This window comes from Stomoxys calcitrans, chromosome 1, assembly GCF_963082655.1.
Source record: "Stomoxys calcitrans chromosome 1, idStoCalc2.1, whole genome shotgun sequence".
NCBI lineage: Eukaryota > Metazoa > Arthropoda > Insecta > Diptera > Muscidae > Stomoxys > Stomoxys calcitrans.
The window spans coordinates 102,048,112-102,192,290 of record NC_081552.1 but is presented as its reverse complement, the minus strand read 5'-3'; the positions used below and the strand labels follow the sequence as shown (position 1 = coordinate 102,192,290).

The window sequence follows — 144,179 nt, the reverse complement described above, 5'->3', positions numbered from 1 at the left end:
CATTACACAATTCCATCTTGTATGTTGTGCGTTAAAGTCGCCAAAAATTAAAACATCATAATTTTTTCTATTTAACTTTATTAAGTCATATTTAATGTTAGGCTTCTAATGTGGGGTATAAGCAGGTGTTATTATAACATTGTTCCCCTTAATTAAATGTATCTTTAGCCAAAAAATTGTGCTCGACAGCTTTTCTAATTCCAATGAACACGCAGCCGCCATGAGTTAACCGATCATTACTGTAGATTTTGTAACCTTCCATCTTGAATTTATGATGAGGTTTGAGAAATGTTTAATTTAAGAGAAAAACATATGATTTTGTTGTAAAAAGCAAAATTCAGCAAATTCAGCTGCATAATTGCTGCATTTTGTCGTTATGTCTCGGCAATTCCTGTGTATAACATGAATCTGATTTATGTTGAATGAATTATAAAGCATGACGCAACATCATTCCTAAAACTCTGAATTTATCATACCTATTCTGCACTGTTGTAGGCGATCAATAGCTTAAAAGTAAATATCATCATAACAAATTCATCATCTTTAAGTCGTCCGCACCGTCTACTTGACTGCCTTGCCTTGTAACGTTAGAGTATAGGTTGCAATTGCCAAATGGTTGAGTACAAAAATTTCTAGCTGATTGACGGCCAGCTGTTTGAACATATGGGGTTCTTAACCCACTAAAATTTTACCACCCTGTGTTCTAGATTAACATGTTGGATTATCAACAGCTGATCGAGAAGACAAACCTTTGTTTTTGTAACCAGCTTGAGGGAAATCATCTGGTTCTATGTAATATTCATACACACATCGTGTACCACAGGAAATTTTGTTCGTAACTCGCATGTAATCTTGTCTACATGGACATTTTGGATCATCAGCCTTATGGTTCACATTATTTAGGTTCTCTTGGAACAGTTAAAATATTTATACAAAACAGGACCATTGCGTTGAGTCTGATTCAAAGTACAAACTGGGAGATCATGGTTACCGGCGCATGCAGGACAGACAACTGTTCGGTGACAATTCCTAGAGCCATGACCAAACATTACACATTTCGCAAATTGTGTGGGACCTTTGTTATTTTTAATTGGGCCACTTCACAACGATTCCATAGAAAAATTTAATTGTGCGGATTTCCTTTTTTGAAATTTGATGACGGCCGAATTCAATCATATATATCTCGTCGTCTTGAAATTACTTTTGTTCCGATGGATATTTTTTGGAGCTAGTACTGCGACCCCAACCAAGCGATTATTTTAGAAAAGATCATAGTTTGGCCAACAACAATTGGTGGAAACGTATTTCATGTTATAGTAATTTCACCATCTTCTTTACTTGCTGATTCCATATCATCTCTATCGAGCGCTTGATATCGATTGGCCGAATCGAGAACTGTAGCATTTCTTAGATATTTGAAAGGCATTCGTTGGAAACAAACGCAACTCTACATTTATTATTTATTAGAAATACCATAATTTAATATTTTAAGGAAAAAATTTTTAGCGCAGAAAAATTAACATGTCGTATCAGCTGATTACCAGAAAGGACTGTGATATTTTCATTTTAAACTCAGATAATTTATCTGAAATTAAGATATTCGACATGAAATTCAGATATTCCATTTGAATTTCAGAATACCTCACTTTCAAGTGTAATTAAGAAAATACCAATTGAAATTTAAAATTCCGTTTGTAATTCAGAAATTTCATTTAAAATTTTGAAATTTCATTTTAAATTCAGAAATTTCATTTGAAAATGGGAAATTTCATTTGAAATTCAGAAATTTCATCGGAAATTCAGAAAATTTTTTTTTGAAATATAAAATATTTAAATTGAAATTCAGATACTTTATTTGAAATTCAGAAAATGCCAATTAAAATTCCGAATCTTTCAATTGAAATTTAGAATATTTCTATTGAAATTCAGACTATGCCACTTTCAAGAGTGATTCAAAAACTAACAATTGAATTTCAGAAATTCCATTTATAATTCAGAAATTTTATTTTAAATTCAAATATTTTATTTGTAATTCAGAAATATTCTTTATATTCAGATATTTCATTTAAAATTTGGAATATACCAATTGAAATTCAGAGTACTTCAATTGAGGTTCAGAATATTTCATTTGCAATTCAGACTACTCCACTTTCAAGTATAATTCAGAAAATACCATTTGAAATTGAGAAATTCCATTTATAATGCAGAAATTTCATTCAAAATTCATATATTCTATTTGAAATTCAGATATTCCATTTGAAATTCAAACCACTCCACTCTCAAGTGTAATTCAGATATTCCAAGTACCAACTGCAATTCAGAAATTCCATTTGTAATTCAGAAATTTCATTTGAAATTCACATATTATATTTCAAATTCAAAAATTTCATTTGATATTCAGAAAGTCCATATAAAATTCGGAGTATTTCAATTAAAATTCAGATACTCCATCCGACATCCAGATATTCCATCTAAAATTCAGATATTTTATTTGAAATTCAGAATATATTTTTTGAAATTCAGAATATTTCAATTGAATTTCAGAATATTTGAATTAAAATTAGGAATATTTCAACAGAAATTCAGCTTACACAACTTTGAAGTGTAATTCATAAAATACCAATTGAATTTCAGAAACTCCATTTCTTATTCAGAAAATTAATTTAAAATTCAGATATTTTATTTGAAACTCAGAAATTCTATGTGATGTTCATACACTCCATTTCAAATTCAGAATATTTATTATTATAAGGCGCTATGTTTTAAAAGCTGTGGGAAAGTTTTTTTAAAAAAAGTTCAGAAAAATGCATTAAATCTTTACTTGGGTCGATAGAACGGTCCATATAATTTATTTCATGCAAACCTTGAACGTGGCTGCGCATCAAATGGTTCATCCGCTTAGTCTAATTTTGGCATACTCTTTCCATCATTTCGGCCGGTATCTCACGAATAAATGATTTAATGTTTTCTTAAAATACGTAAATTGAAGCGGGCCTGTCTGTATAGACATGAGCTTTAACATGGCCACACAAAAAAGTCTAGATGCGTTAAATCGCACGATATAGGCGGCCAATTGACCGGTCCCGAACGTGAAATAAAGTCCTTACCTAACTTAACTCTCAACAAGTTCATTGTTACGCGTGCTGTTTGGCATGTGGCACCGTCTTGTTGAAACCATATGTCATGCAAGTCAAGCTCTTGTTTTTTGGGCAAAAAATGTTAGATATCGTCTCACGGTAGCGCTCACTATTTACATGTACGTTGCGATTCGCATCATCTTTGAAGAAGTACGAACCAATGATGCCACCAGCCCATAAATCACACCAAATTGTGACTTTTTCTGATCTTCACTCCGAAATCGACAATTCTGCTTATGAACTTTTTTTAACAGATAACTTTTTTTTGATAATAAAATTAATTAATTTGCAAGCGTTGTTTGTTAGCAAGACGATTCATGGTTAAATTGTAGACCAATTTGAAGATGTTTGACAGTGAAACAAAACACGAAACGTGCGTGAGCAGTGAAAACCAGTGTTGTCGAAAAGATAATAGCTAAAAAATCACCATTTATGAACAAAATATTTCGATTGAAATTCAGATATTTTGAATTTCAAAATATATTAATTGAAATTCACATATTCCATTTGATATTCTATTCCAGATATTATATTTTATATTTAATAATTTCAATTAAGATTGCGATAGTTTTTTGAAATAAAATTCAGACATTCCATTTGAAATTTCAATTAGAATTCAGAATATTTCAATTGAAATTCAGACTCCATAAAATACCAATTAAAATTGAGAAATTCAATCTGTAATTCAGAAGTTCGTTTGAAGTTCAGAAATTCTGTATGAACTTCAAATTCAGGTCAAATTCAGAATATTTTAATTCAAATGTAATTTAGATTAAACCCAATTGAAATTGATAAATTCCGTTTAAATTAAGAATTTCATTTAAAATTCAGGTAGTAAATTTGAATTTCAGAAATTCCGTATGATATTCAGATATTTTATTTGAACTTCCGATACTTCATTTGAAGATCAGATATTTTATTTGCATTTCATAAATTTTGAAATTTTTTGAAATATTAAAATTTGAGATATTAAAATTTTTCAATTGAAAATCAAATATTCCATTCGAATTCAATTATAATTCAGAAGATTCCAATTGGAATTCTGACTACACCACTTTTAAGAGTATTTCAGAAAATACCAATTTAAAAATTAGAAATTCCATATGGTGTTCAGATATTCCATTTGAAAGGCAGAATATTTTATTTTCAATTAAGACACCCCATGTGAAATTCATATATTTTATTCGAAATTCAGATATTGTATTTGAAATTCAGATATTTTATTTGAAATTCAGAAATTTTATTTGAATTTCAGAAAATGTAAAATGCAATTTAGATATTCCATTTGAAATTCGGAATATTTCTATTAAAATTAGGAATATTTCAATTGAAAATCAGACTACACCACTTTTAAATATAATTCAGATATTCCAAGTTCTAATTGAAATTCAGAAATTCCTTTTATAATTCAGAAATTTCATTGATATTCAGATATTTTTTTTGAAATTCATTTGATATTCAGATATTCCTGTTGAAATTCAGAATACTTCTTTTGAAATTCATATACTAATATGAAAATCGGAATATTTCAATAGAAATTCACTTATTTCATGAAATTTGAAATATGCTACTACACCACTTTCAAGGGTTTTTCTGAAAATACCAATTGAAATTCAGAAACTCCATAAATTCTGAATAATTCGTTGGGAAAATTATGCATGCAAGACGAAACGCGTCCCATAGTGGTTGGTGTGTGTTGCTATCTTTGGCTTTCCTTTTCCACTTTCAATTTCCGATCATTCAGCTCGTCTCGAAAGAGAAACAAACAAAAAATTTCTTTTAAAATTCAGATATTCCATTTGAAACTCAAAAAAATTTCAATAGAAATTCAAAAATTCCATTTGATTTTCAGAATATGTTAAATAAAAAATCTTAACTCAAGAACCAAATCTGGCGCAGATTTTAATGCAACTTATTGTGCCAAATTTCAGCGAAATTTATCAATAAGTGCGGCTTTTTGAACAAAATACCTTTAATGTGGAGGTCAGTCTGTTTGGGCGCTATAGTGAGATACAGTCTGACTTAGACCATACTCAGTAATTATATCGAAGATTGTATCGCAACTCACTGTGTGTGGGAAATCAATGCTGCTTTTATGTAAGTCATTAAATCGGGAGATCGGTCTACATCAAGATATAAGTAGTCCTTAATCGAAGTCTCCTGTAGTAAAAAAGATACTATTCAAAATAATATAAATGTAAAATGTATATACCGGTCTTAATGGTAGCTATATTCAAAAGGCTACACAATGTTGGGGAGGTCAAAAGAGACAAAATTTGACACGCTGTATCTCTACCTATATTAAAGTTTTTGGCCAACAATAGCCAACAATGAAATTTGGAACGGCGAGACCTATCTACAACTGTGCCGAATATGGTCCAGATCGGTCCAACCTCTCCAAAAAAAGATTTTAACACCGAGTTTAGTTAAGTTTCGGAGCTTGGGAATGATTTATACTTCCATTAAAATAAGGTATATTGCGTAAATAATGCGGTCGATTTTTATGTGTAATGATGACGGCAACAAAAAAAAAATTGGAAAATTTTACGTTTTTCAAAAATTGACTTTTGTGTCGCCAGTTACATAAAATCGGATAGGATAGAGATATATTCATGATTCTTGTTGTGTTTTCTAAAAGGAGTGATGCAGAATTAAAGTTCCTTACATATATATAAAGGGTGAATTTTAGCATAATTTTTTTGGCAACACTGGTTTAAACAGCTCACGCACGTTTCGTGTTTTGTTTCACTGTCAAACATCTTCAGTTTGGTCTATAATTTAACCATGAACCGTCTTACAAACGAACAACGCTAGCAACTTATTGAATTTTATTATCCATGCTCTATTAAGAAGGTTCATCGTGCGCTTCTTCCATTGAGCGACGAAGATAATTTTTGGCTCAATGGGTACGTAAATAAGCAGAATTGCCGATTTTGGAGTGAATGCATCCAGAAAAAGTTTATGGGCTGGTGGCATCATTGGACCGTACTTCTTCAACGATAAGGCGCATTGTAACGTAACTATGAAAGGTGAGTGCTACTGTGAGGTGATACCCAACTTATTTGACCAGAAATGCATGAGCTTGACTTGCATGACAAGTGGTTTCAACAAGACGGTTCCACATGGGTAACACGGGTAACAATAGACTTATTGAGAGGCGATTCGGTGAACATTTTATTTTACGTTCGGGACCGGTCAATTGGCCGCCTATTTCGTGCTATTTTACGCCTTTAGACTAGTTTTTGTGGGGCTATGTTAAAGCTCATGTCTATACAGAAAAGCCCGGTTCAATTGACGCAATGGAAGACAATATAGAAGCATTTATTAGTGAGATACCGGTCGATATGTTGGAAAGAGTATGCCAAAATTGGACTAAGCGGATGGTCTATTTGAAGCGCGGTCATGGGCGACATTTACATGAAATAATCTTCAAACATTAAATTATATGCATCGTTCTATCGATTCAAATAAAGATTTCAAGATTTTTTTTTTTTTTGAAAAACTATAGCTCTTAAAAAATCACACTTTACGTGCAATAAAATATGACGTAGTACTTGGTTTTTAGCAGTGACAATTTATTTATAACGTATTTTGGTTACCACGACCTCATTTATGGCTGGGTTATGGCGAGACATTTCTTAAATTGTTGGAAACATATTAACATTTGTAGCAGTTATATATTAATATTTTTTACTTGTTCATTGTGTTTTTCTTTCATATTATTAAATGTTAACGTCTTTTAATTTACTTTAACACATACTTTTGCATTGCAGTGTGTTAGATTTATTTTGAGTCAAATTTCGTTGATCAAGAAAGAATGTGCTTGTGTTCTCATGACTGTTCCTGGTTGATCAAGAAGAATGTGATCTAATGCGCATGACTGTTCCCAGTTTTAAAAAAGAGAGAGAGATAGAGTGAGAAACTCATTGAGTGTTACTTTTGCAATGTAACGCAATGTAATAGAGTCTTTTTGTGCCTGTTGTTATTGTAATTTTTACAGTCATTACATTCTCGCTTGTGAGACAATAATTTAATAGTAATGTTTCTCAGGAACAGTTTCTTTTACTCTTATTGAAATATGCTTAAGTAATATTGTTTATCTCAAACATGGTTTCCTATAAAAGGCACTGCAATGCTTAAGTCTGTCTTGATCTTTTTGGAAACATTCGTTGAGGTATGAGCTAAGGCTTCATGGAAACGCATTAGCGTGGCCGGTTGTCTTTAATCGTACTTTGCCGACGGCAAACAGCACTTGGCGAAAGCGAAAGCAGTCACTTGTGTGAATGCCTGAGGCAGTAACGAATTTAATTCAACCGTAAAGTATTAATTTTTCATTTACACCAATAAATCTATAACGTTTTGCATAGAAATCTTGATGCGGGTTTGATTTACTAAGGCTGATATTTTGGTAAACCTGTCTACGCAATAAAACCTCTATAAATTTGGCGCCCAACCCTAGTGGCCTGTGTTAACCCCATTTGAATGAAAAATTCTAAAACTTTACGTAGTAGTCAAAGACTAACCATGTCTACAAATCCTTCCTTAACTACTGAGCAGTTTGAAAGGCTTATGCAAGCGGTAGCAAAAGCCAATGTAAAGTCTGGAACCTATAGTCACTGTACGGCTCGCTACAACGGCGAAAGAGATCCTGTCAAGCTTGAAGAATTCATAGCAGCTATAACCACTTTTAAAACGGTAGAGAAGATAGAAGATGATGATGCTATCAATAGCATGCCGATGTTGTTGCTGGGGGACGCTTCTGAGTGGTGGAGTGGTGTGAAGAACAAGGCGAGAAAGTTTGAAGATGTTGTGAGAATGCTCCGTGAATCGTTTTGCCCACCAAAACCTGCATGGCGTATATATGCAGAGATCTTTGAAGCAAAGCAGCAGAAAAACGAAGCAACGGACACATTTATACGGAAGAAAAGGGCTTTGTTTGCGAAACTTCCCAAAATTCCTCTAGAAAGCGATCAAATTGATATTTTGTTCGGTATGCTTCATGTCCAGATTCGAGACAGAGTTTTTCGTCACAAAGTGGCCAACTTCGACGAGTTGCTAAAGGATGCACGAGAAGCCGAAGATGCTATTAATGAGCGTGGTAAACCTGTGAATACCGAAAATCCGTCCGTCGGTGGTCCAGTCCGATGCACATACTGTCGAAAGAAAGGACATACAAGAGACAATTGCTTCAAAAAAGAAAAATTTGATGCCGAGGCCAGGCAAGAAGCTAATGTCATAGCCCAAACGACCACGGCCAAACCAAAATTGGCATGCTATGGATGTAATATGCCAGGATATGTTCGTGCTAATTGCCCAAATTGCAGTGGTGCTAAAAAGCAGCAGAATCCTGAAGGACATGTCCATTTTAATAATATGTCAATGCGCCTAGTCGGAAGAGAGATTCCAGTTGCCAACATTCAGATGTTCGGTGTCCCTGGGCAAGCTTATCTCGATACTGGAGCTCGAACCAGTATAGCCAGTGCGAACCTAAAGAAAATTATGGATTTTCATGATTGCATTTACAATAAAGTTCGAATGGAGATTTCTTTGGCCGACGGAAGTAGATCCGTCCAAGAATGTTTGTCCACGGTGTGTAAAATTGCAATAGGAGGAAAATCATTTAACATACAGTTTGTTATACTGCCCAATGCTCCGGACAATAGAACATTATTAGGGGCAGATTTCCTAGAACAGGCAGCAATTATTCTAAATAGGGGCCAAGGATATTGGTGTTTTGAAGACGATCCTGGCGTACATTTTGAGTTTCCGGATTTGTTACCGTTAAATTTAAACTTGCTGGAGACCATAAAAACGGCGAATACAAATAAGGTCGTCAAAAATTCTTCTGAGGCCGGTAAAAGGAAGTCGCAAGAATGCGAACCAACAACACCAAAGCGTTATAACCGCCAAGTCCACTTGTTCGAATTTGAAAACTTTGGCCCTGACATAACCGGAAATGATTATTCGCCTCACTCAATTCAGGCAATTTTCAAAGATTGTTTACCTGAAAATGAAAAGGACACACCGGTTCGAAACGCCAGTTCTGAGCTGGTTGCCAGCTTTGAGTACGATGACGATTATATCGACTCGATATTCACACCAATTTTGATGGTGGATTTCAAGTTTTTAAAACCATCAGATGGTGAGTGCCTTGCTCAGCATGAAAGACATGAATTGGAGCGTATTTTGCAAAAACATGCCACTATTTTTGGCGGAATTGGCGAACCAACTCCGTACATGGAACATTTCATAAATACGGACAATCATCAGCCCATAGCTTCAGCTGCATACAGACTGTCCTTTGCTAAAACAAGAGAACTTAAAACAGAAGTAGACCAAATGCTGGAATTGGGTATAGTCGAAGAATGTGAATCTGCATGGGCCTCGCCTGTCGTAATGGTGCCAAAAAGAGATGGTGGTATACGAGTTTGTGTTGACTACAGAAAATTAAATAATATAACCACACCAGATAGGTATCCACTGCCACGTATTGATGACCTTCTTCATGCTGCAAAGAGCACCAAGTTTATGACCACGTTGGATCTGCAGAGCGGCTATTACCAAATCGCTGTGAATGAAAAAGATCGAGACAAGACCTGTTTCATTACACCTTTTGGACTATTTCGATTCACAAGGCTGCCTTTTGGTTTGAGAAATGCCCCAGCTACATTTCAACGATTGATTGATCGGTTCAAAATCGGATTAAAGGATATGCTTATATTAGCCTACTTGGATGATCTTATTATCTGTTCCCCAACTTTTAATGATCATTTACGCGACTTGAATCTGGTGTTTTTTCGTTTAGAGCAATTTAAACTTCGAATAAACAGGTCGAAATGCAAATTCTGTTGCCGCGAAGTTAAATACCTAGGTCATATTCTAACACTGGATGGCATTGCGATTGATTCAGCAAAGACTTTAGCAATATCCGAGAAAAGGGAGCCGAAAAATGTGAAGGAACTAATATCTTTCATTCAAACTTGTTCTTGGTACAGAAAGTTTATTGATAACTACGCCCAGATAGCCAAGCCCCTTACAGATCTAACCAAAAAAGGTTCATCCTGGTTATGGGGAGATATTCAAAGAAAATCTTTTCAAGAATTAAAGAGAAAGCTTATAACCCCTCCTGTTCTACGACAAGCTCGAGATGGAATTCCTTTTATTATAAAGACGGATGCAAGTTCTTTTGCACTCGGTGCGGTGCTAATCCAGGGGGAGGGGCCCGATGAACACCCTATTGAATACATAAGTAGATTGCTTTCAAATGCGGAAAGAAATTATTCAACGACGGAAAGAGAAGCACTCGCAATTGTATGGGCATGCGCAAAGTTTCGGGGATACATTGAAGGCGCTGAAATAATACTGATGACCGACCATCAGCCCCTAAAGTGGCTGCTCACTATGAAGTGTCCAGTTGGTCGTTTAGCCAGATGGGCCCTACAAATTCAGCAATACAACTTTCGCGTTGAATATACCCCTGGGAAAAGTAATTCTGTAGCAGATATGCTATCTAGACCCAATGGAAATGTTGAAGAACCTGATGCCGTTAATCTATTTAGCTTTCAGATCGATTTTCCCCACAAAAATCCTGAAAACGTACGTGAAGAACAGATGAAGGACGACCTTTTAAAACAAATCATAACATGCATAGAAAGCGAGGATGAAAACCTCAGCCACTGGCTCAATCGTGGCTATGTTATGAACGATGGAGTATTGTATCGATATAATAATGATGAATCAGATGAAGCGCAATTAGTAGTTCCAGAACATGAACGATCTGATATATTAAAGATATATCATGATGAAAGTACGGCAGGACACTATGGTGCAGAACGAACTATACAAAGAATTGCTAGTAGATATTTTTGGCCAGGCATGAGAGCCGAAATAACAAAATATACTAAATCTTGTATTGAATGCCAGCGGTTTAAGGCATCTAATGTCAAACCAGCAGGTCTTATGAAAACCACGAGTTGCAAACAACGATTTGAAGTGCTAGCTGTTGACCTCTTTGGCCCGTTGCCCACAACAGATGAAGGATATCAGTGGATCCTAATAGCTGAAGATGTTGCATCCCGATGGATTGAGCTATTTCCACTTAAAGAAGCTACCGCCGAAATGTGTGCTAAGTTACTTATCGAGGAGGTCTTTCTACGCTATGGAGTACCAAGGCGACTTAAAACTGATAATGGTGTCCAATTTATTTCTGCCATAATGCAACAAGTAACATTTTGCTTCAAAATACAACAACAATTCACACCGGTCTACCACCCACAAGCCAACCCAGTTGAACGCAAAAATCGTGATATGAAGGCACAGTTGGCAATCTTAGTGCAGTGTCACCACAATGCATGGGCCAATCACCTCAGTGCTATTCGATTCGCCATGAATACCGCCAAATGCCAGACAACAGGGTTTACTGCCGCATTCCTAACATTTGGACGTGAACTAAGAACCATTGATGACGTTAATAAAGATCTACGGTCCATTGTAGAAGGCGAAAACTTTTTACCCCAAATTTCTACGTATCTTCAGAATTTGTCTACAATTTATAAAGATGCTCAAGAATCTGAACAGCATCGCCAAGATGACAACAAGAACGCTTACGATTCTCACCGAAGACCTCAACCGAGTTTTGATGTTGGGACTACTGTTATGGTCAACACGCATGTCCTAAGTCAATCATCGAAAGGCCTAACTGCCAAGTTTATACCAAAAAGAGATGGCCCCTATGTTATAACCAAGAAAATTGGCTCTACATCCTACGAGATTGCTGCTCCAAACAACATAAATATGCCTTTGGGTACCTACCATGCATCAGCTTTAACTTTATTCAGAGATGACAACTGTAATGTGATGCCAAATCCTGTTCATCCAATACGCAAACGGGGAAGACCAAGAAAGTCCTAGGTGGTTGTCGTGCTCCCGAGCCGTCTTCGCACTCCAAAGGGGGAGAATGTAGCAGTTATATATTAATATTTTTTACTTGTTCATTGTGTTTTTCTTTCATATTATTAAATGTTAACGTCTTTTAATTTACTTTAACACATACTTTTGCATTGCAGTGTGTTAGATTTATTTTGAGTCAAATTTCGTTGATCAAGAAAGAATGTGCTTGTGTTCTCATGACTGTTCCTGGTTGATCAAGAAGAATGTGATCTAATGCGCATGACTGTTCCCAGTTTTAAAAAAGAGAGAGAGATAGAGTGAGAAACTCATTGAGTGTTACTTTTGCAATGTAACGCAATGTAATAGAGTCTTTTTGTGCCTGTTGTTATTGTAATTTTTACAGTCATTACATTCTCGCTTGTGAGACAATAATTTAATAGTAATGTTTCTCAGGAACAGTTTCTTTTACTCTTATTGAAATATGCTTAAGTAATATTGTTTATCTCAAACATGGTTTCCTATAAAAGGCACTGCAATGCTTAAGTCTGTCTTGATCTTTTTGGAAACATTCGTTGAGGTATGAGCTAAGGCTTCATGGAAACGCATTAGCGTGGCCGGTTGTCTTTAATCGTACTTTGCCGACGGCAAACAGCACTTGGCGAAAGCGAAAGCAGTCACTTGTGTGAATGCTTGAGGCAGTAACGAATTTAATTCAACCGTAAAGTATTAATTTTTCATTTACACCAATAAATCTATAACGTTTTGCATAGAAATCTTGTTGCGGGTTTGATTTACTAAGGCTGATATTTTGGTAAACCTGTCTACGCAATAAAACCTCTATACATTCAAGTTAAAATAAAAAAATCACCGTGAAACTTTTGGAAACTTTTGAAATGTAGTAAAAACAAGTAAGGACGGTCTAAAGTCGTTCAAAAACGACCTTTTGATACCATACACCAAATGGGGTATGCAATATAGGCGAAGTCTTCGAAATTTAAATTTGCTTACAATTGAAGTGACGAATTTGGACCAAATTTTGGAAATCGGTTCATAAATGCGCTTGCAACGGCCCAAAAACTGAAAATGAGGAGATATATATAAATGGCACATATATCTAAATCTGAACCGATTGTTATTATATTTACTAGTGATCCGAAGAGTTGCAATTAACACAAATAATCGAATTATTGCAGTATAAGTCAAGATTGGACAAAACTTTATATGGGAGCTATGACTAAATCTAAATCGAACAAAATCGGCACACATAGTAAAAAACAGTCATAAAAGTATGCATTGTGCCAAATTTTGAAAAAATCTGTCAAGATATACGCTGACCATGGCCTTAAAAGCAAAAGTCGATTGATACATATATATGTTAACTATATCTAAATCTGAACCGATTTATTTAAAACACAACAACATTGTCAGGTGTTATAAGGAAAAACTACTTGCCAACATTTTGGGAAAATCATATAGCAAATGACCACATTATTGCAACATCATTCCAAATCGGACGAACATATATGGGAGCTAAAAAAATCTGAAATCTGAACCGATTTTAATAAATTAACATGCATGGATGGACAGACGGACTTAGCTAAATCAAATCAGAACGTGATTCTGGGTCGATCAGTATGCTTATCAATGGGTCTATCTCTATTCCTTCTGGGTGTTACAAACAAATTCACTAAGTTATAATACCCTATACCGTAGTAGTGGTGCAAGGTTTAAAAAATGGCCATATTGCCTTTAAGATAAAGGGGTGGTTTGATTTTGAAAAGAGTCAAATTAGCATTTAAAACTTTTCTTATTGGCTCCGCTTTATGAAAATGGAAAAGAAAAATGCTAATGATTTGATAACCAAAGTTTAAGAAAACTTCAAGTAAATAGGAGTATCTTTTATGGAAAACTTTGCTAGTTTTAGAAGAACAAAATATTTTTCATGTTAAAATCGATGCCATATTTAAACCGCTAAATATATTGGAATGATTATTTTTTTTATTTTATCTATACTATACTGGCACAATTTGGGTGAAACTTTCAGTATATAGCTAAGAAATTGACGAAGTTATAAAGAAACAACACTGAAGAAACCAATGCAAAATTTTGACATTTTAAAACTAAATTGTTCATATCCTTATCATATTATGCATGCTTTTTTAGACCTCGTCGAGCTCTTTCTCCAAAGTCCTAAACCATGGATATCGGTACAGTAGATTAAAAGTTATAAATCTTAAAAGGTTGGAGAAGTGGAAAGTGGTTAATTTTGACACCCTGTTTTACATATATTGACCTACATTTTCCATTTTCCTGAAAGCCTATGTACTCTTCTACAAATGTCTAAAACATTTTTTACCGCTCAGATCAACAAATAAAAAGTTGCTGATTTATTTCCATTTTTCTTTTTGCCGCTTGGCCCAGTGTGCAACTCCATCTTGCGTTTAAAATTATCCATAAAAGACTTTTTCGATAGAGAAAGGTTGAAAGGTAGAATAAATTATAACGCAAAGTTGATAATACAATGGCTGAAAACTTGACTAAATGGATACGCAATGATGTATGGTTGCAGACTCGACTAACTGATAACGCAGAGTTGATTTTTTGAAAATCAGAATGTATGAGTGAAAGGTGGCAAATTTTTCACTTGTTAATAAAGTGTATACATCGAGGACATGTCCCGGAAGTAAACATTTTATATAATAGTGTCCTCATAATATACGTTTTATAATAAATCTGATATATGTTGACATTTCGAAGTGTTAGAGTGGAAAAATGGGCATACATCGTATGGGAAAATAAAAACGAAGCGATGTATGCCATAATTTCCATAGGTTTTTTCTGTCCCCAAAACATCCATTTTACATATATATATATATATATATATATATATATATATATATATATATATATATATATATATATATATATATATATATATATATATATATATATATATATATATATATATATATATATATATATATATATATATATTGGGGTGCCCAAAAAGTAATTGCGGATTTTTTAATAGAAAGTAAATGCATTTTTATAAAACTTAGAATGAACTTTAATCAAATATACTTTTATTACACTTTTTTCTATAGCAAGCTAAAAGTAGCAGCTGATGAATATCATGGAAATCGGTTCAAATTGAGATATAGAGCTCATATATATATATATATATATATATGTATATATATATATATATATATATATATATATATATATATATATATATATATATATATATTTATATATTGGGGTGCCCAAAAAGTAGTTGCGGATTTTTTAATAGAAAGTAAATGCATTTTTATAAAACTTAGAATGAACTTTAATCAAATATATTTTTTTTTCACTTTTTTTCTATAGCAAGCTAAAAGTAGCAGCTGATAACTGACAGAAGAAAGAATGCAATTACAGAGTCACAAGCTGTGAAATAATTTGTCAACGCCGACTATACGAAAAATCCGCACTTACTTTTTGGGCAACCCAATATATATATATATATATATATATATATATATATATATATATATATATATATATATATATATATATATATATATATATATATATATATATATATATATATATATATATATATATATGTATATATATATGTATATATATATGTATATATATATATATATAAATATATATATATATATATATATATATATATATATATATATGTATATATATATATATATATATATATATATATATATATATATATATATATATATATATATATATATATATATATATATATATATATATATATATATATTATATATATATATATATATATATATATATATATATATATATATATATATATATATATATGAAATGGATGTTTTGGGGACAGAAAAAACCTATGGAAATTATGGCATACATCGCTTCGTTTTTATTTTCCCATACGACGTATGCCCATTTTTCCACTCTAACACTTCGAAATGTCAACATATATCAGATTTATTATAAAACGTATACTATAAGGACACTATTATATAAAATGTTTACTTTCGGGACATGTCCTTGATGTATACACTTTATTAACAAGTGAAAAATTTGCCACCTTTCACTTATACATTCTGATTTTCAAAAAATCAACTCTGCGTTATCAGTTAGTCGAGTCTGCAACCATACATCATTGCATATCCATTTAGTCAAGTTTTCAGCCATTGTATTATCAACTTTGCGTGATAATTTATTCTGCCTTTCAACCTTTCTCTACCGAAAAAGTCTTTTATGGATAATTTAAAACGCAAGACGGCGTTGCACACTGGGCCAAGCGGCAAAAAAAAAAATGAAATAAATCAGCAATTTTTGATTTGTTGATCTGAGCGGTAAAAAATGTTCTAGACATTTGCAAAAGAGTACATAGGCTTTCAGGAAAATGGAAGATGTAGGTCAATATATTTAAAACAGGGTGAGATGCAGGGTGTGAAAATTAACCACTTTCCACTTCTGCAACCTTTCAAGATTTATAACTTTTGATCTACTGTACCGATATGCATGGTTTAGGACTCTAGAGAAAGAGCTTGACGAGGTCTAAAAAAGCATGCATAATGTCCTATGCCATCGTTTAGCGTTGAGGAGATATGAACAGTGTGGTTTTAAAATATCAAAATTTTGCATTGGTTTCTTCAGTGTTGTTTCTTTATAACTCCGTCAATTTCTTAGCTATATACTGAAAGTTTCAACCAAATTGTGCCAGTATAGTATAGATAAAATAAAAAAATTATCATTCCAATATATTTAGCGGTTTAAATATGGCATCGTTTTCAACATGAACAACTTTTTGTTTTTCTTAAACTAGCAAAATTTTCCATAAAAGATACTCCTATTTACTTGAAGTTTTCGTAAACTTTGGTTATCAAATCATTAACATTTTTCTTTTCCATTTTCATAAAGCGGAGCCAATTCGAAAAGTTTTAAATGTTAATTTGACTCTTTTCAAAATCAAACCACCCCTTTATCTTAAAGGCAATATGGCCATTCTTTATACTTTACACCACTACTATGGTACAGGGTATTATAACTTAGTGAATTTGTTTGTAACACCCAGAAGGAATAGAGATAGACCCATTGATAAGCATACTGATCGACCCAGAATCATGTTCTGATTCGATTTAGCTATGTCCGTCTGTCCATCCATGCATGTTAATTTATTAAAATCGGTGCAGATTTCAAATTTTTTTTAGCTCCCAAATATTTTCGTCCGATTTGGAATGATGTTGCAATAATGTGGTCATTTGCTATACGAATTTCCCAAAATGTTGGCAAGTAGTTTTTGTTTATAACTCCTGACATTGTTATTGAGTTTTAAATAAATCGGTTCAGATTTAGATATAGTTAACATATATATGTATCACCCGATTTTTACTTTTAAGGCCATGGTCAGCGTATTTCTTGACAGATTTTTTCAAAATTTGGCACAATGCATACTTTTATGACTGTTTTTTTACTATGTGTGCCGATTTTGTTCGATTTAGATTTAGGCATAGCTCCCATATAAAGTTTTGTCCAATCTTGACTTATACTGCAATAATTCGATTATTTGTGTTAATTGCAACTCTTCGGATCACTAGTAAATATAATAACAATCGGTTCAGATTTAGATATATGTGCCATTTATATATATCTCCTCATTTGCAGTTTTTGGGCCGTTGCAAGCGCATTTATGAACCTATTTCCAAACAAAAGTTTGGTCGAAATTCATCACTTCAATTGTAAGCAAATTTAAATTTCGAAGATTTCGCCTATATTGCATACCCCATTTGGTGTATGGTATCAAAAGGACGTTTTTGCTCGACTTTAGACCGTCCTTACTGGTTTTTACTACATTTCAAAAGTTTCCAAAAGTTTCACGGTGATTTTTTTATAGCAGCTGATAACTGACAGAAGAAAGAATGCAATTACAGAGTCACAAGAAAAATCCGCAATTACTTTTTGGGCAACCCAATAACTTGAATGTTAATTTGTTTCCAAGAATTTAAGAAATGTCTCGCCATAACCCAGCCATAAATGAGGTCGTGGTTACCAAAATACGTTATAAATAAATTGTCACTGCTAAAAACCAAGTACTACGTCACATTTTATTCCACATAAAGGGTGATTTTTTAAGAGCTATAGTTTTTCAAAAAAAAAAAAAAAAACATAAAATTCAGAAAAATTCTTTAAATCTTTATTTGAATCGATAGTAAGATCCATATAATTTAATGTTTGAAGATTATTTCCTGTAAATGTCACTCATTACCGCGCTTCAAATAGACCATCCGCTTAGTCCAATTTTGGCATACTCTTTCCAACATTTCGACCGGTATCTCACTAATAAATGCTTCTATGTTGTCTTCCATTGCGTCAATTGAACCGGGCTTTTCTGTATAGACATGACCTTTAACATAATCCCACAAAAAATAGTCTAAAGGCGTAAAATAGCACGAAATAGGCGGCCAATTGACCGGTCCCGAACGTGAAATAAAATGTTCATCGAATCGCCTCTCAATAAGTCCATTGTTACCCGTGCTGTGTGGCATGTGGAACCGTCTTGTTGAAACCACATGTCATGCAAGTCAAGCTCATGCATTTCTGGTCAAACAAGTTGGGTATCACCTCACATTAGTTACGTTACGATGCGCTTCATCTTTGAAGAAGTACGGTCCAATGATGCCACCAGCCCATAAAATTTTTCTGGATGCATTGGTAGCACTTGCAATGCTTTTGGATGACCTTCACTCCAAAATCGACAATTCTGCTTATTTACGTACCCATTGAGCCAAAAATTATCTTCGTCGCTCAATGGAAGAAGCGCACGATGAACCTTCTTAATAGAGCATGGATAATAAAATTCAATAATTTGCTAGCGTTGTTCGTTTGTAAGACGGTTCATGGTTAAATTATAGACCAAACTGAAGATGTTTGACAGTGAAACAAAACACGAAACGTGCGTGAGCTGTTTAAACCAGTGTTGCCAAAAAGATAATGCTAAAAAATCACCCTTTATACATATGTAAGGAACTTTAATTCTGCATCACTCCTTCTAGAAAACACAACAAGAATCATGAATATATCTCTATCCTATCCGATTTTATGTAACTGGCGACACAAAAATCAATTTTTGAAAAACGTAAAATTTTCTAATTTGTTTTGTTGCCTCATCATTACACATAAAAACCGACCGCATTATTTACGCAATAGACCTTATTTTAATGGATGTATAAATCATTCCCAAGCTTCGAAACTTAACTAAACTCGGTGTTAAAATCTTTTTTTTTGGAGAGATTGGACCGACCTGGACCATATTCGGCATCTACAGGTCTCGCCGTTCCAAATTTCATCCAAATCGGATAAAGAAAAAACGCGTTTTATAAGCTTACGATTTTGTAGATTGGTATTGCTGCCATATAAAGCATTCTCCAAATTAAAAATCTAAGGCTTGTAGAATGCGTATTTTCTATTTGAATGAATTTTTTTGCTGCTCAGATACAGGAAAAAAGTTGTGGACTTGTTTCCATTTTTTTCGCCGCTTGGCCCACTGTGCGTTGTATTTAAACAAAATGAAATACAATAAGTTCTCAACCTTTTATCTATTTGTTTAAGTATTACGAAATGTTCTAGACATTTGTAGATGAGGACTTTAGCTTTCAGGAACAGGCTATTGTTGGCCAAAAACTTTAATATAGGTAGAGATACAGCGTGTCAAATTTTGTCTCTTTCGACATCTCCAACATTGTGCAGCCTTTTGAATATAGCTACCTTTAAAACCGGTATATGGATTTTACATTTATATTGGTTTGAATAGTATCTTTTTTACTACAGGAGACTTCGATGAAGGACTACTTATATCTTGATGTAGACCGATCCCCCGATTTAAAGACTAAAATAAAAGCAGCATTGATTTCCCACACACAGTGATTTGCGATACAATCTTCGATTTCCTTACTGAGTATCTAAGTCAGTCTGTATCTCACTATAGCGCCCAAACAGACTGATCTCCATATTAAAGGTATTTTGCTCAAAAAGCCGCATTTATTGGTAAATTTCGCTGAAATTTGGCACAATAAGTTGCATTAATTGTAATAAAGGGTGATTTTTTTGAGGTTAGGATTTTCATGCATTAGTATTTGACAGATCACGTGGGATTTCAGACATGGTGTCAAAGAGAAAGATGCTCAGTATGCTTTGACATTTCATCATGAATAGACTTACTAACGAGCAACGCTTGCAAATCATTGAATTTTATTACCAAAATCAGTGTTCGGTTCGAAATGTGTTCATTCACCGTAACGTTGCGTCCAACAGCATCTTTGAAAAAATACGGTCCAATGATTCCACCAGCGTACAAACCACACCAAACAGTGCATTTTTCGGGATGCATGGGCAGTTCTTGAACGGCTTCTGGTTGCTCTTCACTCCAAATGCGGCAATTTTGCTTATTTACGTAGCCATTCAACCAGAAATGAGCCTCATCGCTGAACAAAATTTGTCAAAATTTGAACACATTTCGAACCGAACACTGATTTTGGTAATAAAATTCAATGATTTGCAAGCGTTGCTCGTTAGTAAGTCTATTCATGATGAAATGTCAAAGCATACTGAGCATCTTTCTCTTTGACACCATGTCTGAAATCCCACGTGATCTGTCAAATACTAATGCATGAAAATCCTAACCTCAAAAAAATCACCCTTTATATCACCAGATTTAGGTCTTGAGTTAAGATTTTTTAATTAACATATTCTGAAAATCAAATGGAGTTTTTGAATTTCAATTGAAATTTTTTGAGTTTAAAATGGAATATCTAAATTTTAAAAGAAATTTTTTATGTTTCTTTTTCGAGACGAGCTCAATAATCGGAAATTGAAAGTAAAAAGGGAAAGCCAAAGATAGCAACACACACCAACCACTATGGAACGCGTTTCGTCTTGCATGCATGAATTTTCCTAACAAATTATTCAGAATATATGGAGTTTCTAAATTTCAATTGGTATTTTCAGAAAAACGCTTGAAAGTGGGGTAGTCTGAATTTCAATTGAAACATTTGAACTGATTTCAAATGATATATTATGAATTCCAATGTAAATATTCCAAATTAAGATATATGGAATATCTGAATTTCAGTTGAAATTTCTGAATTTCAAACGGAGTATATGAACTTCAAATGGAATATCTGAATATCAAATGGAATATCTGAATATCAAATGAAAATTTCTGAATTTCAAATAAAATATCTAAATTTCAAATGAGATTTCTAAACTACCAATGGAATTTCTGAATTTCAATTGATTTCTTCTGACTTACACTTGAAATTGGTGTAGTCTGAATTTCAATTAAAATATTCTGAGTTTCAAAATACTATGAATTTGCTGAATTTTAAATGAAATGTCTGAATATCAATCAACATATTCTGGACTTCAAATAAAATATGTGAGGTCAAATTAAAATATTTTGAATTTCAAAATAGATATTTCAAATAGATAATTTGAATTTCAAATTAAATATTTGAATTTCAATTGAAATATTCTGAATTTCAAATGGTGTGTCCGGATTTCAAATTAAATATTCTGAATTTCAAGTGGAATATCTGAATATAAAACGGAATTTTTGACTTTCAAATGACATTTCTGAATAATAAATGCAGTTTGGTTTCTTCGGACTTACACTTGAAAATTGTGTCAGACCACACCATTACGTTGCAATATTCTGAATTTAAACTCAAATGTTCTAAATTGAAATATGATGAATTTCAAATGGAATATTAAATTTTAATTAGCATATTTAGAATTTTAAATGAAATAAGTGAATTTTTAATGAAATATTCCGAATTTCATATGAAGAATATGAATCTCAAAAGAAGTATTCTGAATTCCAACAGGAATATGTGAATATCAAATTAATTTCAAAAAACATATCTGAATTTCAATGAAATTTCTGAATTACAAAAGGAATTTCTGAATTTCAATTAGTACTTGGAATATCTGAATTATATTCAAAAGTGGTGTAGTTTGATTTTCAGTTGAAATATTCTCAATTTTAATTGAAATATTCTGAATTTCAAATGGAATACATAAATTGCATTTTACATATTCTGAAATTCAAATAAAATTTCTGAATTTCAAATAAAATATCTGAATTTCAAATACAATATCTGAATTTCGAATAAAATAAATGAATTTCACATGGGGTGTCTTAATTGAAAATAAAATATTCTGCATTTCAAATGGAATATCTGAACACCACATGGAATTTCTAATTTTTAAATTGGTATTTTCTGAAATACTCTTAAAATTGGTGTAGTCGGAATTCCAATTGGAATCTTCTGAATTATAATTGAACTTCGAATGGAATATTTGATTTTCAATTGAAAACCTTTAATATTTCAAATGGATTTTATGAAATGCAAATAAAATATCTGATCTTCAAATGAAGTATCTAAAGTTCAAATAAAATATTTGAATATCATACGGTATTTCTGAAATTCAAATTTACTACCTGAATTTTAAATGAAATTCCCAATTTAGGCGGAATTTATCAATTTCAATAGGTTTAATCTGAATTACATTTGAAAGTTACACCAGTAAGAATTAAAATATTCTGAATTTGACCTGAAATATTCTGAATTTTAGATAAAATATTCTGAATTTCAAATAAAATATCTACCTTTGAATTGAAATATTCTGTATTTCAAAAGAAGTATCTGAATTTCAAATTAATTATTCTGAATTTCAAAAGGACTGTATGGTATTTTATGGATTCTGAATTTCAATTGAAATATTCTGGATTCTTATTGAAATTTCAAATGGAATATCTGAATTTTAATAAACACATTCTGCATTTCAAAAAACTATCGCAATCTTAATTGAAATTATAAAATATAATATCTGGAATAGAATATCTGAATTTCAATTAATATTAATATTAATATTTTGAAGTTCATATAATAAATAGTGATTTTTTAGCTATTATTTTTTCGACAACACTAGTTTTCGCTGCTCACGCAGGTTTCGAGTTTTGTTTCACTGTCAAACATCTTCAGATTGGTCTACAATTTAACCATGAATCGTCTTGCAAACAAACAACGCTTGTAAATTATTTAATTTTATTATCAAAAAAAAAAAGTTATCTGTTAAAAAAGTTCATAAGCAGAATTGTCGATTTTGGAGTGAAGATCAGCCAGAAGCATTGCAAGAGCTACCGATGCATCCAGAAAAAGTCATAATTAAGAACGTACTTCTTCAAAGATGATGCGAATCGCAACGTAAATGTGAATAGTGAGCGCTACCGTGAGACGATATCTAACATTTTTTGCCCAAAATACAAGAGCTTGACTTGCATGACATATGGTTTCAACGGTGCCACATGCCAAACAGCACGCGTAACAATGGACTTATTGAGAGGCAAGTTACGTTAGGACTTTATTTCACGTTTGGGACCGGTCAATTGGCCGCCTATATCGTGCGATTTAACGCCTCTAGACTTTTTTTGTGTGGCTATGTTAAAGCTCATGTCTATACAGACAGGCCCGCTTCAATTTACGCATTTTAAGACAACATTAAATCATTTATTTGTGAGATACCGGCCGAAATGTTGGAAAGAGTATGCCAAAATTAGAATAAGCGGATGAACCATTTGAGGCGCAGCCACGGTCAAGGTTTGCATGAAATAAATTATATGGACCGTTCTATCGATTTAAAGATTTAATGCATTTTTCTGAACTTTTTTTAAAAAAACTTTCCCATAGCTTTTAAAACATTTAATAAATATTCTGAATTTGAAGTGAAGTGTCTGAACATCACATAGAATTTCTGAGTTTCAAATAAAATATCTGAATTTTAAGTTAATTTTCTGAATAAGAAATGGAGTTTCTGAATTTCAATTGGTATTTTATGAATTACACTTCAAAGTTGTGTAAGCTGAATTTCTGTTGAAATATTCTTAATTTTAATTCAAATATTCTGAAATTCAATTGAAGTATTCTAAATTTCAAAAAACATATTCTGAATTTCAAATAAAATATATGTGAATTGTAGATGAAATATCTGAATGTCGGATGGAGTATCTGAATTTTAATCGAAATACTCCGAGTTTTATATGTACTTTCTGAATATCAAATGAAATTTTTGAATTTGAAATATAATATGTGAATTTCAAATGAAATTTCTGAATTACAAATGGAATTTCTGAATTGCAGTTGGTACTTGAAATATCTGAATTACACTTGAAAGTGGAGTGGTTTGAATTTCAAATGGAATATTTGAATTTCAAATAGAATATTTGAATTTTAAATGAAATTTCTACATTATAAATGGAATTTCTCAATTTCAAATGGTATTTTATGAATTATACTTGAAAGTGGAGTAGTCTGAATCGCAATTGAAGTACTCTGAATTTCAATTGGAATATTCCAAATTTCAAATGAAATATCTGAATATAAAGAATATTTCTGAACTACAAATAAAATATTTGAATTTAAAATAAAATTTCTGAATTATAAATGGAATTTCTGAATTTTAATTGTTAGTTTTTGAACTTCTCTTGAAAGTGGCATAGTCTGAATTTCAATTGAAATATTCTAAATTTCAATTGAAAGATTCGGAATTTTAATTGACATTTTGTGAATTTCAAATAAAGTATTTGAATTTCAATTTAAATATTTTATATTTCAAAAAATTTTTTTCTGAATTTCCGATGAAATTTCTGAATTTCAAATGAATTTTCTGAATTTCAAATGAAATTACTGAATTTCAAATGAAATTACTGAATTTCAAATGAAATTACTGAATTTTAAATGAAATTACTGAATTTCAAACGAAATTTCTGAATTTCAAATGAAATTTCAAAATTTTAAATGAAAATTCTGAATTACAAACGGAATTATAAATTTCAATTGGTATTTTCTTAATTACACTTGAAAGTGAGGGATTCTGAAATTCAAATGGAATATCTGAATTTTAAATGAAAATATCACAGTCCTTTCTGGTAATCAACTGATACCACATGTTAACTTTTCTGCACTAAAAATGTTTTCCTTAAAATAATAAATTATGGTATTTCTAAGAAATAATAAACGTAGAGTTGCGTTTATTTCCAACTAACGCCTTTCAAATATCTAGAAATACTACAGTTCTCGATTCGGCCAATCGATATCAAGTGCTCGATATAGATGATATGGAATCAGCAAGTAAAGAGATGGTGAAATTACTATAACAAGAGATAAGTTTCCACCAATTGTTGTTGGCCAAACTATGACCTTTTCTAAAATAATCGCTTGGTTGGGGTCGCAGTACTAGCTCCAAAAAATATCCATCGGAACAAAAGTAATTTCAAGACGTCGAGATATATTTGATTGAATTCGGCCGTCATCAAATTTCAAAAAAGTAAATCCGCACAATTAGATTTTTCTAGGAATCGTTGTGAAGTGGACCAATTAAAAATAACAAAGGTCCCACACAATTTGCGTAATGTGCAATGTTTGGTCAAGGCTCTAGGAATTGTCACCGAACAGCTGTCTGTCCTGCATGCGCCGGTAACCATGATCTCCCAGTTTGTACTTTTAATCAGACTTAACGCGATGGTCCTGTTGTGTACAAATATTTTAACTGTTCCAAGAGAAACCTAAATAATGTGAACCATAAGGCTGATGATAAAAAATGTCCATGTAGAGAACATTACATGCAAATGCGTAATCGAGTTACGTACAAAATTTCCTGTGGTACACGATGTGTGTATGAATATTAAATAGAACCAGATGATTTCCCTCAAGTTGGTTACAAAAACAAAGGTTTTCCTTCTCGATCAGCTGTTGATAATCCAACATGTTAATCTAGAACACAGGGTGGTTCAAATTTAGTGGGTTAAGAACCCCATATGTTCAAACAGCTAGCCGTCAATCAGCTAGAAATTTTAGTACTCAACCATTTGGCAATTGCAACCTATACTCTAACGTTACAAGTCAAGGCAGTCAAGTAGACGATCCAGACGACTTAACGATGATGAATTTGTTATGATGATATTTACTTTGAAGCTATTGATCACCTACAACAGTGCAAAATAGGTATGATAAATTCAGAGTTTTAGGAATGATGTTGCGTCATGCTTTATAATTCATTCAACTTAAGTCAGATTCATGTTATGCACTGGAATTGCCAAGGTATAACGACAAAATTCAGCAATTATGCAGCCGAATTTTGCTTTTTACAACAAAATCATATGTTTTTCTCTTAAATGAAACATTTCTCAAACCCTATCATAAATTCAAGATCGAAGGCTACAAAATCTACAGTAATGATCGGTGAACTCATGGTGGCTGTGTGTTCATTGGAATTAGAAAAGCTGTCGAGCACAATTTTTTGGCTAAAGATACATTCAATTAATGGGAACAATGTTATAATAACATCGGCTTATACCCCACGACTTTAACGCACAACATACAAGCTGGAATTGTGTAATGAATAACACCAACGGGAACGTACTTTATAAATATCAAAATCAGTCCTGTGTACAGGTTTATTATCCTCCAAATCCTACACGATTCGCCCAGAATTCTATTCCAACAATATCTCATCTAGAGACTCACTCAAACGCCCGTTCTCATCACTTGTTGCATACGAGGGTTGTCTTTTATATTTCGGAATTGGACAACCCTTGTGGTGTAATCTCCCAACTGACAGCTCTATCGTAAAGCTTGACATTTTTGAGGTTATATATACTCTTTAGAGTAACTTGAACGATGTTTAGCTTTATTTTCATTTTAATGCATGATTTGAACTGGTGGATTTAAAATTAAAATCAAAGAATGTGATTTTTTGCGTCTTTTTGGTCAAAAAAAGGTATTTTCATTGATTAGTCTTTATTAAAAAAGCTTATTGTAGATAAGTTTAAAGTGAAACTTGAACAAAATATGTCAACCTAAACGGGTGCGATATATGCCTCAAAATAGGCAAGTTTTTTTTTAAAAACAATTAGAAAAACCCCGCGAATTCTCAAAATATAAAGCTAAGTCCCCCACAGGACTAATATATTTTACTTCATATGTCACAAAATGTTTTGAACCAAACCATATGTATAGCCTCCACTGAAAAGTTACTAAAATATACCGATTTGGAAACTATTTTTGCACGAAATGGGTATGGGTATGGGTATCTCTGTAAAAAGTTTCGGGGGGAATTTATTTTTGGTCTTTTAAATACACTTTTATCCGCAATATCCAAAAATAATTATTGAGATATCTCTATTTGATTTTTATTTAGAATTTTTGAGCCCTATCCAGCAAAAAAAAAAAAAAAAAAAATTGGAAGTCTGGCCACTAATGATATTTGACGGGTCACAATGATTTGAAACGCTTGGACAAGTTAGGGCCTTGAAATTATTTTGAAGATTATCTCGATATCACTTCAGCTCTAACCATTACAAAATTCAAATAGTTATCTGAATCTGTTCTCATATGGCATATTTTTTACTGTGTTGTTGTCTCGATCGGTCTACACGTCCGTTGGGGGTTTTATGGTGGGGTCAGTCCTATGCGAATTAGCTTCAAACTTTCATACAAATTTCGTTTTCTACTCCCAAATACCGTTATAGAGAGATGTTTCTATGTTATAGTTATAATGGGCCCAAAAAATTGACCCGCGTTAAAGAGTAGATGTCGTGGTACTAAAATAGCTGAATTCGTTATAGCGCTCTGGTTTAATTGGCGAGTACATGAACTAATCCGATATTAAATCTGTATGACTTTGGCAACATTGCGGCGGTACTCTGAACTAGTGCAAAAATCAACTCTGAGGTAGTAACATTAAAACGATATTTTTAGATTGATTTTCATTTTGATTTGGATTGGTGACAAAATTTACTTGCTGCAAAAAGTGTCCACATGCGATAATTCAGTTAAAATTTATACAGCTTAAAAATCAAAGAATGCGCAAAAAGTGTTTTTTGCTTTTTTTGGCCAACAAAGTATTTTCATTATTTATTCTTAATTGAAAAAATAGTTTAAATACCAATATATTTTTTTGTAACGAGGAAATATTATGGATCATTTTCAAGTGAAATTTCAACAAGCTATGTCAACCTAAACGGGTGCTTAAGTTACTTTAGGATAGGCCATTTATTTATTAAACAATTGGAAAACCCCTCGAGATCTCAAAATGCAAAGCCTAGATCCCCATTAGCTCAAATATTTTTATACCCACCACCGACGGATGGGGGTATATTCATTTTGTCATTCCGTTTGCAACACATCGAAATATTCATTTCCGACCCTATAAAGTATATATATTCTTGATCAGCGTAAAAATCTAAGACGATCTAGACATGTCCGTCCGTCTGTCTGTTGAAATCACGCTACAGTCTTCAAAAATAGAGATTTTGAGCTGAAACTTTGCGCAGATTCTTTTTTTTTTTGTTCATAAGCAGGTTAAGTTCAAAGATGGGCTATATCGGACTATATCTTGATATATCCTCCATATAGACCGATTCCCCGATTTAGGGTCTTAGACCAATAAAAGCCACATTTATTATCCGATTTTACTGAAATTTGGGACAGTGAGTTGTGTTAGTCCCTTCGACATCCTCCGTCAGATCGGTTCAGATTTGGATATAGCTGCCATATAGACCGATCCTCCAATTTAGGGTCTAAGGCCCATAAAAGCCACTTTTATCCGATTTTGCTGAAATTTGGGACAGTGAGTTGTGTTAGACCCTTCAACGTCCTTCGTCAATTTGGCCCAGATGGGTTCAGATTTGGATATATGCTGCCATATAGACCGACCCTTCGATTAAGGGTCATAGGCCCATAAAAGCCACATTTATTATCCGATTTTGCTGAAATTTGGGACAGTGGGTTGTCTTACGCCCTTCGACATCCTCCGTTAATATGGCTCAGATCGGTTCAGATTTGGATATGCCTGTCATATAGACCGATCCTGTTTGTTATATACAATTGAACAATAACTTTTGCTTATTAGTATTTATCAGGTCCAAATCGGAAGATATATTGATATAGCTGCTATGGGGCATAACGTATGCAATTTGCACCTAATTTTGATGAAAGGTGGTTTACATATATACCCGAGGTGGTGGGTATCCAAAGATCGGCCCGGCCGAACTTAGCGCCTTTTTACTTGTTTTATTTCATATGTCCCCTGAACCCATGCAAAAAATTTTTTGCACCAAACCATATTTGTAGCCTCTACAAATAATTTTCTAAAAAAAATGCTGGAATCTATCTTAGCTCTGTAAAAACTTACAGGCAAAACTTAATTTTGGTCTTTTAAATACACTTATATCTGCAAATATCAAACAGAATTATTAAGATATCTTTATTTGTTTTTTTTTCTTAGAATTTTTCAGCGCAATTCAGCAAAAAAAGAATTTTAGAAGTCGGACCACAAATGATGATTTGGCAGCCGGAACAATTTTTCTTAATTCCGAGGTGACCAACTTAAGGATCTTGCGGCGAACTACGTAGGGCCTTGACCATTTCAAAATTAAAAAAATTATCTCTATCTGTTTTCAGAGGGCATGTTTTCTACTAGTTTTTTTTTTTCGGTTCTATCCCGCTTTATGTTGCCTCGATCGGTCTATATGTTCGTTCAAGGTTTTTGTGGCGGGGCGAGTCACATGCGAATTGGCTTGACCATATTTGTAACCTTCACAGAAAATTTACTAAAAAATGCCGATTTGGAAACTATCTCTGCCCAAAATTGGTATTATGGGTTTCTCCAAAAAAAAACTTTCGTGCAGATTTAATTTTTGGTCTTTAAAATTCAAATAGTTATCTCTATCCGTTCTCATATGGCATATTTCCTACTAGTTTTTTTCGGTTCTATCCCACTGTATGTTGCCTCGATCGGTGCATATGTGTGTTAAGGGTTATTGTGGTGGGGCTAGCCCCATTCGAATTAGCTTGAAATTTTAATATGTTTTATTTTCTACTCCCAAATACCGTTAATTTGAGTCCAATATTGTTACAATCGATCCACTTTTAATTTTGGTGGTTATTTTTAGGGTAAGGGGAAGGCTCCCACCCGACCTCGATATCAAAAATTTATATAGCCTATTCCTTCAGACCATTTTAACCAATCTGGGGAAATTTCAAGAACATCGGTTTGGTCGTTTTCGAGTTTCGAACAAACAGACAAGCAAACACGCTATGACTTTTATATACAGAGCGATGCTGCTTTCTATGTTATAGTTAGAATGAGGCCAAAAAAATTTACCCGCGTAAGAAGTAGATGTCGTGGCACTAAAATCGCCGAATTCATTACAGCGCTCTGTTTTAATTGCGGCGAGTACACGAACTAATCCAATATTAAATCTGAGTGACTTTGGCGACATTGCGGCAATACTCTGAACTACCACCCTGAGGTGGTAACATTGAAACAGCAGGGTTGATTTTGTAGGTTGCTGTTTTACACAATACCATTCTGGCAACACGATGAGCAAAAATAAAATTAAAAAACCACTTATTTTTTATAGAAAACAAGAGTACATATGAAAAATAAGTGTTATTTTAGTGATAAAAATTATGGAGAATCTAGAAAAAGTCATAAAATTGTAAAGCAAAAAGTGTCCCCAATGTATCGGTGTCCTCAAAACATCCATAATATAGACGGAAATTTTGGGGACAGTCCCCAATGTATACAAATGTCCTCGAAACATACATTATACAGAAAAATTGTCCCGAAAGTATCCATTTTACATATATATATTAATATATATATATATATATATATATATATATATATATATATATATATATATATATATATATATATATATATCCCGCGATTTTAACTTCTAGAGTCACAGCAAGCTCATTTACTGACCCATCTTGCCAAAATTTTGACATTACTGGTGAATTTCATAAAATTCGGGCCAAATTTTGATATAGCTGTCATATATGTATATCGCCCGATTTTCACATCTAGAATCACTGAAGGCGCAGTGAGATTTTGGGTAATTTTCAATAATGTTGTAATTTGTCAACCATAGTTATTACAGTTTGAACATATTTGGTCGAAATTTGATACGGATTGCTTAATCACCCATCTGAAAACATCCGCCGAGGTCCATCTAAATTGGTTCAGGATTGGATAAAGCTCCCACATTGTACTTATAGGGTAGGTGTAGGTTATTATACAGTCGGCACCGCCCGACTTTTGCCATTCTTTACTGGTTTGGTTTTAATTTTAGGCATTTGTTATGGCAAATTAAAACTTTGGTTCTTACAATTAAAACCATTAGCAACAATGGCTTTATGCAGTAAATGGATATCCAAAGCAGCTGATAAATATCCTTTTAGGTAAGTTCTATCTAAATTGTTATAGTAATGTTATATTTACAAATGTTTTGTATAATTTATTTATAAATGCGAATGAAATGTGAAGTGCAAGTGTTTATGAAAATGTCTTAAATAATTGGCAAGCCAACCGCTGTAGCCATGATATTCCAGGGGTGATCCATCATTAGCAGTAAAGTTGAGGCATTTAAATAATTAAAACTAAACTCAATAATAAAGGACTGCCAGTATTACCTTTCCTAACCCCACCACCCACAACCTAATTGTTGGTCTCGTAGACATACACTTGCCAAGTTCCCTGCGCGGAGCAAGGTCGTTCTGGTGCATACATCCGATCGCTGGGGCAACGGTAACCTTACTCAACTTTTATTGGCTATGACAGAACATTTGTTCCAGCAGCCGAACATTAGGCAACGCCAACCTACTTGTTTTAATTTTAGCCTTGTGGAAATCATTTAACTATGTTTTACTGTACTGCAATCAAACTGTTAAAACAATCGATCATTTTTAAACAAACACAAAATATGTCTGTCATTCGACACTTAATACCTTCGACAGCTTAGGTGACACAAACTTACGCCTCAGTTCGCAGTGCACCACTAAATACTTTCTTTTTGCTAAGAAAATTATACCCAATCTAAAAAGTAAATGTTTAAACTAATACCTATAAATTTATAAAAGTACATTATGTACGTACATATACGAAAGCTATCCCAGCCAAACAAATCTCAATTCGACAGATTTTTCCCCAGTCGCTAGTCACATTATATTCGTCGTGGTTTTAGATTTAGCTGCCATATAAACCGATCTTGGGTCTTGACTTCTTTAGCCTCTAGAGTGCGCAATTCCTATCCGATTGAAATGAAATTTTGCACGACATGTTTTGCTATGGTATCCAACAACTGTGCCAAGTATAGTTTAAATCGGTCCATAACCTGATATAGCTCCCATATAAACCGATCTTGGGTCTTGACTTCTTGAGCCTCTAAAGTGCGTAATTCTTATCCGATTGGGATGAAATTTTGCAAGGCGTGTTTTGTTATGATATCCAACAACTGTGCTAAGTATGGTTCAAATCGGTTCATAACCTGATATAGCTGTCATATAAACCGGTCTTGGGTCTTGACTTCTTGAGCATCTAGAGGGCGCAATTCTTATCCGATTGGAATGAAATTTTGCACGACGTGTTTTGTTATGATATCCAACAACTGTGCTAAGTATGGTTCAAATCGGTTCATAACCTGATATAGCTGTCACATAAACCGGTCTTGGGTCTTGACTTCTTGAGCTTCTAGAGGGCGCAATTCCTATCCGATTTGGCTGAAATTTAGCATGACGTATTTTATTCTTACTTTCAACAACTGTGTCAAATAAGGTTTAAACCGGTTCATAACCTGATATAGCTGCCATATACACCGATCAGGGATCTTGACTTCTTGAGCCTCTAGAGGTCGCAATTATTATCCGATTTGCCTGAAATTTTGTACGACGGATCCTCTCATGACCATCAACATACGTGTTTATTATGATCTGGATCGGTCTATAGCCAGCTCCCATATAAATCGATCTCTCTATTTTACTTCTTGAGCCCCCAAAGGGCGCAATTCTTATTCGAATTGTCTGACTTTTTACACAGGTCTCCAACATATAATTTAGTTGTGGTCCAAACCGAACCATATCTTGATATCGCTCTAATAGCAAAGCAAATCTTTTCTTATATCTATTTTTGCCTAAGAAGAGTTGCCGGGAAAAAGTACTCGACAAATGCGATCCATGGTGGAGGGTATATAAGATTCGGCCCGGCCGAACTTAGCACTCTTTTACTTGTTTTCCTATCTTGTGTTGAGTAACAGGAACAAGATAAGTAACAAACACAGAAGATTAGGAAATTGACTTCGAGAAAAGGTCAACATCGTACGTAAGAAAAAGACACATAGGAGACACGATACCAGACACGAACCAACTTAGGGGAATGGTATGGAAAACGATTAAGGATTTTGTAAGTAGCACGGAATTTCTTAAACTTAAAATTTTCTTTTTCGAGGTTAGTTTTTAGTACAACAAGCCGATTACTGTCTTAGGTGTATGTCGATAGTGGAATGGGGCGAATTAATATATGCACCCTCTTTTCAACCTAACCTAACCGAAAGACACAGAAAAGCCTGCAACAAGGAGCATCATTTAATCCTTATATATTAAAAGTAAAGATGATAAGTTGGTTAGGTTACTTAAGAGTGGCAGTTCCTTACAGACTCAGTCAGACAATTTCAGTCCATTGTCATACCACAATAGGAACAGACCAAAGCCTCTGGTGGGAATCGAACCCACGACCTCTGCACTGACATTCAGACCCCTCTGCCAACTCAGCTACAGGGGCGCCTAAGTTTAATAAGTAAATGCGTGTTAAGTTCGGCCGGCTCGAATCTAATACACCCTCCAACATGGATCGCATTTGTCAAGTTCTTTGCAAGGTTTCCCTTGATAAGTTAGGGTTGGTACTCTGTTCTTCTTTGCACATGAACAACTGTCAAACTTCATTTAAAAAAAAGCAATTCGAAATAAAAAATATGTAACAATTTTAATTGCTTTTTTAGGCAAAGGACTTAACACAACAATTGGACACAATTTATCCTAGTGCAATATGATGGCAGGATTGTGTTAGTGTAGAATATTTGCTATAAATAAGGGAAATTGAATCATGATATTTTGTTCAAGTTTATCACAACTATTCCGAAAGTTAAACGGAGTACACTACTTTAAACAGAAATTAGAAAAGGAAATTGTTAGGTTATAAAATTAATCCCCATGTTTTTTTATTTAATTGGATCCAGGCGAGAACATCATATTTTCAGCAGTGTTAATCCCCTCCTAGTGCTGGCGAGGTGCTATGAAATGTAAAGAAAGATGGTCACTTTTCATTGAGTTCAAACATAAACCGGCCAAATTAAGAAATTTGTATATTCAATTAAAAATTTTGCTGAAATCGAACTTTTAAAGGAATTTGTACTATTAATAAAATATTTTGAAATTTGTATATATGTTGGCGGTTATCGCCTCAAAATCCAATTCCTTGGAAAATTCAAATAAATAATATCCGTAAGTAAACAATTTTTTACTTCAGCCGATTAATTGAAAATGAAAAATTAAATGCATTGCATTAAAATATTTAGTCTTTTTATAACTTTGTCTTCTTGGTTTGGCTCGAGGTCATCGAACAATTTACAAAAACATGTATTGGTGTTTTATATAATTGTTTTATTTGTAATTTTTATCAATATTTCGACCACCGCCGGTGATCTTCATCAGGGTTTTAACTATGAATTTAAGAAACAAGTAATTTTACAAAAATTATAAACATTTACACATTTTGAAACAAAACAATCGACTTTTCCTTTACAGCGCATAAGTTCGACTAAAGCTCTCTAATTTTTGTCTGTATTTTTGTACCGAATTCCTGTAAATTTGAGCAAAATTGTCTGAGTCTTTCTTAAAGTTCATACGTTTGTTTGTAGGGGTGTCAATAATATGTAACATTCCAAATGTAAATCGTCTTTTCTGATTGGATTCTAGTATGTCTACGTCTTTAAAATTTGATATGTGCCCTGTTAAAGTGCAATGTGCTGCAAGTGCAGTTTTTATTTATTTATTTTTTTTTTTTTGTTCTTAAAGATTGTCTTTCATTTTCTGGTGAGATTTGTGAGATGATAATCTTTTTATAATTTAGTTTTGGTTGTTCCTACATATGCCATATGACATAAATTAGCTTCAAGTCTAGTGATAGATTTTTTTGAGTAAAGTCCGTCAATCAACAAATTTGCGCTCAAGCGGCAAATGGGGTGTGGCGCACGCCCTCCACCAAACAGCTGTATACACCAATCATGACAACATGGGGTTAAATTAAAGGTGTAAGGTTGTGGACTGCGAATCTGATATCTTCATTCGGATCACATATCTTGCGGACCACCTAACCCAAAAACAGTCCATCTATCATAATGACCTAACAGGACACTGTGTGATTTAAGTAATGTGTGGGAACACTACTAATGTAGGCCGCCATAGGCTCAAAATTATGACGTTCAGCACGATAGTAAACCTTAACGTTAAGGTGCAACAATATTTTGGCTCATCGATAGACAAGACCAAACGACATGGTTTAATAGTAAGAACTATTGCCATCGCACCAAATATATAGACCGCTAAGTTAGTTATTTACAACAAAAATCGTTTAATATTTGATTTGATTTAAATATCCACATTTAATAGGTAGTCATATAGTCAATTATAACAACCACCACATGATGATCCATTCCAAGCGAGTAGCACTAACATTTAAATTAGCCCATCAATTTGATTCAGTTTATCCAATTGGATTAAGTTGATCCAACTGAAAACAGATGACGCTAATTTGGAGAAGCCTACATGAACAGAGAGAGGGCAGAGTGGTCAAAATTATCTTATATACCTTCCACCATGGATCGCATTTGTGCGTATCTCTTTTTAGGCATACAAAGAATATTGAATAAGAACTGTTATGCTATTGGAGCTATATCAAGTCATAGTCCGATTCGGACCACAAATGAATGCTGAACATTGTAGAAGTCATTGTGTATTATTTCAGCTCATTCGGATAAGAATTGCGCCTTGTAAGGGCTTAAGAAGCAAAAGTAGGGAGATAGGTTTATATGGGCGCTCCATCAAGCTATTGATCGATTCAGACCATATTAAACACGTATGTTAAAGGTCATGAGAGAAGTCGTTGTACAAAATTTCTTCCAAATCGGATGAGAATTGCGCCCTCTAGAGCCTCAAGATCCCAGATTGGTTTATATGGCAGATATATCAGGTTATGAACCGATTTACGCCATACTAAGCACAGTTATTGGAAGTCATAGAAAAACAGCTCATGCAAAATATCAGCCAAACCGGATGAGAATTACGCGCTCTATGGGCTCAAGAAGTCAAGATCCTAGATCGGTTTATATGACAGCTATACCAGATTATGAACCGATTTGTATTATACTTGGCGCAGTTGTTGGAAGTAATACCGAAATACTACGTGCACCATTTCAGTCATATGGGACGAATTGCGCCCCCTAGAGTCTCAAGAAGTCAAAACCCAAGATTGGTTTACGTGGCAGCTATTTACATTCCCAACCGACCTACACTAATAAAAAGTATTTGTGCAAAATTTCAAGCGGCTAGCTTACTCCTTCGAAAGTTAGCGTGCTTTCAACAGACAAGACGGACATGGCTATATCGACTTAAAATGACATGACGATCAAGAATATATACACTTTATGGGGTCTCAGACGTATATTTCGAGGTGTTACAATAAGAATGACGAAATTAGTATACCCCCATCCTACGGTGGAGGGTATAAAAATACCCTTATGTCGGTGCCGCAGACACAAGGACAAAAAGACATGCTTACCGATTGGGGCAATAGGGTAAGTGGAATACAAATCTTATAAAAAAAAATTTGGCCTGAAGTGTCTGAGGGCCGTTTCAGGCCAAAAATCACACTCTGTATCGACTACTAATGTCATATACCAATTTTTGGCAGGTTAAGTTAGCTTGAAAAGAGGGTGCATATATTAATCCGCCCCATGCCACTATGGACATCCCCCTAAGCCAGTAATCGGCTTGTTTTGCGCTCTAAAAACTATAAAGTAACCTCTAAAAAGAAAAATTTAATTTAGGAATTCCGTGCTACTTACAAAATTCTCAATTGTTTTCAATGCCACTTCCCTAGGTTGGTTCATGTCTGATATTGTGTCTCCACCTAAGTACCGGTATCTGTTGAACGCGAAAGCCGGGCAATGACAAAGGAGATGCTCTAACGTCTCATCATCTTCTCCGCATGCCCTACACATGCTATCACTTGCCGCACCGATTTTATGTAAGTGAGCTCATAGTCCTATGTGCCCCGTTATGATATCAATAGCTATACTGACCTCCTTCTTGCTTCCTCTCAGTAATAGCCTCGTCTTCTCACGATCTGGATCACCCTATAGGATTTTCGCCGTCCTACCGACCGTTTCGCGGTTCGACAATGTTGCATGCGCATTCGTCGCCCACGCCCTTAACTCGGACTGCGTCGACCCGAAAGGCTTCGGGTTAACCAAGTTTATTGACGGCAGACCTCTGGCCTTCACCACCAAATCGTCTGCCCTTTCATTTCCCCTTACTCCGCTATGGTCCGGCACCCAAACGATGCGGATTATACCATCCTCAAAGAAGGCGTTAATCTGCTTCTTACACTGCAAGACTGTTCGTGACCTTACCGTCCTGGTTGTTATTACCCTTATGGCAATTTTACTGTCCGTAAAGATGTTCACACCCGACGTCCTAGGGTTTGCACTACGCCACCTCACGCATTCCGTGATCGCCCGGATCTCCGCCTGCAGGACCGTATTATGGGCAGGCAGTCTAAAATAGATCTCAGCCCCTGGGTTCTCAATGTAGACCCCCAGGCCCACCCTGTCCTCTAGCTTTGATCCATCCGTGTAACATGATCTTTCAGATGGCAATACTAGGGTTCCGTCACTCCAACACTGTGCCGCTGGCAGCAGTGCCTCGACCCCAAGGTTCATCTCAGGTATTCGATCGGAAACCTCTACCCTTCCTATCGATAATACCGCAATGGTATAAGCTGCTCCCATCCTCTACCCATTCTCCCATCGTCTTAATTCTCATAGCCGCAGTGGCTGTCTCACACTTAAACTGTATGACAATGGGTCAGATATTTATAATAGTCTCAAGTGCCCCAGCGTGGTTCTTATCGCTCCTCCTATGCCAAGCGAACATGTCTCTGAACCTGTTGTATGGTCTTTATGTTGCACTTTTTCTCTATAGCAGTCTACCAAACTGCCGAGGCGTAAATAAGTATTGGTCTAATCACGCTCCTGCACTATATTCGGATTCAGACCCCATTTCGAGCCAACGGCCCATCTACATAGTGCTCAATATCTGTGAGCCTTCTCAGTACGCCTCCGAATGTGACACTTCCAATTCAGTTTCCTGTCCAAGATCACACCTAAGTATTTGACCTTGTCAGATATCGAAATCGTCTTATTGAGCAAACGTGGTGCATTCGTCTTCCTCGTGAATAGGCATATTTCAGTCTCCTCCGGGTTAACATTGAGACCTCTGAGTCTCGCCCAGTCATATGCCATATGCCAGTTCGTTCTTCGTTCTTCTGCATAGTTCGTTCGGATCCTTACCTCTTAGAAGTATTATAACATCGTCTGCGTAGCAGACGCGCACAAATCCCTCCACAGTCAGCATCTGTAATAGTTTATTTATTGTGGTCACCCAAAGGCGATAAAATGCCCCCCGTGGCATGCCTTTTGCCACTTTCTCCCTTATATTTATGTAATGGGACACACAATTTATCCACCCGTTCCTTAGCATATGGATTATCCAGTCTGTAAGGACCAGGTCCTCCCGGTACTGGTATAAGAATTGGATCAGTGTGTCGGTCCGCACTTGATGGCAATGCATACCGCCAGTGTGTACGTTTCGGCATCGAAGAATTGCACAACCACGTGCAGGGCAGTCTCCATCGACATTCCCTTGACATAGGCATGCTGTTTGTATTTAAGCAGTTCACTGGATGTCCTACTCTTTATCATGGTGTCCACAATACGTTCCATGGTTTTGAGTAGAAAGGACGTAAGGCTTATAGGTCCTTAGGTCTTTGGTGTCGCAAAACTTGCCTTGCCGGGCTTGGGTATAAATACTACACTTGCATCGTGTCGGGCTTTCGGAGTATATGCAAGTCCCAGGCACGCTGTGAAAAAAATTGGCCAGGTGGGGACCCAGGTAGGCTGCCCCTTTCTGTAGTAACGTCGGAAATACTCCATCAGGTCCGGGTGGCTTAAATGGTTTGAAGCTCCTCAAGGATTCCTTCACCATAAATTCCGTAATTATAAACCATCAATCAACATCATTATTCCGAGATTTCGGTGTCTCAGTAAGTCCCGTCGTATCCTGTGGAAAATAGGTTTTCATCAAAAGCCCCAACAACTATCTTCGAAAAATATTCGTCAATATCTTCTATGCTTGGACAATCTCAATTATCTTCTTCTGAGTAGCTTTTCAAATTTTGTCCAGCTGGTTTTCAACTTTTTCCGGAAGCTTATCGGATTCGGCGATGGCCGTGCTACTCTAAACCAAATGTAGCGATGGTCAGAGAAAGAGCGTTCCATGGAGACCCTTTCATCCTGAACCACATCGATGATTTTCCGATCATATCGTCATATCTTATACCTCCTCCCTAATCCTATTAACAAAGGTAGCGGTGTTACTGATATTAAGTGTTATTAGGTCTTTAGTATTCAAGAACTCAAACATGGGTTGGCCCCCCTTATTAGTGTTGGTACTACCCCATGAAATGTGGTGAGAGTTCGCATCGCCCCCTATTAGTACCTCCCGTTCCAGATCCATGGCTCTTGAATTAAGACAATATGAATCCTGCTCTTGCTGATTTTCTCCATCAGAGCGTGTGTAGCAGTCTCGCTCCGGTGGAGGTGTATCTGGATTACCTCAATCATTGCTCCTCCAGTAGATGGGTATCTTGGGAGTAGGTGATGATCTCATCGTGTGCTCCCTGTTCTTTAGACTGCATTGGCTTTCCTGTCTAATACGATCTCATCGTATTAGATTCTTTGCCTATCTTAGTCTTCCAAATTTTATGTAAATGGGCTTCTTGGGAGTAGGTGATGGTGCCATTGTCAATTCCTTGTTCGTTAGGCTGTATTGAGACTCCTGTCGCTGCGCTGCCTAATGTTTCAATATTAGGATCTTTACCTATCCTAGTCTTCCGAATCTTGAAGTCGGTTTAGCTAAGTTTCTTGGCGACATTCCTCTGGCCTTCACTGCCAAAACGTCTGCTTTTTCTTTCCTCTTACTCTAATTACTATGTAAATCTTGCTACTGCTTTTTAAAATAACTTTTATGTGTACATTCAAAATTTTTTACCCTGTACCACAGTAGTGGTGTATACTGTGATTTAGGGAACTATAACTTAGTACATTTGTTTGTAACATCCAGAAGGATGAGAGCTACACCCATTGATAGGTATATGGATCGACTCAGAATCACTTTCTGATTCGATTTAGCTATGCCCGTCCGTCCGTCTGTGCCCATGTTAATTTGTTTACAAAGTACAGATCGCATCTTCTTTGGCTTAGAGACGACGCCTATTGAAATTGGAAAAAATCGGTTCAGAGTTGAATATGTCTCCCATATAAACGTTTGTCCGATTTGTACTAATGTTGAATAATATCGTTATTTGTAAATCAATTCTCACGAAATATGGCGCAAGTGAGTCTTTTATGAGTTTCGACACTACTGGTGAATTTGACAGAAATCGGTTCAGATCGGTAATATCGCAATAATGTAGTCATTTGTTAACCGATTCACTCGAAATTTGGAAAGAAAGATTTTCTTATGACTCTCGACATTACTGGTGAATTTCATAGAAATCGGTTCAGATTTAGATATAGCTCTCCTATACCGATTTTCACTTCTGGAGCCACTGAAAGCGCATTTATTCACGAATCTTCCCATAGTTTTGCATAATACTTAATTGACATATTGTTAAATTTTTTAAAACTCCCGTCAGATTAGTATTTAGCTTCCATATACATAAACACATCGCCCTATTTGCGCTTATGGAGCCGTAGCTATTCAAAATTGAACATCGTTACTTGAAATTTGCTACGGATTGTTTTATAACCTATGTGAAAACCTCCGCCGAGGTCCATCAGAATATGTTCAGAATTGGTGTAGGGTATATATATAGTCTGCACCACCCGACTTTCGCTTTTCCTTACTGGTTTGGCATAAATTGCAATGAAAATAAATTAAATGTTTTTGTTGATTTCTAAATGTCTAATTTGGCTAAGAATCTAAAATTTCGCAGATTCGAACATAATATTTAATATTATGTTTATTTGCAATATGTGTGATATGCTGCAAAGTTCACAGGAAAAAAATAAAATCTTGATTTAATTAAGAAACTTGTGTATTCGATTAAAAATGTTGCTGAAATTTGCATTTAGTGCAAGCTGAATTAATAATTCAATCAAAGCGGTTATCAACTCAATAAACCAATTTATTAGGAAATTGTCTATTCATTCAAAAACACGTTTAACTGACCTTATTAAAATAAATTGCAACTTTTCCCATAAATAAATCATTTTTTACTTCAACATTAAGGCCGGGTTTCTCAATTTCCGGTAACAATTTATCGTAACGATATTCTTCTGTTTTCTGAATATATGCTTATTTCTTATCCTAATGATAAACTTTAACCGGCAGATGCGTGCCGGCTAGTGATTTACCGTCCCGATAAATACAGTTGTGTTTTGTTTTCGATCGCTGTATAATATTGTAGTATTACGGTGTGTTCTCGTACTTATCCAGCAACAAATTGCCAATAAAATTGTGCAAAAGAGTAAGAAACTTCTGCAAGGGAATAACACATCTAGCAGAAATTTGCAACCTCTCATTTACATAACTCTCCAAAAATTTTTCACTCTCGAACACTCTCTTCCGAAAAAACGAACGACTTTCCATAAAAGTTGGGCGAATTTTTGAGTTCGCGCCATATCTTCAAAATTACCTTAAACGTGTACGAGAAAAAACGAACTTGTTAACGGGAGGTTTATCCCCACGATAGATTAATGTTCCGGTTCCCTAACACGAACTTCATTTTTTCTACAAGAAACCCGCCCTAAATGTATTGCATTAAAATATTCTCTTTTTATTAAAAACAAAAAAATAATTAGAATTACAAGCAGAAACGGTCTTAATGGTACAACTATATGGATTTCATAGGTTCACGAAATCTCTTAGTTTATACATTGTTGCGTGGGCATTATGTAGATGAACAAGTAAAAAGGCGTTAAGTTCGGCCGGGCCGAGCTTTGGATACCCACCACCTCGGGTATATATGTAAACCACCTTTCATCAAAATCCAGTGAAATTTGCATACCTTTTGTCCCGTAGCAGTTATATGGAAATATGTTCCGATTTGGACCAAATACTAATAAGTACAAGTCAATGTTCAATTATGTATAACAAAGTATTGGTCTTTTTAATAGCTATATCTAAAAATAAACCGACCTGAACCATATACATAAGTCAATGTGTCAAATTTCAGTTAAATCGGATTATAAATGCGTCTTTTTTGGGACCAAGATTTAAATCGAGGTATCAGTCTATATGGCAGCAATATCCAAATCTTGATCGATCTGAGTGAAAATGAAAAAGGATGTCGAAGGGCCCAACACAACTCACTGTCCCAAATTGCGGCGACATCGGACAATAAATGCGCTTTTTCTAGCCCCAAAACGTAAAACCGAGAGATCGGTCTATATGGCAGCTATATCCAAATCTTGACCGATCTGTGCCATAATGTAGAACTATGTCAAGGGATTTAACCTAACTCAATGTCCCAAATTTCGGCGACATCGGACAATAAATGCGCCTTGTATGGGCAAAAACCCTTAAATCGAGAGATCGGTCTATATGGCAGGTATATCCAAATCTGGACCGATCTGGGCCAAATTGACGGAGGAAGTCGAAGGGCCTAACACAACTCACTGTCCCAAATTTCATCAAAATCGGATAATAAATGTGGCTTTTATGGGCCTAAGATCCTAAATCGGTGGATCGGTCTATATGGCAGCTATATCCAAATCTGGGCCAAATTGACGAAGGGTATTGAAGGGTCTAACATAAGTCACTGTTCAGCGAAATCGGATAATAAATGTGGCTTTTATGGGCCAAAGACCCTAAATCGGGGGATCGGTCTATATGGGGGCTATATCAAGATATAGTCCGATATAGCCCATCTTCGAACTTAACCTGCTTATGGACAAAAAAAAATACTCTGTGCTCAATATCTCTATTTTTAAAGACTGTAGCGTGATTTCAACAGACAGACGGACAGTCGGACGGACATGTCTAGATCGTCTTAGATTTTTACGCTGATCAAGAATATACATATATACTTTATAGGGTCGGAAATGGATATTTCGATGTGTTGCAAACGGAATGACAAAATGAATATAGCCCCATCCTTCGGTGGTGGATATAAAAATCCATATCAACTGCTTCAACCGTGATTGCATTTTTTACTGCTGTCAATGAGGATTCAAACCAAAGTCTTTCGAAAATTTCCCGAGAAATGTATATCGCAGAGTAGTTCTATTGGTTCGTCACTAGACATTGTCCATACATTCTCCGACTTCTGACTTCCGACCACAGAATGACACACGAATTCAATCGCCAAAGTTGAAAATTCAGAAAAATGCATGAAATCTTTATTTGAATCGATAGTACGGTGCATATAATTTAATGTTTGAGGATTATTTCATTCAAATGTTGACCGTAACTGCGCCTCAAATGGTTCATCCCCTTAGTCCATTTCGTCCAGTATCTCACGAATAAATGCGTCAATGTTGCCTTCCAATGCGTCAATTGAAGCGGGCTTGTCTGTATAGACATAACCTTTAACATTGCCCCACAAGAAACAGTCTAAAGGTGTTAAATCACTCGATCTAGGCGGCCAATTGACCGGTCCCGAACGTGAATAAAATGTTCACTAAACTCACCTCTCAATAAGTCCATTGTTACGCGTGCTGTGTGGCATGTGGCACAGTCTTTTTGAAACCGCATGTCATACAAGTCAAGCTCTTGCATTATGGGCAAAAAAAGTTGGATATCATCCACGATAGCGCTCACCATCTTTCGATTCGTATCATCTTTCAAGAAGTACGGTCCAATGATGCTACCAGCGCATAAACCGCGCCAAACAGTGACTTTTTCCTGATTCATTGGTAGCTCTTGCAATGCTTCTGGCTGATTTTCACTCCAAAATCGACAATTCTAATAATTTACGTACCCATTGAGCCAAAAATAAGCTTCGTCGTAAAATGGAAGAAGCACGCGACGAACTGTGTTAACAGATCACACCTTATGATTATAAAATTCAATAATTTGCAAGCATTGTTCATTTGTTAGACGATTCATGGTTAAATTATAGACGAAACTGAAGATGTTTGACCGTGAAACAAAACATGAAACCTGCGAGAGCTGTTTAAACCAGTGTTGCCAAGAAGATAATAGCTAAAAAATCACCCTTTACTTAGACCAACCAGTTCTGCAAACCCTTATGGCGGTCGTCGTATCAGTTCTCTTCGTCGAAAGCCTCTGCAGACTAGTTGCTTTTCGGCTAGAGGAACTTTCACTCATCGGCTCCACTCAACGGTTTAAAATAGTTTGAAAAATTTTTTAGCGCATATTTTCGTCAAGACATGGACGGTAAATGATTCGATATGCAACATGGTGGTGCCATTATTTTAAAAGCGGAATGTAATATTGCTGCAACAAGTGACTCTATATTTAAACACACTAGTAAAAGCGTGCTAAGTTCGGCCGGCCAAATCTTATATACCCTCCACCATGGATCGCATTTGTCGAACTCTTTCCACTGTATCTCTTTTTAGGCAAAAAAAGGATAAAATAAAAGAATTGCTATGTTATTGGAACAATATCAAGTTATGGTTCATTTCGGACCATAATCGAATTGAATATTGGAGACCACAGAAGAAGTCATTGTGTAAAATTTCAGTCAAATCTAGTAAATATTGCGCACTTTAGGGTCTTAAGAAGTTAAATAGGGAGATAGGTTTACAGGGGAGCTGTATAGCTCCCATATTCCACACGTATGTTAAAGGTCATGGGAGAAAAGCTGAAATTTTGTACAACGGCTTCTCCCATGACCTTTACATGGGAGAAGCCGTTGTACAAAATTTCAGCCAAATCGGATAATACTTGCGTCCTTTAGAGGCTCAAGAAGTCAAGATCCCATATGATTACATGGCAGCTATATCAGGTTATGGACCGATTTGAACTATTTTTAGCACAGTTGTTGAAAGTCATAACAAAACACCTCATGGGAAATTTTAGCTAAATCGGATAATAATTGCGCCCTCTAGTGGCTCAAGAAGTCAAGTCTCCAGATCGGTTTATATGGCAGATATTTCAGGTTATGGACCGTTTTGAACCATTCTTAATACAGTTGCTGGAAGTCATAACAAAACACGTCATGCAAAATTTCAGCCGATTTGAATCATAATTGGCACATCTGTTGAAAGCCATACAACACATCTTGCAAAATTTCAGCTAAATCGGATAATTATTGTGCCCTCTAGTGGTTCAAGACGTCAAGACCCCAGATCGGTTTATATGGCAGCTATATCATGTCATGGACCGATTTGAACTTGTCTTAGCACAGTTGCTGAAAGTCATAACAAAACACCAAATCGGATAATAATTGCGCCCTCTAGTGGCTAAAGAAAAGGAAGAAGTCTCATGATCGGATTATATGGCAGCTATATCAGGTTATGGACCGATTTGAACTATTCTTAATACAGTTGTTGGAAGTCATAACAAAACACGTCGTGCAAAATTTCAGCCAAAACGGATAGGAATTGCGCACTCTACACGCTTAAGAAATCAAGGCTCCAGATAGGTTTATATGGCAGCTATATCAGATTATGGACCGATTTCAAACATTCCTAGCACAGTTGTTGAAAGTCATAATAAAACACCTCATGCAAAATTTCAACCAAATCGGAGAAGAATTGTGCCCTCTAGCGGCTCAAGAAGTCAAGCTCCCAGATCGGTTTATATGGCAGCTATATCAAAACATTGACCGATATAGCCCATTTAAAATCCCGACCGACCTACACTAATAAGAAGTATCTGTGCAAAATTTCAAGCGGCAAACTTTATTACTCCTTCGAAAGTTAGCGTGCTTTCGACAGACAGACGGACGGACAGACAGACGGACATGGCTAGATCGACTTAAAATGTCATGATAGAATATATTGTATATACTTTATGGGGTCTCGGACGAATATTTCGAGGAGTTACAAACAGAATGACGAAATGAATGTACCCCCATCCTATGGTGCAGCGTATAAAAATGTTTCAATCACAGCAAAATCCACAATATTTAAATTTGATAAGAAAAATTGTAATATGTAAATTTCATAGGAAAAAAAGAAGTGCTTAAATATTATCTAAAACATCAACATGTCTCAAAATTGAGCGTACCCTTTTTGACAAGGGAACAAAGGAAAATGACATTCTTACAAACAGACAAGAAAAGGCAAATCTCTTATGAATAAAACAGAATAAGGGTTTGAACTATCTGAGTGGTATGACAGAGTTGCTCTGTCTGAATGACACACACTCCGAATGTATAATTTCATTTGAGTGCGTAGGTAGCCATGAAGGGAAATGATATCTGGTGTCAGATATCATTTATCACAAGATTTTCTTTTCTTCAACATTTTCTCTCACAACATTTGGACCAAAAATACCCGCACCATTTAATGAAAATGAAACCCACACGAATAGCTGCATGTGTAATAGATATTCAAGTGTAAGCTATGTGGTGTAATTCATTAGGCCTTTTACTTTCAGGCCTTTTAGAATATTTGTCTAAAAAAGCAGGAGCGACAGATTCATCGCATAAAGCAATTCATTACCTAAGATGTCACAGCTACCTACACTGTAAGCTATTTTCACAATGAGAATGATAGGCGACAAGATAGGCGCTTGTTGTAAGATTTGAATGCAGAAAGTGTTTAAAAGTTACACATTTTGTGTTGCTCTTATACACAATAATTTATTGTTATTATACGATTTACGATTACGACTAAATGATTGGTTGTTTTAAAACGAAAATATTTTATGTAAAGCCTAGTACAGACTTCGATTGTGCGGAAAATGTTGCTAAACATCACTTAAATTTTGTAAAATCTCACAATGTTTCCTACTGTGTTGCTAATTTGTTTAATTGTAATTAATTATTTGGCATGCAAAGCGTTGTTTTGGTAGAAAACAGTTGTATGTTGACATCATTGTTATCATATGACTGTCGAATGAGCTAAAACTAAATTTTTCTACAAATTGGTAGTTTCAAGTGCAAAGTCATCTGTATTGAAGTCTATGCTACTTTCATTACCAGGGATATTCCAGTTCCAATAGATTCTATCAGGAATAGTGGTACAGTACTTTTTATCAATAAGCGGTTCGGACAGTGTGTAATCCAGTGGTCGCATCAATTTGTCTAGCCATGGTATCTAGAGGCATTGAAACGCTGTCCACCAGACCACAACACCATATAACATTATAGGTCCGAAAACTACAGTATATATCCAATGCATGACACGCGGTTTAAACCCCCAACTTTTGCCAATAGCCCTCTTGCAGGTATATAGGGCAAGAGTTGATTTTCTTGCCTTTTCTAAAATGTTGGATTTCAAGTTAAATTTCCTGTCTAGCCAAACACCCAGGTATTTTGCGCTTTCAGTAAATGAAACATACTCTCCTCCCAAGGAGACAGATACCACTGAAAGTAACTTGAATCTCCTGCTGAAAAGACCTACTTCTGTCTTGCACGGATTTACACCTAGACCACTTTCGGTAGCCCACTTCGCTGTTGCACGTAGAGCTTCCTGAAGTATGTCTCCTAGAGTGGTGGGAAACTTTCCCCTAACCGCAATTGCCACGTCGTCTGCATATGCGAGCACTTTTACAATAGAATATTGTTAATGGCTACATTCCAAAGTAGAGGAGACAGTTGTTCCACTGCTGACCCATCTTTTTAGATCCACAGAGCCCAGGCCTGTCGTAATGCATCTTTTAGTAAGTAAGTTATTAATAAACTTTCTTACGATAGTGTTGATGATGGAGAAAGTACAGGGTATTGTGGCGGTGCTGATATCGAGGGCGACGAGGAGTGCTCCAAGAGCAGCACTGAATGCGATATTTGATCTGACCTTTGCACTTGTACGTGGAGGGCGTTGAGTACAGCCCTCTGATTGACAGAGTCAGGAACTCGCGCTAAAATCGACATGTGGGATAGAGAGAACCTATAACAAGTGCAAAAGGTTTATTTGTCGAAATATTAACGTTTTCCAAATACCAACAAATGAATATGGTATTTGTTCTGCTTTTTTATCAGTTGCACTAGATTAACATTCAGCCATTACCAAACATTTTTGGGATCGCCTGATTCATATTCCAGCTTTTTAACATATTCTTAGCTTGCTAAAATATTTTCGCATTTGACTCCGAAGTTGGAAAGAAGTTGTTAGTATTTGTATTTGTTACTTTTTGAAAACGTCAAATATTGAATCAAGTAATGAATAATAATAAGACTACAAAAATCCACTTTTATTTATTTTATATATTAAATCGTTGCCGAAACTGAAGTGCATGTATTGTAAATATTGATTGTTTTTAACGATGGCATGTGTAGAATTGTGAGCCAAGACCAAAAAACAAAGGCATTAAGTTCGGCCGGCCAAAACTTGAAAATTCAATAAATATTTTTTAAAGACAACATTTTAACCCAATACGCCTGACTGACCCTCTATTCCGTAGTTAATTTTTGATGAAATTTTATATATTCATAATTTAGAGAATTAATATTGAGGTAGCAATTTTTTTTAAATAATTTGAATTTTAAGAAATTTTGAAAAAAAAAACCTTTTATATTCTAAGCCCCTATGTCTTACAAACAAAGTAACAGCGTGCTAAGTTCGGCCGGGCCGAATCTTTTATACCCTCCACCATGGATCGCATTTGTTGAGTTCATTTCCCGGCATCTCTTCTTAGGCAAACAAAGAAAAGAATTGATTGAATATTGCAGCCTTATCAAGTTATGGTCCGATTCGGACCATAATTGAATTGAAAGTCATTGTGTAAAATTGCAGCCAATTCGAGTAAGAATTGCGACCTTTAGGGACTCAAGAAGTAAAATAGAGAGATCGGTTTATATGGGAGCTGTATCAGGCTATTGACCGATTTGGACAATATTTGACACCTATGTTGAAAGTCATGGGAGAAGCTGTTGTATAAAATTTCAGCCAAATCGGATAATAAGTACGCCCTCTGGAGGCTCGAGAAGTCAAGATCCGATATCGGTTTATATGGCAGCTATATCAGGTTATGGACCGATTTTAACCACATTTGACACCGCTGTTAGAAGTTTTAACATAACACCTCACGCAAAAAATCGGATAAGAATTGCGCCCTCTAGTGGCTGAAGAAGTCAAGAGTCCAGATAGGTTTATTTGACAACTATATCAGGTTATGGACCGATTTAAACCATACTCAGAACATTTGTTTGAAGTCATAATAAAACACCTCATGCAAAATTTCAGCCAAATCGGATAAGAATTGCGCCCTCTTACTTTACTTTAATTGGCTATGACAGAATATTCGTTCCACCAGCCGAACGTAGAATAACGGTCCAAGCACCTCGACCCTCGGTGCTCATTCTAAAATCTCTGACACCAAGTTTCGAGGTGTCTCCAACCACTTGATTTTTCCATCGGGCTTTTGGTCTTCCCCAACTGACCTACACGAAAAAGAAGTATTTGTGCAAAATTTCAAGCGGCTAGCTTTATTCCTTCGAAAGTTAGCGTGCTTTCGACAGACAGACGAACGAACGGACGAACACGGCTAGAACGACTTAAAATAGCATGACGATCAAGAATATATATACTTTATGGGGTCTTAGACGAATATTTCGAAAAGTTACAAACAGAATGACGAAATTAGTATACCCCCATCCTATGGTGGAGGGTATAACAAACAAATAAGTTTCTTAATATTTTATGACTATTTAGCAAAGAAAGGTGGATGTGATGTAATTGGTATAAAATCGCAACTGCTGTCAAAAGATATAGGATTATTGCCATAAATTTATTTATTATATATCCTCCACCATAGGATGGGGATGTACCATTTTCGTCATTGCGTTTGTAACTCCTTGAAATATTCATCCTGCCATTTTAAGTCGATCTAGGCATATCCGTCCGTCTGTCTGTCAAAATCACGCTAACTTCCGAAGGAGTAAAGTTAGACGCTTGAAATTTCGCACAAATACTTCCTATTAGTGTAGGCCAGTTGGGATTGTAAATGAGCCATATCGGACCATGTTTTGATATAGCTGCCATATAAACCGCTCTTGGATCTTCACTTCTTAAGCCACTAGAGGACGCAATTTTTATCCGATTTGGATGTGCGTAATGTGTTTCGTAATGATATATATATATATACATATATATATATATGTATACATCTATCTTAAGCCTCCCGACCCCTACCTAAATATGGTTTAGATCGGACTATATTTGGATATAGCTGCCATATAGACCGATATTCCGATAAAGGGTCTAAAGCCCATAAAAGTTTTATGTTTTATCCAATTTCGTTGAAATTTGAAACATTGTAGTTTTAGGCCTTTCAACATTCGACCTAAATATGGTTCAGATTTGACTATATTTAGATATAGCTGCCATATAGACCGATCTCCCGATAAAGGGTCTGAAGCCCATAAAAGCTTTAATTTTTAACCGATATCGCTAAAATTTTAAATAATGGGTAGTTCTAGGCCACCCAACATCGGACCCAAATATGGTTTAGATCGGACTATATTTAGATACAGCTGTCATGTAGACTGATCTGACGATAAGTGGTCTGAAGCCCATAAAAGCTTTATTTATAACCCGATTTCGCTGAAATTTTAAATAGTGACTTGTTTTTAGCCTCCCGACATTCGCTCCAAATATGTCAGATCAGGGTCAGATCAAACTATATAGATATAGCTGTCATATAGTCCGATCTTCCAATTTATGGTGTTAATCCCATAAAAAGCACATTTATTGTCTGAAATGTTACTTTTATATGAGTTCTCGGGACCTGAATAAAATATGACCGATACCAGCCCAAATTATGATATAACTACGTAATTGTAGTGGAATTATAATAAAATAGGATGATTATTATATCCCTGCTTAATTTGCTTCACAAAGTTCGGCCCGGCCGAACTTAATGCCTTTTTACTTGTTTTGTTTGCTTTTTGGGATATAAAAAATTTCCGACTTTTGGCAAGCATGACGGGAAAAATTATTTTAACTGGTTTCATTCGTCCACTTTACGCCAATACAAATTTCATTAGGACACCTCTTTCCTAACTCGAGGCTCAATTTTTTTAAGGCAGCTCTTTTCTTGAGTATTTTTCGTCCTTAATGGGTTAATGCAAATGCAAATGCAAATTTTGCCCATGTACATGCCACTTAGGAACAGAGGCAAACTTCTCACTATGGCATAGTACCTCACAAATGTTGCCAGCATTAGGAGGGGAAAACCATCGCTGAAAATTTTTTCTGATGGATTCGTACACAGGCGTTCTGCGTCATAGGCGGACATGCTAACCCCCGCGCTACGGTGGCCTCCGGTTTATTGCATTTTTTTAAAGATCAAATCGCAATTAAATTTTTTCAAAAGATACAATTTTTGTGATTTTTTAAACAAATTTTAATTAAAGTTCTCTTTAAGCGAAAATCTTTAAAGAATTTTTTCCAACAAAATTTTTAATGAAAATTGTTCCGAAAACAAACAGTTAACAATTTTTTTTGAATTGCATTATTAAGGGACGAAAATAGAAGAAGTAGAAATTTGTTAGTTCTGTTGGCTTTGACCGTTGATTTGAGCACGGTGAAATATTTTTTAAAACATTTTAAAATTTACTTTGTGAATTTTTTAGATGTCTGCCAAGAAAATCTTTTTGCAATGAAAATATTTTGCGAATAATGATTTCTTTATGTGTTGTGTACGAAAATCTTTAATGATATTCGACGAGACAAATTGCATGTTTAGAAAAAAATGGGTGTTAGGTTCGTGTTTCACAGTGAAATACCCATGTTTTTCACGATTACTTTTTTGAAAAACTACGAAAATATCACTGATAACATAACGTTTTTATTATTAAAGTTTCATCTCAAATAATGGGAATGGCCCAATGAATGAAATCAGAAAGACTTTTTGTTGGTTGAGTGTACTAATGAGTGCATGACTGACATGGCCTTTTGTATATGAATTAAAAGAAAAAAGATTATGGAATGTATACATTTAGTGGAAATTATAAACATCCACTGAGATACTCATTTACATTTGTATTTTATTTTTGCCTCTAATATGCCCTTCATAATGAAGCAGCAGTCATTTTCTTCAAACTACAGATTTTTAAGCAGTCAGTCTACTGCTCTGAAATTGCAGAACTACCGCTGTCAAAGCAGAAGTACTGCTATAGTAGCAGCAAAATTAACTACTAATATTCAGCAGACAGTGATTGCTATTTTTAGCAAACTTTTTTCTATGAGTGAAGATCAATAACAAAAAGTGCGAGCGAACTCAGCCACATTTCGGAGTGTTTACCAATGGATAGATCAGGTAGCTTCTTTTCAGTAATATTCCACAAAATAAAATCATCTCTTCCAACAAAATTTCTAATTCCTAAAGTAATCAAGACAAGTAACAGGCAAACATAAAAAATAACAAGCATTTTTTCAGCTGAAACGGAAGATTTTGTTTGCTGATTTCGCTGATTCAATAATGTCTGCTTTCCCATTTTCAGGAGACAAAAACTGCTGTTTTAGCAAAAATTTTTGCTATTTTGAATAACAAATTTGGTTGCATTTATTTTGTCTCCAATAAATTGGGAATATTTTAGGACTTATAAAGATGCAAATTATAAGCATATACGGCAATAGTATGATGCAATTTTTACCGGACATTACATCCATCAAAATTTGATTTTAGGTCGATTTTAATAAAGTTCGAAGAAGAAATTAGCGACACCATTTAAGCAGAATGCACATGGTTCTTCGTAAAAAATGGTCGAAATTTTTGCCTAATGATGTCAGTTCGGTTACGAACAATTTCATGGAAATAAAAATCATGTGAAACCAATAGACCGACACAAGTAGTAACCTGTTGAAATCATAGAACTAGTTTGAAAGCAAAAATGAGGGCAAATGAAAAAATTTCATCAAAATACTAAGGCTGATTCGGTGCCACTTTAACTGTAAAACTAAGATATTCGCAAAGACAAGCAAACTTTAAAGCTTTGAAAGATTGGGATCGACGTATGAATAGTGTGTCGGCAATCAGTACAAAATTCAGCTCTGACTCTGAAAAAATGTCATCGCCGATGAGTCAGTTTCTGCAACAAATAGCGACCATAAATTTCTTTTACCAATTTTACCAACAGAAGAATTTTGGCAATTTTCGATTTTGAAAAATAAAAATGTTTTAATAACAAAATCCTGACTAGGTCCTTGAAGGTAACTACAATATATTTAAATATAGTCCGATTTCCACCATATTCCGGAAGGTTATATTAGGGTTTTTTACAATTCATTGCACAAAATTTCAGCGAAATCGGTTAAAAAATGTACCTTTTGTAGGCCCAAAAATCGGGAGACCGGTACATGTATATTGCAGCTATATCCAAATATAGATAACCAGTAGTCCAACATATCTCACTGTGCCAAATTTCAGCGAAATCTGACAAAAATTTGGACTTTTATGGGTCAAAGACCTTAAATCGGGAGATCGGTCCATATGGCAACTATTTCCAAAAACGGGCCGATCTGGGCCACTGCACTGCCACACGCCGATCGGACTCAGCTATAAAAAGGAGTTCCCTTATGATTGAGAAGTTTGCCCATGTTCCCTAATGAAATGTTCATGGGAAAATTTGCAACACAACTCATTGTGCTACATTTCAGCGAAATCGGTTAATAAATTCACCTTTAATGGGCCTAAAACTTTAAATCGGCAGTTCGGTATATATGACAGCTATATCGAAATCTTAACCGATCAGAATCGTATTGAACAAGGATGTATCAAATTTAAGCAAAATTGGTTCAAAATACGCCTATTATGTGCCCGAGACCTTAAATCGAGACATCGTTTTATATAGAAGCTATATCCAAATCTATGCCGTATTGAACTCGGATTTCATGGAGCCTTGTACAATTCGTTGACACACATTTTAGCGAAATCGGATAACAAATTTGGCTTTAACGGGCCTAAAATGTTAATTCGGAAGATCTAGTCTAATATAGCCCATCTCTCATAAATTCAACATTTTACTATTGGAGGCCACCATAGCGCAGAGGTAAGCATGTCCGCCTATGACGCTGAACGCCTGGGTTCGAATGCTGACGAGACCATCAGAAAAAATTTTCAGCGGTGGCTTTCTCCTCCTAATGCTAGCAACATTTGTGAGGTAATATGCCATGTAAAACTTCTCTCCAAATAGGTGTCGCACTGCGGCGCGCTGTTTGGACTCGGCTATAAAAAGAAGGCCCCTGAGCTTAAAAATTTGAATCGAACTGCACTCATTGATAGGTGGGAAGTTTGCCCCTGTGCCTTAGTGGAATGTTCATGGGAAAAAAATATGCCTTTTTGCTATTTGACTAAATATTTGTTCGTTTCTTCCTTTCTACTTCTTTTTATACCTGTGGTACAGGGTATTATAACTTAGTGAATTAGTTTGTAACACCCAAAAGGAAGAGAGATAGACCCATTGACAAGTACACCGATCGACTCAGAATCACTTTCTGATTCGATATAGCTATGTCCGTCCGTCTGTCTGTCTGTCTGTCCGTCTGTCCATGTTAATTTGTGTACAAACTACAGGTCGCAATTTTCATCCGATCGTCTTCAAATTTGGTATGGGCATGTTTTTCGGCCAAGAGACGTAGCCTATTGAAATTGGAAAAAATCGGCTCAGATTTGGATTTAGCTTCCATATATATTGGGTTGCCCAAAAAATAATTGCGGATTTTTTAAAAAAAAGTAAATGCATTTTTAATAAAACTTAGAATGAAATATACTTTACAAATATCCTTTTTGACCCTTTTTTTCTAAAGCAAGCTAAAAGTAGCAGCTGATAACTGACAGAAGAAAGAATGCTATTACAGAGTCACAAGCTGTGAAAAAATTTGTCAACGCCGACTATATGAAAAATCCGCAATTACTTTTTGGGCAACCCAATATGTTCGTCCGATTTGCAGTAAAATTTCAATAAAATAGTCATTTGTTAACCGATACTGTCGAAATTTGGCAAGAAGGATTTTCTTATGACTCCCAATATAACTGGTGAATTTCATAGAAATCGGTTCAGCTTTGGATATAGCTCCCAAATATATGTTCGTCCGAAATGCAGTAATACAGCAATAAAAACGATTCTCTCGAAATTTTGCAGGAAGGATTTTCTTATGACTCTCGATATTACTGGTGAATTTCATAGAAATCTATTCAGATTTAGGTATAGCTCACATAAATATATATCGCCCGATTTTCACTCCTAGACCCACTGCTAGCGCATTTATTGACCAATCTTCCCAAAATTTTGTACAACGCTTTCCTCGACGAATTCCACAATATCCATAAAGTTTGATCGAAATCGGTTCAGATTAAGATATATCTCCCGTCATTCGTCAACCGTAGTTATTACATTTTGAATACATTTGCTTTGCTCGAAATTTGATACAGTAATTTTAATGAACTATCTGAATACATCCGCCGAGGTCCATCAAAATTGGTTCAGAATTAGATATAGTCCTACTTTTGTATTTAAAGAGTAGGTGTAGGGTATTATAAAATCGGCACCGCCCGACTTTTGTATTTCTTTACTGGTTTGGAATAAGCAAAGCCAAAAAATGTGTAAATGCATATCATCGTTGATGATACATTTTCTTAAATTTATTACTGAATGAACTACCTGAAGAAAAAGATGTTTAGTTTATTATAACTAAACTGTCCATTCCATTTCTTGAGTTCACAATAGGATGCTCGGAATTGGGAACAATTTAATAACCGTTAGTAAGTGTTAAACTAAAATTGATTTTGAAGGATGGGAATTAATAATCTCCAAAAAAAAAATTTAATTTAATTTTTTTCTCCCCACAACTGTCCATTCCATTTCTTGAGTTCACAATAAGATGCTCGGAATTGGGAACAATTTAATAACCGTTAGTAAGTGTTAAACTAAAATTGATTTCGAAGGATGGGAATTAATAATCTCCAAAAAAAATTAAATTTAATTTTTTTCTCCCCACAAATCCACGAAATAATATGGATAAGATAAGATTTGAACTCGTTCCTTTTGTATTGAAAAGCATACTCATAGGCGGCATTAATCAGTGCAGTCCAAAATCGTTCCTGTTGAACCGACAGCAATATGACCATAATTGTTCGGATCTACCATCACTGTAACATCCGCTAGAGCATTTTCATTCAATTATGTGTCCGGCATAGCTTCACCCACAGATTTCCAACAGCCCCTTTGTTACCAAAAAATATTTTGCTTGTCTATTTCAGACGTCAAAGTTCTCCCATTCCCGCAATCTTTCCATCCGCCACGATAATTGACTGCTTCTCAATGTTTTTCACTTTTGTTCTTAAAATTATGTCCTGATTTCATTTAACAACAATTTGATGGTAAAATAAATGTAAGTAATAAAAGTACGTTGTGTCTATAAATAGATCAAGAAAACACGTAAATAAAAATGGATAAACATTTTTGATGAAAAAGAGTTAGAAAATGTATTGCTTTTGTGGTGTTAGCAAATAGAGAAAGTAGAAAATTCAAATAATAGAGATGCTAGTGAATGGGTAGAGTGGTAACGTTTTATTTAATTATACCCACTACCGAAGGATGGGGATATATTCATTTTTTTGTCATTCCGTTTGCAACACATCGAAATATCCATTTCCGACCCTATAAGGTATATATATTCTTGATCAGCGTAAAAATCTAAGACCATCTAGACGTCTGTCCGTCTGTCTGTTGAAATCACGCTACAGCCTTTAATAATAGAGATATTGAGCTGAAACTTTGCACAGATTCTTTTTTTGTCTATAAGCAGATTAAGTTCGAAGATGGGCTATATCGGACTATATCTTGATATAGCCCCCATATAGACCGATCGGCCGATTTAGGGTCTTAGGCCCATAAAAGCCACATTTATTATCCGATTTTGCTGAAATTTGGGACAGTGAGTTGTGTTAGGCCCTTCGACTTCCTCCGTCAATTTGGCTCAGATCGGTCTAGATTTGGATATAGCTGCCATATAGACCGGTCTCTCGATTTAAGGTCTTAGGCCCATAAAAGCCACATTTATTATTCGATTTTGCTGAAATTTAGGACAGTGAGTTGTCTTAGGCCCTTCGACATCCTCCGTCAATATGGCTCAGATTGGTTCAGATTTGAATATAGCTGCCATATAGACCGGTCTCTCGATTTAAGGTCGTAGGCCCATAAAAGCCACATTTATTATTCGATTTTGCTGAAATTTAGGACAGTGAGTTGTCTTAGGCCCTTCGACATCCTCCGTCAATATGGCTCAGATTGGTTCAGATTTGAATATAGCTGCCATATAGACCGATCTTCAAATTTAGGCCCATAAAAGCCACATTTATTATCCGATTTTGCTATAATTTGAGACAGTGAGTTGTGTTAGGCCCTACAACGTCCTTCGTCAATTTGGCTCAGATCGGTTCACATTTGGATATAGCTGCCATATAGACCGATCCTCCGATTTAGGGTCATAGGCCCATAAAAGCTATATTTATTATGCGATTTTGCTAAAATTTGGGACATTGCGTTGTCTTAGGCCCTCCGACGTCCTCCGTGAATTTGGCTTAGATCGGTCCAGATTTGGATATAGCTACCATATAGACCGATCCTCCGATTTGGGGTCTTAGGCCCATAAAACACGCATTTATAGTCCGATGTCGCCGAAATTTGGGACAGTGAGTTAAGTTAAGCCCCTTGACATACTTCTGCATTATCGCACTGATCGGTCTAGATTTTGATGTAGCTGCCATATAGACCGATCTCTCGGTTTTAGGTTTTGGGGCCATAAAAAGCGCATTTATTGTCCGATGTTGCAGAAATTTGGGACAAAGAGTTAAGTTAAGCCCCTCCACAGAAATAAGTGGATGCAAATGCAAATTTGTCCATGAACATTCCATTAAGGGAAAGGGGCAAACCTCTAATCTGAACAACCGATGAGATTTTGAAATAAGTAAATAGCACCTGCCTCTTTTCTCCATGCACTGCACACTTAAGGCCAAAACAGAATGTGCGCGTTGAACTTTGTTTTTGTGCGTTGCGTTGAAAAGTGCTACACTGCAAAAAAAAAGCAAAGCGCAAAAGCTAAACAAATATTTAACTTTGACGCCTAAATACACTACTTAAATGACGCCGTAAATTCTTTAACTTTTGCGAGTTCTTTTTGTACGAATTGTTTGCAGAGTTACATTTTTCAATGCAACGCTCAAAAACAAGCCTCAACGCGCTTATTCAGTTTTGGCCTTTAAGGCTGGTACTATATTCGTTTTTCACAGGCGAAAACACATGTTTTTCATGGTTACTTTTTTCTGAAACAAACATTATTTTTCAAACAAACAAAAATTATTCCTTAATCAGCAAGTGTTTTTGTTTCAAAGTCTATTATCTAAAAAAAGTAATCACGACAAAATTTCGCTTAAAGCGCATATAGTACCACCCCTCAAGGTCAAGAAATCTCCTCGAATTTCCCCTAATAGGATGAGCGGAAAATTATGTCATTGCGCATAGATTTTTGCAATAACAAAACATCACCTCTATTAAAAAACCAGTAAGGAAAGGCGAAAGTCGGGCGGAAATATCGAATTGAACCTTCTACGATTTTCTTACGATGGTACGAAAATTGTGGCTTCTACAGTCTTAAAAGTCGAAACGCATAAAAGATATATATGGGAGTTTTATCTAAATCTGATTCGGTTTTGATGAAATGCACACGTATTGGGATGCCAATTAAAACATCTCATGAAAAATTTTGTACCGATCGGACCAAAATTGTAGCTACTACAGCCTTAAAAGTCGAAACGCATAAATAACATATATGGAAACTTTACCTAAATCTGGTTCGATTTTGATGACAGTTTTTGCATGTAGTGCGACGTCCAATAAAATATCTCCTGCAAGGGAGATGGATGGAACCAAAATTGTTGCTACTACTGCTTTAAAAGGGCATGTTATGGATGAAAGATATATATGGGAGCTATGTCTAAATCTGGACTGATTTTTTTCAAAACCAATAGCGTTGGTCCTCGGAGCAAATAAGAGACTCATGCAAAATTTTCGGACAACAAATGCTACCTGTACCTTGATTACAAGAATACATGGACATACAGAGAGACGGACATAGCTAAATCGAATCAGGAAGTGATTCTAAGCCGATCCGTATACTTATCGATGGGTCTAGCTCTTTTCCTTTTTAGCGTTGCAAACAAATGCACAAATCTATAATGCCACAGTGGTGGTGTAGGGTATAGAGAGTTATGAAATACCAATTATAATTTATCATGTGAATATGTATAACAAAATATAGATACATATATTTTATTAACCTGGAGAAGAATTTAATGGATATTAAAGATAAACGTCAAAGTTTATCCTCCATTCATGGACAGCATTTGCTTATTTCTCTGACTCAGCAAGGTCAATTGAAAGTCTCCGGAAGATATTTTGATCAATTATGGAAAATATCCCTTTTAACCTACTGCACGAAGGGATGGAAGCGAGTGACTCTTGATAACGACTAAATAAGCGATAAGGTTTTACCATGAATACATAGTGTAAGTATATATGTACGTACATACATACATACACACGAGTGTTTTCTCCATGCACTGCACACTTTCTTTTAGTTTTCTCGTACGCGACTTGTCTTTAGATTGTTGTCAACAGAAACATTGAGAACGGTATGATGCATTATGGGTATCGACGAGTTTGGTTTCTTTTTGTTTTTTTTTTCTTTTGTTTTTTTTATATTATTTTTGGGAGATTTGACATACCTCTCTGGGCAGAGAGTGATAATAAAAAACCAGTGATGACAAAAAAATTACTTGGTACTGGAATACTTGGAATAGTACCTACTTTTGGTACCTGCCAAACTTATTGGAAAGTTGGATGAAAAAATTTAGTATACCTAGTCCATTTATCCCACGTTTATACACAGCGAAATTAAACCTGAGAACCTATATTAATTTCATAAAAATACTATACTCGGTTGTGCAGTTGAGAAAAAAGGAGCCACCGTGGGCCAAAGTTAGCTTGTCCGCCTTTGGCGCTAAACGCCTTAGTTCAAATCCTAGTGATAATCTTAGAAGAATTTGCTCTCCGAAGATGTTTCGCTCAGCGGAACGGCTTCCAAACAAATTTGCAAAGTGTATCCGCGTCGATCTGGCGATGTCATTCAATCTGTTTATGGAATTACCTCGACATTCAAAACGAATAATGCTATAAATTTCATAATTTGTTCAAATACTTCGTATTTCTGTTACATATGCTGTGAGTCTAAATAGACATCGCTTTATGTTTAGATATGGCTCCCATATAAAGATTGTAATTTATTGGACTGCTGCAAGGCATCACCAGATTTATACGAAATTTTGCATGAAACACCTGGTCATACTACCAAATTTCCTGATAACTTCGTTTGGAGTATAATCTAATATAGGTCCCATGATATAACGAATGGGTAGCAAACAACAACAGCTGAGTAAAATTTTTTTTCTCGCGAAGTACAATATCTGTCAACGAGTTTTCAAAACATTCAGTGGTGTGTGTGTGTATTACACAAAAAAATGGTATACAAATTTTGTAGCAAATTTTTCTGAAGCTTATTACTATTGACTTTGTGGACTTGCTAAATTGAAGCTCATCACGTCACTTCTCGTTGTCACGAGAAGCTTAGCTGCAAGCTACCGATCGTGTCCGCAGGTTGCGGATAGTGGAATGCTCCATACGGAGCAGCTGCAATGGCAGTCGCGGACAATCAGCGGTATTGAACGGAGAGTCTCAGTGCGAGGCCGGGCGGCGCCGGACCTTGCACAAATACTGAGTCCCTATGATGCTCGCTATGACAAGGTACAAAGTGCAGGTCGCAGTTTTCATCCGATCGTCTAAATTGGCACAGGCGTATTTTTCGGCCTAAAGACGAAACCTTTTGAAATTGGAAAAAATCGCTTCAGATCTGGATATAGCTCCCACATAGATGTTCGTCCGATTTCCAGTAATAATGCAATAAAATTGTCACTTGTTAAACGACATTTGTTAACTCTCGACATTACTGGTGAATTTCATGGAAATCGGTTCAAATTTAGATATAGCTCTCATATATATGTATATCGCCCGATTTTAACTTCTTGAGTCACAGCAAGCGCATTCATTGACCCATCTTGCCAACATTTTGCAAAAACGCTTTCTTCGACGACAAAATCGGTTCAGATTTAGGTATAGCTCCCATATATGCGTTCGTCCGATTTTGAGAAATATTCAATATTTGGGCAATATAGAAGTGCCCAAGAGCCACTGCAAGCCCAATGTTTGACCAATCTTGCCAAAATTTTACACAACGCTTTCCTCGACGACTACCACATTTTCTGAGAAGTTTGCTCGAAATCGGTTCAGAATTAGATATAGCTCCCATACATATGTTCGTCCGATTTTGAGTAATTTCCCATAATGTTTTCATTTATCAACCATAGTTATTACAGTTTGAACATATTTGCTCGCCGACGTCCATCAAAATTTGTTCAGAATTGGATATAGCTCCCACATTGTACTCATAGGGTAGGTGTAGTTTATTATACAGTCGGCACCGCCCGACTTTTGCCCTTCCTTATTGGTTCATCAATGACAACGAATACCAAAAAACTTATTTTGTTGGTAAGTTTTTTTTTCTTACCCTACACCTCTTCTATGGTACAGGGTATTATAACTTCGTGCATTTGGTTGTAGCACTCAGAAGGAAAAGATAGACCCATTGATAAGTATACCGATCAACTCAGAATCATTTTCTGATTCGATTTAGCTATGTCCATCTGTCTGTCTGTCTGTCCATGTTATTTTGTGTACAAGTTACAGGTCGCAGTTTTCATAGTCTTAAAATTTGGTACAGGCATGTTTTTCGGTCTAGAGACGAAGCCTATTGAAATTGGAAAAAATCGGTTCAGATTTGGATGTAGCTCCCTTATATATGTTCGTTCAATTTTGAGATGTATTGCAATAAAGTGCTCATTTGTTAACCGATTCCCTCGAAGTTCGGCAGGAAGGATTTTCTTATAACTCTCGACATTTCTGGTGAATTTCATAGAAATCGGCCCAGATTTACATATAGCTGTTATATATATATATCGCCGATTTCACTCCAAGAGCCACTGCGAGCGCATTTTTTGACCAATCTTGCCAAAATTTTGCACAACGCTTTCCTCGACGACTACCGCATTAGCTGAGAAGTTTGCTCGAAATCAGTTCAGAATTAGATATAGCTCCCATAAGTATGTTCGTCTGATTTTGGGTAATCTGCAATAATGTTGTCATTTATGAAGCGTAGTTAAAACAGTTTGATCGGATTGCTTAATAACCCATCTTAAAACCTCTGCCGAGATCCATCAAAATTGGTTTAGAATTGGATATAGCTCCCACATTGTGCTTATAGGGTAACTGTAGGGTATTATTTTTATCTATTTATGTATTTTGCAACTTAAATTATTTATTTATGAATTTATTTATTTATTTACATTTCTATTTATTTATTATTGTACTTATTTATGTATTGTTTCAGTCAATTGTTTCTTTGTTTATATATTAGTTTATTTATATATCAATTAATTAATTAAATTACTTATTTTTTCTTTATTAATTCTTTTTCATTTGTTAATTTATTTTATTCTGAATTTAGTTTTTATTTATTTAGAAATCAATATATTAATAACTTAATTATTTTATATTATTTTCCTTTTATTTTGATTTTAATTTATTTTGTTTTACTTTATTTATATAATTTATTTTCTCATTTCATTTTAGATATTCTAGGTAGGTAATCTTACCCCGGTTAATATTATTGATACCATAAGCAAACATGGATTTTTCCAACAGATAAATGTCAATTCTGGGTAAGTTCTATTTATATTATTATACCCTCCAACGTAAGATGGGGGTATACTAATTTCGTCATTCTGTTTGTAACTACTCGAAATATTCGTCTGAGACCCCATAAAGTATATATATTCTTGATCGTCGTGACATTTTATGTCGATCTAGCCATGTCCGTCCGTCTGTCCGCCCGTCCGTTCGTCCGTCCGTCCGTCTGTCTGTCGAAAGCACGCTAACTTCCGAAGGAGTAAAGCTAGCCGCTTGAAATTTTGCACAAATACTTCTTATTAGTGTAGGTCGGTTGGTATTGTAAATGGGCCATATCGGTCCATGTTTTGATATAGCTGTCATATAAACCGATCTTGGGTCTTGACTTCTTGAGCATCTAGAGGGCGCAATTCTTATCCGACTTGAATGAATTTGGGCATTACGCGTTTTGTTATGATATCCAACAACTGTGCCAAGTATGGTTCAAATCGGTCCATAACCTGATATAGCTGCCATATAAACCGATCTTGGGTCTTGATTTCTTGAGCCTCTAGAGTGTGCAATTCTTGTCCGATTGGAATGAAATTTTGCACGACGTGTTTTGTTATAATATCCAACAACTGTGCCAAGAATGGTTCAAATCGGTCTATAACCTGATATAGCTGTCATATAAACCGATCTTGGGCCTTGACTTCTTGAGCCTCTAGAGGGCGCAATTCTTATCCGATTTGAATGAATTTTGGCACGACGTGTTTTGTAATGATATCCGACAACTGTGCCAAGTATGGTTCAAATCGGTTCATAACCTGATATAGCTGTCATATAAACCGATCTGGGATCTTGACTTCTTGAGCCTCTAGAGGTCGCAATTATTATCCGATTTGCCTGAAATTTTGTACGACGGATTCTCTCATGACCATCAATATACGTGTTTATTATGGTCTGAATCGGTCTATAGCCCGATACAGCTTCCATATAAATCGATCTCTCTATTTGACTTCTTGAGCCTCCAAAGGGCGCAATTCTTATTCGAATTGGCTGACATTTTACACAGGCCTCCAACATATGATTTAATTGTGGTCCAAACCGGACCATATCTTGATATCGCTCTAATAGCAGAGGAAATCTTTCTCATATCCTTTTTTCCCAAAGAAGAGATGCCCGGAAAAGAACTCGACAAATGCGATCTATGGTGGAGGGTATATAAGATTCGGCCCGGCCGAACTTAGCACGCTTTCACTTATTTTTTAGTTACTTCAACTAATTGTTATAACCTCCACCATAGGATGAAGGGAATACTAATTTCGTCATTCCGTTTGTAACTCCTCGAAATATGTGTCTAAGACCCCATAAAGTATATATATTCTTGAGCGTCATGACATTTTAAGTCGATCTAGCCATATGCGTCCGTCTATCCGTTTGTCGAAAGCAAGCTAACTTTGGAAGGAGTAAAGCTAGGAGCTTGAAATTTTCCAGAAATATTTCATATTAGTGTAGGTCGGTTGGGATTGGAAATAGGCCAAAAAGGTCCATGTTTTGATATAGCTGCCATATAAACCGATCTTGGGTCTTGACTTCTTGAGCTTCTAGAGGGCGCAATTCTTATCCGACTTGGCTGAAAATGTTCATGAAGTGTTCTGGTATGACTTCCACAACTGTGCCAAGTAAAGCCAGTCCATAACCTGATATAGTTGCCATATAAACCAATCTCCCGAATAGACTTCTTGACCGAAATTTAGCATGAAGTGTTTTATTTTGACTTCCAACAACTGTGTTAAGTATGGTCTTAATCAGTCTATATCCTGACACGCCATATAAACCGATCTTCTGACTAGATTTCTTGGGCTTCTAAAGCGCGAAATTCTTATCCAATATGGTTGAAATTTTGCATATGTCGTTTTGGTATGACTTCTAACATCTTTTCTAAGTATGGTCGAAATCGGCATATTACCTGATATAGCTCCCATATAACCGACCTCCCAGTTTGACTTTTTGAGTCTCTGGAGACCGCAATTATTACTCTATTAGCCTGAAATTTTGGAGGTGGTGTTTTTCTATGAATGTTGTTTTTCTATTCGAAAAAGTCGTTTAAAGAACTTGACAAATACGATCCATGGTGGAGGGTATAAAAGATTCAACCCGGCCGAACTTAGCACGCTTTTACTTGCGCCCTGGTAGCCGAGTTGGTAGCATGCTTGGACTACAAGTGCAGGGGTCGTGGGTTCGATTCCCGCCAGACACCTTGGTCTGTCGCTACTGTGGTATCACAATGGACTTAAAATTATTTAAGTGAGTCTGTAAAGGACGACAACTCTTATCAAATCTAACCTACTTGTGTTTATAGCCTCCACCATAGGATGGGGCTATACTAATTTCGTCATTCTGTTTGTAATACTTTGAAATATGCGCCTAAGACCCCACAACGTATATATATTCTTGATCGTCATGACATTTTCAATCGATCTAGCAATGTCCGTCCGTCTGTCCGTCTGCCTGTTGAAAGGACGCTAACTTTTTAAGGAGTAAAGCTAGGCGCTTGAAATTTTGCACAAATACTTTTTATTAGTGTAGAACGGTTGGGATTGTAAATGGGCCAAATCGGACCATGTTTTGATATAGCTACCATATAAACCGATCTTGGATATATGTAAACCCCCTTTTGTCACAATCCGGTGAATATTGGATAACTTATGCACCCAAATTCGGCACGGACATTGAGTGGTCTAATAAGTATAAGTCAATGTTCAATTTTGTAGAACAAAATATTGGTCTTTTTGGCCGCTATATCCAAATATAAACCGATCTGAACCATAAAGGAAATTTCAACGAAATCGCTTAATGAATTCTCTTTTTATAGGGCCAAGACATTAAGTCGAGAGTTCTGTCTATATGGCACCCTTAACCAAATCTGGACCGATGTAGACCAAATTAAACAGGGATATAATAACCATCCTATTTTATTATATCTCCACTACTATATACATAGTTATATCCTAATAGGGGCTGGTCTCTATCGTATTTTATTCAGGTCCCAAGAACTCATATACGAGTAACATTTTCAGACAATAAATCTACTTTTTATAAGATTAAGACCATAAATTGATTGAAGATCGGTCAATATGACAGATATATCTATATAGTCTGATCTGACCCATATTTGGAGCGGATGTCGGGAGGCTTAAAACAACTCACTATTTCAAATTTCAGCGAAATCGAGTAATAAATAAAGCTTTTATGGGCTTCAGACCCTTTATCGGCAGATCGGTCTATATGACAGCTATATCTAAATATAGTCCGATCTGAACCATATTTGGGTCCGATGTTGGATTACCTGAAACTACTCATTATTTAAAATTTCAGCAAAATCGGTTAAAAAAATAAAGCTTTTATGGACTTCAGGCCCTTTATCGGGAGATCGGTCTATATGTCAGCTATATCTAAATATAGTTAAATCTGCACCATATTTGGGTCGAATGTTGAGAGACCTAAAACTACTCAATGTTTCAAATTTCTCCCTTTATCGGAAGATCGGTCTATATAGCAGCTTTATCCAAATATGGTCCGATTTGGCCCGTTCAAAAACTTAATCAGCGTGTATTTGGCAAAAGAATCTTAAGCTCCAAATCTGGGTAAATTTTTGCTACCATTTAGTTAAATTTTCATTCATTTGATGTTCACTTTTTTTGAGTGTAAAGCTGAGAACCCTAACACACAAAGAAAAATGGTGCGAACTGGTAACATACTCAAAATCAGAGTTGCACAAAACACTGATTGCTTACGTTATGTAATCGCATACTTCCATGAAAATCGGAACAGGCATGTGTATGTTGATCACCTTAAGGTCTTAGTATATTTTTGCTTTTTTATTGACATTTTTGGTTTACGGAATGTCAATCACTTTAGAACCTTTTGTAGTTATTTGACCAGGGCAAGGTTTTTGCTAAGAAAACGACTTCACCTTCGCCGGGGCCATTAAATCAATTTGAGGCTACTACGAAGAAACGACATTCCACAATCGCAAGTATGTTCGAATTCGTACCCTCGTATCCCACCTTGCTGTCTCTATGCTGATATTCAGAAGTCTATCGTGTGAAAACCCTACAGCCAGGCACCAATGCATTTCTTTCCGTTATGACAGTGTATGAAGTTGTTACGAATAACTTACCTTAAATTGGTTATGACAGAACATTTGTCCTATTAGCCGAACGTAGAAAAGCGTTCCAAGCCCCTCGACCTTCTGCGCTCCTTCTCAAATCTCTGACACCAAGTTTCGAGGTGTTTCCCACCACTTGATCTTTCCATCGGGCTCTTAGTCGTTCCGGTTCGCCGGTACCGCCGTGATCGCTTTTCAAAGACTTATTTGCTGGGGCTTCTTCATCCATTCTGACAACATGACCTAGCCAACGGAACCGTTGTATTTTGAGCTAGTGGTTCATACGACGCCTATATTCTTCATTAACGCAAACTGGTCAAACACTCCAAGTACTACCTCGTCTGCTTTCGCAAGAACCCATGTTTTGGTGCCATACGACAGCACAGGTAGTATCAGTGTCTTGTATAGTGTTACTTTCGTCTATCGAGAGATGGCTTTGCTCCTCACCAGTTTGCTTAATCCAAAGTAGCATCTGTTGCGGATTACTGGGGCCCTATATCATCTGCATCCAGAATTTGCCTACACTAACTGTATGTGGAAATAGGGAATCTTCGTTATCTACTTGGGGTGAGTTAGACTCTTTCTAGACGGAGAGATCTCAACATTGAGTTTTATTCGAAATGTCGAGGGACTTGTAAATGTATTCGTAAACAGTGTGGACTAAAACCTTGTACCAATGCAACTCACCGTCAAGGCGAAAAGGGTAAGTAAATGCACGTTTATGGGCTCAAGACCTTATATCGAAAGATCGCTATATCTTAAGTAGGCACGGTTGCTCATGGAAATCGGGGCAAAAAATATGATTTTTATAAACGCAAAACTTCTTATCGACAGATCGGTATAATTGGGCGTTATATAAGATAAGGTCCATATTTATACTTTGCATTTGATTTTTATAGGCTGTAGAGTGACTTCAACAGGCAGACAGACGGACATCGCTACATCGTCTACGATAAAAATGACGATCTAGTATGTATACTTTGTACGATACTTTACAAATGAAATGAGAAAATTAACAGCTCTTCGGTGATGGGTTAAAAAACAGATACCGTAATTTTGGCTTGCAGAACATTTGGTAGGTTGGTCTGGTTCGGTAGGATTTATCTTAAATTTTGGTACGATAAAATTTTCTTGAATGTCATCACTGTTTACGAGTGCAACCTCCTGACCAGAAAAACGACACGGAAAAATCTTTCTGCTGTTAAAAAGCAAAACTGTTGTTTAAACTGCCAGCTATATCGCTCTAACGGCGTGGTACTTCAGTCTCCAGGACCATCTCCCGCAGTTGCAATGCCCACTTCTATCCACAGTCTTGACAAATTAATATCCACGTCTGACGGTGCTAATCTACCTCAGTTAATAGAACGACATGGGCCATATTCCTCACGAAAGTTCAAAATTTCAAAATCGTAAATGGCTAAAATTCTTCAGTTTCTGTTAAATTGGTAAAGATACCCCAAACTATTTTTAATATTGTGGTCACAACTGGGTGCAGGAACTGGCCCATAGGCTGTGAAATTTGGTTAAAGTCAGATCTGCATTTTGCTCTGCTTCCCAACACACTATTTATAGCCCGATTCTAAACTTTCAAAGCCTTTAAAACGGGTTGTCTTTGCGAATATCATAGTTTTATGGCGATAGTTTTGGCGAATCAGCTTCAGTATTTTGAATAAATTGTTACTTTTGTGATTTCAACAGATTATTGTTTGTGTCGGTTAATTGGTATTAAATGACTTGTATTTCCATATAATATTACGCAAACAAATTGAAAAACTTAAGCAACCATAAACGTTAAATATTTCAAAAAAATAACTTTTGACCAATTTTTAACGAGCCATCTACGTTCTGATTGAAAATCCGTTTTTGATGGAAATGTGTCCGGTAAAAATTGCATCCAACTATTGCCATTGTATATGGCTATAATTTGCATCATGACTTTATCCTAAAGTCCTAAAGTTTTCCTAATTTATTGGAGATAAAATAAGAATATGTAGGTGGTAGAACTAGAAATCAGAAATACGAAGAGATTTCAACGTCATTGCAGTTGTAAACTTTTTTCTTTCTTTACCCATTAGTTTTTACTCTGTAGGTGAAACAAATATGTAATTGATGTCAAATGACCTTAATTAAGGTGGGTATTAAGATTTTTTCATTGTAAAAGGATTTTTTTGGAAGAAAATCTATAATTCAAAAAGAAAATTGTAAAATTTTTTTAAAAAAATTTCTCTGTGTCCAACACTACGGTCAAGGCCCACAGAACTAAGAAATTTCTACCAGAATCGATCCTAACTCACTATGAGCTTCGTATCAATTGCCTTGAAAACTGTATCGTGAATTACGAAATTCCATGGTTTCATTTGAAATAATTTTTTTAAGAATGTAAATTAATCTGGGTGATTCTGTCTTTAAAGAAAACGTCATTAACCCATTAAATGCGAATGGGTAGAAAAATACCCAAGAATGAAGCTGTCTCAGAAAAATTTCACTCGAACTAGGAAAGATGTATTCTAATGAAATTTCGCTTGGCGTAAATTGGACGACTAAAACTAGTAAAAAACAATTTTCCCCTGATATAAGGTCATGTTTTGGGGAAAATTAGCTTGTCGAAAAACGGCAATTTTTAACATCCAAAAATATCCCACAAAAATTTTTCTCAAAATTATTAGGAGTGAGATTTCTAGAACCCATTTAAGTGTCTGCATTTGATGGTTTCTATATTAAAAAAATGGTTATAAAATATTGAAAATTAATTCTTTTGTAAATACATCTTTTGTAAATACATTGTGGAAATAAAAAGAAGATTTTTTATTGTTTCAAAAATTTCTATAAATACTTTATTTTAATTTTCTTTAATATGACTTGTCGGATAGTTTCGGCTTTTTGTGATTTTTCATTTTGTTTTTATACCCGCTACCATAGGATGGGTGTATACTCATTCAGTCATTCTGTTTGCAACACCTCGAAATATTGATCTAAGTATATATATTATTATTATTATTATTATAAATGTATATATATTATTAATCGTCTCGACATGCTGAATCGATCTAGCCATGTCCGTCCGTCTGTCGAAATCGCTATAGCGATCGAACTCGTAAAGCTAGCCGCTTGAAATTTTTCACAGATACTTAATATTGGTGTAGCGAAAGCAGAAGTTTATTGGGATGTGTATTACACACGGCTCAAGGAATACAAAAAGATTACCAGAGCGACAAAACGTGCCTCCTGAAAGCTTTTCTGCTAACAAGTCTATAGCGTTAATGACGCCGCCAAGATAAACTAGTAAAAAGGCGTTAAGTTCGGCCGGGCCGAACTTTGGATACCCACCACCTCGGGTATATATGTAAACCACCTTTCATCAAAATCCGGTGAAAATTGCATACCTTATGTCCCATTGCAGTTTTATCAAAATATGTTCCGATTTGGACCAAATACTAATAAATACAAGTCACTGTGCAATTGTGTATAACAAAATATTGGTCTTTTTAGTAGCTATATCTAAAAATAAACCGATCTGAACCAAATACAACATGGATGTCGAAAAGCCTAACATAAGTCAATGTGTCAAATTTCAGTTAAATCGGATTATAAATGGCCTTTTTTGGGGCCAAGACTTTCAATCGAGATATCGGTCTATGTGGCAGCAATATGCAAATCTTGATCGGTCTAGACCGAATTGCAGAAACATGTGGTAGGGCTTAACTTAACTCTCTGTCCCAAATTTCTGCAACATCGGAAAATAAATGCGCTTTTTATGGCCCCAAAACCTAAAACCGAGAGATCGGTCCATATGGCAGCTATATCCAAATCTGAACCGATCCGTGCCATTATGCAGAAGTATGTCAAGGGTCTTAACATAACTCACTGTCCCAAATTTCAGCGACATCGGACAATAAATGCCCCATTATGGGCCTAAGACCCTAAATCGGAGGATCGTTCTATATGACAGTTATACCCAAACTTAGACCGATCTGAGTGAAATTGGCGAAGGATGTTGAAGGGCCTGACACAACTCACTGTCCCAAATTTCAGCAAAATCGGATAATAAATGTGGCTTTTATGGGCCTAAGACCCTAAATCGGAGGATCTCGAAGGGCCTAACACAACTCACTGTACCAAATTTCAGCAAAATCGGATAATAAATGTGGCTTTTATTGGCCGATCGGAGGATCGGTCTATATGGCAGCTATATCCAAATCTGGACCGATCTTTAACAATAATAGTGCCTTTATCTGAATGGTCTTAATTGGTCTACGAATTTAAGTTTGGATATAAGGTGTACTCCATTCTAAAAATACGTCATTTCAGCCCGTCTACTCATGATTTCTGATTTAGTGGTGTTTTCGGGGAGAGGTGGTCCCCCAGATACTTGGCCCTGAAAAAATATTAGCATCGTGCTCTTCTCTCAAATACCATTCATTTAAACCCCATATTGCCATTGGCTTAAGAGGAGTTTACAGGATGAGGCGTCCCCCAAGCACATGGCCCAAAATAGGTTATCAAATTCGTTTTCTAATCTTAAAAACCTTTTATTTAAGCCACATATTGGCATGGTCGACAATTTTTTTTTCCTTTGGGGGTGTTTTGGGAAAGGGGTGATGCCCTAAATACATGATCCTAAATTTGGATATCAAATTCGTATTCTACTCCCAAATGTCTTTATTTGAGCCCCATATTGCGATGGTCAGTAAAAACTTGCTGTTTGTGGGGTAGTTTGGGAAAGGGATACACCCCCAGAAAATTGGTCCCGAAAATGGGTATCAATTCTTGCTCTACCCCCCAATTCCTTTCATTTAAGCTCCACATTGACATGGTCGGTAAATATACCCGATTTGGAGGTGTTTTGGGGATTGGGGTGGTCCTCCAAAGACTAAGCCCAGAATATATATCAGCAACGTGCTCTATTCTCAAATATCTATGTATCATTTATTTGAACCCCATGAAGTTGGTCCCTAATGTTGATATCATATACGTGGTCTACTCCCACATACCTTTAATTTGAGCCTCATATTTCCATAGTCGGCAAACATGACCAGCTTGGGGGATGTTTTGTGGGATGGGCGGCCACTCAGTGAGTTGGCCTTGAAAATTTATATCGGATTCGTGTTCCACTTTAAAACCCCTTTTATTTGAGTCTCATATTGCAATAGTCAGCAAATACTTACTATTTGGGTGGTGGTGTGGGGTGGGGTGGCCCCATAGACACTTTTCCCGAATATTGATATCAAATTCGTGCTTTACTCCCGAATATCTTTTATTTGAGCCCCATATTGCTATGGTCGTAAATTTGTCTCTTTCGGGTGATGTTTTTGGTGAGGGACGGCCCCCAAACACTAGGTCCCATATTTGGATAACTGATTCGTATTCTACATTCAAATACCTTTTATTTAAGCCCCATATTGCCATGGTCAGTAAATAAGTCCTGTTTTGGGAAAGGGGTGGACCACCAGAAACGTGATGCCACTTTTGGATTTCAGATTCGTATTCTACTCGCAAATACCTTTCATTTGAGTCCCATATTGCCATGGTCGGTAAATATGTCCAATTTAGGGGTGTTTTGGGGCTTGGGGTGGTCCCCATAGCACTTGGTCCGACAATTGGATATCAGATACGTTTTCTTATCCTAAATGCCTTTCATTTGAGTCCCATATTGTCGTGATTGGTCTAAATATATGTTTGGTAGGTTTTAGGGTGGGGCAGCCCCCCTTGGTACCCCATCCGAAATTTGTATATCAAATTTTTATTTTTAGGGTACTAAACACAAAATTTCGCTTAAATCGCACCACCCATCTCCGAGATCTGGCGTTTCTGAAAATTAGGGTAAGGAGGAGGGTCCGCCCCCCTACAGATATCAAAATATGTAGTACCCTATTTTTACTAGGGGGTCATTATCATCTGTGAAAATTTCAAGTAAATCGGTTCAGCCGTTTCTGAGTCTATAAGGAACACACAAACATACAAACAAAAACAAATTGACTTTTATACCTTCCACCATAGGATGGGTGGTATACAAATTTCGTCATTCTGTTTGTAACTACTCGAAATATTCGTCTGAAACCCCATAAAGTATATATATTCTTGATCGTCGCGACATTTTATGTCGATCTAGCCATGTCCGTCCGTCCGTCCGTCTGTCTGTCGAAAGCACGCTAACTTACAAAGGAGTAAAGCTAGCCGCTTGAAATTTTGCACAAATACTTCTTATTAGTGTAGGTCAGTTGGTATTGTAAATGGGCCATATCGGTCCATGTTTTGATATAGCTGTCATATAAACCGATCTTGGGTCTTGACTTCTTGGGCCGCAATTCTTATCCGATTAGAATGAAATTTTGCACCACGTGTTTTGTTATGATATCCAACAACTGTGCCAAGAGTGATTCAAATCGGTCCATAACCTGATATAGCTGCCATATAAACCGCTCTTCGGTCTTGACTTCTTGGGCCTCTAGAGTGCGCAATTCTTATCCGATTAGAATGAAATTTTGCACCACGTGTTTTGTTATGATATCCAACAACTGTGCCAAGTGTGGTTAAAATCGGTCCATAACCTGATATAGCTGTCATATAAACAGTTCTGGGGACTTGACTTCTTGAGCCTCTAGATCCGATTTGGCTGAAATTTGGCATGACGTATCTTATTCTTACTGTTAACAACTGTGTCAAATAAGGTTCAAATCGGTTCATTGCCTGATATAGCTGCCATATAAACCGATCTGGGAAATTAACTTCTTGAGCCTTTAGAGGTCGCAATTATTATCCGATTTGCCGATTTTGTACGACGGATCCTCTCATGACCATCAACATACGTGTTTAATATGGTCTGAATCGGTCTATAGCCCGATACAGCTCCCATATAAATCGATCTCTCTATTCTACTTCTTGAGCCCCCAAAGGGCGCAATTCTTATTCGAATTGGCAGACATTTTACACAGGTCTCCACCATATAATTTAATTGTGGTCCAAACCGGACCATATCTTGATATCGCTCTAATAGCAGAGCAAATCTTTTCTTATATCCTTTCTTGCCTAAAAAGATATGCCGGGAAAAGAACTCGACAAATGCGATTCATGGTGGAGGGTATATAAGATTCGGCCCTGCAGAACTTAGCACGCTTTTACTTGTTTAATATAGAACCCATCAAATACAACAAGACATTAAAACAGATTCCAGAAATCTCACTCCTACCAATTTCGAGAATTTTTTTCATTCGATTTTTGGTATATAATAAATTGCTTACTTTCGACAAGCCAATATAACCCCAAAGCATGACCGCAAGAATTGTTGTAACTGGTTTCAGTCGTTCACTTTTCTTAACATGAGCTAGAATTTTTCTATGGCAGCTCTGTTCTTGGTATTTTTCGTCGTTAATGGGTTAATGCAATTTTTTAAAAGACCTAATTTTCCAAGAGATAATATTATTGCAATTGTTTTAAACAAATATGGAATTTTCTTGCCAAAATTTTTTTTATACCCTCCACCACAGGATAGGGGTTATACTAATTTCGTCATTCTGTTTGTAATTACTCGAAATGTTCATCTGAGACCCCATAAAGTATATATATTCTTGATCGTCGCGACATTTTATGTCGATCTAGCCATGCCCGTCCGTCCGTTTGAATGTCGAAAGCACGCTAACTTCCGAAGGAGTAAAGCTAGCCGCTTGAAATTTTGCACAAATACTTCTTATTAGTGTAGGTTGGTTGGTATTGTAAATGACCCATATCGGTCCATATTTTGATATAGCTGCCATATAAACCGATCTTGGGTCTTTACTTCTTGAGTCTCTAGAGTGCGCAATTCTTTTCCGATTGGGATGAAATTTTGCACGACGTGTTTTGTTATGATATCCAACAACTGTGCCAAGTATTGTTCACATCGGTCCATAACCTGATGTAGCTGCCATATAAACCGATTTTGGGTCTTGACTTCTTGGGCCTCTAGAGAGCGCAATTCTTATCCGATTTGCCTGAAATTTTGTACGACGGATCCTCTCATGACCATCAACATACGTGTTTATTATGGTCTGAATCGGTCTATAGCCCGATACAGCCCCCATATAAATGGATCTCTCTATTTTACTTTTTGAGCCTCCAAAGGGCGCAATTCTTATTCGAATTGGCTGACATTTTACACAGGTCTCCAACATATAATTTAATTGTGGTCTAAACCGGATCATATCTTGATATCACTCTAATAGAAGAGCAAATCTTTTCTTATATCATTTTTTGCCTAAGAGATGCCGGGAAAAGAACTGACTAATGCGCTCCATGGTGGAGGGTTGTACAACGGCTTCTCTCATGACCTTCAACATACGTGTTTTATATGGTCTGAATCGATCAATAGCTTGATACAGCTCCCATATAAACCGATTTCCCGATTTTGCTTCTTGAAACCCTGCAAGACGCATTTCTTTTCCAAATGAAGTGAAATATTACACAAAGACTTCTACAATGTTCAGCATTCATTTGTGGTCCGAATCGTTCTTATTCATTATTCTCTGTTTGCCTAAAAAGAGATACCGCGAAAAGAACTCGACAAATGCGATCCATGGTGGAAGGTATATAAGATTCAGCCCGGCCGAACTTAGCACGCTCTTACTTGTTTGAATTACATCAGCAATAAAATGAAAATTGTTAAGGACTCGGAAAGAAAATTTTCATTAGTATATAGTTTAAAATATTTATTTCAAATAAAACGATCTCTTTTTTTTAGGAATTCCATAATTTAAAATACAGAATTTAAGTCGATTGATAATTCTAGGAGCAATTTGTTAGTTCTGTTGGTTTTGACCGTAGATTTGGTCACATTGAAATATTATTTAAAATATTTTAAAATTTACTTTTTGAATTCCAGGTTTTCTTCCATGCAAATCTTTTTACAATGAACAGATTTGGCGTATAATGATTTTCTTATGTGTTATGTAAGAAAATCTTTAATAAAATTCAACCAGTCAAATTGCCTGTTTACAAAAATTCCAAGCTTCCTACAGGTGGGTTTTAAGTTCGTGTTTCACAGTTTCAAAAAATATCGCTGATAACATAACACTTTAATTAAAATTTTATCATAAATAATGGAAATGCCCTAATGAATGAAATCAGAAATTCAGTTTGCTTCAAAATCTTTTATCTACAAGAAGTAATCGTAAAAAATATTAGTTTTCACTGTGAAACACGAACTTAATACCCACCTTAAGTGAGGAAATGTATTAAAATAATATTAGCCAGCAGACTTTTAGCTTTGAGAGCAAGTGTTATATTACACTTACGTTTGTCGCTAGGTAATTTGACATCAATTAGTTGGCAAAGAAAGAAAATTTGTTTACAGCTGCAATAACCGAGAAATCTTTTGGTGTTTCTGGTTTTTAGTTTTACCACCTATCTCATTTTAACTCCAATAAATTAGGAAATCTTTAGAACTTGGATGGACCTGATAGATATTATAAACATATACGAAAATAGTTGGATGTAATTTTTAATGGACATATTTTCTATCAAAACCGGTCGATCGATTTTAATTAAGTTCGAAGAAGAAAGTACCAACATCATTAAAGCAGAATGTAGATTGTTCTTCGTAAATGTTGGTAAATTTTATTTTCTGAAATCTTTAAAATTATAGTTGCTTAATGACCGACACAAACAATAACCTGTTGAAATCACAAAAGAGAAATCATTGAGAGCAAAAATGAGCGCAAATGAAAAAATTTCATCAAAATACTGCAGCTGATTTGTCGAAACGTTGACTACAAAACTTAGATATTCGTAAAGATAACCACACTTTGAAGGCTTTGAAAGATTAGGATCGGCCTATAAATAGTGTGTTTAGTGGCAATCAGTACAAAATTCAGCTCTGACTTTATGACCAAATGTCACCACCGATGGGTCAGTTCCGTCATCCAATAGTGACCACCACGTAAATAAAAAGTGTTTGGTATCTTTATCAATTTTACAGTAACAGAAAAATTTTAACAATGTTCGATTTTGAAAAAATGTGTGGAGGGCGACATTCCTGATCTTAATCTGAACCGATTTCGAGCAAACTTTTCTGATACTGTGGCAGTCGTCGAGGAAAGTGTTTTGCAAAATTTTAGCAAGACGGGTCAATAAATGCGCTTGCTGTGACTCTAGACGTTAAAATCGGCCGATATATATATGAGAGCTATATCTAAATTTGAACCGTTTTCCATGATATTCACAAGTAATGTCGAGAGTCAAGAAAAAATCCTTCCTGTCAAATTTCGAGAAATCGGTTAACAAATGACCATTTCATTGCAATATTACTGCAAATCGGATGAACATATATATGGGAGCTATATCTAAATCTTAACCGATTTCGAGCATACTTTACAGGCGTTGAGGTAGACGTCATGGAAAGCGTTGGCTCTAGGAGTGAAAATCGGGCGATATATATATATATATATATATGAAGGTTATGTCTATATCTGACCGATTCTCTATGAAATTCACTAGTAATGTCGGGAGTCATAATAAAATCCTTCCTGCCAAATTTCGGGAGAATCAGTTAAGAAATTACCTTTTTATTGATTTATTACAGCAAATGGGACGAACATATATATGGGAGCTATATCCAAATCTCAATCGATTTTTTCCAATTTTAGTAGGCTTCGTCCCTATGCCGAAAAACATGCCTGTGCCAAATTTGAAGGCGATCCGATGAAATTTGCGAGCTATAGTTTGTACACAAATTAACATGGACACCCAGACGGACAGACAGATGAACATAGCTAAATCGAATCAGAAAGTGATTCTGAATCGATCGGTATACTTATCAATGGGTCTATCTCTCTTCCTTCTGGGTGTTACAAACAAATGCATTGAGTTATAATACCCTGTACCACAGTAGTGGTGTAGGGTATAAAAATGGTAAAGCAACATTTAGTGTCGAAAAATGCATTGAGCAGGCACAACAAATGAAATTTTAGCTTTATAAAATAATTTCGAGGTAGGCTGGGCAAAAGTTTGGCTTACGAACATTTTGACTGTATTATTGTCTTTAGAAAAAAAATCATTTAAATGTAATCTTTAGAACAATTTTTATTGAAATTTTGTTTTTAGGAAAAATTGTGATGAAGTTTTGTCTATAAAAATATTACGCCGAAAGTTTGTCTTTAGAAAAAATTTCATTAAAACTTGTATAAAAAAAATTTTCATTAGAATTTTGTACATAAGAACAATAATTTTAAGGTGGTCCTGGTCTGATCATTTCTCTGTAGAATATTACAAATAAGAAATTTTGTCATTTTAAAAAGTTTAACTAAAATTTTGTTTTTTGTTATTTGGCCACTCGTTTCGTTCGCCACTTCGTTGAAAACAGATGATTGTAACAAGTGAAAACATCTGTTATCTTTGAATCGGCGAACGAATCGAGTGACAAAAAGAAAAACAAATCTTGTGGCCAAGGCAGTGATTTGCTTTTAAATAATCGTGTTTTACGCATATGAACCAGTTGCATCGAAATCTAGGGTGCGCCCTATACAGCGCGCTTTTCGTAAAATTTGTATATAACATTTACATATGTACATTACACAATAAGAAAACCAATTGGCACTATTTTCGGTATCTTTTAAGTACGAATCTAAGTGAGAACATTCCTCTTAAAACAGACGAAGATTTAGTAGATGCAGTGGAACATCTAGTCCGCAATATTCAACTAGCGTCATGGAATGCAACACCTCAGAAAAGTTTCTCCATAAATCACACTACTCCAACAAACGTCTTGAAAAAACTTTTCATTAAACGGAAAGCGAAGAAAACGTGGCAAAGAACGCGATCTCCTGATGATAAGAGGAAACTAAACAAAGCAACAGCCGAACTCAAACTTCTTCTACAGAATATACAAAATGAAAATTTTGAAAAAAATATTCAGGGTCTTGGTCCAAACAAGTCTACAGATTAATCCCTGTGGAAAGTGACCAAATCTATCAAGAGATACCCAAAAATAAATCACCCAATAAGAAAACCCGATAGTTCTTGGACAAAGAGTAACTTAGAAAAAGCAACTACATTTGCAAACCACTTATTTGATGTATTTACCCCAAATACAAATGAAGTTGTACCAGAAAACATTAAAAAAATCCTAGATGAAACCCACCAACTTGATCTGCCCATTAAAAAATTTTCGAAGGCTGAAGTTATTAAAGTTATCAACACCCTTAAAGCAAATAAAGCACCTGGTTATGATTTGATTACACCAACTATCTTAAAAGAACTTCCTGCAAATGCTTTAAATTTATTGACCTACATATACAACGCATGCTTGACTCGATGCTTTGTACCCCCGCAATGGAAGGTTGCGCAAATAACAATGATTCAAAAACCTGGCAAACCCACAGACCAAGTAAAGTCTTATCGTCCAATTAGTCTGCTGTCTGTACTTTCCAAAGTTCTTGAAATTATATTTTTAAAGCGATTAACGCCAATTGTAAATCAAAAAGAACTTATCCCTGACCATCAATTTGGGTTCAGGAAAAATCACGGCACAATAGAACAAATCCATCGTCTGGTTGAAACAATACACAACGCGTTTGAATCCAAAGAATTTTGTACAGCTGCATTCCTGGATATATCGCAAGCATTTGATAAGGTATGGCACGAGGGCTTACTTTACAAAATAAAAAAGCTGTTACCAATCAATTTTTATCTGTTTATTAAATCGTATATTAACGATCGGCATTTTTATGTTCAAGAAGCCGGTGAAGCAAGTACCATCAAGAATATTCGTGCCGGTGTACCACAAGGTAGTGTACTTGGTCCACTGCTATATCTCTTATTTACAGCTGACCTTCCACGATCACAGAATGCTGTGATCGGGACTTTCGCTGATGATACAGCGGTATTAGCTGTCAGTAAAGATGCACAAAAAGCGAGTAATGCCCTCCAAAAGTACTTAAACACGTTATCGGTATGGCTACGTGAATGGCGTATAAAAGCCAATGAGTCAAAATCTACCCAAGTTACATATACATTGAAACATGCCACATGTCCCCCTGTTCAATTGAACCAAATTGAGATCCCACAGAAAGATGAAGCCCTATATCTTGGAATTTATCTAGATAGAAAACTTAAATGGAAGAAACACATCCAAACTAAAAGAAAGGCTCTCGATATTCAACTGAGAAAAATGAAATACCTAATTGGATACCGCTCGAAACTCTCTTTGGAAAACAAAATCCTCATATACAAATGCATATTAAAACCAATCTGGACATATGGCATCCAATTATGGGGGACCGCCTCAAATACCAATATAAAATTACTGCAACAGTTTCAATCTAAAGTACTAAGAATAATTACAAATGCCACAACATACGTTACCAACGAACGCCTACATAAGGATCTAAACATAAAAACAGTAAAGGAAGAGATTTCATCGCAATTAATGTCATATAAATTAAGAATTGACGACCATCCAAACCCCCTAGCGGCCAACTTAATGTCAAATCGGGAAACTTTTACAAGGCTAAAACGAAAAGCACCACAAGATCTAATCGCATAAATAAAATCTTTGTATAAATATTGTTCCTCAAACTGAAATTTATGTATGTATATGTTAAATGGATTGACCACTGGGTTAATACCATCTAAAAGAAATTTAAAACACCAGAATAATGTTAAATATCAATGTTAGATAGATCGCATTAATAAAAAATTACAAAAAAAAAAAAAAAAAAAAAAAAATTTACATATTTTCAATTAAATTTGTAATTGATCCAATTAAACAAATTATTCGGATATTTTGAAAATTTCTGTTATACCTAAATTGGATCAATTAAAAAATTATTTGAAAATTTCAAAAATCCCAATCATTTTTTCAATTAAAAAAAATTGGAAATTTCAAATACTTTTTTAGTTGAAAAAATTTTCAATCACATTTCTTAAAAACATTGATTGATATTATCATTTTCGTGATTGAAGCAGTTTCAATAAAAAATTACTTCGATCAATTATTTCCGTTATTGAAACCGATTTTTTGTGTGTATAATTTGCAGAGCCTGATATGAAATTTTCGATGGGTTCCATACGGTTGCAAAATGAAAATGCCACCAACTTATGGTGGTGGGTATGGAACGGTATGTAGTTGTCTTATGACATGTCAAATTTAACACATGGAGAGTTGTAAATGTCTGGTTATACAAATGAAGCTAACATATGAAAGTCACTTTTCACAATAGTAGGTGTTATTATACCCTCCACCATAGGATGGGGGTATACTTATTTCGTCATTCTGTTTGTAACACCTCGAAATATGCGTCTAAGACCACATAAAGTATTTATATTCTTGATCGTCATGTCATTTTACGTCGATCTAGTCATGTCCGTCCGTCTGTAGCCGCTTGAAATTTTGCACAAATACTTTTTATTAGTGTAGGTCGGTTGGGATTGTAAATGGATCAAATCGGTCCATGTTTTGATATAGCTGCCATATAAGCCAAGCGTGCTCTATTCTGATAAAAACACAAAGAAATCAGTTTTTTTTTTGTTGTCAGCCGAATGAAAGCAACCCCAAATTAAATTGTTTCCACAACTTCATGATTTAACCAGCTTTCTCGCAACTTGAACAATTTGTACGCATAAAAAAATCAGCTTTTTGCTCACATTTTTAAGTTATGTCGTATGAGAATAACATACAGGTGTGATAGCAAAAAATGATGAATCGTATATAGATTTTGAAGAGAAACAAGTAAAAAGGCGTTAAGTTCGGCCGGGCCGAACTTTGGATACCCACCACCTCGGGTATATATGTAAACCACCTTTCATCAAAATTCGGTGAAAATTGCATACCTTGTGCCCCATAGCATCTATATCAATATATGTTCCGATATGGACCAAATACTAATAAGTAAAAGTTATTGTTCAATTGTATATAACAAAATATTGGTCTTTTTAGTAGTTATATCTAAAAAAAAACCGATCTGAACTATATACGACACGGATGTCGAAAAGCATAACATAAGTCAGTGTGTCAAATTTCAGTGCAATCGGATTAAAAATGCGCCTTTTATGGGGCCAAGACATTAAATCGAGAGATCGGTCTATATGGCAGCTATATGCAAATCGTGATCGATCTAGACCAAATTGCAGAAATATGTGGAGGGGCTTAACTTAACTCTTTGTCCCAAATTTCGGCAACATCGGACAATAAGTGCGCCTTTATGGCCCCAAAACCTAAAACCGAGAGATCGGTCTATATGGCAGCTATATCCAAATCTGGACCGATCTAATCCAAATTGAAGGAGAATGTTGAAGGGCCTAACACAACTCACTGCCCCAAATTTCCGCAAAATCGGATAATAAATTTGGCTTTTAGGGGCCTAAGACCCTAAATCGGCGGATCGGTCTATATGGGGGCTATATGAAGATATAGTCCGATATTGCCCATCTTCGAACTTGACCTGCTTATGGACAAAAAAAGGACGTGTGCAAAATTTCAGCTCAATATCTCTATTTTTAAAGACTGTAGCGTGATTTCAACAGACAGACGGACGGACATGTCTAGATCGTCTTAGATTTTTACGCTGATCAAGAATATATATACTTTATAGGGTCGGAAATGGATATTTCGATGTGTTGCAAACGGAATGGCAAAATGAATATACCCCCATCCTTCGGTGGTGGGTATAAAAACTGGCTGATTTCATTCAGTAGGGCACTCCCCCATAACTTATGAAACAACAAAATTATTTCATAAGTTATGGTTAAAAGTATTATGTTATCATCGAGATTTTCGGGCTTTATGAAAGAAGTCCCCATGAAATAACCCCCTAATATCGAAAATGAAATAAGTCCCCAAAATGCTCTGTAGAAACCAAAAACGAATGTTTTTGAGGAATTATTTCGTTTTTTGGAAATTTATTTTCTATTCATCTCAAAAATGAAACAAGTATCCCAACCTTAGGTTTTGGGGAGTTATTTAATTTTGTTATAATTAGTTAAACGTCGTAAAGCGAGAATCTACTGAAAAAATTTTTGAAGTTATGAGTGTCTAAAGGCGTAACAGTGAGCTGCTGTACCTGATAGATCAAAAATTGATCTATGAACGTGATCGACCAAAAAATTATAGAATTATCAACGTAAGTCTTCTTATCAAGATGTGGTTAAATATGAGTGCATATTGGAAGAACAGTGCATATTGGCAGAGCAGGGCGGAATTAACTTCCTGGCGTCAGGTGAGATGTGGAGCACAATCACGAAAATGGGGACGATTATTATATGGAGTCCCAAAAATGCCGATAAGAAAAAAAACAATTGAGGCGTATCGCGGTACTATATATCAAAGAAAATATTTTTGACATGGAGCCAAAAGTGTTTATTAAGGATTCCGAGCAGGGTATGAGAAAGACCATAATATTGGGTTGCCCAAAAAGTAATTGCGGATTTTTTAAAAGAAAGTAATTGCATTTTTAATAAAACTTAGAATGAACTTTAATCAAATATACTTTTTTTACACTTTTTTTCTAAAGCAAGCTGAAAGTAACAGCTGATAACTGACAGAAGAAAGAATGCAGTTACAGAGTCACAAGCTGTGAAAAAATTTGTCAACGCCGACTATATGAAAAATCCGCAATTACTTTTTGGGCAACCCATACAAATTTTTAAATGCGAATTTTTATATATACTGAATTATTAAAACTAATATTTTCAGCAAAATCCCTTAATCTTATTCAATCTTTAAAAAATCAAATAAGACCCCAAATATTATTGGGGGTTAGTTAATTTTCTAGTTGGGGGCTTTTTTGGGGAGTTATTTCATTATGAAATAACTCCCCAATTTTGGGAACTAATTTCATTTTCAGTTGTGGGGAGTTATTTCGCGGCGCTAGATTTTTGTATTGTTTCAAAAAAGGAATCGCAAAAAACATGTGTTTTCAACAGTGACAAAATTAACATTGTAACAGCCATTGCATGTGAATAAAAAAATGGCATGTCATAAGACAACCACATACCGTGTAAAAACATTTCAGTATTTATAAATAAGGCTGCTTTTGTGGTATGGTACCAAAGGTACTCAAAATCTCAACACCGATGGCACATTCACACTGCTCTGTGAGTACTACATTGTACATACGTCTGGGGTGTTCTGTTCGCTTCTGTTGTTGCCACTGCTGATAATTGTTGTTGTTCACCGACGAGTTAAAGAGCTATTCGTCCGCATGTGTGATATCGTCTGCTCAAACAACGCAGTCGCTGCAATCGATGATCAACAACACGTTATGTTAAGAGACAGACTAGGAGGAGCGATCATTCGTCGTCGACCCGCCAAACAGGCATAACGTCGTCAACAGCCAGAGACCGGAGCGTGGCGCGATCGCTTGAGAAAATATCTACGTTTTTCTCTTAGTGTTTGGTATTTTGTTTATATTTTTCTACCCTTGCGTGTTATATTAACGCCAAATTGATAATTAACAGTTAACAAGCGCGCGTTCAACGTCTGCGTGTGCAACAAAACAACATTGAATGTCAAATTAGTGTCACATAAGAGCAAGACAATATTTGTTGAAGTCAATAGAAGATTTTTGCTGTTGTTAAATTCAAATGCCGGTTGATGGGACAAAGCCCATATAAAATGCTATTTAAAAAATATCCACCACACAACATAAAATCAATTTAAAATAAACCAACCAAGCACCTCACTGCTCCACACATTTTGTGCTGTAATGAAGTGAACGACACGCATCAGACGCGTGATCAGTGCCTGTGTAGATAAAGAAAAGTCAAAAGAAAAATCGGTGAAAAAGAAATAATAATAAAATGGTGCTCCTCAGTTAGCGACTCTACACTACACTACACTCTTGTGATAATACATATTAATAAAAAAAAATAAAAGAAAACCAGTTCCTGTAAAGTCAAACAACTACTGCTCTTTGCCGCCGCCCTTGCCTAGGAATTTCATTTTTCTATGCACCACCAAAGTTCGTGTAACCCAGAATACCAAGCAACCAGTCAAAGTTGTCATTGCTTCAATGCACCTTGAGGTTAGTATCAAAAAAATTGCCTAATAAAAGGTATCTGGCGCTACAATTGATCTCCCTTGAACTGGTTTGTCCCCCAAAATACACACCAATTAGCACAATTATTATTACAATGAACATTAGGTTGGATAGCACCTAGATAGATAGATAAATTTACAAACTTTACTAGATAACTTTAGAAAAAAAAAAACCGAAACTAACAACTCTTATTAATATTTACGGCCGTATTCACAAACCTCAATGAAACCTTAGAATAGGTTTATTTGACAGTTCCATAAAGGAAATCTGTCAAATAAACCTATTTCAAGTGTACATTAAGTTTTGTGAATATCGATGTTATAGTTTAGACCGGAGATTATTTTTGTAAGTTTTTTCGTAGCAAAACTCCATACAAAACGAAAGTTTGTAAACATATAAATAATAGATGTACAAGCATACATATTGATAACAAATATTCTTACATACTACTATTTACTAATAATAACTAATGGTTTATTGCAATGTAATATTTCTTTCGAATATATCTCGCTTTTTGGATAGGTCTTCCAAGTTAATCTATTGTAGTAATTAGTTTTGAATTGATTTGAATTAAATTATTCCTAAAATATTTTTACAAAACGACTAACTGATGACGTCAGTAGTTCGAAGAAATCAGGAAGTCGGTAGCTTTTTGCAAAAGTTTTTGGTTATTTCATTTTAAATGAAAGCGGAACAATACATTTGATGTTTACATCACAAAACAATATACTTTAAAAATCCTGTATTATCACCGTAATTTGTATTTTATATTGACCTTCTACTACCACATACCAAAACTCAGCAAAATCGGTCAGACTTATAGGGCTCCAAAAATCCAACCGACGTTGTAATATGTCATACCGAACAAGAAATCCTAACACCCTACCCTAAATGTGCTATATTCAGCTCCTTAATGTTCCCATTTGGCATCTAAAATGACTTCCCCATCTAGCATCTTACGTACTTATCAGCCCGATATAGCACCTTATCAATGTCAATGATTCCATGGTCTAAGGAGCTCTTCAGCTCCAACATCAAGTTCTGAGATGTCTTTCTCCACCTGATCTTTCCTTCAATGTTTTGGTCTTCCCTGTGGGGTCATCCAGGAATGTCGATCCAAATGTCAAATTTGATTCAAACATGCCCAACGTTATAAGCATTATAAGATATGGGCAAATAACACGCTCTTCGTCTTAAATGCATTGTATTTTAACGTTGATCAACACAAACAAATAAATAAGTAATTTTAATTACAAGTAAATATTTCTCGGAGTTTATGATTGTGGTGCTTTAATTTAATTTCTTAGAAAGTTTTTCATTCCACAATGTTTAATCATTAGTAAATATGATGCGTTCTTCCTCTTTTAGACATTGTCATTCAGATTGAATGATGAGACCATATGTTTTCTTTTGTACACGCTTTCTAACATGTGTCATTTAAAAGCCGCACCAAATAGACGGGCATACGGAAAACCACTTAGTTGGCATGTTTTTTTTTTTCTCCATACAAAATAAGCGAGAAAATCAGCTTATTCGCTAAATAAAACAAACCTAAAGTTTAACTATGTCTGTGCCAATAGGTGCCGCTTTGAACACCACCTCTAGATAGAAGAAAGTCTGTATGAACTATATGCCATCATACAGACTTTTTTCTATCTAGAGGTGATGTTCAAAGCGGCACCTATTGGCCATTATTCATCTATTGTAGATATTAAAACTGCTGTGAGTTGTTTTATTTATGGTGTTTTCGAAGTAAATAAAGTGGTTGCCCCATTGAAGTTTCCAGTTTTCAATGTTTTTGGGTTTTAGCTCTTTTTAATGCCAACCCATTTAAGAAGAAACTTGCTCACTTTGATCACTTCATGATGTCGATATCAATGGCATAGATGTGCAGCATGTGTTGTTTTTTGAATAGTGCGTTATTTCTATCCACATCAGTACTCCTTACAGCCTTCTCTAGCAGAATATTGAAAAGACCCCACGATGGGCTGTAAATCCTTATCTGAAACCCGAAACCACATGGGTAAAAAGTATTAAATTTAACACAAGAAATATGTACAGATAAAAAGAAAAACATATATTTTATACGCTCTTTTTAAATGTTCATGCAACAGATTCTTTGTTACGTTTTATGAAACCTGATCTTTGCATTTCCATCTTAAGTCTGTGTAACTGATTTTTCGACTTGATTTCACAGAGTGCCAGAAGACGCAGTCCATAAGTTTACTTCTGCGGGTAATACCTCAGCTGAAGCTGCAATTGCACGATCAGACATGTCATATGACCTGTGACTTTCTTCATTCATAAGACTTGTCTTATGTGCGTCCGATACGAATAGAGCGGATATATTGTACTTTTTTTATAGACATGTATATGTATGTTTCATGCAATAAAAGCTCGATTTAATCGACAAAAAATTATTCCAAGATCCTTTGTCATACTAAATTTTGCTAACGTATCACACGATCTATACAACTTTCAAAATTGCTATATTTGAAATTAGCTATGATAAGTCCTACTGCTCAATACTTTACCTTTACCGGATCCAAAAGATGGCTTGTTTGTGCATCACAGCTGCACTGAGGACGACACCATCTGATGCACTGAATTTAATGCTACATCTTATGCCTCTGGACATTGTGGCTACCCAAATTGCAACGACCACTGCCGTGAGGTTAAGGGAGCTTCTCATTGGTCATGTGGCGGCTACGAACACTGTGTTATCCTTAATACAATATCCAATGTTCAAGGCAGTGTGAATTACTACACCCTTCCTGAGCCGCTTTTTGATAAAAACTACTGTACCACTATTCCTGATAGAACCGATTGGAACTACGATATCCCTGGTAACAGAAGTTATATACGGATGGTTCCAAACTACTCTACTCTGTACTCTAAAGATCTAGAACTGGTCATATCGAAGAGGTTACCCGACCACTGCAGTGTGTATCAAGCAGAGATCCTTGCAATTAAGGGAGTGGTGGAATGGCTAAGATATAATGTGATTACGACGATTGACATAAATACCTTCTCAGACAGCCAGCCAGCCATTAAATCCCTGGAGAACGTATTTCTGAACACAAAAACCACCCTCGACTACCGCAGATCTCTCAACGAGATGGTTGAATAGTTCAAAATTCACCTGATCTGGGTGCCGGGCCATAGAGATATCTCAGGAAATTGTAAAGCGAACGAGCTTGCGAGACTAGGAACTACATTACACACTCCAGGGACACTGTAATCTGTGGGTATGCCTCTAGTCACATGTAAACTAAGTTTCCAGGACCAGGCCCGAAGAGCAACGAATGATAGATAGTCACAAAGAGGAGGCTGTGAGCATTCCAAAACTATGTGGCCTCATCTAGACTTGAAGAGGTCTACTGCGTTGCTATCATTGGCTAGAACAGACGTCTCAGTCATTGTGTCCTTCATGACAGTTCACTGTCTAATCGGAAAACATGCTGACAGACTGAAGGTTGCCAGCAACGACTTTTGCAGCAGCTGTAGGGACATCGAGGAAGAAGAGACTATAGAACACCTTCTGTGTGTGTTTCCCGTACTAGCAGTAAGAAGGAGTTCTCACCTCTCTGATTTAACTTCCAAGTGAGTCTGATGGCAGACTGCCACTTAAACCTAACCATGATAATCTCCACACATTTGTTGTGTAAGGGCAACTTTATACTTTGTTAACTAATTTTTTTTGTACTTTGTTAACTAATTACCATTAGGGAATCCACTATTATGTCTTAGGCCATAATAAAGGCTTTAGTTTCAGAACCCTGAGCCTTGCATCTAAAGAAATCTCCTTATATTACTTTATTAGTATTTTTCAGAGAATTTTTCTTTTCTAATGCACACTTTTCATGTAGTCCTAGCATAGCTTTACTTAAAGGTGATTTCAAACTATTGTATTTGCAAACAGGTTGGAAGAGATTTCAGCTAATTTGGTATAATAAGGTGAACATCCTATAGATTGGTTTCGAATTAGGCCTTATCTTTTCGGGTCAATTTAAACGCTCCAATTTATTCACATAATTCAAGACCATATGCAAATATATTTATTTATGTATGTCGTTAATTATATTTGATAATATAACAAGGCATTCCTACTATGCAGTTTAATTAGCAATTAACAAAACGCTTTTGCTTTCGCACTTTGTTTACACTCTGTTTAATTTTTGTTTTTGTCGTTCATAAGGAATTTCATTTTAATTGTTGTTTTCTCTCTTTTTGGTATGGTTTTCTTTACAGGCGAAAATATTTTTCCTCTAAAGAAGCAACAAAACACAAACTAAGCAAAAGAGAAAACAAAACATTCTCCTCTGAACTGTGATTAGCCAACAAAGCAATTTTATAGCCGTCTTCCTAAACGTACCTACCTTTAATTTGAAAAAGGTTGTATGTTTCAGCGTGTGTGTGTGTGTGTGTGTGTGTGTGTGTATGTATGCTGATTGTTTTGAGTGAGTGCTGAGGGTGATAAGTAATCTTTAGCCCAAAGGCAATAATAACATCACAAGTCAAATACCGAAACTAATGATCCAGCTTATTGTGTGACAATTATCATCGGTGTGACCGTACGACCTGTACTGCGCTGTGCTGCCTGCCTGCTTGGACTTAGGCTAATTTGTCCGAAGCGAAGAGAATTTACGTCGTATACTGCTACCATATCAAGCTAAGGCATCACCATGATTTCCCACAGTCCACCCATCTTTAGCCATAGTCCGCCTGTCAGTTTCCTAGCAGACTTCATGAATAATCGTCAGAGTTTAAAGTAAGTAAAACAAATTGCAATTTCAATGCAAAATGTATGTAAATTAAAGTAATTAAAAGTGTATCCTTTAGACTTGCGATAAACGAAAATTCCAAAAATGTCACAATGACTCGTGAGTGTGAGTGTGAGTGAAAGTTAAAAAATATGTACGTGCAATTATTTGGTAGGTTATATTATTTTAGCACAAACGTGCATTTATAACAAAATATTTCATTGTTTTTAACTTAGCAACCAATTATCTTATCAAGATAACTCACATGAAATCAATTTAATTTTGAATGCCCCAAAAATATGTGTCAACTTTAAAGTGTATTTGTTATTTGTGCACAAAAAATTGTTTACGAAAAATAGGTTTAAGCAAGGAATTTAGTAAAGGGTTTAACATGGCAAATGTTAGTACTGTCAACAAACAATCCTCTTAAAGCATACTATTCTTGGCTTAGCACAGGAGTTATTACTCAAAGAATTAAAGTGCATGTAGGTAGACCAGAAGGGAAAAGTTTAAAAGCGATAACAGAAAAGTTGACAATTTTGCAATGTTCAGTAGGCACTTTTAACGACATCATTAAAATCAGCTGTTTTCGTTAACGAATAGAAAATAGTCAAATAAACGATGGAAACTATTCGATGTTAAGTTTAACGAAAGAAATAAAGACAACTACAGTTGAACCTCGATTATCTGGTTATCGAGTTAATAGAGGTTTTCTTCCTAAATTTCATTGTTAATTCATTCTTGATTTCTCTAAATACCATACAAAGTTTATATAGATTCATAATTACTTATGCAAGCAATGTTGTTTGCTTTTGCTCGTGTATTCTTTGTTTTGGGATCTCGTATTCTTTGCTTTGGTTAGCCATATGTATTATGGCATTAGTTAAGATAGCTCAGGATGTTATATCATCATCGCACTCCATCTACTTTGAGAGGTCATAATTTGGATGTCCTGGCGTTATAATAATATATGAATAGCAGCATAGTTCGCCCTTCGTTATCTTGGGACCGGAGGTTGTTCCAAACATTACGTTATGCATTGTCCCAAGCAGCTTTCCACAAAATGTCTGCATATTCAAAGTCTTGGCGAAATCATGTCTGCTGTGTGAAGCCATACATTTTTGTATGGTTTATTTAGGGTGTTTGAAGCTTCGGATTGCCCCTTGATCCATAGGGTGAATTAAGCATATGGAATTGGTTGGAAGAAACGTTACTGTAACTTTTTCAGATATCAGAACATGTACATGTGGCAATGTTTACACATATAAAAAAAGCAAAAGCACTTTGCACTCCTCATCGAAGCCAATGTTTTGTAGATGTTGTTTTACTTCAGGCATTTTTTTAAACGATCTGTGGATTAATTTCAAGAGTCATATTTTTTAAAATAGTTTTCTTCTTGTTTATTAAATCGCTTAAAGTTTGTTTCTATACATCATATTTTTTCGGATATCAAACGACGGGACACGGCGCTTTTACTGTGTTCTTCTATCTGTTATAATTTTTCCTTATTAAAAGAACTTTACGTTCAATTTTTACTCTTTTGTTTTTGGAGCCTTTTTGGGACAAACATCTTGAACTGTCAGCTTTCAACTACAGACATAATATAATTTAACTCACAAAAAAAGGGGAATCCCAGAATTGTGCATCCAAAAATCATGTGTATGGTGCACGGATAATAGAGGCAAGCAAGGTTAATAGAGGGAGCATTATTGAATTACGAATGATAGATCTAGACCACGGTTAATCGAGGTCCAAACCAAAAGCACAGCATGCCGCTTAACAGAGGTAACCGGTTCATAGAGTTAGTTCCGGATAATTGAGGTTCAACTGTTTTTACATCGCCTTAAGCGTTTATTTTTTTCTTATCTTTTTTTTTTTTTTTTCTTCTTAAAACATTTCCGATACGTTTGCACAATCCATTAATAAGCATGGAAGCGTTCTTTTTGTAATATAAAAATAAAAATTAATTGGAATTGATAACACTTTTCTTAGGTTAGGTTAGATTGAAAAAGAGGGTGCGGATATTAATCCGCCCATGCCACTATGGACATACACGTAAGCGTCCTTGCTGGCATTGGGCGGATTAATATTCCCTTTTCTTAAATAATTGCATAGATAAAGAATTTTAACTTCGTAAGAAATTTCTTAGAATCTAAAAGAAATTGTTGTCGATGCACATACGGAACATTCTTTGAATACCACCGAGTAAGAAGCAGGTGATGCTGGGGCTGACCATAAGATTAAACAAGTAAAAACGCGCAAAATTGACAAAAATTTCGACTTCCACGGGCTCAAGATGTCTAAGCGGTTTATATGGGAGCTATATAAGTTTGTAGACCGATTTCAACCGTCCTTAACACGGCTGTTGTAAGTCGTAACACAACACTACATGCACAATTTTAGCGCTAAATCCGCGAAATATTACAGCTTCCACAGGCTTAAGATATCAAACCATCCTTTGCCCAAGGATATTTTTGTATATAGTGTTGGACACCGGTTTATATCGGAGCTGTATAGAATTCTGAACCAATATGGCCCATTTGCAATCCCCAATGATCCACATCAATAAGAAGTATTTTTATTTATTTATATATTTGGAACACTATACACAACAATTGCTCATGCGAAACAAACATAAGTGTCTATTGAGTGATCAATGATAAGGGACCTCTTTTTTATAGCCGAGTCCGAACGGCGTGCCGCAGAGCGACACCTCTTTGGGGAGAAGTTTCTACATGGCAAAGTACCTCCCAAATGTCGCCAGCATTAGGAGGGTATAACCACAGATGAATAATTTTCTGATGTTCCTGTCAGGATGCGAACCCAGGCGTTCAGCGTCATAGTCGGACATGGTAACCTCTGCGCTACAGTGGCCTCATCATTGAGCTTTACATTGAATCGGACGGCACTCATCGATTTGTGAGAAGTTTGCCCCAGTTCTTTAATGGTATGTTCATGGGAAAATTTGCATTTCCATTTGAATTTTTGTCTATTGTGTGCAAAATATTGGGTCTTTTGCAGTTCTCTGCTCTAGAAGCACAATACACACCCGATTTGGCTGAAATTTTGCAAAATTACTTCTCCTATGACATTTAACATACGTGCCGAATATGGTCATATATAAACCGATCTACCAATTTTACTTGTTGCGCCCCTATAGGACACAATTCTTTTTTGATTTGCCGGACATTTTGCACAATGACATCTACTATGCTCTCCAGCATCCAAGCCAAGTATAGCCTAATCGGTATATAACCTGATAAAGCTCTATCTATTATCCTTTGTTTGCCTATAAAGAGAAACCGGGCAAAGAACTTGACAAATGCAATTTATTTGACGTATTATTATTTTTACCAGCTCAAAAGCATTCCAATTAGCAAATTCTGTCCAATCAAGCTGGACTAAAAGTCCTGGATAATGCTATAACGCCTTGGTCAATAGCAGAGTTCCTTTGAAAAATACTTTCTATTCTATTGGTCATGTTAACCGATTGAGAAGGCAAATTCATAAGCATGCACTAAACTCTCTTTTCCCACTTAAATCATAGCCGCCTCATTACTTTAGTCAGGACATTGCCGAATATAAATACATGGGTTCTTCAGGCCCCGTTGGTATCATTTTTAAATATTATACCTACGCAAAGAGGATTGAAATAACAGAGAAATTTATGTGCTCTCAAAATTTAACAGCAAATGTCAAGCTTATAGGTTTGGGTAATTATTTTATTTTTCTTCAAAGCAAGAAGCTCTGCCACAAAATTAAAAAAAAAATCAAATTTACAGCAACAACAAAAGAAATAAGAGAAATAAAGATACACATATTGGAAGCTATGAGTGCAGTCATCCTATATAGGTGCATTACGCCATCGTTTCCTTCACGGGAAAGGAAATAATGCATATTTAGAAAATGCAAAGGACGCAAACTGCATGCCTTTAGAGCAGAATTCTGCTACGTCAATTAGGTAGACCTCTTAAAGTTTAGATTAGGCCACATAATCTTGAAGCATTCACAGCCGCCAATTCGTAACCATCTTTCACCCGCTGTCCTTCCGGCCTTATCACGAAGAATAAGCTTGCAAGTCGCTACGGGCCAGGTAGTATGGTATGCGATAACAATAATAAAGAAGACTATGGACTCCCAATAGCCTGGGTATACCTAAATAACATAACTTATAACTCATATTTTTAATTTTAAAAACCATGAACCAAGAAGTCATTGTGTAATATTTCAGTTCATTCGGATAAGAATTGCGCCATGTAGGGGCTCAAAAAGTATAATCGGGAGACCGGTTTAAATGGGAGCTGTATTAAGCTATTGATCGATTCAGACCATATTGGACACGTATGTTGAAGGTCATGAGAGGAGCGGTTGTACAAAATTTCTGCCAAATCAGATGAGAATTGCGCCCTCTAGAGGCTCAAGAAGTCAAGATCCCAGATCGGTTTATGTGGCAGGTTATGTATCAATTTGCGCCATGCTTAGCAAAGTTGTTGGAAGTCATAACAAAACACCTTATGCAAAAAAATCGGATGAGACTAACGCCCTCTGGAGGCTCAAGAAATCAATATCCAAGATCGGTTTATATGGCAGCTATACCGGGTTATGAACCGATTTAATCATACTTAGCACACTTGTTGGAAGTGATACCTAAACACCAGTGCAAAATTTCAATCAAATAGGACGAGAATTGCGCCATCTAGAGGTGAAAGAAGTCAATACCCACGATCGGTTTATATAGCAGCTTTATCAAAACATGGACCCATTTGGCCCAACCGGCCTGCACTAATACAAGTGGCTAGCTTTACTCCTTCGAAAATTAGCGTGCTTTCGACAGCCAGACAGATGAACATGGCTAGATCAACTTAAAATGTCATGACGACCACCAATATATATATTTATGGGGTCTTAGACGCATATTTCGAGATGTTACAAACAGAATGACGAAGTTATTATTCCCCCATCCTATGGGGGAGGGCATAAAAAAGTGCAATGTACTTTTCTTTAAAACTGATCCGTTCTTGTTTGCATTTTTACTGCATTTAAGAAATTTCGTTTATTTTTTTATTTTATTTTTTTTTATTGTCATTTTATTTTATCCAAAATATATTAACAAACAATTTTACTTCGAGTTTTTTGCCTGTTTGTGTTTACTTAGAATTTTTTATCTTAACAAAAATGACTTTTTGTTAAACAAATGTTTAAGAAATTCGGCGGCGGCTTATCTAAATACAATTTATAGTATTGTCTTCGTTTGCTGCTGCTATTCTTAAGTACTTTTGTTAAAAAAAAGAATCCATTCAAATGCAACCACAAATTTATGTGATCGTTCACACGCCATGGCTTCAAGCAACAAATATTAACTACTTAAAAAAATCTGATTTATTTATTTAATATTTTTTGGAAATTTCCAATTGACCTTATTTTAAGGTAATTGATAGTGTTCGCTCAACCATTGTTTGTAACGAGAAGATTTATTTCCATTTGAATAATTTGACAATTGAAAATCGTGCATGCTTCCATACTACGCATACATACATATATAGGTGTACATATAAAGAAATGGAACATGTGTGTGTGTATATTGTGTGTATGTATTTTGCGAATTTAAATTTATTTCATTAAATAACTAAATGAATGTCAATTGAATTGGTATCTTGATTTCAAATGTATTATTATTAGCTTTTTCAATTGAATGATCAGCCTTTCTGGCATTATATTACTTCCAATTTTTTTGATCCGAAGTAAGTAAACGGTTGAAGTTATGTTCAGTATGTAAACATTTCAAATGGTGAATATGGACATATTCAGTATGCACAATTTTTTAAATAATAACAAGTAAAAGCGTGCTGAGTTCGGCATGTTGGAGGTCACGCATGACACGTATGTTGAAGGTCATGGGAGAAGCTGTTGTACTAAATTTCAGCCAAATCGGATAATAATTACGCCCTCTGGCGGCTCAAGAAATCAAGATCCCAGATCGGTTTAAATGGCAGCTATATCAGGTTATGGACCGATTTGAAACATATTAGGCAAAATTTCAGCCAAATCGGATAAGAATTGTGCCCTCTAGTGGCTCAAGAAGTCAAGAACCGAGATCGGTTTATATGGCAGCTATATAAGGTTATGGAATGAATTCAACCATACTCAGCACAGTTGTTGGAAGTAATAATAAAACACCTCATGCAAAATTTTAACCAAATCGGATAAGAATTGTGCTTTCTAGTGGCTCAAAAAGTCAAGACCCAAGATCGGTTTATATGGCAGCTATGCCAAAACATGGACTGATATAGCCCATTTACAATCCCGTCCGACCTACACAAATAAGAAGTATTTGTGAAAAATTTCAAGTGGCTAGCTTTACTCCTTCGAAAGTTAGCGTGCTTTCCACAGACAAACGGACGGACGGACGGACACGGCTAGTTCGACTTAAAATGTCATGACGAACAAGAATATATATAAATACTTTATGGTGTCTTAGTCGAATATTTCGAGGAGTTACAAACAGAATGACGAAATCAGTATACCACCATCCTATGATAGGGGGTATAAAAGGAATATAAGTGAATTCTGCACATACTTAAACACACAAAAAATTTAATATAAATTAAAGACAAAGCCAAAGCCAAATAAGTAAAACTTCAAAATACTTGCGGACAAAAACTTTCTGCTTTACAAATAACCCATTTTTCTCAAAACTAACTCACAATTTCTGTTTTTTAGATATAATGCGCCACCGTGGCACAGAGGTTAGTATGTCCGCCTGTGACGCCGAGTTCCTGGGTTCCAATCCCGGCGTGAACATCAGAAAATTTTTCAGTAGTAGTTTTCCTCTAACTAATTTTCCTCCTGCCATGTTAAAACTTCCCTGCAAAGTGGAGTCGCTATGCGACACGCCGTTAGGACTCGGCAAAAAGAGGCCCCTTATCACAGAGCTTCAACATTAATCGGACGGCACTCATTGATATGAGAGAAGTTTCTCATGTTCCTTAATGGAATGTTCATGGGAACTTTAGTGAGTAGTATTTTTAAATAAGTCATCTTAAATGTTTAATGTAAACTTTGAAAGACACATCTACTTTTAATACTTTTCTGAACTTCAATTTCCTTTCAAGAATATCCGAAAAAGGTTTCAGATAAGTCAATCTCTTTATTCTGCTAACAGTCAATCTCTGGTGAACAACGCATTTGAATTTCTTCATATGTCTCCATTCCTTCTAAAATGATATGACCGCAAATAAAGTTAATATTGTACAAATATACCTCATGTTTGTATGGGTCATCGGTAAATATAGCTACTAATTCCAAATTTTGATTCAAAATATATTCATCGACTTGTTTTCGTTTTATTTTATTCAGTTGCTAAGGCTCACAATCGTAAATACTTTCCCCCATATGGCCCAGATATTATTCTCGAAATCAGTTGACTCGTTACTGACGTACCAAAAACAAAAACAAAATCATCATTGCAAAAATAAGAAAATCATCATTTTCATTCTTAAGAAAATATAAATATTTTTCGCAATGATGATGAGCACATCCACTGTCATTACTAGCACAAGATTGTATGTGGGAGAGACAACTACGAACAAGTAAAAGCGTGCTAAGTTCGGCCGGGTCGAATCTTATATACCCTCCACCATGGATAGCATATGTCGAGTTCTTTGCGCGGTATCTCTTTATAGGCAAACAAAGAATAATGAATAAGAACTGTTATGCTATTGGAGCTATATCAAGTTGTAGTCCGATTCGGACCATAAATGAATGCCGAACATTGAAGAAGTCATTGTGTAATATTTCAGTTCATTCGAGAAGCAAAATCGGAAGATCGGTTTATATGGGAGCTGTATCAAGCTATAGATCGATTCAGACCATATTTAACATGGATAATAACTGCGCCCTCTAGAGGCTCAAGAAGTCAAGATCCCAGATGGGTTCATATGGCAGCTATATCAGGTTATGTTTTTGTGCCATACTTAGCGCAGTAGTTGAAAGTCATAGCAAAACACCTCATGCAACATTTCAACCAAATCGGATAAGAATTGCGCACTCTAAAAGCTGAAGAAGTCAAGACCCAAGATCGGTTTATATGGTTGCTATATCAAAACATGGTCCCATTTGGCCCATTTACAATCCCAACCGACCTACACTAATAGAAAGTATTTGTGCAAAATTTCAAGCGCCTAGCTTTACTCCTTCGGAAGTAAGCGTGCTTTCGACAGACAGACGGACGGACGGACGGACATGGCTAGATCGACTTAAAATGTCATGACGATCAAGAATATATTGGGTTGCCCAAATAGTAATTGCGGATTTTTTAAAAGAAAGTAAATGCATTTTTAATAAAACTTAGAATGAACTTTAATCAAATATACTTTTTTTACACTTTTTTTCTAAAGCAATCTAAAAGTAACAACTGATAACTGACAGGAGAAAGAATGCAATTACAGAGTCACAAGCTGTGAAAAAATTTGTCAACGCCGACTATATGAAAAATCCGCAATTACTTTTTGGGCAACCCAATATATACTTTATGGGGTCCTAGACGCATATTTCGAGGTACTACAAACAGAATGACGAAATTAGTAGACTCCCATCCTATGGTGAAGGGTATAAAAATGGCAAATTCGCTGTACAAGAATATTGCCTTGATCTTGAGACAATGTTTTCTTTTTCATTTAAGAATTCTTGTACGCAATGCTGACGCTGTTTTAGCAAAAAATTTGGAAATAAAATGTTTTATTTCCGAAAAATATTAAAATAATTTGTATTTAACAACAACAGTGTTGTTCAACCAACTGCACACGACATTGAAAGGCAAATAATGTAAAGTATTGTTCTCAGCGAAGGTCACATTTATTTAATTGTATTTATTTTGATCAATATGGTTTGCTATAAATATAAGTATGTCGAGGAATATTTGTGTGGTTATTGCTTTAATCGAAAAGACCTAAATACATATAATCTCAGAGAACATCAAGAAAATATAGAATATACAGGCGTTCAATTATTGTTAATTATTTTTCCACTTATTTAAATGTCACCGTTTGCAGGATCAATCCAAATCGTAAGAAAAATGGTACAAAATTTTCAAAAATTATAGTTAACGTAACGGGTTTTTAATAGTGGCTTAGTTTAGCCCCCTTAAGGTATATCCCTGCGATCTGATAACAACAATTTACGATATTTTTTTTGCTTTGTTAAATATTCGAAAAAATTCATATATTTTCAGTTTGTTAATATATGAACCTTGGGTCAGAAAGTAAGGTATTGTATATATTTGGGTTGGATGTTGATAATGAACTAACAGTTGATAATCAATCATTAAAATGTTTCGTTTTTCTCTAATGATCGTAAGAATGTCAATCTCATGTAACAAGAGGATTCTACTACAAATAACTTTGGATGGATGTTTAATATGTTTTAATAGGATCGCATAACGACCTGTAGGGCAGTATTCATGTTAATCGTATTAAAGACTGAAATTCCACAATAAGGCCAACCTAATTGTGTGTTCAAAAATTTATTAATTTTGGCACTTAGCAACCAACCAAGAGAACAGTACAAACATGAATAGAACAGCAAGAACCAGAACTCAATTGCAATTAATTTTTTCGAATTAGTAGAGATTTGGACATAAGAGTGAGTCAATTATTTGAGATTTCCAAGCAAAATCAATATTCAGTAACTTTTGGTAAAAGTGATGTTGTTTTGTGAAAAACAAATTATTTTGTATTTATATGATGACTTGAGAACTTTGATTTCAAAAAATTAGTTTGTACAAAACCATGCATATTTCCAAGTTTTGGAAAAATGCATTCCAAAAGAAGACTACATGCTATATACTTTTGCGGTCATTAGACTTATGTTTTTGTTTTTTGCCTTTGCCTTTCCTATGGCTCAGTAACCTGTTCGATACATAGTTGTTTTGTTTGCTCATTCTTAACTCTTATGATAGAAGACTTTGATGAACATTTTTAACAAAGTTCGCAGAAATACAAATTTAGGCAATAGATAAGTAGTGGGTTCTTAGATAAGAGTATGAGCACAAAATTTGTTTTCAGCACCGTGGTATGTACTTACGTTGTCACGTTCGCCAGTGGTGCTGAACGGCTGGTAGAGAATATTCTGAGTGTTGGTTGTGTTCTCTACACACTAGAGCTGGCTAAACATCGATACTATCAATATTTAATTTTTTGGCTAAATATCGATTGTTATTTTTTTATCGATATTTTGACAAAGTTTTGCCACTTGCAAAATTAAAAAAAAATCAAAGAACTCCAACAGTAGAACAGCGAACAGCAGCAAAAAAAAATGTTGCTTTTCAATAGTAATTTCAATTAAAAAACTTTTTAAAAGAGGGGGAAGTTCCACATTGTGGCCATTTTTCTTAATATTCGGCTTACAATAACTTGTAATCCTTTGAAATCCGTTGGGCAATATCACTGACAATACTGCGAGCAAAACTTTTAACATTAATATTGTGGGAGATTTTGGGTAAACTTAAATTTTTGCAAAAATTATTTTTTTTTATTTATGTGAGCTTTGGTGTATGTAAGCTTTGTTTAGGTCTGACAACTATGGATTTATTTTAAGACTTTGTTTATTATGACATGCAACAGTATGCTAGGTATGGTTCGAATCGGTGAATAAGCTCATAAAGCTTATACATACATAAACCAATGTCTGAAGGTGAGATTTTGAGCGCCTAGATATATAGGGTTATTGGCCGATTTGGACCATGCTGAGCTTGACAGTTCAAAGTCATAACGGAGTCCATTGTAATACCACAGTAGCGTCAGACCAACGCCTCTGATGGAAATTAAGCCCACGATCCCCGCAATACGAGCACGCTACAAACTCGGCTACCGGGAAGCCAATAGGGACTTAATTGTTTAATACAAGTTCAAAAATACTTTAAAAAGTATCAAAAAACTAAAAATATTGATGCATGTGTTACTACCACCATACTCTTTTCGATTTTTTACTAATTTATGTAACACCTACAAACTTCGTTTCTTGGGGAACCTCTAGTGAAATTCGATTTGGAACATTTCTTTCATTGAGATCATCCTCTTTAAGTGAAGATTTTGAGGACACTATGCAATGAGTTCAGAAAATACGAAATTTACCAAAATTCAAGATACTTGTTTTTACGCATATATTATTGGCGGTACTTATGTGAATTATTACAGATTTCATTTCTTTGGAGACTCATAGTTAAATTTGATGTGGGACATTTCTTCCTTTGACCAGTCTGCCATCAGACTCACTTAGACGTTTTCATCCATTGTAATACCACAGGAACAGAAGAAGGCAGATGCCTTCTAGTTCCCATCGTTGAACCATCCAGATTGCTTTAAAAAGCCCAATAACTTGCGAATGTTCACATCCGCTAAATCATACAGGTTCTCAAAGAAATGAGAACCTAAACTGGAACTCCTTCCAACTGCTAGTGGGGGACACAGACACAGAAGGTGTTCTATAGTTTCTTCTTCCTCGATGTCCCTACAGCTTCTGCAAAAGTTGTTACTGGCAACCTTCAGTCTGTCAGCATGTTTTCCGATTAGACAGTGACCTGTCATGACGGACACAATAACTGAGACGTCTGTTCCAGCCAATGAAAGCAAAGCAGTAGACCTCTTCAAGTCTAGATGAGGCCACATTGTGAGGAAACACTAGAACAACTTATTGTAATACATTTCCCGGGAAATTTTCCAACGGACAACGTGGCGCCAGAAGAGGTTGTCACTGATATGCATTCGTCGTAGGCCATTAGGGAAATTGTGTCTGAGCCGAAAATCATTTGGGCGATAAGAAGTTTCGACTCCTTTAAGTCGCCAGGCCCCGATGATGTATCGCCGGTTGAATTACAAGCTGTGTCTGATAGACTGGTTCCCTGGCTTAGGGAGATATACTCTGCTCGTATCACAATGCAATATATATACCTATGGGATGGAGGGACTCGAAAGTAAATTTCATTCCGAAAGCAGGAAAACACTACCACACGAAGGCGAAAGATTTTCATCCTATTAGTCTGTCATCCTTTATGCTGAAGACTCTTGAGAGGTTGATAGAAACATATCTTAGGCAAACATCCCTGGAGATCGCCTGTCGCGGCAGCAGCATGAATATAGTAAAGGCAAATCCACTGAAACAGCCCTTCACGACCTAGTCAGCTACATAGAGGGTTCTCTCGCTGTCAAGGAATATACAATGGCAGCATTTCTTGGAGTTACTAGGCATCAACTCTACCGTAAGAAAGTTTATTAGTAACTTACTTACAATAAGATGCATTACTGCAAGCTTAGGATCAGTGGATCTAAAAAGATGGGTCAGCAGAGGAACTCCTCAAGGAGGTTTACTGTCTCCTCTACTTTGGAATATAGCCATTAACAATATATTATTGTCTCTGGAAGAAAAAGGCGAAAAGTGGCTTAGGGCAAAGTTTGCCAGCACTCTAAGAGATATACTTCAGGAAGCTCTACATGCAATAGCAAAGTCGGCTACCGAAAGTGGTCTGGGTACAAAACCGTGCAAGACAGAAGTAGTTCTTTTCAGCAGGACATACAAGTTGTCTACTGTGTAACCTGTCTCCTTGGGTGAAGAGAATGACCCCTTTTACAAAAAGTGCAAAATACGTGGGTGTTTTGCTGGACAGGTAATTGAACTTCAAATCTAACATTTTGGAAAGGGCAAGAAAGTCCACTCTTGCCCTATACACGTGCAAGAGCGCCATTGGCAAAAGATGGGGATTTAGATCGCGTGTCATGCATTGGGTATATACTGCAGTTGTCAGACGTTTTATGCTATATGGTGTTGTGGTCTGGTGGACGGCGCCTCAAAAATCCACCTACTGCTCAATACTTAACTGGATCGAAAGGTTGGCTTGTTTGTGCATCACAGTCGCACTGAGGACGACATCATTTGATGCACTGAATTTAATGCTACATCTTATGCCTCTACCGTGAGGTTAAGGGAGCTTTCTCATTGGTCGTATGGCGGCTACGGACACTGTGTTATCCCTGATACAATATCTGATGTTCCAGGCAGTGTGGGTTACACCCTACCTGACTGATTGGATATTGCCCGTCCATTTCTACAAAACTGTGCCGACGTGGAAAATTCTCTAAAAGTTACTCATTAGTATATTCACGAGAATTAATGCAAAATAAATCAAATAACAATTTAACTACGACATTTGAATAAATAGTATGGAAACTTTTTTTCTACTATTTGTGGTTGCTCAACAAATATTTCATATGAATGAATATGTACATATGCATATGTATGTTCTATTTCAGTGTTCACAAAATTTTCTATGAAATATCTTTCTATTTAAACTATTCATAGCGATTGGATATCAATGGTGTATATATGGTAGTTAAAATCTTTGCCTATGTAACCAAACGCATACTAAGACGAAACTTCTGTGGTTTTATTCAAAGCTCTTTTTATTTGCAATATCATATTTTCTTTTGTAAAATATTTTATATACAATATTAGTTTAATACTTTATTTTACCTTTTTTTTCTTTCTAGTTGTAATGATGAACACAATCGAGCATCACGCTTTTGTCGCCCTCCGGTTATAACATTGGCCTCCAAGGCCATGGTAAATAACGCCCATCAACGTGTAGCTAGTCCCAGTTTCGGTGGTCCCACATCGAATAGTGCCAACAATCGTCCGAATTCCAATACAAATAGTTATAGTACAACAAATATCATGCCAGAAATGGGTCGTCGTCTAGGACGAATGAATTCGACACCACTTATGTCGACCATGCCTAAGTCATGTTTGCGCCGTAAATCCTGCCTTCATAAATCCTCACAGGAAACTGTTGAAATTACAGATAAGGACACCAATACGAATGAAACACCGCAGTGCGAAACAAACAAAAGGTATGTAAGGAAGGAATTAATAAGATGAAATATTGTATTTATGTCTAAGAATTATTTTCTTTACTTTATATAATTTTAGAAAATGCTTTTTTTTTTGCCAAGCAAAAGTATGCACAGATATTTTATTCGAATTTTTTAAATCCTATGCAGGGCCTTATTATTATCCAATTTGGCTAAAACTCTAACATTCCTGAAGACTGATTTTCCAAATTGACTTCTTGAGCAATTAGAGGGTCTGTTTCTTACACCATTGGCTGGTATATCGCATGCTTAGATTTATCACCCATCCATGAAAAATATGGTCCACATCAGATCAAAAACTTATATGGTTTCCATTAAAGAGTTTTAGTCCGATTTGGAAGAAATTTTTAGTGGTGATTTCCATTTTTGCCCACATATTTGGAAAAGAACAACAAATCTTTAGGTTCGGTACTCTTTTCGTCTTTTTACATGAACAGCTGTCAAACTCCATATAAAAACATTAGAAGTAAAAAATGTGTGGAAAAAACGACGCTTATTTTAGCTTTGGACTTAAAGATGTCAGTTAAAAACAATTAATACTAGTGAAATATGAAGGAAAGTTTGTGTTGGTACAAAAAATTTCCTGTAATAAGGTAAAACAAGTAAAAACGTGCTAAGTTCGGCCGGGCCGAGTCTTGGGAACACACTACCATGGATTCTGCTAAAAATGTGCACAAAATAAATTTAGTTGATACATACCAAATTTCTGCCAAACCAAGCAAAAATTAAAGCTTCTTGGAACCAAACAAGGATAATCGACAGATCGGTTTATATAGGAGACTAGCTGAGCCCTGCCCGCTTCGCTGCGCCCGATTATGCTATGTCGGAGTGGAATAATCTAAATTTTGGAATTTTTCAGTAAAAGAATTCCAATCTTTCTGTTGAAATGTTTTCAAAGTTCTAAATAAATGTAAAAAATTTTCTAGTAAATGAATTACATGATAAACCAGAATACCACTTCCCTATTTTTTATTATAGCTTGTTTTTGCATTTTATTTATTTAGAGTATAATTTATTGCAGTGCTCTGGAATATACAACATTTTTTGTTTTGCACTCAGGGGTATATATATATATATATATATATATATATATATATATATATATATATATATATAAATCGGTGGGCTTTCTAACTCGTGAGCATGCGCAATACAATTGTCCATGCGCAATACAATGAGCATGCGCAATACAATTGTCCAAATCAAGGATTTGTCAGGTTTAGTCCACACACTTGAAGTGATTGTGAAAATGCGATTGTTATTGTGAAAATGCCAATCGGACGGGAAACTGCAGTCTTTTGAGGTCAAACGGCAGGTCTGTTGGTATCATGGGAATGCGTGGAATCAAAACATCCGTTTCTTTCTAATTTCCGGTAATTATTGTTGCCTCTATTAAGTTATTCTGAATTTTCTTCACCGCCAACCGGGTGCCATTGCATAGTTTTGGTGGATCAATATTCCGCAGCAATATAATGGGAGCACCAACTTTGAGTTGTAAGTTGTGAGGTAGGAATCCCAGCAAATCAAGAGAATTTAGGAATTCCACTGGATAGTTTGCGTCATCTTCTCTTCGTGTAACCGTATCGATGGACTTAAAGCTGATGGATTTAACTTCTATCGTGTCAAGAACGGTAGTGTTGATAGAATTAACGTCGACATTTTTAGACCCACCACCGAAAGATGGGGTATATTCATTTTGTCATTCCGTTTGCAACACATCGAAATATCCATTTCCGACACCATAAAGTATATATATTCTTGATCGTCGTAAAAATCTAAGACGATCAAGCCATGTCCTTCCATCTGTCCGACTGTATGTTGAAATCACGCTACAGCCTTTAAAAATAGAGATATTGAGCACAGATTCTTCTTTTGTCCATAAGCAGGTTAAGTTCGACGATGGAATATATTCGACTATATCTTGATATAGCCCCCATATAGACCGATCCGCCGATTTAAGGTCTTGGGCGCATAAAAGGCGCATTTATTGTCCGATTTTGCCAAAATATGGGACAGGGAGTGGTGTTAGGCCCTTCGACATCCTTCTTCAATTTGGCCCAGATCGATCCAGATTTGGATATAGCTGCCATATAAACTTATCTCTCGATTTAAGGATATAGCTGCCTCATAGACCGATCTCTCGATTTATGGTTTTGGGCCATAAAGGACGCATTTATTGTCCGATTTCTTCGAAATTAGGGATAGTGAGTTGTGTTAGGCTCTTCGACATATGTCTGCAATTTGGCCCAGATGGGTCCAGATTTGGGTATAGCTGCCATATAGACCGTTCTCTCGATTTATGATTTTGGACCCATAAAAGGCGTATTGTCCGATGTCGCTGAAATTTGACACAGTGACTTATGTTAGGCTTGTCGACATCCGTGTCATATATGGTTCAGATCGGTCTATATTTGGATATAGCTATCTAAAAGACCAATATTTTATTCTACCACATTGAACAATAACTTGTACTTATTTGACCACTCATATTTCGATATAGCTGCTATGGGGGCATAAATTATGCATTTTTCATCGGATGATGATGAAAGGTGGTTTACGTATATACCCAAGGTGGTGGGTATCCAAAGTTCGGCCCGGCCGAACTAAACGCCGTTTTAATTGTTTTATCTTAAACCAGTCAATGTCCATTCTAGCATTGAATTAGACCCTTAAACTATATGGCTTAGACAATTAAACTATATGGCTTGTTTTGGTTTATGACGTTTTGACAAATGTTGATAACTAGAACAGTTATTATTATCAGAAGGTAGTAATAAAATGTAGGACACCACCGTTTAGGATTTTTTTAATATTTCACAAAGAACTATACTCTATATTCTTTCGGAGGCAACATTATTATTGGACTTTGCAATATTTTGATCCTTATTGGCTTAAAAATTGATCGCACGTTTATGGGACCTTTAGTTTTTTATATTATTTATATTTATATAATATTATTTATATTTACTGGGGGTAAGGCGACTAGACAGATATTAAATTCGATTAAATGTCAGTTTCTTAGCCTTTAAGTGAATCTCTATTGCCATGAGTGGTGTGTTTACCTATTTGCGGGAAGGCCGTCATTACAAATATCACACCTCGTATACAAATGTCTCCCAAATCCCATCGCTTTGTTATTTTCAGACAAAATATCCTTACTGATGATGTTTTAATATTCGACTACAAAAACCATTCCACCATATTGTCATGTTTGGTCTACGTGTCGGTTTTTGGGGGTGCAACAGCTTCAAACTCTTGAATGTAAAATTAGGTTTCAGATTTGTAGTCCAATCACAAATACCTTTCATTTGAGCCCCATATTACCATGGTGAGTATATTAATCCTTTTTGGGGGTTGGGATGGTCTCCCAGACAGTTGGACCCGAAATTAAAATTCAAAACCTTGATCCACTCTCAAATACCTTTCATTTGAACCCCATATTGGCATGGTTGGTAAATATATCCGATTTAGGGGTGCTTTGGTGATTGGGGTGGTCCCCCAAACACTTGGTCCCACAATTGGATATCTGATACGTTTTCTAATCTTAAATACCTTTCATTTGAGTCCCATATTGTCGTGATTGGTCTAAATATATGTTTGGTAGGATAAAGGATGGGGCGGTCCCCCTAGGTTCCACGTCTGAAATTTAGATACCAAATTTTTGTTTTTAGGTTACTATAAAATTTCGCTTAAATCGCACCACCCATCTTCGAGAACTGGCGTTTCTGAAAATTAGGGTAAGGGGGAGGGTCATCCCCCCTTCAGATATCAAAAAATGGTACCCTATTTTCACCACGGAATCATTATGCACCGTCTGTGAAAATTTGAAGAAAATTGTACGTACTTGGCACAGTTATTGGAAGTCGTCACAGAACACTACGTGGAAAATTTCAGCCTAATCGGACAAAATTTGCGGCTTCCAGGACCTCAAGATGTCAAACCGGGAGATCGAGTTATATGGACGCTATATCAGGTTATAGAACTATTGGGACCGTACATGGCTCAGTTGTTGGAAGTAGTAGCATGCCAAATCGGTCAAAAACTGCGGCTTCTAAGGACTCAAAAAGTAAAATCCGGAGGTTTATATGGGAGCTATATCCAAATCTGAAATGATATGGCCCATTTGCAATCTCCAATGACCTACATCAATCCCATGGCAGCCGGTTGTACGCACCAGATTGACCCGATGGAATCCTCATAGACAAGGGCTGCCGCCTCAGTGTACGTATTCGTCCTATTTGCGTCATGGGAGAGTCACATCCCGGAGTGCCTTCTCCGCACGCTTCTGGTCCGTGCCGGGATTGAAAAAAACCCCGGACCATGATTCTGTTCGATTTGCCTTAACCGCATCCATCATCGGTTCTTTATCAATCAGAAGAAAGCGGATTAAGTCGGCTTCATAGAGTACACCATGCCCCGCTTCAGTGAAGTGACACCTCCCTCGATTGTGTAAGTTGCCGAGAGGAAATTCCGAGACATCATTAACGCAGCACCCGCTTGCTTTATACCAGCCGGTCCTATACCTGAAGTCGGACCAATTTTCCGGCGAGGGCAGTTCTACTCGCAGACGGGCGTGATGGTATTCCTTGCACTACCCATAGAATCAACGAGCTGGATCTGCAAATAAACAGGGAAGTCAACGAATATAAGCGGAATTTGTTGTTGGAATACTTGAAGCAACTCTCACTCTCGAACCCCGGTAGACGGGATGACAGGACCGCAGTCAGTCGCTTTTGACGACTTTACTGTGACTGATCCGAAGAGATGAGCCAGGTTGTTCAAGCGTCTATTTATTGTGCGTCCCTTGAGTGACAGGGCTGGGGGGAGAGTCATTCGTCGTATCCGTGGTCTCGGAGCCGATGGACAACCATCACAACTTACCGTGGGAGATATTACCAATGTCATCCAAGGCGTTGGGCCCCGATGGAATCTCTGCACAGATATTGAAGAATCTGGACTCACCTGGAGTTGAGTACCTGACAACTGTCTTCAACCTGCCTTTGAAAACTCTTAAAATTTCTGATGTCTAGAAGGTGGGCAGATTGATCCCGCTACTGAAGCCTGGAAAAGACCCAACTTCCTTCTCTCAACAGTAGCCAAGAAGGTTGAGGCACCACTCCTCCCGAGCCTTGTAGAGAATTTCCATTCGCAGGGTATCATCATGGATTTCGAATACTGCATTGCACAACAACTGATTTGCATGCCATCACCGTACACATTTGCCGCGGCTTCAATCAAGCCAGGCTGTGTGATAGGACGGTCCTCGTGGCACTGTACCTATCGAAGGCATTCGACACGGTCAGCAATGCCAAACTATTTGAGAACATCGCCAATACGTCCCTCCAGCCAGGCCTGAAACGATGGGTCGCGAATTATCTGTGTGGTCGCCAACCCTTTGTGGAATTTAGGGATAAGACGTCGAAGCACCGTAGATTGAAACAGGGAGTTCCCCAAGGCGAGGCGATATTAATCTCTACCTATCCTCCAGATCTATATTTCATAGTGGTACAAACGGAATGACTAGAAAAGTGTACCCACATCCCATGATGGTGGGTAAAAGCAGAACAGAGTATCGTTTTCCCATAACAGCTTGATGCGATTGCCTTGTGATATTTGAAGAAGAAATAGTTCTAACAGAACATTGACACGTTATAAATTCGATAAGAATCGATTAATAAGGAATAACAACTTATTATGTCCTTGCAAAATGTTACATATTTAACCTTTGTTTGAAGTTGCTGAACTCTCACCTTATAGATAATTATATTGTAGTTACCAAACCTTATTGTATGTATGTATATCCATTGTGTAATACGAAATCAAGTAATACAATTCATTTTAAAATATATGTGTACCAATTGCGGTTGATGAAATTCGTTTAAATTACATGTATATCGGCATGATTATTCAAACAGATGTATGTGTACACTTATGCTACACTCGTACATCTTGCCCTATATCAGTGAATATTACGTTAGAGTGTGGCGTTTACTTGAAACATGACGAAACAGAAGACTCGCTATCTATTTGTATCTAACCTCAGACAATGATGACAAACAACTTGCTATTGCAGATAACGGAGGCTAACTGTTGCTACTTGTTGTTGTGATTGAAATCGTGCATTTTTTCATGAATGAATTCACAATTCGATGAGCAGTACACCATTTCCAAATGTCTATGAATTTTTGCATTTATTGATGGAAAACAATTCGTAAATCTTATTTTATATGAAATTATTACCTAATTATTCAAAAACTTAAGACGATATACCTATCAAGACTACACTCATAGAAAAAAGTTTGCTGAAAATAGCAAACACTGTCTGCTGAATACTAGTAGTTAATTTTGTTGCTATTATAGCAGTAGTTCTGCATTTTCAGAGCAGCAGGCTGACTGCTGAAAAGTCTGTTGTGTGCTGAAAATTACTGCTGCTTAAGCACATTTGTTATTCAAAACAGCAAAAATGTCTGCTAAAACAGCAGTTTTTTGTCTGCTGATAATAGAAAGCAGACCTTACTGCTGTTTTAGCAAACAAAGGTCTGCTGTATTAGCAAACCTTTCTTACTGCTATTTCCACTAACAAAATCTGCTGTTTTGAATACACATCTCTGCTGAAAAAAATTGTATTCTACTTTTTATAGTTGCCTGTTACTTGTTTTGATACTTTAAGGCATTTTTTAGAATTTTCTTAGACATTTTGTTGGAAGAGATGATTTTATTTTTAGAATATTATTGCAAAGAAGCTACCTAATTTCGAAATGTGGTTGTGCTAGCTCACATGTAAATAATATTTTTCTTTAAATTAAGAAACCAATAGCTATGCCAATCATGTACACATTAGTAGAGCAATAATAAGAAATGCGAGCGAGCTCAGCCACATTTCGAAATGTATAACAATGGACGTGATGTCATGTGTACAAGGAATCTATTTGATCAGGTAGCTTCCGTAAGGTAAGTTATATCCCACCAATTAAAATCATCTCTTCCAAAAAAATTATTAAAAAAATGCTTTAAGTAATCAAAACAATTAACAGGCAAACAGATTTTTTTACAGCAGATCTTGTTTGCTGATTTAGCTGGCCGACCATTTTTGTTGTTTTGAATAACAAATTTGGTTGAGTGTACTCATAGAAAAAATTTTGATGAAAAAAGCAAACACTGTCTGCTGAATATTAGTAGTTAATTTTGCTGCTATTGTAGCAGTAGTTCTGCTATTACAGCAGTATTGCAGCAATTTCAGAGCAGCAGTATTACCGCAGACTTGTATACTCAAAACAGCAGATTTTGTTAGTTGAAATAGCAGTAAGAAATGTTTGCCAATACAACAGCCCTTTGTTTGCTGAAACAGCAGTAATGTCTGCTCTCTCATTTTCACCAGACAAAAACTGCTGTTTTAGCAAACATATTTGCTGTTTTCAATAACAAATTTGGTTGAGTGTAATCTAAAGTGTCGTTATGGTACTATGCAGAACAAATGTTGCAATATACGGCGAACATTTAACAGCATATTACCTAACTAAATCACAAGTATTATGGTTAAAACCTGTAGACTGCAGAGAAAAGTGTAATCTTAGTTACTAATGAAGGCCTACAAACATAGATACATTTATCGGAACTACACTGTACTACAGATACACCATCTGAAAATGTATTGAAAAATTCCCATCACGAGCATCATGATATTATCATAAAGAAAATCTTGGCACATTACATCTCAACAAAGATTTCCGCGGATCCAACTAATGTTTTGGTTAGTTTGGCAGCCTAAATGTCTACATATGTATGTATGTTGGAGTATATATCCACCGCCGACAGATCTATTTAAGTTTATTTAAATGTATTTTTGTCACAAATGTAGGAAACAACATTAAAACAATCTATGTATGTATGAGTGCGCACACTTATAGATTTAAAAATGTTGGCCCAAAATATCGTTTATGTTGATCACGTGAAGTGAACATGTTCAGTATGATGTTGGAGGACCCCCCATTTCCCCCTTTTTCTTTCAGTGATACACTTACAAATACATGTAGTTTCGTTTATTTACACATTGAACAAAACTCACTCGTACCCAGAGAATGTGTAAGATTACGAAAACGTGTTTTTGGCGTTCAAGTGTTGACTCTCATGCGTCTGTTCGACCGATCAAAGCGGGAAAATTCATTATCGGTGACAATGATAATTTCTTCTTAACAAAAGCATATCTTCGAAGAGGAATATAGCCACACCAGAAAAGTGTGCGTATCTGTACACTTATTTACTTACAGAGATTCTGTATACACCACAGCGACCCTGAGTATGTATTTGATATTTTATGACCTGCTGTCTTTTAAGTTTGATAAAATTCGATTCAAAATCTGGGATGACCACCATGTTTTTCTGACACTATATCAGGTGCCAAGCGTGGCGGATGGTGGCAGTAATTAAAAAACAAAACGTTGTCCGATTTGTTTGCACTTGTGAGCAAAATTTAGAAAACGGTGTATGTATATAATGATATAGGAACACAGACTATACAGGAAGTATTTTATACAAAAACAAGTAAAAGCGTGCTAAGTTCGGCCGGGCCGAATCTTATATACCCTCCACCATGGATCGCATTTGTCGAGTTCTTTTCCCGGCATCTCTTCTTAGGCAAAAAAGGATATAAGAAAAGAGTTACTCTGCTATTAAAACGATATCAAGATATGGTCCGGTTCGGCCCACAATTAAATTATATGTTGGAGACCTGTGTAAAATGTCAGCAAATTCGTATAAGAATTGCGCCCATTGGGGCTCACGAAATAAAATAGAGAGAACGATTTATATGGGATCTGTATCGGGCTATAGACTGATTCAGACCATAATAAACACGTTTGTTGATGGTCATGAGAGGATCCGTCGTACAAAATTTCAGGCATATCGGATAATAATTGCGACCTCTAGGGGTCAAGAAGTCAAGATCCCAGATCGGTTTATATGGCAGCTATATCAGGTTATGAACCGATTTGAACCTTATTTGACACAGTTGTTGAAAGTAAAAATAAAATACGTCATGCAAAATTTCAGCCAAATCGGATAGGAATTGCGCCCTCTAGAAGCTCAAGAAGTCAAATCCCCAGATCTGTTTATATGACAGCTATATCAGGTTATGGACCGATTTGAACCATACTTGGCACAGTTGTTGGATATCATATCGAAATACTTCGTGCTAAATTCCATTCCATTCGGATAAGAATTGCGCCCTCTAGAGGCTCAAGAAGTCAAGAACCAAGATCGGTTTATATGGCAGCTATATCAGGTTATAGACCGATTTGAACCATACTTGGCACAGTTGTTGGATATAATAACAAAACAGGTCGTGGAAAATTTCATTCCAATCGGATAAGAATTGCGCACTCTAGAGGCTCACGAAGTCAAGACCCAAGATCGGTTTATATGGCAGCTATATCAGGTTATGGACCGATTTGAACCATACTTGGCACAGTTGTTGGATATCATAACAAAACACGTCGTGCAAAATTTCATTCTCATCGGATAAGAATTGCGCACTGTAGAGGCTCAAGAAGTCAAGACCCAAGATCGGTTTATATGGCAGCTATATCAAAACATGGACCGATATGGCCCATTTTCAATACCAACCGACCTACACCAATAAGAAGTATTTGTGCAAAATTTCAAGCGGCTAGCTTTACTCCTTCGGAAGTTAGCGTGCTTTCGACAGACAGACGGACGGACGGACGGACAGACGGACGGACATGGCTAGATCGACATAAAATTTCACGACGATCAAGAATATATATACTTTATGGGGTCTCAGACGAATATTTCGAGTAGTTACAAACAGAATGACGAAATTAGTATACCCCCCATCTTATGGTGGAGGGTATAAAAAAATACGCCTTTGAATAGTTGGTTTTAAATTAAATTATTTTTTTTTTTAACAAACATATGGAAATTTTATATTAACGCTATGTACATATACATAGCATTATTTTTAATATGAATAAATTGTGTGTCCCATGGCATAAATATAAGGGAGAAAGTGGCACAGGGAACGCCACATGGCCACCATAAATGACCTATTACGGATGCTGACTGAGGAGGGATTTGAACCCGTCTGCCAAGCAGACAATCTTATAATACTTCTAAGGGGTAAGGATCCGAACGAGCTATGCAGAAGGGCCGAAAGGGTGTTGCATATGGCATATGACTGGGCTAGACCCAGAGGTCTCAATGTTAACCCAGAAAAGACTGAAATATGCCTGTTCACGAGGAGGACGATGGCACAAATAAAAGGCAGAAAGAGGCACAAGGCACACCACAGCGGGCATTTTATCGCCACTCCTATGGGTGACCACCATAAATGACATATTACGGATACTTCTAAGGGGTAGGAATCGGAACGAGCTATGCAAAAGCGCCGAAAGGGTCTTGCATATGGCATATGACTGGGCTAGACCCAGAGGTCTCAATGTTAACTCAGAGAAGACTGAAATATGCCTGTTCACGAGGATGACGAATAAGACGATTTCGATATTTGACAAGTCAAATACTTAGGTGTGATCTTGGACAGGAAACTGAATTGGAAGTGTCACATTCAGGTGTACTGAGAAGGCTTACAGATGTTGGGCACAATGTAGACGGGCCGTAGACTCGAAATGGGGCCTGAATCCGAGGATTGTCCACTGGCTTGACAGGAGCGTGATTAGACCAATACTTACTTTCGCCTTAGTAGTTTGGTGGACCGCTATGGGGAAAAAGTGCAACATAAGGACCATGCAATAGGTTCAGAGAACATGTTGTCTTGGCATAGGCGGAGTGATGAGGACCACGCGCACTAGGGCACTGGAGACTATTCGAGATATCGGACCCATTGACATATGGATTAAGTGTGAGGCAGCCACTGCGGCTATGAGACTTAAGGCGATGGGAGAATGGATTTAGGATGGGAGCAGCTCATACCATCGCGATATAATCGAGACGACGATTGGATACCTGGAAGGAAGGGAAGTGGTTTCCGATCGGATACCTGAGATGAACCTTGAAGTCGAGTGCGAGGCACTGCTGCCATCGGCACAGTCTTGGATTGACGAAACCTTAGTATTGCCCTCTGGAAGATCATGTTACACGGATGGATCAAAGCTAGAAGACAGCGTGGGCCTGGGGGTTTACATTGAGAACCCAATGACTGAGATCTGTTTTAGACTGCCTGCCCATAATACGGTCCTGGAGGCGGATATCAGGGTGACCACGGAATGCGTGAAGTACAGTATAGGAAATAGATTAACATCATCATTTGGGTGCCTGGGCATAACGGAGTAAGGGGAAATGAAAGGGCAGACGATTTGGCGGTTAACCCGAAGCCTTTCGGGTCGACGCAGTCCGTGTTAAGGGAGTGGGCGGCGAATGCGCATGCAACATTGTGGAACAGCGAAACGGTCGGTAGGACGGCGAAAATCCTATAGGGTGATCCAGATCGTGAGAAAACGAGGCTATTACTGAAATGAAGCAAGAAGGAGGTCAGTATAGCTATTGGTATCATAACGGGACACATAGAACTACGAGCTCACTTACGTAAAATTGGTGCGGCAAGTGATAGCATGTGTAGGGCATGTGGGGAAGATGATGAGACGTTGGATCATTTCCTTTGTCATTGCCCGGCTTTCGCGTCTAAAAGATACTGCCACTTAAGTGGAGACACAACACCAAACATGAATCAAATTCGGGGAGTGGTATTGAAAGCGATTAAGGATTTTGTAAGCAGCATAGAATTAACATTTACATAGTCATTTAAAGTGCAACTCGAAAGTCTTAGCAAGCACTGTAAAAAGAAAATAATAAAACGTTAGATAAATTTTTACGAGAAACAAAATACTTTTATTGCGATTTTTTTCTTTTATTACAACTATGACAGGTTTCCCTTCAACATATCAAATGGTAGCCATAAAAGTATAATTATTAAATGATCCTAACGTTGTTTAATGTAAAACCTTTAGCAACTTCGCAACTTCGTCTTAGCAAGCACTGTAGTATCTACACGCAAAAAAAAAATAATAAAACGTTAGATAAATTTTTACGAGAAACAAAATACTTTTATTGCGATTTTTTTCTTTTATTACAACTATGACAGGTTTCCCTTCAACATATTGTTTATTGTAAACTCTTCAGTAACTTCGCCTACGGTAAAAGTACCTCTCTTTTGTTGTAAAACCAAAAACTCTTTAATGGACCAATAATTATTCTTTTGTGTCTCTCTTTCTAGAGAGGGGGAGAGGGTGAGTATTTAATAGTATAGACCAGTAATGGATGCAAAGTAATGGGCGAATGTTAAACTCGGAAATTGGCAATTTTTAAAGTTTCGCCATAGGTATGTCCAATGACAAAACTCATTAGAACAACATAAAAGGCTTTCAATATAATTGTGTATCATAACATCGAAATAAATCCAAATATGCTCTGAAAGATTTGAGTTAGCAACTTAGATCTGCTTGATTGGTAAACTTTTGAGTTAGAATTATATTATAGAATGTACACATACATAAGCATGACGTTAAATTAATTTATACGTGAGGAAAAACTAGTTCGAACACACAAATTCTCGCAAAACATGTACCTTTAGCGTAAAGAAAATCCAAAGTTTTTCAGAACAGAAGTTTGCTGGGCGAAAATTTCTTTTATGTGAAACAAATTATTTTTTTTTTTATAGACTACACATTAAAGTTGTAAAATCTACTAGGTTAAAAATTTTCATTAAAAAAAGAAAGATGTCACCGTTTGGGATAAAATATTATTCCGGACACAAAAATTTTTGATAACAAGATCCCTCATAAAACATACCTTCAAATTCATCCAACTTTTTCATAAGCGATTTTGGGTAATTGCCTACTGATTTGTTGTACTTCATTTCAGTTTTTTTGCCTCCTCTTACCAAATGTATATTTCAAACGAATTTCCAAACCCAAAAAATATGTTAGCTAGCAGAATAAAACACGTCTAATATTTCTGTGGCTTATTATAACTGGGTGGTATTGAGTCAATAGGTAGCTTTTTTGGTGGTTTTCCTTCAATGGGTTTCTCTGCTAAAAAAAATAACCACATCCAAAAACATCTGTGTTAACTGCCATACCCGGTATAGTAAACCCTCCCAACAAAGAAATTTTAAATCACTGAGGTTGTGCGTGAGCATTTGGGTTGTAGTGTTTCTGGTTGCCGTTGATCACGAGATCGATGCATGTTGCACATTTCATACGCAACAGGTTTTTTTCACTTCTTGTTTGTTATCGATTGTTCGATTTCTCTGCGTTTGTATTAAATGGCTTTTGAATATTCATGGCATTATCATTGATGAGGTTTCCAAAAAGTTACGTTTTAGTGGAGCATATATTTGATGTAAGCGCTTCATGGCAGACAGACTGACATGTCCAAATCAAAAATCAGGTAGTAATAATGAATAGATTATCAATTAGTCTATTATTTCCCCTTCTTGGCAAAGCAAGAAAACTCACAAGGTTATAACACCCTACACCAGTGTATGTAGGTGTGGGTCATGTTTTTAAAATGGAAGGCATGAGCTCTCCAAATATTTTAGAAGTCTTTCACATAACCAGTATAAAGTTTCTCCAGATGTTTCTATTCGGTAAACCATTGCTCAAAAAGCTACCTAACTAATTTATTTGAATAAGCTCAGTTCTCGTTTGCAAACATGTTAGCAGGCAATGAAAAACTTAATTTCTTAAAATAATTTGAACGCATTTATTTTGCTATCTTGTAAGACTGGTTGATAAATCTGCCTTTTTATACCCACCACCGTAGGATAGGGGGTATATTCATTTAGTCATTCCGTTTGCAACACATCGAAATATCAATTTCCGGTCCTACAAAGTCTATATATTTCGGATCGTCATAAAATTCTAAGACAGTAGCTTCAGGCCTCTCAACTTCTAACCTAAATATGGTCCAGATCGGACTATATTTAGATATAGCTGCCACATAGACCGATCTGCCGATAAAGGGTCTGAAGCCCAAAAAAACTATTTTTTTACCGATTTCGCTGAAATTTGAAACAGTGAGTAGTTCTAGGCCTCCTAATATTGGACCGAAATATGGTTCAGATCGGACTATATTTAGATATAGCTGCCATATAGACCGATCTGCTGATAAAGGGTCTGAAGCCCATAAAAGCCTTATTTTTTATCCGATTTTGCTGAAATTTAAAACAGCGAGTACTTATAGGCCCACCAACATCTGAGCCAAATATGGTTCAGATCAGACTATATTTAGATATAGCTGCCATATAGACTGATCTCCCGATAAAGGCTCTGAAGAAAGCATTACTTTTTATCCAATTTCACTGAAATTTGAAACAGTGAGTAGTTTTAGGCCACCCGCCATCCGACCCAAATTTGGTAAAAATAGCTGTCATTTAGACCGATATGCCGGTTAAGGGTCTGAAGCTCATAAAAGCTTTATTTATTACCCGATTTTGTTGAAATTTGAAATACAAAATTCAACAGTGACTAATATTTATAAGGCCACTCAATGTCCGTGCCGAATTTGGGTGCATAAGTTATCCAATTTTCATCGGATTGTGACGAAAGGGGGTTTACATATATACCCGAGGTGGTGGGTTTCCAAAGTTCAGCCCGGCCGAACTTAATGCCTTTTTATTTGTTTTGTTTGGATGATGCATTTTTACTCGTTTTGTGTGAATGAGTTCACAATTTTTTTGTTTGTTGTTATATTACACTTATAGAAATGATATATGAAAGGATTTATTTTATGCTATCATACATTTGGTGTTACATAAAGTCAACGCAAAATCCTTTCTCTATAACTCACAGTACGGGCTGTGTGAAGCTAGTCCAGTTTGTCCAAATAATGCCATCTATTCCTGATAAATAAAATATGTTATTAGGAGTTCTGTCTGGTCTTACTTAATACATTTATTAGAAAAAAGTTTTCTGAATCTGGAAATCACATACGAAAGCAGAATTTGTGGCTGGAACACTTGGAGCAATGTAACTTAGGTTCCGGTTTAGTCAAGCTGTGGTCTACTGTAAAGTCATTTTCGAACCCAGGTAGACAGGACGTCAGTCACTTTCGGCGAAGAAACTGTGACTGATCCGAAGAGATGCGCCAGGTTGTTCAACCGTCTATTAATTGTGCATCCCGAGAGAAACATGGCTAGGAAGAGAGCGCTTCGTCGTATCCATGATTTCCGAGCCGGTGAAGTTACGAATGTCATCCAAAGCGTTGGGCCCCGATGCTGAAGAATCTGAATCTAACTGGAGTCGAGTATCTTACAACTGTCCTCAACTTGTCTTTGAGCACTCTTATAGCACCCGACGTCTAAAAGATGGGCAAAGTGATCCCGCTACTGAAGCCTGGAAAGTCTTCTCCCGCCAGTAGCCAAGACGCTTGAGGAACTACTCCTCCCGAACCTCGTTGGAGAATTTCCATTCGTCGAGCATTACCATGAATTTCGAAGACCACATAGCATAGGACGGTCCTCGTGGCACTGGACCTATAGAAGGCATTCGATACGGTCAGTCATGCCAAACAATTTGAGGACATCGCCAATAGGCCTTAAACCATGGGTCGCGAATTATCTGTGTGGTCACCAACCCTTTGTGGATTTTAGAGACAAGAAATCGAAACACCGTAGAGTGAAACAGGGCATAGAGATGGTATTATATGCGGAAGATTGTACGATTATAGCATCTGCGATAGGTTAGACATCTACCTCAAAGAACTTGGCTCTTATTTCGCTGCAAGAAATCTGAAGATATCTGCCACCAAATCTTCAGCCACATTGTTTACGACATTCACGCATGAGGTACGTATGGAGCTGAATGTGATGATCGATGGAGTGGCAATTCCGACCATCAAGCGTCCCAAAACACTTGGCGTCACATTTGGCAGCTCCTACAAATTTCCCTTACATGCCAAAGCAATTTGTAATAAAGTCAAAAGTAGAAACAAGGTCCTCAAGTCATCCTCAAGATCCTGACGAAGAAACTTTGTTGACTACGTACTATGCGATTGGCCGTCAGCCATTTGGAAGTCATTTATGAAATCATTGTACAAAATGTTAGCCTAATCGAATGAAAATTGCGCCCTCTATAGACGCAATGTACCATAAAAGATACATTCAGTGTAAGATTGCTTATTTTTGCAAAACATTTAACTTTTGCGATAGTACTCATCGGAAAAATAACAATCCATATTCAGTCAAAAAATTAAATATCGGTAGTATCGATAGTGCCATCGATATTTTGCCAGCTCTACTCCTCAGTTCTCACGTGAAACACCTCTGGGCTGTTATCGCAGAGACCATCCAAATCATCACCTTATCCACCTATAGGTATCCACCGCCCAGAAGCCTCAAGGTACGTCTACATGATCTAGAGCGTGAGGTCCAGCGCTTCAAGAGAGAACCTCTAGATCAAGCGGCATACAAAGCGGGTGTGCCAACATTCATGCAGACACGGTTACAGATGCGGTGTATAGCTACCGGGCGAATGTGATCCTTGGAGAATGACCGCCTCCCATTGCACCTGAAGAAATTGACCTCCCCCGTAAAACCAGAGTAGTTCTAGCTCAATTACGATCCGGCAGATACAGCCGCCGCAATTCCTACAGAGCAAGGATTGATGCCAACGTGCAGAATGTATGTGCCGATTGTGACCAGGCACCACACGACCAGGGCTGCGAAGTCAATGTCATGTATGTACCGATTGTGACCAGGCACCACACGACCAGGGCTGCAAAGTCAAGCAATTTTAACTCGATTCCGACTTTGGAAAAATTGCTCGAATCCTTCTCCGAACACTTAAATTTTACAAATTAAAAAATTTTTTTTTTTTTCAGAAATTTAAAAAAAAAAATCTTTTTTTTCCTATGCCACAACGCCTTTCAAAATTCCTCAATATTTTATGTTATTGGATGTGGATATTAATGACATAAAAGCGCACCTGCGGTCAAAAGAAGTAGGCTCATCGTCATTACTTTATTTTTTTTTTTTTTAAATATACAAACCATCAAATGCATTAAGACTCTAAAAAGGTTTTCAGAAATCTCACCCCTAAGAATGTTGACAAGATTGTTTTGTTTAATTTTTTTAGTTATAAAATATTGCCGATTTTCACACGGCTGGGAAAAATATGTAATTCCAAATTTCATTAGGATACCTCTTTCCTAACTCGAACTAGAATTTTTCTTAGACGTCGTTAATGAGTTAAGTCAGTCTACCTATATTCATCCGTCCGTTCAACAGATAGCCGAAATCGTGATAGCGTTCGAACGAATGAGGCTATCCGCATCAAAGTTTTCATAGATTCTTCTTATTGATTGTTGGCTGTAGCAAATAGGTCATTTTGTCCAGATTTATTTTAGTTTATAATACATGTTTCTACGTTTCTTAGTATAGACTTTCAAACTGTTCGAAAAGTGATCTTATTCAAAAAGCAGGTGAAGTTTTCAATATTTTTTTACCCTACCCCACTATTGTGGTAAAAGAAAGAGAGATAGACCTTTTAATAAGCATACCGATCGACTCAGAATCACTTTCTGATTGAATCTGTCGTTCGTCTGTCTGCCTGTCCGTCTGTTTTTTTTTTTTAATTTTGAAATTGGAGAAATCGGATCAGATTTGGATAAACATAGCTCCCATATATATATATATATATATGCTCGTCCAATTTAGACTTATACTGCTATTTCACAAAATTTCATAGAAATCGGATCAGATTAAGATACAGCCCTCATGTATATGTGTCGCCCGATTTTCACTTCAATAGCCTTTACAAGAGCATTTATCAATCGATAAATGCTCCTGCAAATCAAAATTTTGCCAAACTTTTTCCAATTTGACTCCTAAAAAAATTACGGATTTTAATCAAATGTTTTTAAAACAAAATTTCGATGCAATTTTTTCTTTAGACAAAATTTCAATGACATTTTTTCCAAACACAAATTTTTGAAGAACTATATTTCAAGGTCGTTTTTAAGACAAAATATCAAAGAAATTTTTAAAGACAACTTTTTTTTGGATATTTTTCTAAAATTTTTTGAAGACAAAATTTCAATGCAATTTACCAAAAGACAAAATTTGAATGGGATTTTTTTCAAGCCAAATTTTAATGGTATGTTCTAACAAAAACATTTTAATGAAGGTTTTGGGTCCATAAAAGGCGCATTTATTGTCCAATGTCGTCAAAATTTGGGACAGTGAGTTGTGTTAGGCCCTTCGCTATCCTTCTTCAATTTGGCTCAGATCGGTTCAGATTTGGATATAGCTGCTATATAGAACGATCTCTCGATTACATGTCTTGGGCCCATAAAAGGCGTATTTATAGTCCGATTTCGCCGAAATTTGGGACAGTGGGTTGTGTTAGGCCCTTCGACATCTTTCTTCAATTTGGCTCAGATCGGTTCAGATTTGAATACAGCTTCCATATAGACCGATCGCTCGATGTAAGGTCTTGGTCCGATAAAAGGCGCATTTATAATGCGATTTCGCTGAAATTTGACACAGTGGCTTATGGTAGGCTTTTCGGCATCCGTGTTGTATATGTTTCAGATCGGTCTATATTTGAATATAGCTACCAAAGACCAATATTTTGTTCTACAAAATTGAACAATGAACTTATTAGAACACTCAATTTCCTTGCAGATTTTGGTCCAAATCGGACCATATTTCCATATAGCTGGTATGGGGGCATAAATTGTGAATTTTTCACCGGATTATGACGAACGATGGTTTACATGTATACCTGACCTTAACGCCTTATTACTTGTTTAATTTTGCTTTTTTTCAATTCAAGCTCGGGGTCTTTCTGTTTTCATACCCTGTGTAATCTGAGACCTCCTAAATTATATATATTCTCGATCATCTTGACATTCTGAGTTTATTTAACCACGTCCGTCCGTCTGTCCTGTCTGTGTAGGGCGGTTGTCTTATTAGTGTAAGTCAGTTGGAATTGTAAAGGGACCCTATCGGCCCATGTTTTGATATAGCCTCTAGAAAGCGCAGTTATTATTCGATTTGGCTAAAATCTTCTATAAGGTGGTGTACTGTGAAAAATAACAAAAACATTTTTTACTACATTGTCCGGAGATAATTATCTCGACTCGCACTCCGCAGCCCTTCACACTACACACGTCACCTGTTTAACTGCCCAACGATACCCACTCGACTCAGACCTAGATCCCTCTGGACGCACCCCATCTTAGTCGCAGAGTTCCTGGATCTGGATACTCAACAGAATCAAGCAGACGAAAGATAGAATCCAACACACTGCTACAACAACAACAACATCAAGTAAACGAATCAATTTATCGTGTAACAAGGCATATTTCGCTTTAAGCGAAACATTTTTGGTCCAAAAGAATCTTTGAACCATCCTTTACCACAGGCACAGTCCCTGAGTGTTTAAGCATAAGCGAAGTGACTTTCACGAGTTGCGTTCAACCTTGGAGAGAAATATTACACAGTTACTATAAAAATCGTACTCCGATTTGTCCTAAAGTCCTAAAGATATTCCAAACGTTTTATTTTTTTGCGTGTACGAAAACAACCTTTGGTTTTTTGTCAATATTTTCTGGGTGTAGTACATTCTTACAGTTCTTTACAGCGATATGCAAATCTGAAAATTATTTATGGCAGGCTTTAGGTGCTTGAAGGCAACTAAATCCGGACTTACAAAATATAAGAACAAATACTAGCCTCGAATATTTAGGAAGTGTAACGCCTTTACATTTCATATGTTTCACGAATTCATATGTAAGTATATGTAGATAACATGTATAAATAATCATAGTTTTCTGTAGTTAAGTTAGTTACAGTTGGCGTGAAAAAAGTGAAAAAAGTTTAATATTAGCCAACGTCATAAAGGAATAGCAAAAAAGGCTCAACTTTATTTGTATAAACCCACAATGGCCTAAAATCACATAGAGTATCTGTCCGTCTGTCCGTCTGTTTGTCGAAAACACGCTTACTTTTGAAAGAGTCAAGCTATGTTCTGAAACGTTATACAACGTGGTATAACATAGTTGCTTAATTAACTATTGAACCTCTTGGGCCCCCAGGGTGTGCAATTCTTTTCCGATTTGTATGAAAATTTCCACCTGGTGTTCTTTCCTCTTAAATTTCGTTCAAGTTGTAATTTTTTGATAGCCTAAACTTTGCAGTTGCAAATATTTAAAGCGTTGATGTAAAATCGTTAACTTACCACAATAAAAAAAAGGCTGCGAACAGGTGAGCAACCAAATTTAATGAATTTCTGTTAGTGCATTCAAAGACTCATGCACCAGATTATCAATGGGGATATTAGTCTGTCTCAATTTTCATCAGGCGCTTATTAACATGTATCGAACTAATTTATTAAATGAGTTTGGTTCGTTTGGCTAATGTGTATCATTAACAAATTATTAGCAATTAATTAAATATCTCTAACTTCGTTTGATGTTTTTGACCTGATTTGCATACATTTTCCATTGTGCCCAACGAAAATTACAATTTAAATGCAAATTTAATTAAACCTCATATAAAGACAGAAACATATTTTAATGCAGCTAAGCAGACTATTACGAATTACAAACATTTGAAAAGCAATCTGCCAATTTCTTGAGCAATGTTTTTCCCCATTAGAATTGTGTCCTTCAGTTGTCCAGGAAGACAACTTGCAGGGTCATTATATATTCCATTATGGATAGACAAAAATCGGGCAGAACCGATTATATAATACCCTACACCACTGAGTCTACATACGTATGCGACTTTTAATACATAGAACCTATGTCTAAATCTAGTCAAGCTTTAAACTTGAATGCCTTTTGAAATATCGAATAGAAGCTTACAACAGGACCTAAATTGTGGCTACTGCAGTCCCAAATGCGTACATCAGCTGAAAAATATATATGGGAGTTATATGTAAATCTGCATCGATTTGATGAAATTGTGCATACATGCGAGGACGTCAAATGAAACACCTCCTGCAAAATTTTGTAAAGATTGGGTCAAAATTGTGGCTGCTACAACCTTAAAAGTCAATATCGGACGAAGGATATATGGGGGAACTATATCTAATCTCAACCGATTTGATGCAATTTTGCACACATACTGGGACCTGAAATAAAACACCTCATGCTAAATTGTCAAAACACTGTGGCTACTATAGACTTTAACTTAAGCCATATCGGATGAAAGATACGTACATATATGTATATGGGAACGTATTGCAACGTCAAATAAAACACCTCGTGCATTTAGCATTATAAAGATCGGGCAAAATTGTATCAGCCTTAAACTATGTTTACACTCGGAGTAAATCCATGTTTTGCAACGAGGTTTCCCATAAGTTTTTAGTGTGAGAAAATCAACTTATTTGAGGAGATTTGCAGCAAATCTCCCTCGAAATTCAAATGCAACACTGCGTTTGTATCGAATACCGGTTATTATCTGTAATTTTGGGCAGCACTTTTTATCATTGAAAATTATAAAATTCTGTAATTAAATTTAATAAGATCGCTTCACCAATTTATTCGCTAACCACAATATATATGTTGAACACAAAAAAAATGCAGAACACAATAAAAACGCTGTTAAAACCATCCCAATTGACAAATGCAAATCACTTCGATCGTAGTAAAAAAGGGGCTTTGGAGACTATCTCAAATCAAGTGGATATGGGCTCTAGTGTAGACGTAATTTTAAAAGGGCAAATCGGATGAAAGCTGTATATGGGAGCTATATATAAATCTGATCCGATTCATACTTGAGCCAAAACAATTTGCAAAATTTTATGGCAATCGAACAACAAATGCGACTTGTCCCTTGATTACAAGAATACATGGACAGACTGACAGACGGACATCGGGAAATAATTCCAAGCCGATCGGCCAATCAATGGGTCCAGTTCTTCTCCTTTTTAGGGTTTCAAACAAATGCACATAGTTAAAATACCCTGTTCCACAGTTATGGTGTACCCAAACTGAAGAGGGCGCCTACTGAAAAATATTGATTTCGAGTGAAAGGTATTGGGGGTGAAAACGAATCGTATACCAATAATTGAGGTCAAGCTTCACGGATATCACTTTTGCATTTGTTTCTTAAAAGTTTTTTGCTTTGCTATTCTTTGTACGCAAGAAATTAATTGATGATCTAAATCTGAAATATATCATATCAAAACCCTAAAATTATCTGCAGAAAAAAATCCATTCTTATTTTCTTCGTCACCATCACTTTCCTATGACGCCATTTGTTTTTGTAGGTCATAAAAAAAGCCAGCCGCCCACAAATTTATAAATTTTCTTTTGAATTTAAGCCAAAATATGACTGCCACATGTCATGCAAGACATATTATAAAGTTTACGCCAAAATAATTTAATGAAAATAATATGTCAGTGAAAGCCGTTACCACTAATTTCTGTACAAAAATTACACATTTTGGTAAGAGAGAGAGAGAGAGAGAGAGAGGTAAAAGGTATATAAAGTACCAAGAAAAAGTTTTAGTGTAAGCTAAATACCTCTCTGCCAGAGTTTATGTTATAAATGAAATTGAAATCTATATAAGAAGTTATTATTATTGTCAATAAGAAAATTTGTTATTGTTTTACAATTTACAATCAATTTTTTTATACATATCTTTATTGATTTTTATTGGCTACTAGCTGAACCGGGCCCGTTCCGATGCGCCTTTCTCTGCTTTATATGGAACACAATTATCCTTTGAATGTTTATTGTCGACAATTAAAGAGGTTTAAGTAAAATACCATGCTACGAAAATAGTATATGTACGAGGGTTGCCTTCTATATATATCAGGATTGGACAACGCTTATGTTGCAATCCGTCAACTGACATCTCTATCGTAAAGCCTGACATTTTTGAGGTTATATGTACTCTGAACGTTTTGACATACGAGCGCTATTTGTGTTGTTTACAGTAACTTAAAAGATTCCTCTCGCCCAAAAAATGGAATTAAATCGTGAACATTTTCGTGCGATTATTTTTTACAACTTTCGACGTGGATTAACTCAACAACAGTGCATCGATGAGCTTAATTAAATTTTTGGCGATGAAGCTCCATCAAGGACCAGTGTTTATTGGTGGTATGCTGTATTCAACCAAGGTCGTAGTTCACTCCAAGGCAAATTTCGTGAAGGTCGTCCAAAATCAGATGCCGTGCGCCAACTGATATTGCAAGATCGTCATGTGACCTATCGTGAGATTGAGACAACCTTAGACATTAGTGGGACCAGCATACATTCAATATTGCATTAACATTTGGCCGTGCGTTGGATGCCACACAATTTGTCAATCGTTAAAAAAAAGGCTCGTGTCGATTGGTCGAAAGAAATGCTCCAAAAAAACGATCGCGGTGCTTCGAAAATTTGATCCCCTTGTTGTGATGGTCAGTAAATAATTTCTGTTTGTGGGCTGTTTTGGGGAAGGGTTAGATCCCCAAAAAATTGGTCACGAAAGTGGGTATCAATTTCGTGCTCTACTCCCCAATACTTTTCATCTCAGGCCCACATTGACATGGTACGTAAATATGACCGATTTTGGGGAGTGAGGTATCCCCCAAACACTAAGCGCGGAAAATATATCAGCAACGAGCTCTATTCTCATATTTCTACATATCATTTATTGGAACCCCATATTGTCATTGGCCTCAAAATTAGATATCAAATTCGTTTTCTAATCTCGTTTAAACTCCTTACTGCAAAAGTCGGAAAATATGTGCGGTTTGGAGTATTGGGCGTTGTTATGGTGGTGGGATGTCTCCTAGACAGTTGGTCCCTAATGTTGATATCAGGTGCGTGGTCTATTCCCAAATACCTTTAATTTGAGCCCCATATTTTCATAGTCGGCAAACATGACCGGATGGGACGCTCATACAGTGACTTGGTCCTGAAAATATATATCAGATTCACATTTTACTCTAAAATACCTCTTACACCATATTGCAATGGTTAGCAAATACGTCCTATTTGGGTGGTGTTATAAGGGTGGGGTGACCCCATAGACACTTTTATCTGAATATTGATGTCAGATTCGAACCTTATGCCCAAAAAACTTTCACTTGAGGCCCATATCGTCGTGATTAGTCTATATATACATATATTTCGTAGGTTTTGGGGATATGGCGGTATACATTAATTTATGTTCCCAAATTAATTAAATCACAGCAGCCCCCTAGGTATTTGGACGCAAATTTGATATCAAATTTGTATTGTACTCCCGAATACCTTTCATTTGAGTCCTATATTGATCGGTCAACTTTTGATTTTGGGTGGTGTTTTTGGCGTAAGTGGGGAGGTTCCGCCCCCTTCCGATATCAAAAAACTATATAGCCTACTGCTCCTTCTAGACCATATTTGCAATCATTCCAATGGTCCAAAATGCCTATTTCAAGGGGTTTTGGGGTAGGGCAGTCCCCTTGGTACTTGGACCCAACTTTTGATATCAAATTGGTATTCTACTCTCGAATACCTATCATTTGAGTCTCATATTGTCCCGATCGGTCCACTTTTTTTTTTTTTTTTTTTGGTGGTACTTTTGGGACAAGTGGAAAATTATATAGCCTATTGCTCCTTCCGGACAATTTCCCACAATCTGTACAAATTTTAAAGAAATCGGTTAAGCCGTTTTTGAGTCTATGCGGAACAAACAGTTTTACAAACACACAAACAAACAAACAAACAAACAAACAATCAAACATACAAACAAACACAAATTCAATTTTATATATGTAGATAGAAGATGGAGATAGATTATGGCTTACTACGTACTAGATGCATATCTAGCAGTGATGCTGGAGCTATTTGTAGCTCAACAATTGGTGCGTTTTATTTCAGTACTACACAGTGAAAATCACGATTTGTTGGTTATTATTGTCTGTTATCGAATGATATCGATAACAACACAGCACAACCGGAATTCTATCCCGTTTTGGATATAACCAAAATAAAACACGGTAAATACTTGGAATTTAGACATTTCAAAAGATCTATGGTAGGCTTGCAACCAACATTTTCGTTTTATTAATATTGGGTTGCCCAAAAAGTAATTGCGGATTTTTCATATAGTCGGCGTTGACAAATTTTTTCACAGCTTGTGACTCTGTAATTGCATTCTTTCTTCTGTCAGTTATCAGCTGTTACTTTTAGCTTGCTTTAGAAAAAGTTCATTCTAAGTTTTATTAAAAATGAATTTACTTTCTTTTAAAAAATCCGCAATTACTTTTTGGGCAACCCAATACGTCGATATCATTTGCCCTTAAAAATCAGCTAAATTTGTATTAAAACCAAGAAAATGAAATCCGTGCTGCAAATAGAAAATATATGTACCAAGAGCTGCGAACAGCTAAATTATGTTCAATGTTTTTATCGAGAGGTTTATAAACACCTTCAAATTATCTAATGACATTGACCATTTCATATGTCACCAAGAGAAAATATATCGCTATCAGCTGTTTATCTATACAATTCAGCTGTTGAATATAGAAAGAGAACACTTATGACGCAATAAATGCCAGTATTGCTCTATACGAAAAATTATATGATGCAGCTAAAGATGAGAAATGAAATGCTTATAAATAAATATCTTTTAAGGCAAGTGTCTTAAAATCTATGTCAATGCTTCATATTCATATATATACGCATATACTACATGATGTGATGCATCACGACATCATTAAATGGTAATCAACGTACAGATCTGCAGTCCAATGCATTATCATACGAGAACCAACAAATGATTACTCAAAGTTAAAATCGTTCCTTAATAGGAGGGTTTTGGTCACAGAAGTGAATTTTCAATATAAAGACACTACTAAATTCCCCACGAACATTCCACTAAGGAACGGTGGATACTTTTCTCATATCAATGAATGCAGTGCGATTAAAGTTGAGGCTCAATGATAAGGGGCCTCCTATTTTATGCCGAGTCCGATTAAAGCTACACCACTTGGTAGAGAAGTTTTAACATGGCAGGGTACCTCACAAATGTAGCCAGCATTAGTAAGGGCATAACCACCGCTGAAAATTTTTCTGATATTCACGCCGAAATTTAAACTCAGGCGTTCTGCGTCGCAGGCGAACATGCTAACCTTTACGCCACAGTGGCCTCCAATATAAAGAAAATATCTTTAAATTTAACTCGTTTGAACTCCAATGGACACAATATTTTGTTCTGATTATCGATTGTTGGCTGATTTTCAATTTACTTCAGATATGACTCTCAAGATCATGAAATATTTTCTCAAAATTTAAGTATCTTTAAGTTAAGTTCGTTATCTGCGGCACATACCATAAAAGTTAGAAAATCACTTTTTTGTTGAGTGTAACTGATGCAAATATGTATGTGAATACAGCTATGGGAAATAATATAACCCACAAAAGAATCCTTAGCAATGGTTAGGTTAGGTTAGGTAGTCCTATGTTTCCCGTTATGATACCGAAAGCTTGACTGAACGCCTGCTTATTTCCTTTCAGTAATAGCCTCGTCTTCCCAAAATCCGGATCTCCCCATAGGATTTTCGCCGTCCTACCAACTGTTTCGCTGTTCGTAGTTCACGCCCTAACTCGGACTGCGTCGACCCGAAAGGCTTCGGACTACCCAAGTTTGTTGCCAGCAGTCTTTTGGCCTTTTGCTATCCTCAGAGAAGGCGTTAATCTCCTTTCTATAATGCAAGACTGTTCGAGACCTTACCGTCCTGGTTGTTATTGCAATTTTGCCCTTATGGCAATTTTACTGTCCGTAAAGATGTTCACACTCGACGTTCTCGCGTTAGCACCACACCACTTCACGCATTCCGTAATCGCCCGGATCTCCGCCTGCAGAACTGTATTATGGTCAGGCAGTCTAAAACAGATATCAGTCCCTGGGTTCTCAATGTAGACCCCCAGGCCCACACTGTCTCCTAGCTTTGATCCATCATTGTAACATGATATCCCAGATGGCAATACTAGACCGTGCGGATGGCAGCAGTGCCTCGCACTCGACCTCAAGTGTCGATCGACCGCGATGGTATGACCTGCTCCAATCCTCTATCCATTCTCCCATCGCCTTAAGTCTCATAGCCGCAATGGCTGCCCCACACTTAATCTGTATGTCTATGGGTCGGGTATCTGCGACCCATCCAGTGCCCTCGTGGGCGTGGTCCTTATCGCTTTGTAATAAAGGGTGATTTTTTTGAGGTTAGGATTTTCATGCATTAGTATTTGACAGATCACGTGGGATTTCAGACATGGTGTCAAAGAGAAAGATGCTCAGTATGCTTTGACATTTCATCATGAATAGACTTACTAACGAGCAACGCTTGCAAATCATTGAATTTTATTACCAAAATCAGTGTTCGGTTCGAAATTTTGACAAATTTTGTTCAGCGATGAGGCTCATTTCTGGTTGAATGGCTACGTAAATAAGCAAAATTGCCGCATTTGGAGTGAAGAGCAACCAGAAGCCGTTCAAGAACTGCCCATGCATCCCGAAAAATGCACTGTTTGGTGTGGTTTGTACGCTGGTGGAATCATTGGACCGTATTTTTTCAAAGATGCTGTTGGACGCAACGTTACGGTGAATGAACACATTTCGAACCGAACACTGATTTTGGTAATAAAATTCAATGATTTGCAAGCGTTGCTCGTTAGTAAGTCTATTCATGATGAAATGTCAAAGCATACTGAGCATCTTTCTCTTTGACACCATGTCTGAAATCCCACGTGATCTGTCAAATACTAATGCATGAAAATCCTAACCTCAAAAAAATCACCCTTTAGAATCAACTTTTATAGTTTTAGAACAGTCAGTTAAAACTACAAATATGTCGGTGGTCTTAAACTATCAGAAATAAATCGTGAGCAATGTCTAATAAGTTCAATTATACATATAAACTATTCTGCACAAACTTAAAATTTCCAAACTGGGACGATTGTTAAGGAAAAGTCATAAGTCGATGTCATAATGTCAGAAACTCACTTTTTATTAAATTTTTACAATTGATTGTACACAATCACAAAACTTAATGTAGCTTTGAAATGGCTTGACAGATTTCCTTTATAGAAATGTCAAATAACCCTATTTTAAGGTTTCACAAAGTTTTGTGAATATGGTTGTTAGTGGACATTTTCATTATAAATAAATAAATAAAACAAAGGCAGTTTCAAAACCACCAATAAAATGGATGCATTTTCGTCAAGAGCTGCCATGAAGCCAAAACCACCGACGACAATTTTTTTTAAATAGCAAACTGAATAGGCGCCTCAGCCATTGCATTTAGTAGATTCCCTTAAAGCTACTTTCTTTTGCAGTAAGCTTCTCCATATGTATGTATACACACTTAGTATGATGCTAAATTTCTAATATGTATAACATTGACATTTATAAAAAGACTTCACACCATTTTTTATTTACACTTGCATCATTTTTGGCACCAACCATGAAAACAATCAAGAAAAAATAAATACCTTCTGCATCCAAACATATGCCAAAAGTCCGGCTGGCCATAGATAAAATTTGAATCAAATGAGAAAAAACTTCTTGCTGTTATGGCGCAGCAGAAATGTCTTTTTTAATCCCACCACCATAGGATTGGGGTATACTAATCTAGTCATTCCGTCTGTAACAACTCGAAATATTCGTCTAAGACCCCATAAAGTATATATATTCTTGATCGTCTCGTCATTCTGAATCGATCTAGCCATGTCTGTCCGTCTGTCGAAATAATGATAGAGGTCGAACGCGTAAAGCTAGCCGCTTGAAATTTTGCACAGATATTTAGTATCCATGTAAGTCGTTGGGGATTGCAAGTGGGCCATATCGGTTCAGATTTAGATATAGCTCCCATATAAACCGATCTCACGATATGACTTCTTGAGCCCCTGGATGCCGAAAATGTTGTAGTATTCTGTTTCATGTAGTATTCGGTTATGACTTCCAACAACTGCGTCAACTACGGTCCAAATCGGTCTATAACCTGATATAGCTCCCATATAAACCGATCTCTCGATTTGACTTCTTGAGCCCCTCTGAGCCGCAAGTTTTGCCCGATGTGGCTGAAATTTTGCACGTAGTGTTCTGATATGACTTCCAATAACTGTGTTAAGTGAGGACCAAATATATATCAAGTTATAAACCGATCTCCCGATTTGTCTTCATGAGCCTTCACAAGCCGCAATTTTCTTCAGATTTGGCTGTAGTGTTCTGATATGACTTCCAATAACTGTGTTAAGTACGGCCCAAATATATATCAGGTTATAAAACGATCTCCCAATTTGTCTTCATAAGCCTTTACAACCCGCAATTTTCGTCAGATTTGGCTGAAATTTTGCACGTAGTGTTTTGTTATGACTTGCAACAACTATGAAAAGTACAGTCCAAATCGGTCTACAACCTGATATAGCTCTCATATAAACCGATCTCTCGATTTGACTTCTTGAGCCCCTGCAAGCCACAATTTTTGTTCGATTTGGCTGAATTTTTCCATGTAGTGTTTCGTTATGACTTGCAACAACTGTGCCAAGTTCGGTCGAAATCGGTCTATAGCCTGATATATCTTCTTATATATAAAAATCAATCAGAAGGGGGGGGGGGGGACCCTCCCCTTAGCCTAATTTTCAGAAACGCCAGATCTCGGAAATGGGTGGTGCGATTTGTGTGCTCCCTTATAGTACTCTAAAATCAAAAATTTGGTATCCAAATTTCGGATGGGGTACCTAGGGGATCCGCCCCACCTCCAAAACTTACCAAATATATATATGGACCAATCACGACAATATGGGACTCAAATGAAAGGTATTTAAGATTAGAAAACGTATCTGATATCCAATTGTCGGACTAAGTGTTTGGGGGATCACCCCTAAATCGGACATATTTACCGACCATGGCAATATGGAACTCAAATAAAAGGTATTTGCGAGTAAAATACGAATCTGATATCCAAATGTGGGGCCAAGTTTCAGGGGGTCCACCCCTTCCCCATAACATCCCCCAAACAGGACCTATTAACTGACCATGGCAATATGGGGCTTAAATAAAAGGTATTTGAGTGTAGAATACGAATCTGATATCCAGATGAGGGACCAAGTGTTTGGAGGCCGCCCATCCCCGAGAACATCCCCCAATGAGGACAAATGTACGACCATAGTAATATGGGGCTCAAATGAAAGGTCTTTGGAAGTAAAGCACAAATCTGATATCAATATTCGGGAAAAGTGTCTATGGGGCCACCCCACCCCCATAGGGGGGAAGGAAGTATTTCGCTGACCATTGCAATATGAGGCTCAAATAATAGATTTTTTAGAGTAGAACACGAATCTGATATATGTTTTCAACGCCCCATCCCCCAAAGCACCCCGCAAACCGGTCATGTTTGCCGACTATGAAAAAATGGGGCTCAAATGAAAGGTATTTGGGAGTAGGCCATGAATCTGATATCAACTGTCTAGGGGACGTCCCACCACCATAACAACCCCCAAATCGAACGTATTTGCTCACCAAGACAATTTGGGTTTTCAAAACAGTGGAGCTCGATATTTATAGTTTTTAAGGCCCATACCCCAAACCGGACATATTTGCCGGCTTTTGAAATTAGAAAACGAATTTGATATCCAATTTTGAGGTCAATGCCAATATATAGTTCAAATAAATGATATACAGATATATGAGAATAGAGCACGTTGCTGATATATTTTCAGGGCTTAGTGTTTGGGGGACCACCCCACTCCCCAAAACACCCCTATATTGGGCATATTTACAGACCATGTCAATGTGGGGCTTAAATGAAAAGTATTGGGGGGCAGAGCAAGAATTGATACCAACTTTTGGGACCAATTTTCTGGGGGTCTACCCTTTCCCAAAATACCCCACAAACAGCAATTTTTTACTGACCATCGCAATATGGGGCTCAAATAAAGGTATTTAGGACTAGAATACGAATTTGATTCCAAAAGAAGGACAATGTATTTAGGGCATCACCCCTTCCCCAAAACATCCCCCAAAAGGTAAACATTTTTCGACCATGCCAATATGTGGCTCAAATGAAAGATATTTGAGATAAGAAAGTGAATTGATAACCAATTTTGGGGCCATGTGTTTGGGGGACGCCTCATCCTGTAAACTCCCCTTAAACCAATGGCAATATGGTATTTGAAAGCAGTGCACGATGCTGATATTTTTTTCAGGGCTAAGTGTCTGGGGGACCTCCTCACCCCTGAAAACACCTCTAAATTGAACATAATTGGAGAAAATTTTCCAACCATGGCAATATGGGGCCCAAATGAAAGAAATTTGGGAGTAGAGTACGAAATTCATCCTCACTTTCGGGACTATGTTTCTGGGGTTCCACACCACCCCCTTCACTTACCAACCACCACCCTGGGGTCCTTTTCAGTATCCATATAGAATTCTTTTAAGAATGGGGTACATCTAACATCCAAACTTAAACCATCTGAGGAGGCCACCGTGGCGCAGAGGTTAGCATGTCCGCCTATGAAGCTGAACGCCTGGGTTCGAATCCTGGCGAGACCATCAGAAAAAATTTTCAGCGGTGGTTTTCCCCTCCTAATGCTGGCAACATTTGTGAGGTACTATGCCATGCAAAACTTCTCTCCAAAGAGTTGTCGCACTGCGGCACGCCGTTCGGACTCAGCTATAAAAAGGAAGCCCCATTGAGTTTAAACTTGAATCGGACTTCACTCATTGATATGTGAGAAGTTTGCCCCTGTTCCTTAGTGGTATGTTCAAAATTTGCATTTTGCATTGCAAACCCTCTGAGCGAATTCAGACACCAATATAGATCATATGGGATTCAGATAAGGCATTTATATTGTTATAGTGTTGCTCGAGCGATATACCCATACTATTTTCGTAGCATGGTATTTCATTAAAAGCTCTTTTATTGCCAAAAATAAATATTCAAAGGATAATTTTGTTCCGTATAAAGTAAAAGAAGGTGCAGCGGAGCGGGCCCGGTTCAGCTAGTTTCCTATATAAACCGACTTGACTTCGTGAGCAAGACGCAATTTTTGTCTGATGTAGAGTTTTGTTCTGACTTCCAACAACTGTGCCAAGTACGACCCAAATTAGTCTATAATCTGATATAGCTCCCATGTAAACGGGTCTCTCGATCATTCATGTTCGGTTCCTAAAAGCTTTAATTTTTGCTGGTTTGACAGAAGTTTGGTATGTAGAATAAAATAATGCCCGACAGCTTAATTTACTTTGTACAAATTTTTGGCAGAATCCATGGTGGTGGGTTCCCAAAATTCGGCCCGGCCGAACTTGGCACATTTTACTTGTTTTTCCTGCCTCAATAAAACCACATAAAAACAGTAGTAATAACATTTTTTTAGAAATCTTTGAAACAAACAAATCCCATAAAGATGCTCAGAATTCAAGAAAAGAAAATCAAATCTTATTACCAATTATCTGAAATCTTACTGAGGGAGAAGGCAAGATTGGTGTGAGGCTGATTGTTACTGAAATAGATTGAAGAAAACAATGTCAATGAACGCATTTTTGCATATTTTTTTTTTTTTGTTTCGTTTATTAATTTATGACTCTTGATGCTGATGATGGTGGTATTGACTGCAAAAGAATATGTGAGTATGTAGAACGAAAAAGTCGACAATCTTAATCGCAGATGTACAAGTCAAACGTTTTCAGTTTATAGCTTTCGGGGCCAAACGTGGAGTCGATTTTTCATAGAAACCGTAAAAATGCATTGGCAATCATTAAAAACAGTCAATATCACTACATCTGAATTAGGTTTTGTTTGATTGTTTGGCAGAATCAGCTGACCTCCTTATGGGAAAGCATATGGTTGAATGAATCAAATCACTCTTACTCGATGTAGGCCCCCAAGCATGTTCAAATTTCGATAATAACTATCGACTGTAATGCTATGTCACTGCAGCAAAAGCGTTTGTTTGCAGTTCATATTAGAATCTACTGATTGAATAGAGTAAAACAGCAGATTTTTCGTTCGTTTGTTTGCTTGTAACGCAAAATCAGCTGATCTCATAATGAATAGCGGTTGATTGAGTTAGTCAAATCACTCAATAAATATTGAGCTTAAAAGTGACCCTTAAACATATTTTCGATTATACTCAGTTCAGAATTTAACCATACTAATCCAATTGTAACAAGTAAGAGCGTGCTAAGTTCGGCCGGGCCGAATCTTATATACCCTCCACCATGGATCGCATTTGTCGAGTTCTTGGCGCGGTATCTCTTTTTAGGCAAACAAAGAATAATGAATAAGAGCAGTTTTGCTATTGGAGCTATTTCAAATTATAGTCCGATTCGGACAGTAAATGAATTGAATGCTGAACATTGTAGAAGAAGAAGGGGCTTGGTTTATATGGGAGCTGTATCAAGCTATAGATCGATTCAGACCATATTGGATAAGCATGTTGAAAGTCACGGGAGAAGCCGTTGTACAAAATTTCTGCCAAATCAGAAAAGAATTGCGCCCTCTAGAGGCTCAAAAAGTCACGATCGGTTTATATGGCAGCTATACCAGGTTATGATCCGATTTGAATCACAGTTAGCACAGTTGTTGGAAGTGATACCAAAACACCACGTGCAAAATTACAGCCAAATCGGATAAGAATTACGCCATCTAGTAGCTCAAGAAGTCAACACCCCAGATCAGTTTATATGGCACCTACATCAGGTAATGAACCGATTTTGACAATACTTGGCACAGTTGTTGGAAGTGATACCAAAACACCAAGTGCAATTTCAGTCAAAACGGACGAGAATTGCGCCCTCTAGCCCTCGGTTTATAGGGCAGCTATGTCAAAACAAGGACCGGTTTGGCCCATTTACAACCCCAACCGACCTGCACTAATAAAAAGTATTTGTGCAAAATTTCATGCGCCTAGCTTTACTGCTTCGAAAGTTAGCGTGCTTTCGACAGGCAGACGGACGGACATGGCTAGATCGACTTAAAATGACATGACGATCAAGAATATATATATACTTAATGGAGTCTTAGGCGCATATTTCGAGGTGTTACAGACAGAATGACGAAATTAGTATACCCCCATCCTATGGTGGAGGGTATAAAAATAAAACCCAAATCCAAATAAAATATATATTCATGAATAATAATTATCACAAGCACAATTTTTTTTAATATGCTTTTAATCAGAGTGTTTGTTTTAAAATGGCATTTTTTGGCATATTTGGGAGATTGTTTGTAGTTCAAGGCTTTGCGAGACTAAGACAAAGCATTTATCAATTGTTCATATACTGCTTTAAAAATACACAGGCTTAAATTAATTCCATTCGTTCCATATGATAACAATTGCAGTAAATATAAAAGTGTTTAAATTACGAGCATCAAAGATAAACAACATATTCTCATTGTGATAACTTATTGTAAGATTAATATGAAATTATTTAATCGAACCGGAGATATTTGTTCTTATCTTCTCCAGATTTTCGTTTCTATGAAAAAGGCGATATTTTATGAACGTAGAGCTTTTTATGCATTTCTAGATTCGTTTGGTTTGCAGAACCCATCTGGAAAAGATTTATTTATATTTTTATAAAAATTTTTAAAATAAGATGCTTTTAGTGACTCTAGAGTTAAATGGGGGGATCGACTTATAGGCAACTTTATCCATTTTTGAACCAATCTGCGCCTAATGGAGTGCGTGTTAAAGGTCATAAGTGTACTTCCTTTATAAAATGTCGGCCAAAGTGGTGAATCGGTTTATGTAAAGGCTGTAAATGGTTTAGTAGGTTATCTGGGCCTTATTTGCCGTGGATGATAGAAATTGTATTTCCGCTACTACATTTTAATCAAATCGGTTAAATATTGAAGTTGAGTTCACCCGTCTTAGAATAGGCTAATATAATATTACCCTTTAAGTATTCACTCAAAATAGTTGTAAATTTTTTTTTAAGTTTATTTTTTTTTAATTTAAAATATTATTTTTAAAAACTTTCTATTTTTCTCTTCTTAGCCATCCCCGTAAGAAAGTGATTTTCGCCGATGATGAGGGCCTTTCGCTTACACAAGTTCGTGTCATGTCGGAACCATCGAATGTGCCGCCATATTGGAGTGTGAAATTTTTAGAACAAATCACTCAGGGTCTGGTAACACCCCATCCAGCCGATCAATGGACGGTTGATTTTAAACAACCCGCATCGGACTATTTAGTTTTTAGGTAGATTCTCAAATTTTCCACGGGCTAATACTTGTTATTAAAATCTTATACATACTTGCAGGCAAACCATCGAACGTGATTTTGTATCTCTGGAAAATGTCATTGTTAAAGATGAAGAGTCCATTGTTGTGGGCACTGTAAAAGTTAAAAATATTTCATTCACTAAGGAGGTAATCGTACGCGTAACCTGGGACGATTGGAAGAGTCAACAGGACATATTCTGCACCTACAATCGTGCTTATGGCCCGGCAACTTCGGCTCATGTTGTATTCGATACATTTTCTTTTAAAATCACATTGCCCCCATCTTCGAGCCGCTTGGAGTTCTGCATATGTTTCCGAGCTGATGGTAACGAATTTTGGGACAACAATGGTGGCAAGAACTACACTATTTCCAAGCGTTCACCCTTTTACTACAATGCGCTTTCGCCGTATGATAAAAATAACTCATCGTCCTTACGCAATTCCTCTTCTTGCCAAAGCCAAGTAAGATCCGCATTGACTGCAGCTCTGGCCAATAAATCAACTCTAGATACTACTCAAAGTTGGCAAAATGAACCAAGTCCCTATTGGTAAAGCGGTACACAGAAAATGGCAATAACACTTTAAAATGTTATGAAAAACAACACTATATAGAAAAACAACTGTACGATTAAAGCTTTAGATATTCTGAAAGGACTTTGAAGTTTTAGTCCTTCGAGCTTTAGAGCGGTTCATACGTCCCGTTAAACTTAAGAGTATGCTGCAATAAGAGAATACTTTGTGTGTTTATTCAAAACGTAAGAGGGGCTAAGTAGCCATAAAGAAAATTAGGATAGATCTAAGGTGTTTTAAGGACATCACCTGCCACAAAAAAATGTCTTTCAAAGATACAAGCAAGACTTTAAATGTCATCGAAGTTGATCACATAACTCGATTCTTTAAGAAATCTAGCACAAACCATTGCCCTTGTGGCTCTATGGAATCGAAAATCATAGAATGCTTTCATTTGTCTGAAACATTTGATGCTTGATTTCGGACTCTGCAAAACAGATTTCAAACTTAGAAAAGAAAAAAAAACGAAAACTATAGATTTTCTTTTTTAATACCAGATTCAACAACATAATAAGCATAACTATTATGCTCAAGAAATTCTTCTTTATACTTGGCCATGAAAACTATTGCACAAGCTTTCTCCACAGGTCATCCACAACAATTTTACCATAAGGATTATTTGGAGGTGTTCTTATGTCCTGTCTTATGCAGCTTTGTAATTCGATATTTAGTGGTGCTATTGAACATTTTCAGTTGAACAGTTTTTTATGATAAAATGTTGACCATTGAAATATACCGTTACAACTTGGAAATGTTAAAAAGTATATGTCGTGTCGTTTTACAACTGTACTATAGCACCAAACACTGAATAATCCTTTATATTCCATAACACAACTAAATTCACCAACACCTCATCACTTCAACGAACGACTTCGTGTGCCCGGATATCAGAATCAACCGGATTTATAGTAAAATAAGTGTCTGGTTGCGATGTATCAACGAACGAAGTACATTCGTTTACGTGAAAATCGTGTATTTTGCAAGTAGCTGACAACAATGTGTGTTGTTTTTTCGGGTACTTATCATTCATATGCCCAAACGGAGCGGAACTACTTTGCAGAGAAGTTTAACACAGCATCAGTGAGAGGATAACCACCGCTTATAATTTTTTCTGGCATTCTCGCAAGTATTCACATGCAGACGTTTAGCATAAGATGAGGATATAGTTACCTCTGCGCCACGGTGGCCTCCCGCATTGAGCTTAAAATTCAATTGGCCAGCCCTCATTGATATGAGAGAAGTATTCTGGCTGTTCTTTAATGGTAGACTTTTAGCGGTTAATTTATCAGAAACTATTGTCCATGTAAAGTGTTGTGGTGAAAGCAAAGCCCTGTGTTCAATATTCATAAGCTCTGTTAAGTAAAGGTTTATATTTCTATGGGACATTTGATCACTTGATGTCTGAATATTTGGGTATTGAGGAAAACTACAGATATATCTGGTTTTCCAATAAGGACTTGACATCTTTTTTTTAATAAAACGGAAACCATTTGAGATATTTCAAAAACTTTATTAACGGCTTGAAGTACAATCAAAAAATTTGTGTCTTAGTTAAAAAATGCAACCACGGGCACGTTTGCATCTGTCAATACGTTGGACCCAATTTTCGAGGTCTCGGCCACACATTTCAGACGAAACGGTCGCTATTTCCCGTTCAATGTTGGCTGTGAGCTCTTCCAACGTCGTCGGCGTGTTGGCATAGACCAATGACTTGACATAGTTCCAAATGAAATAGTCTAGACGCGTCAAATCGCACGATCGAGGCTCCGGATCGATTAGGCCACTTTTTGAGATAATAAACTTACTCTTCAATAAATCGCTTGTGACGTGTGCTGTGTGCTGCGTGGCTTGTAGCACCGCCAAGAATAAACAGTGAGCAAGGCGCGGTAGCGTTGTCCATTGACGGCAACGTGACGATTGGCATCGTCTACGAAGAAGTATAGCCCAATGACGCCACCCACATGCGGATAAAGTGTTGATTCGTGCAGTATCACCTGAATCCTAGTACTGACTTCGACTTTTCGCCCGAACAACTGTCAAAACGCAATATTAAAAAAATGGTGACGAAGAAAATGCGAACACACTCCATAGAAGTTATACTCAGTTCTGTAAGCAAAATAGTAGCGACATGTCGCTGCGCCAATAAAAATTTCGCTTTAACTAAATGCTCACGGAATGGGCACCAATCAACTCCGTTTCAATGATGTTGTCTTTTTTGTGTGTCGTTGTTTGTGTTCTGTCAAAGAATAGAGCCGTCGGCATTTTCGCTGCGAATGAAGTCAGTACTAGACTTGACCTATAACGCATATTTTGCTTGTTGAAGAACCCATTAAGCCAAAAACGATTTTTGTCAAAATTGGAGTTAACGCTCTTAGAGTAGCGGTCACCGACTCCGAATTTCGGTAGTACATTTTAATGATTTGCAGATGTCGTTCTTCGAGTACTTACCATGATGAAAATGTTGAGTCAAGTAAATAAATTGACAGTGACATTTCGATGATTAGTATAGAGTGCGTTTACAAATTAAATTCAAAGTTGGCAAGTCCCCGCTGGAAAACCCTTTACTATGAGCAGAACCAACTTATAGTATAACATATGTCAACTATTATTGGCTTTGTATACCAAAAAAAATTTCTTGTTGGCGTAATTCGTATGCTGTAATAGTTCTTGCGTTTCCGCAAGACTACACAATAATTTAGAGCTCATTTTAAAACAGCTGATATTTATTTTATCAGTTGATTTAAAGCGAGTTGCAAATAAAATCAGAAATTCAATTCTCGCCTGTGACATGGAAAAAAGGGCTTGATTGGTGACGATTTTTTAGACGGCGTTTTTTACAACGTTCTATTTTTATTCTAAATTTGCTAAAGTAGAGTATTCCTCAATTGGAATGTCCATGGGGAAAATGTATAACCCCCCCCCCCCCCTGTAATTTTTGAAATATTAAAGTTATAGCAAATAGTTTAAAGGGAGATAAAATTGATCTTTCTTTACTGTGATTAGGAAAACTGAGATATTTTTTCAAATTTCTTCGACACCAATACAAGTTATAGAGTTGCATTTAGAGCCTTTGGGATTCAATGAATAAATCGCGCAAAATCTCTTCCGAAATGTGATTAAATACTTTAAAGTTACAATTAACTACTTTTGACATGACCAAATGTTAACTATTTAATAATTATACGGAAAAATGTCAAATCAGGCCGCTCCTTAATATTTAAACTCAATATGTTTTCTAGTAAAACCGCAATTAAAAACTACAAATACTAAATATTTAGTCATGTCCCCCATGTATGAGATGAAATGGCTTTATTGTATAAAAGTTTTTTGCAAACTCATACAATCGGATATTATCCGGCTGCAGACCACAGGGCAATCTGTTTCTATTACAAATAGAAAAACAAAAAACCCTTTCTCTTAAAAGTTAGGCAAATTTAATTTATTGCCATATTTCAAAATATATTTTTGTATTCAATTTTTATGTTTTGTTATTTTATTTCTGTTTCTTCAATGCCATCTACAAAAACAAAACTAAGAAACGCAAATTATTTCCCCCCTCATTGAGAATTTTATTTTAGAATAAGTATAATATGTGGCCATACAAAAACGAAATTTATTTTTATTATTGTAATTATTTTTTGTCTTTTTGAAATGTGTAAAGAAATTTTTAGGACTAGAAAAAAGAGAAACCTTGAAACTGGAAAGACTGAAATTGTTATGGATGGATAAAGGAACATGAAATTTATTTTATATGGCCTGTAGCAGCCAATATTCTCACTTCATTGTAAAACTTGTACAAAAAAAAAAAAAATTGTGCATATATTTTCCCCATAAAGCAAAAATTTTATGTGTATTTTTTTTTCAATATGGTAAAAACAATCGGTTATAGTTGTAAATAAATGTATGTATGTTACAAGTATAAATTAAATGTTTGTTTAATCGTTTTTTAGTTATCCTCTTAATTGTAGTTGCTCCTTAGGGCTGTTCATTTCCAAATTCACTTCGGGAATTTCTGGCAAATGTGTTCTGTCCATTACTCACATTATTCATAGTTAAAATTAAGACGTCCGAACCTGTGAGCTATAAACTTTAAAAGGTCGTCTACTGCTATTATTTTAAATATTTCTTTTTACTTTACCACCATAAATATAGATGTAAAGCAACTAGTTTGTAATATATTTCAAAATAAAATGTATTTTTTTAACAACGATTTGTTTTTTGTGGCACCTCATTTAGCACACAATAAAATGCTTAAAAGTTTTACACACCTTACATGGAAATTTACAGAAAAGCTGACTCAGCCATATCAGGTTATGGACTAGCGTTTTTGGAAATAGGGTAAGGGGGGGTCCGCCCATTAAAGTTTGGATGTTAGC

General features: G+C 36.2%; 1 protein-coding gene across 3 annotated transcripts; it reads left to right on the top strand.

The window, feature by feature from the left end:
- The first annotated feature begins 84,593 nt into the window (after positions 1-84,593).
- LOC106093545 (protein phosphatase 1 regulatory subunit 3C) lies at positions 84,594-141,313 on the top strand. Of its 3 annotated transcripts, XM_013260610.2 has the most exons (5): positions 84,596-85,346; positions 89,613-90,132; positions 103,663-104,022; positions 139,007-139,210; positions 139,272-141,313. In XM_013260610.2, the coding sequence occupies exons 2-5, from the start codon at positions 90,047-90,049 to the stop codon at positions 139,783-139,785; spliced, it is 1,164 nt and encodes a 387-aa protein (XP_013116064.1). In that variant the 5' UTR covers positions 84,596-85,346; positions 89,613-90,046; the 3' UTR covers positions 139,786-141,313. The 3 variants fall into 3 exon arrangements, with proteins under 3 accessions (XP_013116065.1, XP_013116064.1, XP_059219519.1); XM_013260611.2 differs by lacking the exon at positions 89,613-90,132 and having other exon boundaries at positions 84,594-85,346; XM_059363536.1 differs by lacking the exons at positions 84,596-85,346; positions 89,613-90,132 and adding an exon at positions 90,205-90,295.
- Positions 141,314-144,179: the final 2,866 nt, after the last annotated feature.

Excerpts from the sequence above, each read along its gene's own strand:
- LOC106093545 (XM_013260610.2), top strand. The coding sequence starts at position 90,047 with ATGATTTCCCACAGTCCACCCATCTTTAGCCATAGTCCGCCTGTCAGT. Across the intron at positions 104,023-139,006 it reads CAGTGCGAAACAAACAAAAG|CCATCCCCGTAAGAAAGTGA; the intron begins GTATGTAAGGAA and ends TTCTCTTCTTAG. Across the intron at positions 139,211-139,271 it reads TCGGACTATTTAGTTTTTAG|GCAAACCATCGAACGTGATT; the intron begins GTAGATTCTCAA and ends ACATACTTGCAG.